The sequence below is a fragment of the Gopherus evgoodei genome, chromosome 3, assembly GCF_007399415.2.
Source record: "Gopherus evgoodei ecotype Sinaloan lineage chromosome 3, rGopEvg1_v1.p, whole genome shotgun sequence".
Classification (NCBI taxonomy): Eukaryota; Metazoa; Chordata; order Testudines; family Testudinidae; genus Gopherus; species Gopherus evgoodei.
Window position 1 is genome coordinate 54,820,854 of NC_044324.1, and position 124,485 is coordinate 54,945,338.

A 124,485-nucleotide genomic window follows, 5' to 3' on the forward strand; every position below is an offset into this window, starting at 1 on the left:
GACTGCTCTCAACTCCCGCATGTTGATGTGCAGCTTCACCTCCTGTGGGGACCACAAGCCCTGTGTTCTCAGGGTTCCCAGGTGGGCCCCCCAGCCGAGATCTGAGGCATCCGTCGTTAGGGACACCGAGGGCTGGGGCGGGTGGAATGGGAGCCCCGCACACACTACGGACTGGTCTAGCCACCAGCTGAGAGAATCCAACACCCCCTGGGGGATAGTGATCAGCATGTCTAGTGGTTGCCTTGCCGGCCGGTAGTGTGCGATGAGCCACGACTGGACGAAGGTCTCTGGAGTGGATGGGACCAATAGCTCAACCCCAGATCTTATGGGGGAGCTCGGCGGTACCGGACTCGACGGACCCACCGGGCCCGGAGTCGACGGTGCCGGTAGCGCTGCGGCAGATGTCGATGCCGGGCGTCCCATTCGAGTCTGCCTGGCTGGAGTTGCAGACTTCGATGGTCTTGTTTCTGCACCCGGTGCCGGGGAAGGTCGGTGCCGGGAAGTCTTTCCGGTGCCGGTGCGATCCGGTGCTGGAGTAGAGATCACGGCCTGCGAAGCTGCTGGGTCAAGTGCCGCTTCCATTAGGAGAGTCCTGAGTCTCTGGTCTCTCTCCTTCTTTGTTCTGGGCTTAAAAGCCTTGCAAATGCGGCACTTGTCCGACCTGTGCGATTCCCCCAGGCACTTTAGACACGCATCGTGAGGGTCGCTGGTTGGCATAGGCTTTTTACAGGCCGCACATTGCTTAAAGCCCGGCGAACCAGGCATGAGCCCGGTGCCGGGTGCCGGGAAGAGCTACAGCCCAGACCGGCTAACAACTATGTACAATATTATTTACACTACAAACTAATTAACTAACTATACTTAACCACTAACTAACAACGGTAGTAACAACGGTAGTAACAAGGAGAGCTAGGGACGTGGAGGACAGCAATGCCGCGCTCCACAGTTCCAACGACCGACACGGCGGTAAGAAGGAACTGAGGAGCGGGTGGGCTGGCAGGGGTATATATCGAGCGCCATGGCGGCGCCACTCTAGGGGGCGACTTGCCGGCCCACTGGAGTTGCTAGGGTAAAAAGTTTCCGACGAGCGCGCACACCTAACTGGAATGGATGTGAGCAATCACTCGAAGAAGAAAGATTATTTCCAACAGCACTGTGACCTAGTATCACGCTGGAGTATTTCTTCACTGTCAATTCAAGAGAGGAGTGTCACATAAATCAACGCATACCTCTTCCTACTGAACTCTGGCTTTCCTTAAAAGTCTTCCACTGCTGCTTAATTTGCTAAAAACAACAACAATCACAGCAGTGGGGAATTTCCTGAAAAGAAGTTATTTGCTGCACTTGTGGCAAGAAAATGTTTCCACTCAGGTATGGATATTCTTTATGTACATCCAAACAACCACTATATACTGCAAGGTTCATTTTTTATTTCCTTATTCCACAAACTAATGAGCATATCACCTGGCATCTACATCTTGATTAAAACAGGTTCACCAAAAGCAGAAACAGGCATTCTTTCATTCTCTAAAGCACATCTATTAACAGCACAAGTTCTAATACCGATACATAAAAGCTTTTTCTGGTGCAGTATCATTACAATTTCTCCATTAGTTAATTTTTAAAATTATTACACCGTAGATATTTATATATGCTTGTATTAAACTTTGCATAATCTACCACACAGTAAGTCACTTTTAGAAGCCATTTAGTAAACTAAATTAAAAAGTCCCCATAAATTTAGGTTATATACAGCTGTAATGGTCAAAGTTCTAAATTATTTACAAATCTCACTAAACTACAGGTTCCCAATTCACAAAAGGATTAGTGCATTCCATGATTTCTCTTTAGATTGATTTTATGCAGGGATTAAACCGTGCTTACAATGCTCAGTAATAGTTATTAGTAAGTTAGTGTGTTGACAAGGGAAACATTTAGTAAAATCAGGGGTGGAGGAGAGCCTTAGGATAGAAAAGTAATTAATATACATTCTCATCTTGCTTTTGTGTTGCACTCTATTGACTTTAGGAACAGCAGCAACTGGAAAAAAAATAAAGCCAAAGAGCAGCACAAAATACAGCAGACTTCTCAGCCGTTTCACCTCTCACATAAGCATTCCTTTAACATTCCAGTTCTCTCTCACTCTCTCCACGTTTAAATTGAAAGACTTTCACCCATGGTAAAATCTATTTCCGGAATTGTTAGAGCACAGGAATTTACCAGAATTGTAAAACTATGTCCAGTAAAGGATGCATTTATTTCTGAAGCTTTTGTGCATGTGGTGTGGTTGTCCAAAAGAGCCTTGTCAGGCCATCCCTTCGGCTCTGCTCATCAGGAAATGAGCAGATTTTGCATATTTGAGTGAAGACTGAGCAGGTTTTACTGATCTGAGGTTGATGAGTAAATACAGGTGTTGTGGTAGCCAAAGGACCAGGGCAAAGATGAACAAATAGGGAACATGTCTGTTTTATATACTCAACGGAAGATGGAAAGGGAAGTCCCAAAATTTTCTTTAAAATTAGGCAGATTAGTACATTACAGGGAACAAAAAATTACAGTGAACATCCAATATCTGGAATGCATATAATATAAAAGTAGCATTATATTACATTTATGAAGTTGTTCAGGACAGTAATTTTTTTTCCAGAATAAGAATAAAAAAGTTGCAAGCTGGTTCACAATAACTTAAAGTTATTAAAATACACTGATGTCAGTCATAAAAATATTTTACTATTTACATGTACACTGTATGAACCTTAATAGGAATATGCCCATTTTAGGAAGCCTTAAATGAATATTTAGGCAAACTGGCCCATGTTAGGTGCAGTACTATCTGTTTTGGTCTTCACAACCTGAAACTACTGGATACACAGTATTGTAACTCGTTCTTCACTAGAACGTTTACACTTTCTACTAGGTATTAAAGCATTTCATTAAAAAGAACTAGTTTTATTTTCACTGTGTTTTATTTTCTTAAATCCTGCTCCAAGTAATTCGGGGCACTCTGCCTGTTCTTGTGCAATTTGGTTGCATTTCCTAATCAGGCTGTAATTCATTTCATCAGTGATCACGCTATCTTGCTTGTAGTCAGGATGGTTTGCAATAAACTCCCTCATCCACCGAGCAACTGTCATTAATTCTCCTGAAAGGAGAAAACCGTAAATAAAAATCATATTACAGACATTTATACACTGCATTTAGCATCTACTTTATTTGGTATGTTACATACCTGCAAGTATTTCTAATTACATACACACTTCATATCCATAAGCACCACATATGCTTCATAGTAAAGTCTAGCCACATAAAAAATAATAATCATGAACTCACTATAGATGCATATTGAAGGACATACACCAAGCACACTCCCGACACAGACACTAGAAGTCATACTTATCTAGAACAATCTATGTCCTAGGAGAAGTTTTACTTTCAAAGTTTCAGCAGTAAAATGTCAAGACACATTTATGAGCTTGCATAACAGAAACTATACCAGAACCTAAAAAATCAGAATGCATCAATGGGCAAAGCAGACAATTTAAGGCAGCAATTGTCAAACTCTTTACATAACATCACATTTTAATAAAGAAATTGTCTCAGAGACCAAGTGTCAAAATATCTGTAATAACATCTTTACAGCAATCGTGCATATTAAAAATCAAGATGAGTAATATTTTTAATCTACTTTAATACAATTTAGCTGCTAGAAACAAGGAGACCCTCCAGTATGGCTCTGCCTATATTAGATATTTCCTTAGCTTTCCTACCTGCACAGTTCCATTAGTGGAAGTGCTAGGATCGACAAGCTGCTGTCACTATAAACACCGTTGTCTAACTATACCAGAGTGGGGCTAGATAACAGTGGCTAAGGTGCCAATTTTTAATCTATGCTAGTTGCTACCTCTGGTGGAACTACACCGTGGCAGCAATAGTAGGAAATGTAAGGAAGACTGTCTGGTGTAGACAACATTAGCAACCAGATAGCTGCGCATGGACCACAGTTCAGGAACTTCTGATCCATAGGACTCTAAGGAAGTACTGGGAACAACTAGGAAATTCCAGAGCTTGTGCCTAAAAGACTGCCAAGACATGTTAAGACACATATAATGTTTTTTCTGTTATAAATTTCAAATTTTTGGACGTAAGTGTAATATCAAACTTTCAGTGTCATTTCAAAATCACCCGAATTCTAGAACCATAGAAACATAGGACTGGAAGGGACTAGCCATCTACTCCAGTCCACCGCACTGAGGCAGGACTAAATGTTGTCTAGACCATGCCTGACGTATTTCTTAAAAACCTCCAATGATGAGGATTACACAACCTCGCTAGGCAATTCGTTTCAGACCTTAACTACACTGATAGGAAAAGTTTTTCCAACTATCTAACCTAAATCTCCCTTGGAGCAATTTAAGTCCATTGCTTCTTGTCCTGTCCTCTGTGGATAAGGAGAACAATTTATCACCCTCCTCTTTATAACAACCTTTTACGTACTTGAAGACTGTCCTAAGAGTTTACTACACAAGCTGATGATAGTAGCACTTCAGACTTAGAGACCAGGAGAGTGAGATGAACAGAGTTAGTTCTAATAAGGAAACAAGTACAGTAGAAGTCAGCTGCTGAGTGGGTGAATGACTGATGGACAAACACCACCACCACACTCCCAAAAAATCAGCTATTCTTAGAGTTTACCAAAGCAAGTAGAACATTATCTACTTGTAATATTAAATTTGTAATGTAGCATTTCCAGTTCCACTGAGTCCTTATTTTCATCTTATTTTTTAAAATGCCATTTAGCTACAAGTTTCTACAGCATTTTCAAAAATGTGAATTTTTCTATGAGGTCATGAGTAGAGAGATTCATCTTTCAGTAAGACTGAAAACCAGCCCTTACATTTACTACTTAGGGTGGTTTAGAGACCAGGTGCACAAACCATGGTATTTGCACATACAGACTCTTGGTAGGTAAGTATATCTGTACACGCCTAACTTGAATAAAATGTTTAAGCCTCTCCTTTTCTCAGTGTACATGGTGCACTGTAGAAAAAACAATCAGTGGGCATGAAAAATCAGCCTACTGCATGTAGGCCTGGCTTGACATGAATAATTTGACATGTATGAGACCTCATTTCTTGGGAGACCGGAATAAGGAGGTGAATGGAAACAATATCTGTCCCAGCTAAGATACGGGGGAATACCCAAGGAGCCATTAACAATGGACAAGGTAACAATGGCTAAGATAAGTAGGGAAAGTAAAGATGAGATAAAAAGTACACTGTGCATGGATACTGTGTGAACAGAGCATTCTTCACACTGATTGTTTCACAATCAATCCAATCCAAGCCCAAAAGAGGGGATGTAAATTCAATGCAATGTGTAAATATATGAAGGAAGAGGTTTGCTGTATAACTGTGGACACGTGGTACAGCATATACCCATCCCCTATATTTGAGTGCGATCAACTAAGTGTAGCTAAGTGTGAGACTGGAGTCAAACTGACTTATTGAGGGAACCCAGTGGAAGACGTCTTGGGGGATCCCCAACACTGCGTATCTGAAATTTTTTTTAAAGCTATAATGAGGTAAAAATAAAGGGTTTAAAGAACTTTTTTCTTTAAATAATATCCCATAAGTAGCTTTCAGTACCAAAGGACACAAGACACACAAAGACAGGGCTCCATGCTCTACTGCACCATATTAATGCTAAATTATGCTGCCAGCATGATTAGCAAAATTGGTATGACACCAGAATTATGCAGCACTACCCCACAGACCCAAGTGTTGGTAAGGACTCGTGATTCAATAGGTGCAGAAAGATAACAGATTAATAATATCCAAAGTTGCTACAGTAGATTAAGTCCCTCTTTACATTAGAAATTATCTAAAAGATTTGTTTAAATGTCATACAGCTGCGGGGGAAAAAAAAACAGGAAATGCACAGTCAAGTTTCTTTGCATCCAACATAAAAACATTAGTCATACCAGAGGCTCTCTTTTTAATTAACTTCAGGTAGTTCAGAATGGTGCATCTTGTGTCCACATCCACTTCCATGTTTTCGAGGTAAGAGTTTAGAATTGGGATTAAGCCAGGAAAGACACCATCCTGCAAGAAATAACACATGACCAGTATAAACTCACTTGATGTAATTTGTGAATAAGGAAAACAGTTCAGTGTTCCAAATATCAACTACCACCACACCTTTCCATTGATGATTGTGTCTATGCTCATCAAGGTGTACTCTTCTGCATCTGTCTCTTTCCCATTCCGTGCTGGGCCACATCCATCTACAACAGCATTTCCACCTTATCAAAGAAGAAGGGGGAAAGGCAAAACAATTAACTTTGTGCATCTCTTGAACTGGTCCTTAGCAAGTAATCTGAAAGCAGTAAGTGCAATACCTTTAGAAATATCTTTTCTGAAATAAAACATTCCTTGCCGAACAGCATCTCGTTTCTGGGCTACTTTCATATTTTCATCAACCTAGTAAGGAAAAAATCCCAAAGGTTATTTAACAGATGCTAGAAAACGGGCACTTTACCTACCGGAGTGTTTTGGTCTTGGAACTTCAAATTTCTAGATATATTTCTTGTTAATTTCAGTGCACTAGAGCCAGTTAAGTCCTACATACAGACAGTCTGTCCTACATACAGACAGTTTTATTTCATTTTTCAAAGGTTAGCATTCTGCACAGAACCACAGAGCTCCCTTATTCATGAAAGTATAGTTAGCTGGTCAGTAAGTGGCATCAGTAGAATGGCACTGGCATGAACAGCTTGTAATTTTAGATACAAGCTGTGTCAGCTGTAAAGTGAAACAGGAACATGTGTCTTGTCGGGGGAGCTTCTTTTGATATTTAGGTGTAATTAAATGAGTACAGTTGGAATAAGAGGTTATGATTTTTTTTTCTAAAATTGGCATTTCCTGTTTCATAGTCTACAGCTGCTGGGGCTGGAGCAGTGGCTCCAACAGTTAGTCAACCTGCCCCCTGGATATTTTTAGTAAAAGTCAGGGACCGATCATGGACTTCTGTGCATTTTTGTTTATTGCCTGCAACTTGTCTGTGACTTTTACTAAAAATACCTGTGACGAAATCTAAACGTCATGTATAAGCCAACTAAAATTTTGGTTGAAAATTTTAAAATCTTAGCATCTGAATAGCCTGTGGGCAGATTATGCCCAAATTCTTCAATCAATATGATTATTGGGGAGTTAGTAATAGTCCACTTTCAAGCAGCTAACATTAGTGTAGCCTCTGGAAAAAGGAAGAGGATTTGCAACATTAAGTTTGTCTTCTCCTCTCTCAATGTGATGCAAAAAAGTTTCAGCAAAATTAAAAATAATATTTAAAAAAAGTATTTTGGACAGTTGGAGAAAAATCTTTTGCCCTCTTACTTATTTTATGATCTCTTTTACTAATCAGTTTGTGTGTGTTCTGAAGGGTGTCTCATAACCGTTTTGAAAGATTAAAAGCATTCTAGGTGGCTGAAGTATAATCCCACATGACCCAAAACTAGAGATCAGTTCAAGATTAGCGCCATAACATCCTCATTCTTACAAGTAACAAAGACAAGTTATGAAGGTCCAGTAATTCTCTGTTGTGATGTCTACCAAATTGTTCAGATCTAGGTCTAGGTTCATACTGTGCATGATCTGTTTTGTAGCTGTAACTGGCTTTCATTAGCTAACTAATGTTCTTGCCCATGATTTATTAGGCACTTCATGTTTTTGGTGGTGCTTTATATATTGCTGGCTTGCATAGTACTTGTTCATTTCTCTCTGCATAAAACTGCACACCCATGCTATTGGGTAATTTAAAATTCCAATGTTTGATGCAAGATTTCTTTCTGCTCTTTATTTGCAAAAACTGTATCCCTGCCTCCACAAAGAGTTTCTCCTTTCAAGTCTCAAGTGAAGACTTCAAAAAGAGAACATTTCACTTTAAAAAAAATTAAGTGCTAAAATATTAATACAAGCAATAAAATGCTAATATACATTAGGCAGGGCTGATAGCTCCACCTCTTAAGGTTGCCCAAGATTTCCTATTATAAGGCTCACTACTTTTCAGTTGCTTATAATTTTAGCAAACTGATTGGGCTGAAATGTTCCATGCGGGTGTCTGCCTCAGGATACTTTTTTTCTTTTAAAAGGGGCTTCTGTACTTTTAACCACTTGGCCTCAAAACCTGTCTTTAAGGGCTCGTGTGAGAGAGATACGGATCACTTATCCTTGATTCTTTATTACGGTATGTGCAGAGCTTCTATTGTGGGAGGTTTATTAATATTTTCTAGGTTTATTTTTTCAGCATTTTTTGAGTTTTATGTAGATGTCAAAAAAATCAGGAGTAAGGGGTTTTAGGGCTCTCTTTCTGTATATTATACTGTAACAAGTACTTTCTCTGTTCTTCTTTAACATAGTACTGTTTCTAGTAGCATGATATTAAAAAGCAATAGGGAATCTTGAGTGCAACAAGGAGGGTCACATGGACCAAATACTGCGCTTTAGAAATCACACCGCCGTAGTCTGGATTACTGCTCTGTGTAGACAAACTTAATATAAACAACAATTACTGGTGTTTTTCTGGTGTTCATTGGATAAACACACTTATTTTTTCTTTTACCATTGTAGATGTTTTATCAGTGTTTATTGGTTATCAGTGTTTATTGGTTAAAGATGAAAAGAAGCAGCACTAGATATACACAAACAAACCAGAGTGGCTAGGAGAAGAGAGCTTCCGCTGATGGGCCTTAGCTTTGGGATGAGATTTTCTCTTGGACCTAATTAGTCCCAAGACTACCGACTTTTGAAGCACATTGCAAGATGCATGTATACATTTGGGCTGCTGCAGAGTTTGGCCTGTAGGAAAAGTCAGCTGTGTAGAGGAGAGGGGAGTTTGGCACCCTGTAGACAATCTAATTTTGTTTTTGTAATTTACAGCAGAGGTGCCTAAAGCCTTGGAGATGCCCCCTTTTTATATAATATTAAATTAAAACTATGCATATCCCTGTTAATATTATACAGGGTATTAATGGTGCATCTGATTTTAGGAAGGACCACATTTTCATAGGAAAAATAATTTGTATTTATATATGCAAAGAACTCACTTGAAGATATTTTTGTTTTGATTTTTCACCTAATCTAGCTATATAGTATGTGGAGTTAAACTGTATTAATCTATATTTCACTATCGAAACTATCTCCCCCTGCCCCCATAGATTTAATCTAGATGAAGAAGGATTTAGTGATGTAGAAATACTGTCCTTACACTTTCACTGAGAAACACTACACTTTCTAACTAGCGTACAGAAGTAAAAATTAAATGTACAGCAACTCTCTTACCTTGGACAAAGGAATGAGAAAATCCAGTTTATATGACAGAATCACTCTGGTTAGCAATACCACAAACACAACATATGCAGAGTTTTCAAAGTCTGTTAACTGAACCTAGACATTAAAAAAATTTAAGTGAGTTTAGTGGAATAGGATTGATAAACAAAAGTAAACAGCTGCATAGCAAGTTTACACAGTTTGGGTCAATTTTTCAAACAAGTGTTTGCAAAATGGTATACACACTATTGCATACCCAGAGTTGGGGGCTGGATGCTCAGATTACTAATTGAGAATCCAAGTCAGGTGTATGCCAAAATACGCATGCACGTCTGTAAACTGAACCCTCTAATACAAAACCAAAACCACAGTCCTGCACTTAAAAGGATGGCTAATCATGCAAAGCGTCTGAATCCCCAGGTTATTAAAATAAAACATCTTAAAGTTCTTAAAGTGTTAGTCTAGAGAACTAAGTGACAAGACACCTATAAAACAAAAGCACACATGAAACAGAAGGGAATGCACCAAGATTTGTTTAGTACTGACAGAAGCACAAGAGAAGCAAGACCACCAGAAACTCAGTACAACACTAAAGCCTCGTTTACAGTTGCTTTAATATATAGGTCTGACTTTTTCGCTCTCCCTTACTCTCATTAGTGTTCTTTACTCTGCTAACGCAAATTCCCCTGCTAGTTTCAGTCCAATATTTATTGTGCATATTTGCTTAAATGCTGTTGTCCATTTCACTTCAGAAGACTAGTAATTCAGAGGGGACAAGTCACACCATAACTAATAAGGTTTTGATACTAGATAGCAGAATGTCTCGTACTTTTCCATTTGTAATGGGATATGCTATTAAACATATTTACTCCTTACCTCCATTGGCCTAAATTCTACTCTCCATCCAATATCTGAATTCGGAGGAGGTGGTTTAAATCTCATTGTCTGCCAGTTTGTGGACTGAATATTCTGCAAGTCACAAGCAAGATATTCTGTTACAGACAAGCACATTTCCATAATGCATATAAGTAAAAACAAAACTGGATTCTCTTCTGTCTTTCAACCAAGAGATACTCAAATGACCAAGAAACACTTAAAGAGGCTTGACCTATTTAAAGGTGGAATGAAGAGTCATCACTCTAACAACATTATGCCACACTGCCCATGAAATTCAATTCTGGACTACATCTGAATAAGGCTGAGAGTCTTTCATGTCACAGAGATCACGGCTTTCTGGGACCACCATGACTTCTGAAGTGGCCGGAACGGCTGACCACCCGAAGAGCTGACCATAGGGCCAGCTGCTGGGGTGGCCCCAGGGCCAGCTGCACCGGCCACTGCTGGGGTGACCCTGGTCAACTGGCCCCAGGGACTTCCAGAACAGCAGCAGTCCTGGTGGCGGCCCTGGAGGCCATCAGAACAGTGGTCCCTGGAAGCCTCGGAGCATAGGGCAGCTAGGGGCAGTCAGCCCCCACTGCTTGAGCGGGAGCCAGCTGTCACCTCTGGGACCCCCCAGAGCAGCAGCGCCCCTCCCCCCCCGGGGCAGCTAAGATTTAGTTAGGGGTAGTTATAGTAAAAGTCATGGACAAGTCCTGGGCCATGAAATTTTGTTTACTGCTTGTGACCTGTCCATTATTTTTTACTAAAAATATCCATGACTAAGCCTTATATGAGACATTATGTACACAGATTTAATAGGCCTTTTATAACCAGTTAAAACATAACAAAACTAAAGATTCACACTTACATTATTAGAATAGATTACGACTCTATTGCTCAACTATTTATGCAAGATACAATTTTTATTTAATATACTACATAACATGTAGTTGCTCTACATGGCATAATAAAATGAGAGAGCACCTGACATAAAGCTATTTTATGAAAGACGACATATGGCATTGACAGTTTTCCTTACCTAGTTAACCACTGTTTGTGCCTTTGTAGTCTAATTTTTTCCTTGCTTATTTTCACTTATTTACTAATGCTGGTCTGTGTTTCACTAGGTTTAAAGTGAGAACTATTATTTGTCTTGAACGAGGAATTAAACATTTTATAAGTTCTGTAACAAAGTTCCTCCTTTACCTTGGTGGGTCCTGGGCTTATTGGCAGATTTGCTCACCTCAGTGACCTCCCCCGCAGTCTGGATCAACTCCTCCTGTGTCTGATCAGGAGTTGGGACGTTTGGGGGGAACCCGGGCCTGCCCTCTACTCTGAGTTCCAGCCAAGGGCCCTATGGATTTGCAGCTGTCTATAGTGCCTCTTGTAACAGCTGTGTGACAGCTACACCTCCCTGGGCTACTTCCCCAAGGCCTCCTCCAAACACCTTCTTTATCCTCACCACAGGACCTTCCTTCTGGTGTGATAACGCTTATACTCCTTAGTCCTCTAGCAGCACACCCTCTCAGTCTCAGTTCCTTGTGTCTCTTACTCCGAGCTCCTCACACGCACTTCCTCTCCTCTGGCTCCTCCCCATCTGACTTGAGAGAGCTCCTTTTAAAACCCAGCTGCCCTGATTAGCCTGCCTTGATTGGCTGCAGGTGTTCTAATCAGCCTGTCTGCCGTAATTGGTTCTAGCAAGTTCCTGACTACTCTAGTGCAGCCCCTGCTCTGGTCACTCAGGGAACAGAAAACTACTCACCCAGTGACCAGTATATTTGCCCTCTACCAGACTCCTGCACCCCAATGGCCTGGGTCTGTTACAGTTCACAGAAATAGATGTTTGTGTCAGTGCAATACCACAAATTACATGTTGTAAAGAACTATTTGGAACATTTGAAACTAGCTACTTTTGTTCCTTGTTCCTACCTATGCTGCTAAATTTTGCCAATATTCTTAGCCAAAAGTATTCAGCACTACATGATTAAGCAGTAAAATAGTGAGTATGCAACTATAATCGTACAGTCATTAAACTGGTATGAAACACGATACAACCTCAAAATGATCAGATTCATTTGCATCATCTAGATGTATTTTCTCTTCAAACAAAGTCAACGGGTCTCGAATAAATAAGTGTGCAATATGTTGTGCCAAAAGATGATCAATGCCTATAAACAAAAATTCAGAGATCAAATTCACCAACAGACACCAGAGATAGTAAAGTAGACCTTATTAAATGCCATGATGACTCGAGAGCCAGGAAACGCCATACTGTTCGAGGCTACCTCAACCAAGCACATCCTAAAGTGAAATAAAAGTGATCACCACAAAAATACATAAGATGATTAAAAAGAATAGGAAGATATACTATTTTCTGGTTGGAAGCACCAGCTGATGATCGGAATAGCTCCCATTCTTCCTCCGTTTTCTCTCTTCCATCTCAGTCTCCTGTTGACTGACAGTTTTGCTTGATCCAGAAGGACAAAATATTAATGTCTCTTAAGAAGTCAAATGCTCAGTTTGGAAGTTGAGGTGCATTTCCCATTGCAGACCAATGACATTATCTCTAGGCCAGACTACCGCATGCTTAATGAGTGTACATCTCCACTGAGAGTGCAGAGTCAATGCAAAAGTATGGTAGATTAAAAAAAAAAAAAAAGCTAAAGAAAACTACAAGCATAAGACTAAACTGACTCACAATGAGTGAAACACTTACCTTCCTTTACTAGGTGCTCGTAGATTTCTTTATCTATTGTCAAATCAATGTCATTGTATTTTTCACCACATTCAGATAGATAACTGTCTATGGAATCATATCTGGATTTACTGATTCTATAATGGTTGTTCTTCAGTGGCTATATAATTTAAAAATAGAATATTTTAAGAGCTTGTAAACAATGTTGCCTTACTAATTACACTATTCTTGGAGAACTGTTAAACAGAAGTTGCTTTTAAACAATCTAAATTAAAGTTATTAAAATAAATTCAAAGGTCTTCAAAAATAAGGAAAATCATAGTGGGCAGGTACACTGAGAAGTTCCATAGAAGAAGAATCTTATGGAGTTTAAGTACATTTAGCAGTTTAAAGGGTATATAATTAACAAGCTTAATGAAAAGTACTTGTCAGTGAAAACTCAACTCTGTTTCCTCATTTATGATAATCTGAATAAAAGTCACTTCACTATATTGACTATCCTATCTTAACAGTTTAAAAGGAATTCATCTAGATAACATGGCACATTTCAAAATGGGTGGCTTGCCAAAAAAGTATACTGTGACATCATGGTTATATTAGTACTGATAAAAACAAATACACTTGTCAGAATACTAAACAGAATTTTCTACTGGAACATTTTTATAAGTTTATATATTTTTTAAAAAAATTGTAATTCTCTAGATGGTCTCTGCTGTCCGTTCTCTGTAAAAGAAGTTCTATATGTTCAAGTTGGTCCTGCCTCAATGCAGGGGGATGGACTTGACCTCTCGAGCCCTACATTTCTATGATTCTAAATTCTGGTGACCATATGCTTTAGCATTGCTGTCACGCTTTACAGTCTTATCAGAGACCATCTGCAGAAGTACACATCATGTAATACAGGGCTACCATATGCACACTGTTTTTTAAACAAATCACTTTTTGGGTTGAGGCAAAGAAAGGGAAGCTGAAGCACCAAATGAAGAACTTTCCAGGAAATTGTGAATGAGTGAAAGTGGAGTTTAAAAGGAATTCTATACTCAGCTATAACATTTGCTATTGTGGATGCTATAATAATAATTAGAGTGAAAGTTACACCTTCAGAATCACATGCCACAGACAACAATCTCTCTCCACTAAGTACTCAAGCTGTGATATTCAAAGAATATTTGAACTTGTATAAATAAAATAACCAGAAAATTGCTTAACTTTTACTCTTTAAACTAATATTCACTTGCCTCCAATCCTCTCTCCTCTCGTGTACGGTCATCTACTGATGCAGATATTACTCCCCACCGACAATCAATATCCGACACATAGCCTCTGTAGAATGGAGCTGCAGCACTTAATGCCATCTAAAATAAAATCATGTCACACATGAGAAAACGGGACAAGATAAATGAACAAAATTAACACAATGTAACAAACGGTTACTCACCTTCTTGTAACTGCTGTTCTTTTGAGATGTGTTGTTCAGATCCATTCCAATCAGGTGTGCGCACACCGCATGCCTAGTTGTCGCAAAGTTTTTTCCCTTAGCAGCTCCCGTAGGGTCTGCTGGGGAGCCCCCTGGAGTGGCACCTTCATGGTGCTGGATATAGGACCCTGCTGACACAACCCCCCTTCAGTTCCTTCTTGCCAGCTACTCTGACAGAGGGGAAGGAGGGTGGGGTATTGAAATGGACAAGAACACCACTTACGAGAAGGTGAGTAACCATTTTTTCTTCAAGTGCTTCTTCACATCGATTCCAATCAGGTGACTCCCAAGCTCTCCACCGGAGGTGGAGTCGGAGTTAAGGAACCCCGACCGGAAAACTGCTCTGTCGAAAGCTACATCCTCTTTGGCATGCTGGATGGTGGCATAGTGAATGTTAAACGTATGCACGGAAGACCAGGTTGCCACTCTGCAGATCTCCTGGAAGGGCACCTGGGCCAGAAAGGTGGCTGACGAGGCTTGTGCTCTTGTTGAGTGGGCTGTAATAGCTGGGGCTGGGACCTTAGCCAGCTTGTAGCAGGTACGGATGCCGTCCACAATCCAGGAAGAAATGCGTTGTGAAGAGATTGGAAACCCTTTCATCTGGTCTGCCACCGCCAGAACAGTTGGTTCGATTTCCTGAAAAGCATTGTGCGTTCGATATAGAATGCTAGTGTGTGCTAGACATCCAGTGACTGAAGCCTCTGCGCCTGCGCACTAGCATGAGGCCTGGGATAGAAGACAGGCAGAAAGATGTCTTGGCCAATGTGCAATTGAGAACCACTTCGGGCAGGAAGGCTGGGTGAGGCCTAAGTTGTACTTTGTCCTTATGGAAGGTTACGTAGCACTTTTAGCTTGGATACCCTCCTGGTTGATGTGATGGCAACCAGAAATGCCACCTTCCATGAGAGATACAGAAGGCAGCATGTTTTCAGTGGTTCAAAAGGGGCTCCCATTAGCCAGGAGAGGACCAGATTGAGATCTCAAGCAGGTACAGGTGGTCGCAAATGTGGACATAGCCTTTCCATGCCCTTCAGGAAACACCCTACCATGGGGTTGGTCAACACAGAGCGCCCCAGCTCTCCCAGGTGGAACACTAAGATAGCCGTGAGGTGTACCCTGATGGACAATCCTGCCAATCCCTGCTGCTTTAGATGCAGTAGATACTCCAGGAGGAGTGGTATAGATGCCTGAAGTGTGTGCCGCAGCTCACACCAGCACGAGAACCTTTTCCACCTGGCTAGGTAAGTGGCTTGGGTGGACTGTTTCCTGCTACCAAGCAGCATCTTCCCCATCGATTCCAAGCATTGGAGCTCTCTTGGGTTTAACTATGAAGCTTCCAAGCCATGAGATGAAGGGACTGGAGGTCTGAGTGAAGGAGGTGACCGTGGTCTTGTATGTTCAGATCGGGGTAGAGCAGCAGCGTGATCGGAGTGTCCGCCGATAGCTCCGGAAGTGTGGTTTACCAATGTAGGCATGGCCACACTGGGGCCAGCAGAATTCCCTTTGCGTTGTCTCTGTGGATCTTGAGCAGCACCTTGTGGAAAGGCATATGTGAGTTGGCCTCCCCAGGGTAGCATGAACGCATCTGAGGTGGAGCCTGGACTGTGTTTTTGGAAAAAGCAGAACATTAGACACTTCCTGTTGCTCCTGGTCAACCTGGGGAAACCTCCACCTTTGGAAGATGGAATGTATGGCGTCCAAATGGATGGACCATTTGTGGTTGCAAAACAACCTGCTGTGGTGGTCTGCAAGCTCGTTCTGAACTCCTGGGAGACAGCCCACTCCATTCACCTGGAGGCGTCCTATACAAAATTCCCGAAGCTGGAGAGCTTTCTGACAGAGATGGGAGGAGTAGGCTTTGCCCTGCTTATGTATAACATGGCAGTGGTGTTGTCGGTCATCACTGCTATGCACTGGTCCTGCATTCTGGACTGGAAGGTCTGGCAAGCTAGTCGCACAGTTCTGAGCTTCTTGATGTTGATGTGGAACAAGAGCTCAGTCTGCGACCACAGACCCTGTGTCTGGAGATCTCCTAGGTGGGCCGCCCAACCCAGAGCTGACACGTACGTTACTAGGGTCATGGAGCGTTGAGGGATGTTGAAGGTGATTCCTTCGCGGACCGTGCAAGGATCTAGCCACCAAGAGAGGGACTCTAGAATTCGCTCCAGCATTGTCACTACCGAGTCCAAGTTTCTTGTCCTGGGTGATAGGCTGATGCAAACCATGCTGGAGCGGTCTGAGCCTCAGCCTGGCATGCCTGACCATGCAGGTGCAGGCCGGCAGCCGAGGAGACTCCGGCATCCCCTTGCAGTTGTGGTGAGGTATCACCTAAGAGAGTCTGGATGATGTCTGTGATTGCTTGGAATTGGGTCTCCAGCAGGACTGCTCTCGCCTGTAATGAGTCCAGCACCGCCCCAACAAATTCTATTCTTTGGGTCAATGATAGTGTCAACTTGTTCACGTTGAGGAGTCCTAGTCTGTTGAAGGTGGCTCTGACTAACTGGACTTGAGACTCCACCTTCTCTCTGGAGCATCCCCGCAGCAGCCAGTCATTGAGCTAGGAATACACCTGCGAAGAAAGGCTGTGACCACAGAATGCATTTGGTGAACACTTAAGGAACCGTGATAGACCAGATGAGAGCACCGTGAACTGATAGCATTGTGGTCGACCACAAACTACAGGAAATGTCTGAGAACTGGATGAATGGCAATGTGAAAGTACGCATCTTTCATGTTGAGGGTGGCGTATCAGTCTCCCTTGCCCTTTAGCTCCTGAGGAACCTCCTCCACTGCCCGCCCCTAAAGCGAGGAGTGATTGCACCTCCCGGATAAGGAGCTGCTCATGAGAAGGATCCCTGAAGAAGGACAGGGAAGGGGGCTAGGAGGGTGGGAAGGAACAAAACTGGAGAGAATATCCCACTTCTACCATGCGAAGCACCCAGCGGTCCGATGTTATTTGTGACCAAGCATGGTAGAAGTGCGACAGACCATTCATGAAGCACAGGGGAGGATCTGACATCATGGCAGGTACACCATCCTCGGAAGTCCCTTCCAAACTGTTGTTTGGAGCCTGACGATGGCTTGGTTGGGCCCTGTCCCTGCCCTGAAGGCGGGTTTGAAGACTTGAGCCTGTTATTTCTGCCCCTACAGTGGCAGAAGCCTTAGGCAGGGTTGGCATTTTGAAATGCTTGCACTGGGTAGCTGGCATGTTCATCCCCAGCAACTTCATAGTTGCCCTGGAGTCTTTCAGGCTGTGCAGCTTTGAGTCCGTCTGGTTCAAGAACAGTCCTGCGGACTCGAAGGAAAGGTTCTGCAAGGTCTGTTGGACTTCAAGACATAATCCGGACAATTGGAGCCAGGAAGTTCTTCTCATTACCACCCACGAGGAGAGAGTATGGGCAGCTGAATTAGCCTCATGAAGGGAGGCCCACTACTGCCTTTCCCTCCTCGACTATGGCAGAAAATTCTGCCCTTGACTCCGCCAGAAACAACTCCTTATACTTGGACATAGAAGTCCAATAATTAAAGTTGTACCTGCTCAGGATAGCCTGCTGGCTGGCTATCCTCAGCTGGAGGCCCCTTGCGGCATAGATCTTCCTGCCCAAGAGGTCCATGTGTTTAGCCTCCTTAGACTTGGAGGCCAGTGCCTGTTGCCCCGACGCTCCTTTTCGTTTACTGCCGAGACCACCAGGGAGCAAGGGTGCAGGTAAGAGAAAAGAGATACTCATAGCCCTTTGAAGGGACAAAGTATTTCCTCTCTACGCACCTGGTGGTGGGCAGAGTGGAGACTGGAGTCTGGCACAGGGTGTTGTTAACATTTTGGATGGTCTTTACAGCGGTAGCGTCACCCAGGAAGGACCTCCTGGGGCCAAAATGTCTACCATAGGGTCCTCTGTCTCAACCACTTCCTCCGCCTGCAGGCCCATGTTGCGGGCAATGCGATGGAGCAGGTCTTGGTGTGCCCTGTATTCAATAGGCGGGGGCCCTGAAGCTGATGCCCCTGCTACTGCCTCATTGGGCGAGGAAGATGAGGTGGCAAGTGGTGGTACAGTGTTCTCCTGGCCCTTGAGCTGCCTGGGTTGCTCCTAGAGTGTACCAGGCTCCGCTACTGGCTCAGTCGGGGCAGCTGTCTCATGGGCTAGTGGCAGGTCCTGAGCTGGTTCCGATCCCGCCTCTGGAGTCTGAGGGGGCAGATTCAGCTCCCTGAGGGGCAGGTCTATCTCTAGGTGACTGGGAATGGCAGAGGTCACAGACCTAGAGATTCTGGACGGGGTACACTGGACCTAATAGTTAGCCCAGTGGGTCCAAAAGGGCCATTGAAGGGGTGTGGGGGGGGATGCCACTGTGGCTGCCAGGCCGCATGCACATTCCTTCAGCATCTGTCCAACTTGTTCACTGTGCCTCAAATAATACGAGTCTGTGTCAGACTCTAAAGAGCCTGAGGGTGAGGACCACAGTGGTGCTCAAGCCTCGTGTGCTGGCCACTGGTGCTGAGTGGAAGATGCAGGGGACCAGTGCCACAACAATCTCGTTGAGAATTGGCACCAATGGTCTGATGATGGGGACTGGTGCCGGTGATCACCTGCTGGGCTCCGGTGCCACTTGCTGGTGCCAGTCTTACAAAGGTGTTGTGGACCGATGCCAATCCATCCTCGGCACAGGACAGATAGATCACCGTGTTCCCTCTGGACTCTGTTGTCGCAGCGACTGGGATTGGGAACAGTGCTAGGTGCGGTGCTGATCCGATGATGGAGAGTGCCGCATCATGGTGGGCTTGCCTCTGGATGGTACCGGTCTTGATGGTACCGGAGGTTTGACCTTAATAACTGGAGACTGAGCTGCAGTTGTCTCTAGATCGCTTGCTGTTTCAAAATGTGTCTGGGGTGGACAGTGGTTCCAAGATCTCCACTTGGCACTGTCTTGCTGGAGAGTCGCTATGTGCCGGAGTTGACGGCGCCTTCTGGGGTGCTAGAGTTGACGGCACCAACTCTTGCTATCTCGGGTGCAGCAAAGCATCCCCTGGCAATCCCGCAGCTCTCTGAGGAGAGCGCCCTCTCTGTCTTTTTATGCCACCTGCAGGGCACTGGGGAAGTAGACCAGTGCCAGGCTGCTGCTCCCTGTTGTGGTGCCAGGGATCACTGGTGCTGAGGGTCTCTCGCGCTAGAGTCCTTCCTCAGCCCAGAGTCGTGAACCGATGCTGGTATGCTCCGCACCAAAGTGCTTGGGCCCAAGCCTTGGTGGTCTGAAGCCACTGGATGAAGTGAGGATTCCATGAGCAGCTGCTTCAAACGGAAACCCCACTTCTTTTTTGTCCTAGGTTTAAAAGTTCTGCAGATTTTGCAGCGCTCAGTCTGATGCACCTCCCCCAGACACCTCAGGCAAGTGTCATGGGGGTGACCATTTGGCATGGGCTTGTGGCATGCACTGCAAGACTTAAAGCCTTGGGCTCACAGCATGTCCTGGAGCCCAAGATGGCATGAGGGGATAGGGAAGATCCCGCTCACGAACACCTACAATAACTACTAAACTAGAAAACAAGAAGAGCTAGACTAGGTAACTGCACTAAGGGAGCACTTACAAAGCAAGGGAGGAGTTGCAGTTCCAACAGCCACCTCGGTAAGAAGGAACTGAAGTGGGATCAGGTCGACAGGGTCATATATTGAGCACCATGAAGGCACCACTCCAGGGGGCTCCACAGCAGACCTGACGGGAACTACTAAGGGAAAAAACTTTCTGATGACCGTCATGCGGTGCATGCACACCTGATTGAAATTGACCTGAACAAGCACTCAAAGAAGAACTGTACAGAAAGTTTACTTTTGAATTCTTGTATACACATGCCTATAAAAAAAATCTATTATGTACTCAGAGCCCAAACTATTATTGGGGGCAGGAGTGGGAGTGATTTTTTTATTCACCCCCATGCTGCTGCTATACCAACCCTCTGCTGATGCAGGACAAAACATTTCTTCTTCAGAAGCCATTGCCATTAACCAACCACATAGAAAGGAGGGTTATTTACCTAGTAGCTGATGTTCTCCAAATATATTGCCTCTATAGATCCACATTTAAGGAGTGCAGAGATAATTTCACAATGGACAAACAAATATTGTGATACCATACTTCCACTCCTGCCAGCCAACTTAATTTGACCAACATTTTATCTTGTTAAACTCAATGACCAGTTATTACTAAGTGATTAGTTCATTTAGCCTACTCCAGCTGTATCTGTAAGTCCAAGCTGGTAGTTAGAGCCTATAATTAAGGTTGCCTAACACTCCCCATTACAAGACACTGTTTTCAGTCATTTATACAAATCTTACCAGAATTAAGCCATCTGGACTGAAAATTTTCATGCAGGGTTTCTGCCTCAAGCTAAATTCTTTTGGAAAGTTTAATCAAAAACAAACAGTTCAGCATGAAAAAAAAGTAAGGGAAAAATACATTTCGCACATGTTGAAAAATTCTTACAACTGTTTCGTTAAGAAAGTCTAGTGCTTCCTTGCTTTGGAGTGGGACTTGAAATTTGGCAGGTGCATTGCCCTAATGTCAAGAATGTGCTTTTTGCCAACCCTGTGAAAAATTGTTCATACTTGTCCAAGTTAAGCCTTCAGAAAAAAATCAGTTTACCTAACAGCCTTTCAAAACAGGCTACCAGATTCACATTTGAAAATGGAACAAAAGCACCTAACATTTTGAAAAGGTTACTTATAAACTTTGCCCTTCATCACTCCCCCATTTGCCTTTACTGTTACCTTCTCATCATGTCATGCCTAAATTGAGACTGTAAAGTCTATGGAAAGGAGCCTTGCCTTTTGTTTATTTGCCTGATTATTTTAGTTTACTTTTTAAAAAAAGTATATCCTGTACATGTTACAAGATTAAACGAAAGCACGGACATTTACAGTTTGGTAAAAATTACTCAAAAAAACCAAAAATAATTTAATTCACGTGACTACTGCAGCCAACCTGTTTTAATTTCTGCGTACTAGTAGAATAAGGCACACGTGTACTATGGCAAACAGCACATTAGATTTTTTCCCAAATATACTACTGTTACTGTACAACCACCTAATGTAGCACTTTCCATATTTTCAAAACACTGGCAGAAAAGATTACCTGATGCACTAATTTATTCAGGTCTGTAACTAGAAGATAGAAAGGTCTTCTTTATAGGACATTTTAAGCTTTATGTTTTTTGTAAGTAAACAGAACTTTATCACCAAACCTGCTATTACTCACCACAATAGGACAGATTGTGGCTAGTTGATCATAAAGACATCTTGCTTCGGAAATGCTGCAAGCCTGGAATGTTACCTGTTAGAAGAAGTAGGATTATTACACAAAAGCAAGTCTGCAGGCTCCAGACCATCTACTGGAACCAGCGGTATTCTGAAAGTCACTTCCACTGTCTATTGTAATTTGTTCAGGGACTGAGGATCTTTGCTCCCAGTGTTTCCAGTAGCAACCATGTCTCAAGCTTCAACACTTCAATGTTCATTAAAGATTTTAGGTTGCATTACAAGGACACTCAGATGCTGAGGCTGTATCTAAAATGTCTGCCAGGACCAAAAGAAATTGAAGACTAACATTGCTAATGAACATGAGCTGCTAATACACCCATTAAGCAGCATTCCAGAAGCCAGCTCCCTCAAAGAAACAGTCAGAAAGGATTAAAAGTCATAGCATTTATTTGACATTACAGGTAAATTTGTTTTTAAAGAATCCTTTAATCCAAGATCCTTGTGAGCTCCAGCCTAATTATAGGTTATTGTAAAACTGGAGGGAAATGTAAATGTTTTGGTGTAACTTAAAGTTTCTGTAAAAATATATATTTGCTTGTATTAGAGAGAGAGACCAAAACATAATTGTAAGATGATAGCGTACCACATATCTTTTAGTGCATGGTAGCAGGGTCCCTATGGCCATTTAGTGCATGGAAAGCTACTGTGTTATAGATTCACAGCCCTACTGGCTGTGCTTTATGTCTTCATGTAGACAAACCCTGAGTTAATTCCTCCTGTTTCTCCACTTTAAACTTTGTGACATTACAAAAACATGAACCATCCCCAAGATAGTTGTACTCTCTCTGTCACCACTTGAACTCAGGCAGCAGAGACTGCTGCACTAGGGGAGAGAGGGAGGATAAAATGGGATCCAGCTGGGGCAACCCCTCCCCCAACACTACATTAGACCTAGAACTGTGTACGCAAGACCACCTCAATGCTCTGGGGACACTAGCACATCGGGGGTACTTCCCCCATGTGGGCCTGGGAGAAAACTGCAGAGAGGCCACCAGAAACTAGCTGCTTCTGCCCTCGCCAGCTGGAAAGTAGGGACCTTTGGGCAATGGGGAGAAGTTTCTACAGTTTTGACTGGACTGCTTCTACCCTGGTGCTGACTGGCTGTTTGCTTCAACCCTCCCACTCCCCCTTCCATACAGTCTCTTCACCTCAGCTTCATTCTACATCTGCCTCTTTTACCTTCTTCTCCATTTCCCCCGCTTACCTTCCCATTCAGCTTATCCCCTCCCCTAAAAAGCCCCTAACTCTTCAATAAAAATTGTGAAACCAACTTGACATTTGATGCCACCACACTGTTCTCTCTGCTTGTACGTTATATCTTTCCCCAACCCCGCGCTGTCATAAACAGATAGCTAAGGGTTAATGTCTCTTTCACCTGAAACACCTGACCAGCGAACCAATCAGGAAACTGGATTTTTTCAACTTTGGGTGGAGGGAATTGTGTGTCTGAGTCTTTTGTCTGTCTGCCTGCTGTCTCTGAGCTTTGGAGAAGTAGTTCTATTTTCTAATCTTCTGTTTCTAAGTGTAAGGACAAAGAGATCAGATAGTAAGTTATATGGTTTCTTTTCTTTGGTATTTGTATGAATATAAGTGCTGGAGTGCTTTGATTTGTATTCTTTTTGAATAAGGCTGTTTATTCAACATTCTTTTAAGCAATTAGCCCTGTGTTGTATCATCTTATACAGAGAGAACATTTGTATGTATTTTTCTTTCTTTTTTATATAAAGCTTTCTTTTAAGACCTGTTGGAGTTTTCTTTACTTCAGGGAAATTGAGTCTGTACTCACCAGGGAATTGGTGGGAGGAAGAAATCAAGGGGAGATCTGTGTGTTGGATTGCTAGCCTGATTTTGCATTTCCTCTGGGTGAAGAGGAAAGTGCTTTTGTTCCAGGATTGGAAACGGAGAGGGCAAGTCCCTCTGGTTGGATTCACAGAGCTTGTGTCTGTGTATCTCTCCAGGAGCACCTGGAGGGGGGAAGGGAAAAAGGATTATTTCCCTTTGTTGTGAGACTCAAGGGATTTGGGTCTTGGGGTCCCCAGGGAAGGTTTTTCAGAGGGACCAGAGTGCCCCAAAACACTCTAATTTTTTGGGTGGTGGCAGCAGGTACCAGGTCCAAGCTGGTGACTAAGCTTGGAGGTTTTCATGCTAACCCCCATATTTTGGACGCTAAGGTCCAGATCTGGGACTAAGGTTATGACATGGTGTAGCAGCGGTGGGATCTAGACAGAATCCAGAAGCCAGTAGGAATATTATATTTTTCTTTTCTCTGCTAAGGGCTTTTTAGCAGAGAGAAACAGTTTGGTTTTAAAAGGGAACCAGAGAGAATTTTTTTTTCTGCTCTCTCTAGCAGTTTGTGGTTTGCATGTTAAGCGAGAAGCCATTAAGAGACTGTTGAGGGTCTTTTGTCATGCAATAGCCCTCCCATTAGGAGGCAAGTACCAGCACTTATATGCATGCAAATAAAGTGGTTTTTCAGGTTTACTTAACATTGAAGATTAGCTAAAGGCACTGTTGCTAGGCAGACTTCAGGAGGCAACAGAGCCTGCAGTTCAAAAGAGAAACACCGGAGGGCACCCCAACACAAGAAAACAGGAACCATGTCTACTAGGACAAAAATGGAGGCCGAAGACCAATTCAAAGAAGCTGAACACAGGCGAGAGATGGAAAAACACAAACAGGAACTAGAAATAAAACAAAAAGAGATGGAGATAAAAGAAAAGGAAGAAAACATGAAACTGGCAGCCTTCCAAAGAGAACAGGCAGCCCAAGAGGCAGCACACAAAAGAAAACTAGAAGAAGAAGAGGTGGCCTACCGAAGGAAACAAGCAGAAGATGAGGCGGCCCACCGCCGAGACATGGAAAAACACCAAAAAGAAATGGAAAAACAACAAAAACAAATGGAAAAAGAAAATGAAGAGAAGGAAAAACAGAGAAAACATGAACTGGAGTTGGCAAAAGCTGGGCTGCATGTGCCAGCCACCCCTAACAACCCGGCGCCAATTATTGCTCCACAGCACAGAAAATTTCCCACCTACAAGGCAGGTGATGACACCGAGGCCTTCTTGGAAAATTTTGAAAGAGCCTGTCTTGGGTACAGCATCCCCGAAGACCAGTAACAGGTAGAATTAAGGCCACACCTCAGTGATCCTTTAGCAGAGGTGACAGCTGAAATGCCTAAGCGGCAAATGAATGACTATAAACTTTTTCAAACCAAGGCCAGATACAGAATGGGAATAACCCCAGATCATGCCCGTCGGCGCTTCAGAACCCAAAAGTGGAAACCAGAAGTGTCATTTCCCAAACACGCCTACTACATTGCAAAAAACTATGAGGCCTGGCTAACAGGAAACAACATTCAAACCCTGGAAGAACTGAACCTCCTCATACAAATGGAGCAGTTCTTGGATGGTGTTCCTGAAGACATCACACGGTACATACAAGATAGAAATCCCAAAGATATCGCTGAGGCGGGGGAGATTGGAGCCAAATGGATGGAACTGGCAGAAAGCAAGAAAGCTACTGTCAAGGGGAACGAGTACCACAGGGGGCACACAGACCATAAACCCTACAACCGAGGACAGCCAAAGACCCCACATACCACCCAAGTAAAGCCACAGATACCCTACCCTTCAACCTCACCAGTCTCCAGTAACTCACCTCGGCCCAGTGACCCATCAGATGGAAGATGCTTTAAGTGTAATGAACTGGGACATATCAAGGCCAACTGTCCCAAGAACACCATGCGAGTGCAATTCATTACACCACCATCACACCAAAGATCCCCAGGCCCGGATGCCTCTCAAATACCCTTGGAGCGAAGGGAAAATTTGAGAGTGGGCGGAAAGAAGGTTACTGCGTGGAGAGACACGGGGGCACAAGTGTCAGCTATCCACCAATCCTTCGTTGACCCCAAATTCATCAACCCAAAGGCCAAAGTGACAATTTACCCCTTCATGTCACAAGCTGTAGACTTGCCTACAGCTGAACTGCCTGTCCAGTACAAAGGCTGGTCAGGAATGTGGACTTTTGCAGTCTATGACAATTATCCTATCCCCATGCTACTGGGGGAAGACTTGGCCAACCAGGTGAGGCGGGCCAAGAGAGTGGGAATGGTTACACGTAGCCAAACCAGGCAAGCTTCCAGACCCATTCCTGTTCCTGAGCCATCCACAGACGCCCCGTCTGTGTTACCAGAGACCCAGACAGAGGTAGTGGACCCGGATTCCATGCCTACCACTGAAACAGCCACAGCATCTCCAGTCCCAGGCCCGGAACTGGAACAGCAACCAGCAAGTGCAACCACATCTTCAAACTCAACGCCAGAGGGCGCCAGCGAGCCAGAACTGGCAGAAGCAAAAGACAGCCATACCCAAAAGGCTCAACCAGAGCCTGAAATACCCTCAGGTGCACCAGCGGAGAGCGGTTCACCAGCAACGGAAACAACCCCATCACCTACATCGCTTCCAGAGGGACCAAGCCCAAGTCCACAGTCTGAGGAAGAACTGGTGACCCCAGCCTCAAGGGAACAGTTCCAGGCTGAGCAGGAAGCAGATGACAGCCTTCAGAAAGCGTGGGCGGCGGCACGGAGCACCCCACCGCCTCTCAGCTCTTCTAATCGATCCCGGTTTGTTATAGACCAAGGACTTTTATACAAGGAAATTCTTTCTGGTGGACACCGGGAAGAATGGCAGCCGCAAAAACAGTTGGTGGTTCCAACTAAGTACCGGGGGAAGCTCTTAAGCTTAGCCCATGATCATCCCAGTGGCCATGCTGGGGTGAACCGAACCAAGGACCGGTTGGGGAAGTCCTTCCACTGGGAGGGGATGGGCAAGGATGTTGCCAAGTATGTCCGGTCTTGTGAGGTATGCCAAAGAGTGGGTAAGCCTCAAGACCAGGTCAAGGCCCCTCTCCAGCCACTCCCCATAATTGAGGTCCCATTTCAGCGAGTAGCTGTGGATATTCTGGGCCCTTTTCCAAAAAAGACGCCCAGAGGAAAACAGTACGTACTAACTTTAGTGGACTTTGCTACCCGATGGCCAGAAGCAGTAGCTCTAGGCAACACCAGGGCTAACACTGTGTGCCTGGCCCTAACCGACATCTTTGCCAGGGTAGGTTGGCCCTCCGACATCCTTACAGATTCAGGGTCTAATTTCCTGGCAGGGACCATGGAAAAACTGTGGGAAACTCATGGGGTGAATCACTTGGTTGCCACCCCGTACCACCATCAAACCAATGGCCTGGTGGAAAGGTTCAATGGAACTTTGGGGGCCATGATACGAAAATTCATCAACGAATTCTCCAATAATTGGGACCTAGTGTTGCAGCAGTTGCTGTTTGCCTACAGGGCTGTACCACATCCCAGTTTAGGGTTTTCACCATTTGAACTTGTGTATGGTCACGAGGTTAAGGGGCCATTACAGTTGGTGAAGCAGCAATGGGAGGGGTTTACGCCTTCTCCAGGAACTAACATTCTGGACTTTGTAAGCAACCTACAAAGCACCCTCCAACACTCTTTAGCCCTTGCTAGAGAGAACCTAAAGAATGCTCAGGAAGAGCAAAAGGCCTGGTATGACAGACATGCCAGAGATCGGTCCTTCAAGGTAGGAGACCAGGTTATGGTCTTGAAGGCGCAACAGGCCCATAAGATGGAAGCATCATGGGAAGGGCCATTCACGGTCCAAGAGCGCCTGGGAGCTGTAAACTACCTCATAGCATTTCCCAATTCCTCACTAAAGCCTAAAGTGTACCATGTTAATTCTCTCAAGCCTTTCTATTCCAGAGACTTACAGGTTTGTCAGTTTACAGTCCAGGGAGATGATGCTGAGTGGCCTGACGGTGTCTACTACGACGGAAAAAAAGACGGTGGCGTGGAAGAGGTGAACCTCTCAACCACCCTGGAGCGTCTGCAGCGGCAACAAATCAAGGAGCTGTGCACTAGCTTCGCCGCATTGTTCTCAGCCACCCCAGGACCGACTGAACGGGCATACCACTCCATTGATACAGGTAATGCTCACCCAATCAGAACCCCACCCTACCGAGTGTCTCCTCATGCCCAAGCTGCTATAGAACGGGAGATCCAGAACATGCTACAGATGGGTATAATCCGCTCATCTACCAGTGCATGGGCATCTCCAGTGGTTCTGGTACCCAAACCAGATGGGGAAATACGCTTTTGCGTGGACTACCGTAAGCTAAATGCGGTAACTCGTCCGGACAACTATCCAATGCCACGCACTGATGAGCTATTGGAGAAGTTGGGACGTGCCCAGTTCATCTCTACAATAGACTTAACCAAGGGGTACTGGCAAGTACCACTAGATGAACCTGCCAAGGAGAGGTCAGCATTCGTCACCCATGCGGGGGTGTATGAATTCAATGTCCTTCCTTTCGGCCTTCGAAATGCACCCGCCACCTTCCAGAGGCTGGTAGACGGTCTACTAGCTGGACTGGGAGAATTTGCAGTTGCCTACCTCGATGATGTGGCCATTTTTTCAGACTCCTGGCCCGAACACCTACTACACCTGGAAAAGGTCTTTGAGCGTATCAGGCAGGCAGGACTAACTGTTAAGGCCAAAAAGTGTCAAATAGGCCAAAACAGAGTGACTTACCTGGGGCACCAGGTGGGTCGAGGAACCATAAACCCCCACGCGCCTACCTTGTCTATTTAGATAGCGACTATTTAGAGCAGGTACAGTCTACTACTCTGTTTGTACAATGCCTAACACAACTGGGCCCCACTCCTTGTTGGTCCTTAGGCACTATCACAACAAATATTATTAACTGCAACATTACAAGGTTGCCAGTTTTCCTCCTGAAGAAATGACAATGGAAACTGTGTAAAATATAGACATCTTCCCCACAATCCCATGATCTCTACTACACATTTCCCCTCAAGAAACTGTAAAATAAATTTGACAGGTTTGATAGCCTCTTTCAAAAGAAGAGTTTGGCACTGGAACAAGAGACATACAAGTTAGTTTTACTCCTGCCTCTTATTTTTTAAGAGGAGCACTCAGTGGGATCTTCCCTAGGTTACATTTGCTTGCAACCAATTTAACAGATATGGAAGTAGGATTGATTAAATTAAACTAAAGTGATTTAAATAATTTTAAGCAAAGGAGTATCTGTAATTAGTGAACAGAACTGATTGCTTCTTGTCACCACGTCCTTCACGATATTAGACTTAGTAGATCTCACCCTTTCACACCTAGTTTTTATTCATAGATTGGAAGAGGGGGAAACCCCCCAACTTTCCTGCATTTTCAACTCCCAATTGGTTTGTTAACTTTGAATGAACTAGTCATTGAACTAAACTAGTTGAAGGGTATGTCTACACAATCAAAGGAAATCCCACAGCTTGCATGTGCCAGCCAGCTTGGTCTGCAGGGATGTTTCATTACTATGTAGCCTTCCAGGGTAAGTCTACACAGCAATGAAACATCCCCACAGCTTGAGACCTGCAAGCTCAAGTCAGCTGGCATTGGCCAGCCACAGGTTTTGCCTTGCTGTGTGGACCTACCTGAATAAATTGAAATGAAAAAATTCTCTTTTCATAGATTCATAGACTTAAGGTCAGAAGGGACCATTATGATCATCTAGTCTGACCTCCTGCACAATGCAGGCCACAGAATCTCACCCACCCACCCACTCCTGCCACAACCCCCTAACCTATGTGAGTTACTAAAGTCCTCAAATCGTGGTTTAAAGACCTCAAGGTGCAGGGAATCCTCCAGCAAGTGACCTACGCCCCATGCTGCAGAGGAAGGCAAAAAACCTCCAGGGCCTCTGCCAATCTTCCCTGGAGGAAAATTCCTTCCCGATCCCAAATATGGTGATCAGTTAAACCCTGAACATGTGGGCAAAACTCACCAGCCAGCACTCAGGAAAGAATTATCTGTAGTAACTCAGATCCCATCCCATCACAGACCATTGGGCATATTTACCTGCTAATAATCAAAGATAGCCTAATTTTGGCAATTAATCGATCCCATTATACCATCCCCTCCATAAACTTATCAAGCTTAGTCTTGAAGCCAGATATGTCTTTTGCCCCCACTACTCCCCTTGGAAGGCTGTTCCAGAACTTCACTCCTCTAAAGCTTAGAAACCTTCTTCTAATTTCAAGTCTAAACTTCCGTCCTGTTTAGATCCATTTGTTCTTGTGTCCACATTGGGAGTAAGCTTAAATAATTCCTCTCCCTCCCTGATATTTATCCCTCTGATATTTACAAAGAGCAATGATATCTCCCCTCAGCCTTCTTTTGGTTAGGCTAACAAGCCAAGCTCTTTCAGTCTCCTTTCATAAGACAGGTTTTCCATTCCTCGGATCATCCTAGTAGCCTCTCTCTGTACCTGTTCCAGTTTGAATTCATCCTTCTTAAACACGGGTGACCAGAACTGCACACAGTATTCCAGATAGTACCATTATACAAGGCATTGGTGAGACCTAACACCTCCTTATCTTTACTGGAAATACCTCGCCTGATGCATCCCAAAACCGCATTAGCTTTTTTAATGGCCATATCACATTGGCGGCTCATAGTCATTCTCTGATCAACCAATACTCCAAGGTCCTTCTCCTCCTCTGTTACTTCCAACTGATGTGTCCCCAATTTATAACCAAAATTCTTGTAATTAATCCCTAAATGCATGACCTTGCACTTCTCCCTATTACATTTCATCCTATTACTATTACTCCAGTTTACAAGGTCATCCAGATCTTCCTGTATGATAGCCCGGTCCTTCTCTGTGTTAGCAATACCTCCCAGCTTTGTGTCATCCACAAACTTTATTAGCACATTCCCACTTTTTGTGCCAAGGTCAGTAATAAAAAGATGAAATAAGATAGGCTTTGGGGTCAATCTCTGAGGAACTCCCCTAGTAACCTCCTTCCAGTCTGACAGTTCACTTTTCAGCATGACCCATTGTAGTCTCCCCTTTTAACCAGTTCCTTATCCATCTTTCAATTTTCAAGGAACACTTTTTCACCTACAGAAGAGGCTACTGCTGTCAAAAGCTGGTTTAAGTCTCTCGAATCTGTGTTATCGGCTAATGCTCAGAACATGATCCCTGATAAATTTGTTACTGATTACTATAAATGGATGAAGTGATCTGACAGCAGCAGCAAAAAAGAAATGGTTTGGTGATACTGATCATCATCTTTGTTTATTATGCCAAAAGTTCTATTGAGATTAAGACATCAGCATTAAGCCAGAAATCACCTGAATCCACTCACAAGTGGTACACCCATAGTTACATAACATACATTAAATTACTTTAGGGTTGTAATTGTCATGTATTACAAAATGCTCGTTCTTTAATTTGGCCTTGATCATTTTTAGGCATAAACTGAGACACAAAGAGTACCAACTAATTGCTGAATCTTTGAGCACTATCACTGTGGACCTGGTTAAACACAACACTCAGTGGCACCTTACATGCTATGAGAAGTGCACCCATAAACTGAATTTGACAAGGTTGGAGAGGAAATATCTCAAGTATCCAGAAAACAAAGAAGATGATGCTGGGACAAGTGCCAGCTATGGCACTTATACTAGGTCCCATTACATGCGTTTTGAGAAAACACCATCAGCTTCTTCGGCAGTAATCCAGAAGTCTGAAGGCATCCACTAAGCACAGTTTCAACACGAGACAGGTGAGAAACTGAACGAAGTAGTTACTGTTAAAAAGAATGGTACTTGCAAAAGTAATGTTAATTGGATACCCGAGTGTCATTTGGGTCAGATATATGACACTGCATATTACACTGAGTGCTACAATAAAGATGTGTTGCATCAAAAGATAAAAGCAACAAACAAAAATACAGGATTTTACTGGTGCAAACTGTGCGACTCAGCTGGAATTCATAGACTCGTAGAAGGTCTAATGGATGAGAAAACAGTGGTGTTGGCTGATGCAGAGACTAAGTATAGAGAAATATGTGCTTTGAACAGGACTGAGGAGGAACACACACTTAGCAGAAAGGCTCTCAAAGCACTTACTGAAGATAAACTGTGGGATATGAATGTAGTTTATATGACTTCTAGATCGTACTTAGTTATTTCTGGAGACTTATTAGCTGCTGTTAAATGCCAAGAAGGAGCAAAGGTCAAGACACCGGATGAATTATTCACACTGACAACTTATTTGCATATGATAGACCAGAGCTGCTTAATATGACAAAAGCAGTCTTCAGTGAGGAGATAGCTAAAGGGGTCAGTTGAAAGGATACTTTGGGTCATGACTTGTATGAAGCCCTCAAAACTCAAAGATTTATCCAGGGCTCCATCAATCTATGGGCTCCAATCAACTAGTACAGACTAAAACTGTGCTCAAATGCAAAGAAGAAAATAAAAGTGAAGGGGGAAAGGGCATCACAGAGCTAACCACAGGATGGGTCATTTGCTCACCTCCTGGTGGCGTTCAGATCTCAGCGTGATGTTGATTTACATGTGACTTTGGGAAAGCATGAGTTTGCTGCGGTACCATGACTGAGGTTTGAATGTGACAGAACAATGCATATGTGCAAAACAAACTAATGCACATCTTGCACAGTCATTGTAAGCCAGTACATACAGACGTGATTGGTGCCTTATGCCAGCAGAGCCTTTCAGCATAGTGATCATAGATGACATGGCCAAGGTACAAGTCTTGACAAACCCGAAACTGTTAATACCTGCCAAGATTTGACTGAAGACTTCACTGAGTCTACAAAGAAAACACTGGACCTTTGACATTTGCAGAGGAATCAATTAAAAATATTACCAGAAAGAAGAGACTCCATGGATTGCTCCTATCCAATACAAATCACTGATTCTGCAAACATCTCCAATGTCACATTGAAGAAGCTACTGTCATATTCGCACACATACCTTGCAGGAAAAATACTCCAGCATACAAAGAATTGTTCAAAGAATTTCATTGTCACCTGGCATAATGAAACTGCTGCCTTGAACAGTTCAGTGGAATTTCTTTGTAGTTTGAGGCTAGCACTAAAATTATTTTGCATGCCATCAATGCCACAGAGAGAAGTACTATCAAACTCCAGATTTTTGCACAATACACATGTTCCAGTACTCTGTGAGATGCTACACAAAACTTCCGCAAGATTCTGTTTTTGTGCCTCTTGCTGGGGAATAGAATTGCTGTATAAGACTCAGAGATGTTTTCCTATCACTCAGAGCATTAACAGCCACCACGCTGCCAGGTTTCCACACTCTTTCTGGATGTGACACAATTGGAAGGTTGGCTGGAGAGATCAAATTACTTTACTGGAAGGCATTTGATTCATATTCCAAAGAATCTCTCCCCACTCTGAAGGTGCTTGGAATGGCTGAGATGGTCACGATGAGGTCAAAAAATGCACTGGAGATGTTTATATACCAAGTTTACCACTTGAAGACCAGTATTATGATACCTGCTGAGCTACACTGATGGACGTTTAGGCTGCTAGGGAAGAGACTGAAATCCAGGACTTCTATGGTGGCATTCTCAGAAATGCTGCCAGTTCCACGTGCAGGGCCAGGTAAGCAGGCAGAGCTTCACAGTCCCAATGCATGGCTGAGACGATAGTGTAGAAAGGAGGGGTTTAGATTCATTAGAAACTGGGGAAACTTTTGGGATGGGGGGAGCCTATACAGGAGAGATGGGCTCCACCTAAACCAAAGTGGAACCAGACTGCTGGCACTTAACATTAAAAAAGGTTGCAGAGCAGTTTTTAAACTAGGAGATGGGAGAAAGCCGACTGCGGCAGAGGAGCACGTGGATCTGACAGAGAACTTCTCTTAGAGGATAGCCTATTGATAGAGATTCTCTAGGTTATAGTTAGGAGCAGAGGATTGAAGAGGATAATGTAGGGGCCAGATCAGACAAGAAACATTCACATAAAGAATCTGACACATCAGAAAAGGGCAGATAAAAACAGTGACAAGTGCTTGTACACAAATGCTAGAAGTCTAAATAATAAGATGGGTGAGCGGGAAGGAGAGTGGCACTTTATGTGAAAGAAAATGTAGAATCAAATGAAGTAAAAATCTTAAGTGAATCCACATGTTCCATAGAATCTCTATGGATAGTAATTTCATGCTCTAATAAGAACATAACAGTAGGGATCTATTATCGACCACCTGACCAGGAGAGCAACAGTGATGATGAAATGCTAAAGAGAAATTAGAAAAGCTATCAAAATGAAGAACTCAATAATAGGGGGGGATTTCAATTATCTCCATATTGACTGGTAACATATCACCTCAGTATGAAATGCAGACAAAATTTCTCGATACTTTAAAATTACTGCTTCTTGGAGCAGCTGGTACGGAAACCCACAAAGAGAGAGGCAACTCTCCATTCAGTCCTGAGTGGAGCGCAGGAGCTGGTACAAGAGGTAACTACAACAGAACTACTTGGAAATCGTGACCATAATACAACAACATTAAACATCCCTGTGGTGGAAAGAACATCTCAACAGCCCAACACTGTGGCATTTAATTTCAAAAAGGGGAACTATGCAAAAACGAGGGGGTTAGTTAAACAGAAATTAAAAGGTACAGTGACTAAAGTGAAATCCCTGCAAGCTGCATGATGCTTTTTAAAGACACCATGATAGAGGCCCAACTTAAATGTATACCCCAAATTAAGAAACACAGTAAAAGAACTAAAAAAGAGCCACCGTGGCTTAACCATTTAAAAGAAGCAATGAGAGATAAAAAGGCCTCTTTTAAAAAGTGGAAGTCAAATCCTAGTGAGGTAAATAGAAAGGAGCATAAATACTGATAATTAAGTGTAAAAATGTAATAAGGAAAGCCAAAGAGGAGTGTGAAGAACGGCTTGCCAAAAACTCAAAAAAGTGTTTTAAAGTACATCAGAAGCAGGAAGCCTGCTAAACAGAGATACAAAAGGAACGCTTAAAGATGATAAAGTCATTGAGGAAAAACTAAATGGATTCTTTGCTTCAGTCTTCACGGCTGAGGATATTAGGGAGATTCCCAAACCTGAGCCGGCTTTTGGAGGTGACAAATCTGAGGAACTTTCACAGATTGAAGGGTCACCAGAAGACGTTTTGGAATTAATTGATAAACTCAACATTAACAAGTCATCAGGACCAGATGGTATTCACTCAAGAGTTCTGAAAGAACTCAAATGTGAAGTTGCGGAACTGTTAACTAGGGTTTGTAACCTGTCCTTTAAAAAGGCTTCTGTATCCTGTGACTGGAAGATAGCTAATTTAACGCCAATGTAACACTACAGGTGATCCTGGCAATTACAGACCAGTAAGTCTAATGTTAGTACGGGTAAATTAGTTGAAACAATAGCAAAGAATAAAATTGTCAGACACATTGAAGAATATAAACTGTTGGGCAAAAGCCAACATGGTTTCTGTAAAGGGAAATTGTGTTTTACTAATCTATTGGAGTTCTTCGAAGGGGTCAAACAAACATGTGGACAACGGGAATCCAGTGGACACAGTACACTTAGATTTCCAGAAAGCCTTTGACAAGGTCCCGCACCAAAGGCTCTTACGTAAATTAAGCTGTCATGGGATAAAAGAGAAGGTCCTTTCATGGATTGAGAACTGGTTAAAAGACGGGGAACAAAGGGTAGGAATTAATGGTAAATTCTCAGAATGGAGAGGGGTGACTAGTGGTGCTCCCCAAGGGTCAGTCCTATTCAACTTATTCACAAATGATCTGGAGAAAGGGGTAAAACAGTGAGGTGGCAAAGTCTGCAAATGATACTACTGCTCAAGATAGGCAAGACCAAAGCAGACTGTGAAGAACTTCAAAAAGATCTCACAAAAAAGACGGTTACTCACCTTTGTAACTGTTGCTCATATCCATTCCAAGTAGGTGTATGCGCCGCGCGTGCACGTTTGCCGGAAACTTTTTACCCTAGCAACTCCAATGGGCCGGCAGGTCGCCCCTAGAGTGGCGCCACTATGGCACTAGATATATACCCCTGCCGGCCCGCCCGCTCCTCAGTTCCTTCTTGCCGGCTACTCCGACAGTGGGGAAGGAGGGCGGGTGTGGAATGGATATGAGCAACACATCTCGAAGAACAACAGTTACAAAGGTGAGTAACCGTCTTTTCTTCTTCGAGTGATTGCTCATATCCATTCCAGGTAGGTGAATCCCAAGCCTTACCTAGGCGGTGGGGTCGGAGTGAGGTCGCGGCCTGGAGTACTGCAGAGCCAAAGGCTGCATCATCTCTGGACTGCTGAACCAGGGTGTAATGGGAAGTGAATGTGTGGACCAATGACCAGGTCGCCGCCCTACAAATCTCTTGGATTGGCACGCGGGCAAGGAAAGCCAGCGATGATGCCTGTGCTCTGGTGGAGCGAGCAGTCACACGGCCCGTCGGAACGTGGGCCAGGTCGTAGCAGGTCCTGATGCAGGAGGTAACCCAGGAAGATATCCTCTGCGAGGAAATCGGTAGCCCTTTGACCCGGTCCGCTACCGCCACAAATAACTGGGGGGACTTGCGGAACGGTTTGGTCCTGTCCACATAAAATGCTAGCGCCCGACGGACATCTAGCAAGTGGAGCTGTTGCTCCCTGTGGGACGAATGGGGCTTTGGGAAAAAGATGGGGAGGAAGATCTCCTGGTTAATGTGGAAAGCGGGGCCCCCTTGGGAAGAAAGGCAGGGTGTGGTCTCAGCTGCACCTTGTCTTTATGGAAGACCGTATACGAGGGATCTACTGTGAGGGCCCGTAGTTCTGACACCCGTCTAGCTGAGGTGATGGCCACTAGGAAGGTGGTCATCCACGAGAGATAGAGCAGGGAGCAAGTAACTAATGGCTCGAATGGAGGACCCATGAGCCGAGTTAGGACCAGGCTGAGATCCCATGAAGGGGCAGGAGGGCGGATCTGTGGATAGAGACGCTCGAGTCCCTTCAGGAATCTCGCCACCATAGGGTGGGAGAAGACGGAACATCCGTCCACTCCAGGATGAAACGCGGAGATGGCCGCTAGGTGGACCTGGAGGGACGACAACGCCAGACCCTGGTCCTTGAGGGACCAGATGTAGTCTAGAATAGTGGTGATGGGAGTCTCCATAGGGAGAAGACCTTTCTCCGAACACCAACAGGAGAAACGCTTCCACTTAGCCGAGTAAGTAGCCCTGGTAGAAGGCTTTCTACTGCCCAGGAGAACCTCCCGAACCGGGGTAGAGCAGCGTAGCTTGGAGCCTGTCAACCACGCAGGAGCCATGCCGTAAGGTGCAGAGATGGAAGGTCCGGGTGACAGAGCCTGCCGTGGTCCTGAGTGATCAGGTCCCGATGTAGGGGCAGGGCAACTGGGTTGGCTACTGAGAGGTCCAGCAACATGGAGTACCAATGTTGTCTGGCCCATGCTGGAGCTATGAGAATCATCCGAGCTCTGTCTCTGCGCACCTTGAGGAGAACCCTGTGTATCAGCGGAACGGGAGTAACGCGTAAAACAGGTGGGTTGCCCATGGGATCAGGAAGGCATCTGCTATAGACCCTGGCTCCCGACCCTGGAAGGAGCAGAATGCTCGACACTTCCTGTTCTCCCTGGACGTGAAGAGGTCCATCCGGGGATGACCCCACCTCTGGAAGAGTGAGAGGGCGAAGTCTGGACAGATGGACCACTCGTGCGAGCGGAAGGATCTGCTCAGTCGGTCCGCTAGAGTGTTCCGCACTCCCGGGAGATAGGAGGCGGAAAGGTGAACGGCATGGGCTATGCAAAACTCCCAGAGACGCATCGCCTCGAGACATAGGGGAGAGGACCTGATACCGCCCTGCTTGTTGATGTAAAACATGGTCGTCGTGTTGTCGGTAAACACCGCGACACAACGACCTTGAAGGAGATGGAGAAACGCTTGACAAGCGAGACGGACCGCTCTCAACTCTCGTATGTTGATGTGGAGGTCCATCTCCTGAGGGGTCCACAAGCCCTGAGTTCTTTGGGCGCCGCAGTGCGCCCCCCAGCCCAGATCTGAGGCGTCCGTAGTCAGGGATGCCGAGGGCTGGGGCGGATGAAACGGGAGCCCCGCACAGACTACGAACTGGTCCATCCACCACCGAAGGTAGTCCAATACCCTCTGAGGAACGGTGACGACTGTGTCCAACGAATGTCTGGCCGGCCGGTACTGCGCGATGAGCCAAGATTGAAGAGGCCTCATGCGGAGTCGGGCATACGCCGTCACGAACGTACAGGCTGCCATATGGCCCAGGAGGGCCAGACATGTTCGTAGAGAGGTCAGCGGAGCCGCCTGCAAGCGCAGAATGATGGCTGACAGCGACTGGAACCTGGGCAAGGGTAGCAAGGCCCTGGCCAGGGTAGAGTCCAGAACGGCCCTGATGAACTCTATCCGCTGCGTGGGGAGCAGAGTAGACTTGTCCATGTTGATCACCAGGCCCAGGGCAGCAAAGAGGCTGCTGATCCTGCAGACGTGGTCGTGGACCTGCAGCTCTGATGTGCCCCGGATCAGCCAGTCGTCGAGATAGGGAAACACGTGAATGCGGCAACGCCGAAGGTGTGCGACGACGACTGCCATGCATTTCGTGAACACCCTCGTGGCCGTAGAGAGGCCAAACGGGAGGACCGCAAATTGATAATGTCGGCGGTCGACCACAAAACGGAGGAAACACCTGTGCTGGGGGGATATGGAGATATGGAAGTAAGCGTCCTGCATGTCGAGGGCGGCGTACCAGTCTCCGGGATCCAGGTTCCAAGGGATACCATACGGAACTTCAACTTCACCACATACTTGTTGAGTTCCCGCAGGTCGAGGATGGGCCTGAGGCCGCCCTTGGACTTGGGGATTAGAAAGTAGTGGGAATAAAACCCCTTGCCCTTCTCGCTCTCTGGAACCTCCTCTATGGCTCCCTTGACGAGGAGCGTGTGCACCTCCTGACGGAGGAATTGCTCGTGAGAGGGGTCCCTGAAGAGGGATGAGGATGGTGGGTGGGTGGCGGTGCGAAGAAAACTGCAGGCGATAACCGGCCTGCACCGTACGCAAGACCCAACGGTCCGATGTTATTTGGGTCCACGCCGGGAGGAAAAAAGAAAGACGGTTGGAAAACTGCGGGGAAGGATCCGGAGGGGAAACTGGTACTGCGCCCTCGGGCGCACCTTCAAAATGAAGGCTTAGGTCCAGGAGGGGCCTTGGTGGAGCCTTGGTTCTGCCCCGTTTGGCCACCTGACTGTCTGCGTCGGTTGTTCCTGCCGCAGCGCCTAGTGAGGTCCTGCCGCGGACGGAACTGAGGATACGGCCGACGCTGCTGCTGTTGGTTCTGCTGCTGGAATGGCCTGCGCTGTGTCGCAGGCGTATGCATCCCCAGCAACCGTATTATGACCCTATTGTCCTTAAGGTCCTTCAGTCTGGGGTCTGTTTTAGCGGAAAACAGGCCCTGGCCTTCGAAGGGGAGGTCCTGGATAGTATGTTGGAGCTCCGGTGGAAGGCCAGAGACCTGCAGCCAGGAAATTCGGCGCATCGTGAGCCCCGAGGCAAGGGTCCGAGCGGCCAAGTCCGCACCATCTAAAGAGGCTTGTAGCGATGTCCTCGCTACTTTCTTGCCCTCATCCAGGATGGTGGTAAACTCCTGGCGGGCGTCCTGTGGTAACAGCTCTGCAAATTTCCCCGCCGCTACCCACGAGCTGAAGGAGTAGCGGCTAAGGAGGGCCTGCTGATTCGAGACCCTGAGCTGTAGCGCCCCCGCCGAATAGACCTTGCGGCCCAGGAGGTCCATCCGTCTCGCCTTCTTCGACTTGGGCGCTGGGGCCTCTTGACCGTGGCGCTCCCTGTCGTTCACCGACTGGAGCGCAAGTGAGCAGGGTGTCGGGTGAACGTACAGGTATTCATAGCCCTTCAAGGGGGCCATGTACTTCCTTTCCACCCCTCGAGCGGTCGGAGGGATGGAGGCCGGTGACTGCCAGATAGTAGCTGCGTTGGCCTGGATAGTTTTGATAAAAGGCAGGGCCACTTCGGTGGGCGCATCGGCGGTGAGGATGCTCACCACCGGGTCCTCGATTTCAGAAACCTCCTCTGCTTGCTACATGTTGGAGGAGGTCCTGGTGTGCCCTAAGATCTAGCGGGGGAGGGCTGGAGGACAAGGTACCCGCCACTGCCTCATCTGGTGAAGACGACGACGAGGAAACCCCTGGCAACAGAGTGTCCACGGGGGGTTCTATCTGGGGCTGCACCTCTGTCACTGGAGGGAGCTCAGGGTCCTGGTGGCTGGACCTGCCGTCTGCTTCCGGGGAGGGAAGGAGTCTAGACACTGTCGCCTCCGGTGGCCTGCGTTCCACCGCAGGGCGGGGGGTAATGTCTTGTGGACCCTGGGCTTGGCGATACGCCCATGGGGTCCAAAACCCCCACTGTTGAGGCCCTCGTTCCTGTGGTGGAGGGTCCTGAAATAGGGCCGAGTGTCTGTCCTGGCCCAAGGCATAGGCGCTGTCCGTCTGAGAGGACACAGTTGGTTCCCTGGAAGGCCATGGAGGCGCTGAGCCTGTTTGATAGGCGTCTCTGTATGCCGACTCCGACGCTCTCCTTGGTGCCGAGGATCGGTGCCGTGACCCATATCGGTGCCGGGATTGGGACCGGGAACAGCATGGTAGCCGGTGCCGGGATCCGGAGCGGGATCTGCATTGAGGTCGGTGTCGGGAGCGGGACTGCGACCTTCGATCAGCGCGGTGTTGGGATGGCAGTGGGGACCGGGACCTGCCACCGACACGGTGCCGGGAGGTCGACCGGGATTGGGACCTACCACCGGTTCGGTGCCGGGAGGTCGACCGCGGAGCCGAACGTCGAGGTGAACGGCTCCTAGAGTCTCGGTGCTGGCGGTAAGAGGAGCCAGACCGGGACTGTGCAGATACTGATCGGTGCCGTGAGTGCGACTGGTACCGCTTGGGAGAACGGTGCCGGGACTGCGAGCGGCACCCCGAGCGCGAGCGTTCACGTCTCCGGGGCAATCGGTGCCGGGACTCTGGAGACAGCGCTCTTAGCATTGGTTTGCCTCTGGAGGTTACCCGTCCCGGGAGTGCCGTCTGAGGCTGCGATGGCTCCGTTAGTGCTATCAAGTCCCATGCCGAGGCAAAGGTCTCCGGCGTAGATGGGACTAACAGCTCGACCCCTGATCTCAAGGGGGAGCTAGGAAGGGCTGGACTCGACGGACCTTCTGGACCCGGAGTCGACAGCAGCCCTGCAGGCGGTGCCGCGGCCAAGGTAAGTGCCGGGCGTTCCACTCGGGCCTGCCTTGATGGTGTTGCAGACGCCGAGGGTCGTGGATCTGCTCCCGGTGCCAGGGATGGTCGGTGCCGGGGAGTCTTGCCGGTACCAGCGCGGTCCGGTGCTGGAGTAGAAGTGACCGGGTGTGCCGCCGGTGCCGGAGTCAGTGCCGCTTCCATTAGGAGAGCACGAGTCTTTGATCCCTCTCCTTCTTTGTGCGAGGCTTAAAGGCCTTGCATATATGGCACTTCTCACTTATGTGCGATTCCCCCAGGCACTTGAGGCACGCATCGTGGGGATCGCTAGTCGGCATCGGCTTCTTGCATGCCGAGCACTGCTTGAAGCCCGGCGAGCCAGGCATGAGCCCGGTGCCGGGCGCTGGGAAGGGCAACGGCCCACCCGCGAACAAGTTAAACAACTATATATAATACACAACTAACTAATATACTATCAAACTATCTATGAACTATTTACAACTATGACTACGAACAGAGTACAGGAGAGCTAGGTACGTGGAGAACAGCAAGCCGCACTCCACAGTTCCAGCAACCGACACGGCGGTAAGAAGGAACTGAGGAGTGGGTGGGCCAGCAGGGGTATATATCTAGTGGCGCCACTCTAGGGGGCGACCTGCCGGCCCACTGGAGTTGCTAGGGTAAAAAGTTTCCGGCAAACGTGCACGCGAGGCGCGTACACCTACCTGGAATGGATATGAGCAATCACTCGAAGAAGAACTAAGTGATTGGGCAACAAAATGGCAAATGAAATTTAATGTGGATAAATGTAAAGTAATGCACACTGGAAAAAATAACCCCAACCATACATACAATATGATGAGGGCTAATTTAGCGAAAACGAATCAGGAAAAAGATCTTGGAGTGATCATGGATAGTTCTCTGAAGATGTCCACATAGTGTGCAGAGGCAGTCAAAAAAGCAAACAAGCTGTTAGGAATCATTAAAAAGGGATAGAGAATAAGACAGAGAATATATTATTGCTCTTATATAAACTGATGGCACACCCACATGTTGAATACTGTGTACAGATGTGATCTCCTCATCTCAAAAAAGATATACTGGCACTAGAAAAGGTTCAGAGAAGGGCAACTAAAATGATTAGGGGTTTGGAACAGGTCCCATATGAGGAGAGATTAAAGAGGCTAGGACTTTTCAGCATGGAAAAGAGGCGACTAAAGGGGGATATGATAGAGGTATATGAAATCATGAGTGATGTGGAGAAAGTAGATATGGGAATAAGTAAATAACTTTTCCTTAATACAAGAACTAGGGGCCACCAAATGAAATTAGTGGGCAGCAGGTTTAAAACAAATAAAAAGAAGTTGTTCTTCACACAGCACACAGTCAACTTGTGGAACTCCTTGCCTGAGGAGGCTGTGAAGGGTAGACTATAACAGCATTTAAAAGAGAACTGGATAAATTCATGCAGGCTAAGTCCATTGATGGCTATTAGCCAGGATGGGTAAGGAATGGTGTCCCTAGCCTCGGTTTGTCAGAGGGTGGAGATGGATAGCAGGAGAGAGATCACTTGATCATTAACTGTTAGGTTCACTCTCTCAGGGGCACCTGGCATTGGCCACTGTTGGTAGACAGGATATTGGGCTAGATGGACCTTTGGTCTGACCCAGTACGTCTGTTCTTATGTAAACCTCCCTTGTGGCAATTTAAGGCTGCTGCTTCTTATCCTATCCTCAGAGATTAAGAACAATTTCTCTCCCTCGTCCTTGTAACAACCTTTTATGTACTTGAAAACTGTTATGTCCTCCCTCAGTCTTCTCTTTTCCAGATTAAACAGACCCAATTTTTTCAATCTCCCCTCATAGTTCACGTTTTCTAACACCTTTAATGATTTTTGTTGCTCTTCTCTGGACTCTCTTCAATTTGTCCACATCCTTCCTGAAATGTGGTGCCCAGAACTGGACACAATACTCCAGCTGAGGCCTCATCAGCACAGAGTAGAGCAGAAGAATTACTTCTCATGTCTTGCTTACAATACTCCTGCTAATATGTCTCAGAACGACGTTTGCTTTTTTTGCAACGGTGTTACAGCATGGTTAAAGAAAAGAACACATCTAAAAATATCTATGAAGAAAGAATTTTACACAGGTGTAAAATATAAAAAAAATAGCAACGGCATTTATATTTATTTACAGGTGCTCTGCAATTTGAAGCGTTCCAGAGAGCTTTCCCTAACCCTGTTCTCAGTTTTTTTTACCCCTTTCTCAAAAGTCCAGCTGCAAGCTGGGTGACTTCCACCTATTTCCTCAAAGTGTGGCCTGCTAAGGACTGACGGGAGATTCTGTTTAAGGTTTCTCACCAATCCAAAAACATACTTCAGTCCTGATTTGCATGTCTTCCATACCTTAACATAGTGGAGCTCCAACACAAGGTGCTTGGTTAAATAAAGGGGCCTCTTCAGCATAATTATCAAGACACGCAAACCCTGTTCTCCAAGCCTTGCTCTCTTTATCAATGAAGACCAGAAATGGGCCCTACGAACAATATAACCTTTCTATAAAGAAGTTAAATATTGGCAAATTATCAAGTTACAATATAAAATTAGACAACGCTGAACTGTAGACAGTCCTCAATTGGATTTTGAGAATGTATCTTACACAGCGTGATGCTATTTGCAAATTTATAGGGCAGATAATGTAATTGCATTAATTTTATAACATTTTGAGACTCAGATGTATTTTTACCTGAAGGCAGCAGTTGCCCATTCCAAAACCCATGGCATCCATATATATATGGTCTGGTTTAGCTGCTTTTGCTGCTTCTCCATCATCCTTAGGAAATGTTTCTATAAATGGTGATGGAGTATTCTTATCTTTAAATACTGTGAGGAAAATACAAGTATTCAGTAAGTAAAGTATCAAACATAGATCAATTACTTGAAGAAAACTACTAGCATGTACTCACTTGGTACGTTTATCACTACTTTCTCTCCTCTTCGGTGTCGAATGTTTCTTGTCAGAGTACTAAAATTTAGAGAGAGAGAGAGTTTAGATTAAATCCTTTTTCCAGGAAAAACTTCCAAACATTTGTCCACTTAGCCTCTCATTCATTTTCATTTGTACTGTAGCAGATTTGGTCCTTCACTGAAGTCAATTCTATTTTTTCTGACAATAATATCACAAGAAGAATAAAGAAGGCTACGATCTATGGGAGAATGGGGCAAGGGAAGTTTTGTAAAAGCTAAATCTTATGCTGGAATAAAAGCCTCTGCAAAACTAAACAATGTTGTCCACCTCATATAGTTGTCTCCATGCTCGTTAGATTCCAAGACGGTTCTGATGTTTCCAAAATAATGAACGTTTGGACTTCACTTTGAGCAAGAGTGGGATGACTGTGCCAGGACTTAAGGGAAACAGTCAATTTTAAGGTAATGTACTGAATGATGTTAACCATGTGGTTGAGTCTGCCAGTATCAGGCTAAAGTTGCTGAAACTGTGATTTACCTTTATAGGTCACCTTGATAGTAAATATGTAACATTACATCGTTGTCTATGTCTCTGGGTCTTGTACAGCAATTATTCATATAGTTCTGGATTCCACTTACACAATTTTATCATAGTATATTAAATATATACATAAAGAGTTGTTCTTCTTTCTTCTCAAAACTCACTCTCACCTAAATCTAGGATGATTGTTGATAGCTTCATCTGGAAAGAAGAGGGACTTTGAAGCACCTCCTTCTACTGGTGTCGGCTCACATTCCGGTAGCGTAAATCCAGGGCATCCTAATCTATATATGACAATTTGAGTAAGTCATAAATTAAATAGATTATAATTTTATGTTATTAAATGCACTGTGGTTAGGTGAGACTAAGATCTTAATAGACAAAGGAATAAAAATAGTGAAAAATATATATTTGCTGTAGGTATTTCTAAGGCGTTTTTCCAGTGTTACCTAATCACCAGTAGTCATTAACACAGAAAGGGGCCTTAAGGCCGTCACTATTAAAAGGTCAGTATTTGACAACAATTACTACAATTATAGACTGTGGTTCCAATAAGTGGAATCTCATACCATTATTGTGTTAATGGATGGTAAATGTTCACTTTTTAATGGCAAACACTAAAAGAAGCTTTAGAAAATTAGTCCTCATGTATGTCATAGTATGCATTAGCACTCATTATTATTAGAAGTGAAATGCAGTGACATTCTCTGCCCCCAACTGCTCCTTTTTACGGTACTGTTTAATTCAAATTCCTAAAGTAATCTGTTTCAGTAGCGTTTACAACGGTTTACTTGTCATTGTTAAAGGAACAAAGTCAACCTGAAAACTTATCAATTTCAGAAGAGTAAGTAATGTAGTATCTGAAACTACATATGTCCCAGGACAGCCTGCCAATTTGTGATTTTACATATTAAAAATGCTGTTCTTCCACCGCTGTATGAAACACTCACACAAACATGGAAAACTGAATGCACAGGTAACAGTGAAATAGACTAAACAAAGTGTTGTGAAATGCACAATGTATACAAAAATAATCCCCCCTCATCTTTCAGTTATGATAGATTTAGGAGTTACCTATTGTCACATCCCTGGGCAACCTGCCCTTTCTGAGACCTTGAGTGCATCTCTTTCAAGTGGCAGGTCCATGCCTCCACTTCTTTGGAATAGGATCCCACAAACCAACCACTCTCAACTGGGTCTTCAGGTTATACCTTCCCAGCTGCCAACCAGGTTTCCTAGCAGGTCCAACTGGATTTAGACTCTGCCAGAGTTCTCCTTCATGGGCTATGGTCAGTAATATCATGCAATGACTCAGAAGGAGTTTCTCTGAAACAAAGTATGATTTATTTGCCCAAACTGTACACAGAGCTCAGAGAAGTAGACTTAAAAAATAAAAAGACCTCTATGCATATGGTGTTAAATACACTTGGCATTCCCTTCAAATCTCTAGGCAGACATGATTTAGCTTTGGTATCCCCTGTCCTTTCTGGGCACCAAATTACAGCAAGGTGGCTGCAGACCCTAGCACTGAAGTCTGTCTATCAGGCGTGCTGCATATTAATTCTGGGTCCCCATCAGCTTCCAGATGAGTTGTCCACTCCCCCCTGCCCACCCCTTTCTGCCAGAAACAACTCTTTAAACTCACAGGGACTTTTGATCTCAGTCCTAGCCTTAAGAGGAAAAAACCATCCTAATCCATATGGTGCCAGCCAGGCAGGTTCTTCCCCCACCTGTTGTCTTAACTCCTTTGAAGTAGGTACCTGAAAGGCTTATCTATGTCATTGTTTTACCCTTTTTTGGTACCTTAACAGCTCCCCTTTATAGCCTCCTTTGATTTGACTACATGCATTCGGTCTACAGAAATGTAAGATTCATTTTCTGAATTTGAAAAAAGTGCACAGCTCTAGGGAAACCTACATTTCATGTTTAGTTTTCTTAGTGTTATACCAATTATATCAGACCAGTAAAAACTAGCAGGATCTTATTAAAGGGGACAAGACAAAGATGCCACATTTATTATAATAACAATTTATGACTAATAACTAATATCTTAATTCTTATACACACACACACACACACTCATCAGGTGTTCTGTTGTCTTTTTCTTTTTGGTATTTGAACTTTATCTCATCAGGGCAGGCTGGGGCTGGAGGTTGATTCCATCATTCATACATACCTCATTCACACATCTAAACTAAACTAATAAGATTACAGCAGGGTTTGCAAAAATGAAGGTTGGAGGAAGCTTTTACAAAATGGAGTGAGTGTTTTAAAATGGGGTTTGAATTACAATATGGAACAGAAGTTGCAGTGTAGGCAAGTGTAGTGAATGGTGAACAGAAGTTACATTAATAAAGTGAACAATTAAAAACAAACAATTTCATTTATCAGTTCTACATTAGGCAACTCTTTGAAGCCAATGAAATGTACACATTTTATATAATAACCTCTATATACTCTAATCATTCTCTTTGACACTGATCAGAAATTGTTAAAGTAGACGATATATGACTTTCTTATTAAAAATTAGACAAACAATAGCAAAGATGGAGGTAAGCGTGAATGATTGACTTACTTCACACCACATGCTATGTATGACCAAGGCTATTAATTTTAATAAGTACATTTCTATACCCCCTTCTTACTGCTCCTGCTTGGGAGAACTACAGCAGCTTTCATTATTTTTTATAAACTTTCCAGATGCCTGCAATTTTTAAGTGCTGCATCATCTCTACAACATCTTAGCAAAAGAAAGTTAGCTAGACTCTGCTCCACCAAACAGGACTTTAAAGGCAAGATGGCTGAGAGCCAGGATCAAAATATTAGCTTAAATGAACAAAACCAATGTTATAAATAGCTTATACTGTGTATAATTTACTAGATTCAAGTGCTAAATTCAACCAGCTTCGCATGTTACTATCGTAGCCTTTCAAAATTCTATTTGCCTGCCTCCTTGGAAGGAGTAAAATTCTTGTGACTTTCTTCATAACGAGAGTGGGGCTGCAGATTTGTACTTAGGCTGGTAAATTTGTGTAATCTTTTAACAAGGCTGGAATGCCAAAAATAATTCTGTAATACACCTGAGCTGTCCAGTGTATAGTTTTATATACATTCCTGTTAGTGCAGACATAACCAGTTTAAGTACTCCATGAAGGGAAAGTAGATTTTGATAGTATACATGTTTTAAAGTTCCTGGGACATAATTTAAAAAGCCATATTTTTGGCTCAGAACTGGGAACTTCCCTGCAAACTCCATTTTTGTAATACCCATTCTCTGAGCCAGATTTTAGGACCATCTGTTTCTGTTCCACTTCAGGAGCCACACAGACAAGGTAAACCAGAATTACAAGAGACCTCCTGTTCTACAGTGCAACAGGATTTTTTTCCCATTATTAAGAATTTAACAAAATTCTCCTCCCATGTTTGACTTGATGTGGTAACTGAAGTTAGTATGTTAGCAGATTTCCACTTGGAAACATAATTTTTCTCAAGTGTAGACTATGAAGTATGTTTCTTTCTGTTTGATAATTATGCCCAAATTCTATTTTAGTTTACTTCTCCTGGAGATTCTTTTACAAGCTAAAGAAGCAGGTATGTTGTTCATACAAAGGATAGAGAACTCTCCAGGCAGATGCCCTGTCTAGATTCATATTATCACAATCACAATTCTGTATTTGTACTTTGTTCATTTCAAAGTGTTCCTCACAATCCTTTTCTATTAGGAATCAGTTCAACACCTCAAAAAGCATCAACAGTAGTTTTCTCCTCCGCGTTAGGCATGCACGTGCTTTGTTCACATAAGCAGTTTGGAAATTTGCTTCAGATTAGTTATGTTTAGCAAACCCCTCCATAAACCTAGGGGGTGGGGAGGAAATCCCCCTTTATTAGATATTTACTCTGCTTCACAGATCGTTCTCTGAATTTTAGTTTATGCTGCATGTTCATTTTATATTGCAATAATTTCAGGAAATGTCTTCACTAAGCAATGATAAGCTATTGGGGAATGCTTAAAAGTGACCTACAAGAATGAAAAATTAGGCACAAGCACATCAGCATCAACAGGAAATAACTTTTTGGGAAAATCATCAAAAATGAATTATGTGACACACAGCTGCACGGACTGACCTGACCAGCAAGAGCTAGAAGTGAGTTTAAATTCATCTCCTTTTCTTTTCAAACTGAAAATCACTTACATGACAAGTGTTCATCAGCCCCAGAGGCCATTCAGCCCACAGCCTTACACATGTACTTCTCAAAAAAATACAGCATCTAACCTTGGAAATGATGTCACAGTACAAAGAGCCTCATCTTCTTTCAACACAGAAGCAGCCTCCTGCCGTCGTTTCCTCATGTTGTCCTGTACAGTGTTAAATTCAGACATGGTTCCTCCATATGGCTGCCCAGGTGTCCCTTCAATCATATAACTTCCATATTCTGGACGCCAAAGTGTTGGGTGGCTGGAATGGAAGAATACCACAGTTTAAATATTTTTATGCAACTACAAAAGAGATAGATTATTAAGTATGAATTATAGGGAAGACTAGAACCTTTGAGAACGATCGCATATTTCAAAAGCCTACCAAATCTCTAACATTCTATGGAATTAGAAATTTGATAGCACCTATCTTGCAGTATGTGAGAGTAGTAGTAGTTTCTACCATTTAAGTGCTGTGTGACTGTGACCGATGTCTATTACAGGCAGAGCTAGTAGTGTCACTTGTAGTTAACATAATTATAGAAAGCGTTAGGCAAAGACCCTGTTTTCAAGTTGCTTACAACTTTGCCAAACTTCAACCATTTGGGCTGAAATTTTGCATGCTGGATGTCTGCTGGAGGCTGACAGTCTTTCCTGTTAAAGTTTCAGCTAAACTGTTCTGTTTTTTCCTCCCATGATCAAGTGTAGGGCAAAACAGTGTATTTTTCCCATGTTACAAAATTCTTACATCTGTTTTGTTGAGAAGCTCTAATGCCTCCACACTTTGCAGCAGAGACTTACCATGGTGTCACAGATGTGCTTTTTGCTTTCTGTAATGGTGTGCACCTACCCCTTACTGGTTCAGCAAGGGTTCAGCACACCCTGTGGACAGAGGAAGCCACACCTCCTCGTCCCTGCTGGACATGCTCCAACTGGAACCAGGACATAAAAAGGAGCAGTTCAGCTCAGTTTGGGCTGACCCTCGAAGGGCATGGAGGTGTGTTGCAGGCTCCTGCAAAGAGACTGCTGGCACTCCAGGACGTAGAGGCCAGCCAGGCTGCAGCACCAACTGACCCTCAGCTGCCTAACACTGCAGATGGAGGAAAGACTACAGAACCCCCGAGACTACCGGCCATGAAAGGACTAATAGGAAGTAGCACAAGGGAACTAAGCATTGATCTGGTTGCGGAACCAGGGTTTGACTTAAGTGTGTTTCGGAAGGATCCCTGCTGAGTCAGTGGCGAATGCCCCTGCCACAAGCAGGCCTGGACCTGGTGCAGTAGGGAGGGGCCAGGTGGCTGCTGGGCCATCCCATTGACTCTGGCCGCTGTGCTGCACTGCCCTGCCACAGAGGGCTACTGCACTGACCCTGACCATTAGGCCATGCTGCCCTAGGAGCCAGGGCTGCTGTGGTGACTGGGGAGACTAGGCCACTTGGGCCACCCCACACTGTTACACTCCCTGACGGGGTGGACCTACTCCACAACACCTTTCTGGGGCAAATTTGCCCCAATCTGTCCAAGTTCTAAGCCTATGAAAAAAATCCATTTGCACACACACAAAGATTAGATAAGAATTTGGCAGTTACATTCTCCGAAGACCCCATCTGTGCTGAGCACGTTCCATACCAGGAATGCACCAGCTGAACAGGACTTCCCATGCAATTGCGTCTTGTGGTTCATATGGTACTGGGCAAAAAAATAAGAGCAGGGGAGACTCTCCTGTGCTTTCTAGGATCCCTCTGCTGACACCCAGGCAGGGAGGAAGACACCTGAGTAGAAAGCAGAGGGGTAGCGAATTGTGGGGCAGGGGTGGGGCCAGGTTGTGGTGCAAGGTCTCTGTAACAACTAGAAAACATTTCCCTCCAGAACCCAGAGATAGTGCATTCCCCTCTCAAAGCTTACTCTTAGCTCAAGTGGTAAAGGTCTGGGCTCTGACTCAAAGTTCAACCCCTCTGAAGACCCATACTGAAGGATCAATGTAGTTTAAACATAAAAAAAAAAAAATGCGGAGACAAATTCTAAATAAGGAAATTGCATTAAAAAACCCCTGTATTAACCTATATTAAAAGAACAATAAGCTTGCAAAGTCAAGCACTCAAAAAAGTCAGGAAAAGTCAGAATTAAGGTTGCACATGCAGCCCTAATTCAAGTCCAACCCCAGGACCTCTGCCTCTTTCAGTGAACAGTCATTTAATATTCGTTTTTATTCTCAATCAGCATGAGGCTCCAGGCCTAATTTAATATATACCATACATATACTGCGCTGAATACAAAATTATTCGTTTCCTCCTGGGCATTTCTCTTGTGCTCTTAGAGTATCTGAATGCTTCAAACATTTGTCTTCACAATACCATTGTGAGATTAGGTGTTATCTTCATATTACAGATGGGGAACAGAGATTGCCCCAAAAAAGTCAAAATTGTCAAGTGTCAACTAAACTTTAGGTTTGAAACACCTAAGGCCTGATTTTTCAGAGAACTCAGCATTTTTAAAGCACTTTGTATATTGAAAACACAAGTCCCATTCTGGAAAGTTGCAACTGAGTTGTCAGCCATAGGATCTCAAGTTGGACACTGAGAAAACAAGGAACATAAACTTAAGGACATGTCTACATGGCAAAAAAACCAAACCCATACCTTGGCAGAGTCTCTCAGAGCTGAGGTCTACAGATTCAGACTTGGGCTCACGAGGATCACACCATGGAGCTGAAAAAGGCTGGGAAGATGTTTGGACTCAGGCTGAAACCCACTCTGTCCCCAGGCTTCAGAGCCCAGGCCTCAATGTCTAAATTGCTTTTTAGTGCTGTAACATAAGATGAAGTCTTTAGACCGAGGCTTTGAGAGGCACTGCCAGAGGGTTGGGTTGCTTTTATTCGTTTTGTTTTTTTCCCCCCTCATTTTATACATACGCTGAAATGTTCAGTTGGCCAGAAAAGGCTGCCCAGCATCACATAGAAACTCCATAGCTCAGGCAGGGATAGAATCCAATTCTCCAGCGTAACATTCAAGGGTGAGACTTTTTTTTTTTTTTAAATTCCTGCAATTCCCTGCCCAATTCACTACACATCTTCCAACTTCTGCAACAAATACTAAGGCAGGAGTCCTACAGACAACAACCTCCTTCATCACGTACACCTGACTCCTGCCCAGACAACCACCCATCCTGTGTACTAAATAAGGCAGGCGCCCTGTGGAAGAAAAAAAACATATGTGATCACGTAATTAAAGATTGCACAATAGTACATTAACACAAGGAGATAAAAAGAAACTGCTGCTTACTTGGGATTCACTCTCTCCCCCTTCTCTTGCAGTGTATGAAGAACTTCTTCTCCAGTTAGTGACAAACGTACTTTCTTATGTTCATGATCAAAAGCTACCAACATATATTCCACCTATTGTAAATAATGAATGAAAACACACAAAATGTTAGCATTTAGGAATATTTTTAAAAAAGCGTTAAAACAGTAGAGAAAGTTATACACAAGCTGATAATAGCCCCTGGAATAAACAGTTTCTTTGTATAGTAAGTATCATGAAAAATTGTAAATCTATTTAAATATTAAAATAAAAGAGACTGTTAAATGCATTATACTCCTCTACCCTGATATAATGCGACTGGATATAACATGTATTCAGATAGAATGCGCTAAAGCAGTGCTCCGGGGGGCGGGGGGGAAGGGCTGCGTACTCCCGTGGATCAAAGTAAGTTTGAGAGATTGCGGTAAGATTTTTTGGCTCCCAAGCCAAAAGCATTATATTGGGGTAGAGGTGTATGTTTATTATATGAAGGGAAAAATTAAATTGCTAACTGTCAAATACTACTTAACCTGGTTTCCATTTAATATACAGCTGGATTTGTTGAAAGTTCAGCAATATAGTTCTGGATATCAAATTTGATGAGTTATTGGCAAAAGTAGTTGCACTATGGATTTATTGTGAAGAGCATGTTAACGATATAAGCAAGTAGGACTGAGTTAATTGATTGTTTTAAATTTTTTTCTTTCAAAAAAGGAGATGCAAACTATTGGAGACTGCTAAAAACAAAGCAGTTATTTTTATCCTTCACGTTTTTAATGAATTTCAACAGATCCCAACTAACATCAAAAAGACACTATATCATAGGTTTCCGTGAACAGCTAACGGAAGTTCTACACCCATGACACACACCAGGGTCTAGAAACAAACAGAGCTGATATTTAACTAGTTTTCAATATTATATATATATATATTTTTCATCATTCACTACCACTTCAGCTGACTTACAACCAGGCAAGAGCACCTTTAATTTTGTCCTCTTGTTTGTTCTGTAATGAAAAAATGCTGGTGGATGCAGAAAAGTTATTTCCCTTCTCCCCCTTACTGCCTAATTCAGGAATCTGGGTGTGAGAGCCTCCACAAACTAAAAAGCAATTCTCAGCAACACTATCTGATTTGGAGTTTGGATGCCAAGCCATCTGGAGACGAGAGCTAACACAGAGTACCTTCTTTCCCCTTCACAGAGTCTAATCACTATTCAGCACAGCACTGTCACAATTAAGAGTTGTATATGCATTTATGGTGCTAGCTGCAGGGAGAGTGCAACTTGTCAGTTTCATTTAACTAAACCATCTGCTGCCAGTTCTTTTACGAAGATGTCACAATGCTCACAAAAAAAAATTTAAAAAAAAAAAAAATCAATCAGTATCTGGATGAAGAACTGGCTCAAATCAAACCCAGCCAAGATTTAAGTGAAGTTGGTTCAAAAACTAGCTAGGTCATTGTCCTGCTTCCCATCTAAGGTACCTACCCCCCATTCAAAGTGAGGAGAAGCCCTGAGCTCCTGGTAGATCACCAACCCTAGATGACTGGCAACTATAATATGGAAAAATACCTTCTTTCATCTTCAGCCTGTCAGACTTTAACCCCCTCCTCTTGGATGGATTGGGCTGACAATCTACACATTAGCCACCTCCTTCTAGATTACTGGAATTATCTGCACCTGGGGGTACAGGCAGAACCAATCCAGAGGATCCAGCTTGTTTAGAATGCAATAGCTCATCCTAGCATGATCGACAGCTGTGAGAACATGACTTCTGTGTTCCAATCGCACCATTGGCTATTAGTCTTGTGTGATCAAAACCTTGAAAAATGGTTTTAAGGCCATCAACCAGCTACCTCACTGACCCTCATCTCCACTTATAAATCTCTAGGACAGCTGCATTCCAAGACAATGCAGCTAACAAGCATTAGGATGAAAAGCATGAGAGCCAGACAAAGCATTCTTAGCAGAGAGTGGGCTGATCGCTGAATAAGTTGCCAGAGATTTCTTTAGATTTAACATGGGGGGGAAAGTAACATCCATAGAAAAAGCTCTGAGGGGCCTGAGAATTGGACTTACCATAACTAATCCGCATTAATAATATACAAATATTAATTCCATCAGTCTTAAATAATCAAATCTTATCTCAGACAGCACACAGTGGGGGAAAAAAAAAAAAAAAAGACTCTTAAAAAACCTCTCACCCCTATGTCTTACTCAAATCCCTATCAAACAGAGGGCTTTGTGCATGCATGGAATGTCACTAAGTTCAGACCATTTTAGATCCAGGAGGGAGAGCAAGTTCCAAGGCTGTGTAGTGCTAGCAGAGTACACCCAGTTAGCAGCCCCCTCTCTTTTATAATACAGGGGATCCAGTTCAAGAGCCATTGCTGACCTCACAGCAATGATGGCATAGAACAGGGAGAAAGGTGATCTCAGGTAGGCAAGACCCAGGCAACTTCAGCCTTCTAAGTAATGAAAACCATCTTAATCTCTACCCAGAGGACAGCTGACAGCCATGCAGAATCTGGAGCAACTCCCAGCAAGATGCCCTGCTCATTAAGTGAGTTGCGGGCATTCTTCACCCGTTTAATTCTCCAAATAATTGTAAGGTGTAGTTCTATGTGCAGTGCATTGCAAGTCAACTCTTGAGGTAACTCCCCCAAGCCTTTGTAGTGCTTCTGACAGGTGCAGGAAATACAGTTCTGTATTGTAATTTAAATGAATTACACAAACTTATGTATTAATATGCCTAGCAAGGAACTTATTTGTCAAAAAATTAAAAAAAAGTTACCAGAATCTTTTCTTTGGTCTGTAATGTATCCTTGCTGAGAGAGATTTTGAAATAAATTACCAAAATAATTGTAACTGGTATGATTACAGTGCGTTATTTTGACAAATAAAATGTGCAGTCTTGAAATATTGTATTGCAGAATTTTCAATTTTTTGGCATAGAATTCCCCCAGGAGTATAATGTGCCTTTAATGATAGATTTTGCATCTGGAATCCTCCCCTCTCGCAGCATCCCAGAACCCAGGCACCAGTCAGAGCCCAAATATCTACACTGCAATTTTATAGCCCCACACTCCAAGTCAGCTGATGTAGGCCTACTGTGGGCCTTTTACTGCAATGTAGACATATCCTCTGGGATTAAATGAAGAGAGAGTAAAATGACACTGGAAGCAGAGCATGAATAGCTTTTCCACCTTTAGTTATTCAAACTCCATAGAGTAAGAACAGAAGATTTTATTGGCACAAGACAGATGGTATCTATACTTACGAGAATCCAGAGGAGCATTATTTTTTGTAGAACATCCTACTATAGATGCTCACGTCTACTAGGTTAGAGCAATATAGGGAGTCAAACTTTTAAAGCAGTGTTCCTGTGCATAGCTTTGGTCTAATGGAATAAAGACTTGTTGTTCAGTAAAACATTAATTCCCTGGCTTTATTCATTTAAATTAATATGAACTTCTATATGCCAAGTACCGAACCCAAAGAAAAAAGCATGACAAGGGTTTTATACAGACCCCACTTTAGCTCACAAATAAAAGATAAGATAGAAAATGTGTTAGTATTACGTTCACGCCACTGCAAACAGAATTCAAGTGACAATGCAGGTGGTGGTAGGGGAGCTCATGTTTTAGATAACAAACAGACTAAGCTGAAAGCGTTTGCTTATTCCCCTTCCCCTATTTACATCAGGACAGGATATTTTGCACGTGGTGTTACATGACTAGAGGATGTCCTCTGAAGCACGTACCACAAACCAGGAAGCAGGGTTATTGAAATGTAACCTTAGAGATTATAGTCATTTATATACAGCTAAGGAAAAAAATGTAGAACATTAAAGAACAAAGAACTCCTTTCTTTGATCATTGTACCACATAACACAGAGGGGCGTAATACTGTAAAAAGAGAACATAAATAGATTTATATTGTAAATGTGACTAACATCAAAGGCCTTACTTATGAATTGTATTGGGTTTAAACTGAAAAGCTATGTCTTTCATGCAATTTTAGACGTTCGTTTGTACAACTGTGTTTTCTACTTCACATAGGTTTAGTTTGTTCATGGACCAATAAAGAAACATTAGTCAAAGCCAGAATCACAACTCTTTTTTCTTTTTAAATAAAGTCTTGTTCTTGTTTGATATTGAATTTTACAGAAATTAGTTTAGAGCAGTAATCAGAATGGTCCTCTACCACAGGAGCTCCAAATAATGGATGATCAAAGCTACTATTAAAGTCTCCAAGTAGGGCTTGAAAAATCCATTCATCACTTGGTGAGAGAACCTACATCAATTTCTGACAAATTTTAGCTGTCACTGAAAAAGTTCTAGCCTTTATGCATTGCAAAAATAACCTTCCAGAAGTGAACCATTATAAACCAATCCCCTGCTGAAGCTCTTATCTGTGACAAGCAGCAGCACTAAGAAATTAACAAAGCTCTCATCAATTTCATTGATGTCATTCACAACCATGTGAACAGTAGTGAAAAACTCAGGAATAGTTTTCTAAAGCAGCAACATAAAATCAGGAGCAAAAGCAAGCACGGGGGAGAACCCAAAATAGGAAGGATAAGAACAGGGTAGAGTAATGGAACCCCTACCCTCTTCTAGTAGCTAAGAGGCTCTGGATGGGAGAAGAGGTAGGAAGCCCTTTCTCTCTTCCATTACTTGGGTGGATACTAGGGTGGCGGGACAGGAGAGAAGCAGAGTAATCAAATTTATCATATGCCTCCTAACCAGAGGAGGATGAGAGACTGAACCCTCTTCCATCCCTCAAGTAGGATTCAAGAGTGGTGCCTTCTCCTCCCCTGATACCTGGGGGCTAGGCTTCTGATCTAGGCGTTGCCATGGACTTTACCAGTGTCCCCAGCTCAGTTCTTGTCTTTCATATCTTTCTCAACCTAATAGGTCACGTCTTCTGTAAATCAGGTGTCTAGTAAATATTTCAAATCTGGCCTTTCTGCCAGTTTAGAGGTCAGTAATCTATACCAGCAGGAAACACTGCAGTAATACTGACTATGCAGAAATACAGCTGAGGTCAGCAACCCCAAAGTTTCACATTTACAGTGGCAAAGTCCGTTATTTCCATTTGAAGTATTCCTTCAATGTGTATCAATGGAGCTATAGTGTCTTACAAAAAATAGATCTATATCTACAAACACAGAGTACCACCCCCGAAGCAGCTCACAATCTAAGGCCATGTCTACACTGCCACATGTCAGCAAAACTTATGTCGCTGGGGGGGGGGTGAAGACATTCTCCCTCTTCCCAGCCCGAGCAACATAAGTTTCACTGGTTTAAGCGTAGTGGGCAGAGTTCTCTTGCGTTGACACAGAGCGGCTATACGAGATCTTTTACAATGGCGTAGCTGCATTGGTACAACTGTGATGCTGTAAGTGTAGTATAGACATAGCCTAAGACAAGACCCACAGATGAAATGAAGGGGAGGGTGGAGGCAGAGGCTAGGTGATCACAGGGACATTGGAGAGGTTAATATGTACTATGTACACATCTTGAGGGTTGAGGCTTTTAAAAAAAAATGCAAAATAATTAGCTTAAGCTCTCTCCTGTAAAGGGTTTTGATAAGGATAGTAAAAAACAGGAAAGGAGTGATATGCTTGAAGGTCACACTAAGGCAGATGGGCACAGAAACACCACAAGGCAAGCTTGTCTAGATTAAGATTTAAGGTGTAACACTAGCATGCATTAGCTAACAGATTTCTAAAATCTAGTGCAGACTCTAGGCTTTTCAAAGTGTCAGCTAACACGTTAGCAGCTTTAAATCCTGGCCTAGAAAAGACCAACATGATCAATACAGCAGATGCAGTTATACAAATGTTAGGGACATGCTAAATCTTCTGTTTGTATTGGAATAATGCCATTATCCTACTTTTTGTATTTAGTCAAACTGTGCTCGGAGAAAAAGCATGAACAAGCAGTCATGTGGCAATTAACCTAATCATTCATTGGGTGCTGCTTTTCTCATGTGGCACACAGGCAAGTAGTGATTAAGACAGCTACCATTCAAGCACCATTCAAACATAGCCACCATTCGAATGGAGCTAGTCATGCTGTATTTGGCAGGGGGCAAACTGGAATTTTACATGAAGGATAAGAGTTTTAAAAAAATACAGCCTGTTTTCAGAATTTTACTGCCTGGAAGGATAATTTGTAGAGGCTTAAAAGAACTGACATGAATCAACATTTAAATTTTGTAAAAACAAGCTTTTACAAAAAACTTAAAGACCAATACAAGTGTTTCTACAAACTTAAGATGCCAAGGAAATGATTTAAAACAGCATTCTTCTGCAGCATATGAAACCAATGCAGGGCAGCAATAAGTAGAACCTGAGAATGAAAGTCAGTTCATTCATCGTCATTCTCCACACAGAGAAATACACAAAACATAAACAAAGTGCATAAACAGTGATAAACATACTGCATTTTTAAAATGCTCACTTCTAATAGCATTAGTAACATAGGTAAGATTTATTTTAGGTGACTGTGTCAATTTGTATCTTCATCTAGCTGAAGTTTTAAATATTTACATATAGATAACTAGCAATACAGGCAATGCTATAACCAGATCAGACAGCAATCGATGTATTCAAATAGTCAGTCAGTTACCAGATGCTTCAGAGGAAAGACAAAGACAATCTGCAGGGGACCATTATGGAATAACCTACTCATATGATTAGGTTTTTTTCCTATCCCTCCTGCCCCCCCCCCACTCCCCCCCCCCCGAGTTTGGCTAGTGACCCGAAGCATGAAGTTTTCTACTTTTTAAAAACCTTACTATTTTAATTCTGGCTATCCTTGTCAGACATGAAAGCTTTAAAGACTTTTTTCAATTCCATTAAGTTCCTGGCCTCAAAGATACTATGTGATAATGGGTTGCGCAGGATAACTGTGTTGTACAAATAAATAAAATAAAAATATGTTTGTAGCTTTTCAAATTTCATTGACTTATTCTTGCAAGATGAGAGAGTTAAATATACAATTTACTTTCTCTGCACATCCTTTTTTTTTTGGGGGGGAGAGGAGTTTGGTCTTCTAAATTCTTTTCAACTTTTCTTCTTATGGAAGTTTTTCCTTTATTTCATTTTTATTGTCAAGTCTTCAAACCCCTTCCTTTTTTTGAGAAAGAGACACCGAAACAAAACTCAATATTCCAAATGAGTGTAGCACAGATTTATATAACAGCATTATAATTTTTCAGCCGTATTTTCCATCCATGTATTGTGGAGTTTAACACTGTTCACTTTTGGGGGGTGGGGGGGGGACCACCACAGCATATGGAGCACGTCTTTATTGAGTTGTGCATAATGACACCCAGATTCATTTCTCCTCAGCTGCTTCAGTTAATTTACAACTATTCAAAAATCACGTGGGCAATAATACAACTGTCAAAGACCTATTGCTTTCACTCTGCGATAGCTGCTGCTGGGAACAGCCTTAAACAGCATCTGAGGGCTGGCACAGGAGCTAGCTCTGGGAAGCATCACAAAAGATGGGAGAAAGTTAAATTATTAGAGTTTTCTTACCATCCATGCAATGAATATGTTCTCTTCCATATTTGTTGGACAACTACTCGGCAGAGACAACATTCCTGTGTAGATTCCAAGAACTACATTTTGGTAAAGAAACCAGCTTACCCTTCCCTTTCACATGGGAAGGTGTGCTTGGCTTCTTGCCTGGGTGTTGCTCTTGGCAATGGGGCCCCTCATTTTAGTTCTCTGGATTGGCTAAGACCATAAGAATGGCAATACTGGGTCAAACCAATGGCCCATCTAAGCCCAGTATTCTGTCTTCCAATAGTGGCCTACACCAAGTGCTTCAGAAAGAATGAACAGAACAGGTAATCATCAAGTGATCCATCCCCATGTTGCTCATTCCAACCTTCTGGCAAACAGACACTAAGGACACTTCAGAGCATGGTTTTGCATCCCTGCCCATCCTGGCTAATAGCCATTGATGGACCTAGCCTCCATGAACTTATGTAGTTCTTTTTTGAACCCTGTTATAGTCTTTGCCCCTAATAATCTATGATTCACAACATCCTCTGGCTGAGTTCCACAGTTCAACTCCTTGTGTGAAAAAAATACTTCCTTTTGTTTGTTTTAAACCTGTTACCTATTAATTTTGTTTGGTGATTCCTAGTTCTTGTGTTATGAGTAAATAACACTTCCCAGTTTACTTTCTCCACTCCAGTTACAATTTTATAGACCTCTATCATATTCCCGCCCCTTAGTCGCCTCTTTTCCAAGCTAAAAAGTACCAGCCTTCTTTCTCCTCATATGGAAGCTGATCCATACCCCTAATCATTTTTGTTGTCCTTTTCTTTACTTTTTCCAATACATAAATATGTATATATACACATGTATGTACACACACACACACACAAAATAAATGAGATGGGGCGACTACATCTGCACAACAGTATTCAAGATGTGGGTGTAGCAGATTTATATACAAAATATTATATTGCCTTTATCTTGCATATGTATCCCTTTCCTAATGATTCCAAACAGCCTTTTTGATCACCACTGCACCTTGAATGGATGTTTTCACAATGGCTCCAAGAGCTCTTTCTTGAGTGGCAACAGTTAATAGAAACTCCATTTTATATGTATATGTTTTCCAATGTGCACTACTTTACATTTATCAACATTGAATTTATTCTACCATTTTGTTGCCCAGTCTCCCAGTTTTGTAAGAACCTTTGTAACTCTTTGCAGTCTGCTTTGGACTTAACTATCTTGAGTAGTTTTGTATCATCTGCAAAATTTTGCCACCTCTGTCATAACCTATTCCCAGATTTGGACCTTAGCGTCCAAAATATGGGTGTTAGCATGAAAACCTCCAAGCTTAGTTACCAGCTTGGACCTGGTAAAGCTGCCACCACCCAAAAATTTAGAGTGTTTTGGGGCACTCTGGTCCCCCCAAAAACCTTCCCTGGGGACCCCAAAGACCCAAATTCCTTGAGTCTCACAACAAAGGGGAATAAACCATTTCCCTTCCGCCCTCCCTTCCAGGTGTTCCCTCCCTGAGTTCCTGGAGAGATACACAGAAGCAAGCTCCGTGAATCTAAACAGAGGGATGCCACCCTCTGTTTCCAGTCCTGGAAACACAAGTACTTCCCTCTTCACCCAGAGGAAATGCAAAGTCAGGCTAGTAAATCTAACACACACAGATTTCTCCCTGACGTCTTCCTCCCATCAATTCCCTGGTGAGCACAGACTCAATTCCCTGGAGTTCCCCACTAAAGAAAAACTCCAACAGGTCTTAAAAAGAAAGCTTTATGTAAAAAGAAAGAAAAATACATAAAAATGGTCTCTCTGTATTAAGGTGACAAATACAGGGTCAATTGCTTAAAAGAAATATGAATAAACAGCCTTATTGAAAAGAATACAATTTAACACATTCCAGCAAGTACACACATGTAAATACAAAAGAAAAAAAAACCAATAACCCTTATTGTTTTATGATCTTTGTACTCACAACTTGGAAACAGAAGATTAGAGAGCAGGAGATAGAAAAATCCTTCCCATAGCCGAGAGGGAGTACAGGCACAAGACCAGAACAAAGGACTCACACACAAACTTCCCTCCACCCAGATTTGAAAAAGTCTTGTTTCCTGATTGGTCCTCTGGTCAGGTGTTTCAGGTTACTCCTTTTCAGGTAAAAGAACATTAACCCTTAGCTATCTGTTTATGACAACATCACTGTTCACTCTTTTTTCCAGATCATTTATGAATATACTGAACAGTACTGCTTCTGGTACAGATCTGTGGGGAACATCACTATTTACCTTTCTCCATTCTGAAAACTGAACATTTATTCCTACTCTTTGTTTCCTATCTTTTAACCAGTTGATGTTGAGGTCTTAAATCAATAACAATGGACGAACATCAACTCATTCATTTGATGACTGGGCTCTGTGCGTCCGAAGATGACTGAACAGTCCGATTCGGGCGTGGAACGTCCTGTCACATGTTGAGCAAACGTGATAGCACTGTCGATGATGTGCGGGCAGCTCTGGACTTGTGCAGCTCACACTTTCTTTCAGCCTCAGCAGTACGCCTTGCCTCGGAGGTATTACTGCCTGTGTGAATGAGGCTGCGCCATGCTCATTCAGTGCGAGGGTTTCCCATGTGGCGGTGTTGATCGAGACACTTCAGAGAGGTCTTCAGCATGTCCTTGAACTGCTTCTTTTGTCCTCCATGGGAGCGCTTTCCCTGGGTGAGTTCTCTGTAGAAGAGCTGTTAAGAAATGCGCTCGTCTGACATTCTCACGACATGTCCGGCCCATCTGGTCTGGGATCTCATCAGTAGTGTGTGAACTGACAGCACGCTGGCTCTGATAAGGACTTCAGTATCCAGCACTTAGTCCTGCCATATGATTTTTAGAAGCTTTCACAGACAGGAAATGGGGAAGTGATTGAGCCTTCATGCATGACTCCGACAGACAGTCCACGTCTCGCAGGCATACAGCAGAGTTGGAAGCACCGCTGCTCGGCAGACCTTCAGCTTCGTTGGTAGGCTGATCCCTCGACGTTCCCAGACACTGGAGCGCAATCGGCCAAATGCACAGCTGGCTTTCGCAATTCTGCAGTTTACTTCATCGATTGACGCTGCTCGGGAAAGGGTACTGCCCAGGTACGTAAAGCGGTCCACTGCCTGAAGTCTGTCCATTTACAGTGATGGACGGTTCTGAGTACGGAGCTGGCTGGTGCATGACCTCGGTCTTCTTGATGTTAATGGTGAGACCGAAGTTGTTGCATGCAGATGCCCTCCACACGCAGGCGGCAAGACTGGTTTGACAAAAATGATGCAGAAATCCAGGCCTTACTTGCAGAGAAGCACTGCCTGCATCGTGCGTATCAGAACGACCCATCTTCAGCGGCAAAGACGACAGCCTAGATCAACGCTCGCAGAACAGTACAGAACCGACAACGCAAAAGGCGGGACTTGTGGCTGAGTGCCAAAGCAGATGAAAAAACCAATTACTGATCCATGAGAGGACCTTCTCTCTTATTCCAGGACAGTTTACTCTGCTTAAGAGCCTTTGGTGATGGATCTTGTGAAAGGCTTTCTGAAAATCGAAGTACACTATACCCACTGGATCACCCTGTGACACTGTACCCCTTATTCTTCACAGTGATATTATATATACACATGAAAAATACAGAATTATGATGCATTTTATGCAAGATGGGTCATGTGAAATGTCATTTGAAAAGTTATGATTTGCTGAATATAATTATATTTGTATGCATGGATCATTTTTGTACCTGAAGTTATGAATATTGACTATATCTGTATTTCAAATGTAGTTACATCTGGGTAATGCCCACTAGACAATCAGTCTATATATAGTTGGTGGGGAAGGGCCTATGGAGGGCAGTGAGCCATTAGGAAAAAACAGTAAGCCTTAGGAGAGGCTTATCTCCCACATGGTGAGCCTTCCTTTGAACACTCCAAACAGCCTGAAAGTAATGGCTGCTAAGACTCTACAAGGACATGTGACCATTCTTGACTCCATCTTGTGGAGTCAGTATTTTTCCACAGATTGGTCTGGGAACCAAGCTTTGGAACAAAGGCTCCAGCCCTATACAAGAGCTATATAAAGCAGGGAGTGACATCAATTGTAGTTCTTCGCTCCCTACACAAGATGACTCCTGGAAACACCTGATTAAGAGAGACTGAACTGGGGGGAGTGCTGAGCTCAAGCTAAAGGGATTTCTAGCCTGTGAATGAAACCCCTGGGGATTCCAAGCTGTAAAGCAAGTGCAGCTTGCCCCCTTTAGAATCTGCAGCCTGCTTGTATCATCTCTCAGGATGAGAATTTGCTAATTCATATCCAATCTATTTAGTATATTAAGCTTAGTTCGCATTTATTTGCTAGGTAAGCTGCTTTCATCTGTTTGCTATCTTTTATAGTTAATAAACTTGTTTCTGCTTTATCTAAACCAGTGAGTTAGAGTGAAGTATATGGGAATTATAGCTCAATGGGTAAAGACTGTGGCATATTCCTCTCCCCATTGAGGGAGGGGGCAAACTTTATCATCTTACGCTGTACAGTTCCCTGTGCAGCGCCAGACGGTATAATTTTGGGTTTATACTCCCAAGGGGATGCGTGCCTGGGGAGCTGGGAGTTACCATACCTGTAGCCTTCCTATTCAGGGGCTGGTCAGAGAGCCTGCATGTGACTGCACAAGCACAACCATGAAGGGACTCGAACTCTCAATCACCTGCTCCAGGGTCAGATGCAGCTGGGTATGTCCCTACCTGTATGAACGCTGGTGAAAGTGCAGGCTGGAAGGTTTTACAGCTTGTCACAGCAGTACTGTCTGAGAGGGAGCTCAGGCTAGTGGGCCAGGTGGCTCAGTGTTACCCCAGTTCCAGGTAGCACCCCAGGGAAAATCCATCACACAACATTCTCCACATGCTTGTTGACTCCTCAAAGAATTCTAGTACATTGGTGAGGCATGATTTCCTTTTACAAAAAAAATGTTGACTCTTCCCCAATAAATCGTTTTCATCAATGTGTCTGATAGATATAGATGAAGCTGACGGAACAATGTAGGAAAAAAAAGGAAAGGTTAAGATGATGAAATACAATGTAGAAAAATATACACCATGAAGAAGAGAGAGGGGGTCAGGAAGAAACAAGGTTTACAAAAAAATCAGGAGAGTGCACTTTTTAAGCTGTAAAAAAAAAAAAAAAAAAAAAAAAAAAAAAGATGACTGAACATTAAAATTAAATACAATGCAAAGAGTACACAACTCGTATTATTCATTTAAATTTTAAAGAGTGTGGTGGCACAGATTCTTCACTGTGGCTAATATACTTAGCTGCTAGGCAAGTTTTCAAGCCGTCCAGATTCATACATCTTTTCTTTAAAAGGAAAATGACCCTGTGAAAACTGAATCCACTTCATTGTATTCTATGCCTAAAAACTGACACTGGCACGACTTGCACCCAATAGAAGGGTCATTGTGTCTAATTTCAAAAAACATGCAAGGACAGAATAGAAATTGTAAGCAAGATTGCCATTTCATTCACATTCTTGCACATAAATCATTATTGCTTTCTGCAGCTTTCATTTTGACCAAAAACATTACCCTTTTGCAACTTTTATACACACTGGTGCATCTCCTTCCTGTTCTGGTGCTGCTTCTTACTCCCTTTCCCCATCTCTCTTCTAGGGCTTGGCTACACTGGCACTTTACAGCACTGCAACTTTCGCACTCAGGGGTGTGAAAAAACACCCCCCTGAGCGCTGCAAAATACAGCGCTGTAAAGCCTCAGTGTAATCAGTGTTGCAGTGCTGGGAGCGTGGCTCACAGCGCTGCAAGCTACACCCGTAAGGGATGTGGTTTACATGCAGCGCTGGGTGCTCCGACCACACTCACACTTCAAAGCGCTGCCACCGCAGCGCTCCTGCAGCAGCGCTTTGAAATTTCAAGTGTAGCCCTACCCTCAGTCACTCTTTTGCTCACATCATTCACTCCAGGTCTGGCATGGCACAAGGTCTGAAAACCATCAATCACCTTGTTCTGTCTTGCAGCAAAGTGGACTGCAGAGACAAACTTAAATAAAATATATGCAGTAGGGTTTCACTTTGTATACCCAAGTGCATGCACAGCACAAAGCAATGGAATTGAGTCTAGTGGCCAAGAACCCAGCCATTTCACTCTTCAGAATCCAACATAGGCTGCAAAAGTTAAACTTCATATGTGTGCTTTGAGTTGCAGACAGAAAGATGAACTGGAATAGAATGAGAGACAGATAAAGCAATACAGTGTACAGATACCTTTTCAGGATGTTAACTGTGGAGAAACCAGAATATGGTCTACCTTACCTCCCTGCAGCGTAGTGTTGGTCTTTGCTGCTGTGAGGGTTCAGTTGTTGGAGCAGTGGGCTTTTTTTTTTTTTTTGGGGGGGGGGAAAGAGGAGGAGAGGGAAAGAAAGAGGGAAGCTGCCTGGCAAAGACATGACTGAGTATCATCTTAGCCTCTTCCAAGATAGTAGATTACCAGCTCAAGAGGTCACAGAGCCAATGCTTTCACCTTTCAAACTTGCTACTGAAAGGTGGGCGGGAACATTGTGGAATTACACTGGGAGGGATATAGCACTACATTAGCTATGTTTAGCTTTGTTCAGAACAAGCGGATCACAACAGTGGTGTGAATGCTGTTTTATGTCCAGATACCTTCTGCCTGATGTTCAGAGGTGGAAAATACTTCCATCTCCAACTGAAGTCAGGGGAACCATTGGTGCTTAACACCTTTGTAAGCCAAGTGCATAGTGTACTACAGGTATGCTATGTTACGACAAAATGACAATGTTCTAGAAAGGACAAGATGTTGCACAACTCTACAACCCCAGGCTACAGGTTCTCTCTGCATTCACAAGCAAACAGTGACTCCACTTTGTGAAAAGGAATTTTGGAGATGAAAGGAGAAGGCATCTTAAATATTTCTATCTGCCTGTGGACAAGAACAGATAGGATCTGCAGGTAATGACCTCACTGTTTCAGACATAGAGCTGGGCAGGAAAGTATATCTTTGATAGTATTTTTTATTTTTAAAGGAAAAGAGAAAAAGAAAGAAAGCTATTACTCAACTGTATCTCAGAAATGTATTTTATAACAGTTTTATTACAGCAGCCCTGACTGTATCACTACAGTTAGGTGAGAGTTGTCATCGCCATTATTAATTCCTATCTTTAAGGGTTTATAGCCATGGCAATAAAAACATTTTTCAAGCTATAATTTGGTATACAGGGTCCAAGTCCACAGCACTTTCTTTTGTTAAGTTTAAAACAGGGTTAACTCTTCTGAGTTCAACATAAGATGCCACAAAGCTTTCCACAATCTTGGCTATTTGATCAGAGAAATCTAAAAATCAAATTTATTTTTCAGCTAGTCAGCGTCTAATACAAATTAACTGTTTTACAAGCTGAAAAAAATATGGAAGCAAAATAAGTTACTGTTCTGTGTGGGCACAGAACCATAAATTCAAATCACAAATTTCACCAACTAATGTTTGACAGATTCCAATGCCTTTTTGAGCCCTTAAGACCCAGCTTACAGTATGTCAAGACAGAACTATCTTAACATACATTGATTGATAGTACTCTGCCAAGTAAAATAGTAGATGTCACTGCATTATGTAGCAACGGTAAACAAATAACAGCAATGAAATAATGAATAATCTTTTCTGATTGAGTTGAGATAACTCCTGCTTGCTCTATAAAAACATTTTTAAAGAAGTCACAGGTATTAACCTGCTCTCTGAAAGGCTCAACATAATACAGTACACAAATCTATATTACTACATCTGGGGCAACAGGTCAGTACAACCAGAAAGAGGGAAAGTTTGTTGCCTATAATTCTGCTTCCCTGAAGGCCTATACAGCCTTCTCGGGCCTACATTTTAGCTCTTTAGCATTAAGTTGGTAGAACTCCCTTAGATCTTAAGATTTTGACCCTTGAAAACATCAGCAGCCAAGCAGAGGGCAAGCCATTCCCACTACTGGACATCATGCATTGCATCTGCCAAGTATAAAAGTTGCCCTCAGATAGCTCCAGTCAGTTCTTCTGACGGTAGAGGAAACTGCCAGAAAGAAAAGCTAATTTAAGACTGGGGGGAGGGGGGAGAAAGGAAAATCTAAAAAAAGATGTAACAGAAAACCTAAAAAAAAATAAATTTAACTTTCATACTAAAAAGGCGTGAGGTCTGCTCTGCCAGTCATGGACAGTTGCATCCAAAGAAGTGGGCTGTAGCCCACAAAAGCTTATGCTCAAATAAATTTGTCAGTCTCTAAGGTGCCATAAGTACTCCTGTTCTTTTTACGGATACAGACTAACAGGCTGCTACTCTGAAACATGGACAGTCTGTTCACAGTGGTGCTCTCTTTCCAGGCCAGAACTGGCAGCTTGTGTCTGGTCATCAGAGAAAGAACATTAAGAAGGGCTACAACCAAGAGCGGAGAAAAGGAGACCCTTACATTCCCTCAGCAGAGAGGGCAGTCTCTTTGCCCAGCTATCTTCAAGGGGCTCAAGAGCTCACTCTCATGCTTACAGGACTTCCCAAAGGAGGTACAATCAAAAGCCTTCCTGGATTGTTTACATAAAACATGGTGGCCCAAGAGTGCACTTGCCCCATGACCACCTTTTTGGATACAAGATCTCTGACAACTGCCAGCGTGCACAGGGCTGCCCTAATCTCCAGAGCATTTATAAGCCGTTAAAAACAAAATTCGTTCATAATGGAGTCCTTCCCAGGATGGATTATACCCATGGTTACTGTGCTTTGAAAATCTATTCGTAATAGCAGACTGGATCTCTCTGGTTTGACAGTGATCTAGCAAAAAAGCTTGAGGTGCAATGCAAGAATCCCTTGTCTATCTTGCTTCCACAGGGATGTCCAGGTCTCCTGGGGTTACCTCTTATGGAGATGTACTACTCAATAACTACAGATAATGAGACCAAATATTTGCACTATGGTTCAAGCTGTGACCTGCTAGCTCTTAACATTTTTTGACAGAATGGTGGTATCCTAGATCCCACTGTGGGGCAGGGAAGCCTTGACTTAAGTAATAAGAGTTAAGTGTCTGTGCAGGAGATATAAATTTCTCAAACGCTGGTCCAAGGCTGTGGAATTAACTCCTCCAGGAACTGAAAACTATCACAAACCTCACCATCTTCCACTCCAAGTACAAGGAGCACTTCTCTGACTTTATAAATACATAGAAACAGGTGTATTTAAGAACAAAAAAAAACCTACCAAAACACTTCTTGGCACATGGGCGGGGATGTGAGAATAAACGTCACCTTGCTTAATGAACGACTGGAAGATGCTCATAGTATCTGAGCATGAGTGTGGTTTAAGTACCGGAGTACAAAACAGATGATAGAACAGAACCTATACAGAATAGCATCTAACAGTGTCTGCAGGGGCAAATTGGGGTGGTTCACCATGACCCATATGGTAGGGAAAATGACACTCATTCTACCTCTGCCACTAGTGCACTTAAGACTTTAAAACAGGGGTCAGCAACCTTTCAGAAGTGGTGTGCCAAGTCTTCATTTATTCACTCTGATTTAAGGTTGTGTGCGCCAGTCATACATTTTAATGTTTTTAGAAAATCTCTTTTCATAAGTCTATAATATATGAACTATTGTTGTAAGTAAATAAGGTTTTTAAAATGTTTAAGAAGATTCATTTAAAATTTAATTAAAATGCAGAGCCCCCCTGGACTGGTGGCCAGGACTCAGGCAGTGTGAGCGCCACTGAAAATCAGTTCCCGTGCTGCCTTTGGCATGTGTGCCATAGGTTGCCTACCCCTGCTTTAAAAGCAATCTTGAAGAGTGGTGGTATACCATCAATCTCACGCTCAGAAGCTAAGACCCAAAGGAAAAATTCTGAACAGATGGTCTCCAGGAACCTAACACTGAAGTTAATCTTCTAGGCACTGACCAACTCCCCCCCTTACAATTATCCACTCCTGACAATTAAGTCAGAGGCTTAATATGAGTTTAGTTTTTAAGACTCGTTTTTTAAAGCCGAACGGTGCACAACATTTTTTGGCTTTAAAAAGGCAACTCACTGCAGTTGCTGTGAGGTAGCAGCGCCCCAAGTACCACACGTCTAGAGATGCCCCGGGAAAGCGTTTAAACATCACTCTGGCCCGGAGCGCACACTGCAGGGGGAGGCCGTTAAAACAGCGATGGAGAGTTACCCTCCCCCGCACCCCGCATTAGCCCCACGCTGCTCCGCACCCCCGCCTCCCGCTCCCGGCCGGCCGGCAGCCCCGGGGCTGGAACTCCGAAGCCGCCTCCACCCCCGGGGAAGGAAGTGCGACACACACGAAACACGCAGCGAAATCAAAGGTGCCGGGCGTCCGGCGACCGCTGCCTGCCGGCCCGCGGGGGCGTAGGCACCAAGGGCAGCAACCTGGGCCCCCGCCCGCCAGGTCTGTCCCCGCCCTGCCCCCAGGGGGCGAGCCGCTCCCGGCCGGAGCCCACGCGGCTCTCGGGAGGGCAGCTGACAGGCAGAGAGGCGGCCCCCCCGCCGCCCGCCGCTCACCTCGTCCCCCCATTTGAGAACGTCCTTGTGGCGCTCGGCCACGGCGCGGTAGATGTGCAGGAACTGCAGGATGCCGTGTCTGCGCACGTGCTCCGCGTGCCGCTGCGTCTCCTCCCAGCTCAGCGGGGAGCCCTGCGACAGCAGCCCCATGCCGAAGCCTCCGCAGCCGGGCGGAGCGGGACAGGGCAGGAAGGCGCGGGTGGCCCTGGGCTCTCGGAGCGGCAGGTGCTCCCCGGGAGGCGGAAGCGGCGGCTCGGACGCAGTGCGCGGAAGCGCCGGCAGGAGCCTTGTCCCGGCGTAGCACGTGACGGGGGCGGGCGGCGGCTCGCGTCAGGCCGTGACTCAGCACTTTCCGCCGGGCCCTCCCCGCGCCCTGCCTCTGGGCCGCCCGTCACCCCGCGGGGAGGGCCCGGCGGACACCTACCAACCCCGGGCTGAGGGGACCCAGGCTGGAGGCGGAGCTCTGCCGCCCGGGAACTTCGTGCGCCCGCGTCTGGGGCAGGGCGCCCCCGCCTCGCAGCCCGAGCCCCGCTGTGCAGCCCTGCAGGTGGCGGACGCGCTTGCTAGGACAGGGCGGCTCTGAAGTCCGCCTGCTCCGGCGGATTGCTCGGGAGCCCGCTGGGCTCGGGCGTCCCCATCTGGGGGCACTGGGGCAAGGGCTTTTCCGAAGTAGCGTCTCTTCCCTTGGGAAAGACGGGTTTCTTAAGCTTCACAGATTGTACCAGCGGTCTCCAGCGTGCACACACCGTGGGTCCGGTCGGCCCAGCACTGATCGTAATCACTTGCTAGTGATCCCAGCTAGTTTATGGCACCCACGAGCCCTCTGGGGCAGAAATCCTATTAAAATAGTTTTAAATAAAGAGACTCCCTGAGCTAGCACACGCTAAAGGCTCACACGTGAAATGGATTACAGCAGTGCTACCCAGTGGTTTAGGAGCCGAATTAGGGGTCGTTACCCAAAAGAGCCACAAGTAGTGTGAATTCATTGTTTCATCTACTCTATGGTGCTACCAGTCCCGGCACAAGGGCGGCTAACGGAAAGGGGTGGCATGTCTGGCAATTCAGTGGCGGGTCCCTCCTTCCCTCTCAGGGCTGGTCCACACTGTTGCAGGGGGGTGCAACAGTTGGGGGTTCGTTTGCCCGGTGTGCGTATTCCCAATGACCACACCGGAGTGGAGAAGCAAATATCTTTATTTGAGTCAAATAAGGTGCAAGGAGATATAGAATCTCAGATCATGCACACATTACTATCCTTTTTCCCAGCTTATATACCCCACTTGTTTACATAGATGCTTACAGGTACCATAATTCATCATTTACAATTTATTGAGTACCGGATCCTTTAATTAAACTATATCCTTTACCCACTCTACAAAGCCCCCCCTTTGCTCGATTGCATTTAATACCATAAACAAAAGAACAAAAGAAAATGATAAATGATTGCATGTACTCTTGCTAGCTTTAAAGAAACATATTGATTAATCTAAGAAGTACTTTGAGGGCAATGGCAGGCCTGAGAATATAAACTTTTAACCCCGTGTCTTATTATTAATTATTCGGGGCCTGGCCCCCCCCAACAATCCCCCCCTTTGAGAATACTCTAAGGCCTTTCGTTGAGTTTTCTCATATTCATTACTTAAAACAAGGTTGAAGGGTAGGCCACCCGATGTTGGTAGCGAGACTGCCCTAAGGGGGTACATTTTTGTGGGCTGACGGAGGACAGACAGACAACTTTTACAACAAGGCACTCCTAACTGCAGACCACAGCAAAAGAGCAAACCGATCACTATTACTACTAGCAGGGAGGTAAAAATGCTTTTAAGCCACTCAAACCAATTACCAAAACCCCAAGAACCCCACCACTTATTGTCACTATTTTGCGTTATATGAGTGACAAGGTCATGCAACTTAGCTAGTCTATTTTCAATACTTTGGCTGTGATCAGAAAGGTTAAAGCAACAGAGACCCTTAAATTCCTCACACCCATGATTATGCCTTAAGAGGAGGTAATTTATTGCAGCTTGATTTTGGAGTACCCCTTCTCGGACCCCTGTGAGCTCCGAGGCCAAGTCAGAGATTAAAGTGGAAGTTAGATTGATGGACTTGGCAAGGGCACAGGCCACTTTTGCAAGCTGGAGCTCTGCATTTAAGGCCAGGCCTGGGACTCCGACCAATGAAGTAGCGAGGGCTATAGCCTGAGATTTAGACACCAGGTTTACCTTAGAATCACAGGTTTTGTCCAGAGGCAGGCCACGCCGAGCTCTCTGGACTTGGGTAGGCCCCGGTGTCTTTAGAACTAGAGCATGACCAGGGACAACCCCCATGGTTAATCGTCCAAGAGAACAAGGGCCTCCCGAACTATTAGCTGGAACATAAGTGAATGCAGTTAGTCCGCAGAGCAAAAACCACCCACGGGGGAGGTATAAATGTGAATAAAGATAGGAAGTTGAGGTAGGAGCAACAGAACAATTCATCTCATGATTTGTTAAGTTAATAGCAGCCTTTTGAGCACCCACCACAGTAAAACAGGAAGTAACATTCGAGGATATGGCCATTAGCCGAATTTGAAGGCGATTTTGGTTTGTATAGGGTTTAGGATGTGAAATAGAGCCAAAATCAGACAGCTGCTGGGCCTTCAACTTAATGTTATAAGCAGCAAGTTCAGTATAATTGTGAATATCTTGCAAGGGCATAGCTACTCCTACAAAACAAGTAGTAAATACAGACCCTAAAGTGTAACTGCTTCCTACACAAAAGTGGGAAGAATTAGAGGCTGTGGCAGCTAAAAGAGCCCACCAGTTATTTTCTGGGGAGCGGAAAGATAAAGGGGCCAATTGTCCAGAAACAGTAAACACCCATACAAATATTAAAAACATGACCAAATTAGAGTGATTTGCGTTTAAACAATAACTTGAGTCCCAAATCTTCCGATGTTTCGGTCCCAGTAGGCTGGACCGTCCACTGCTCGGGGTTTGGATTTTGCGGTGGAGGTACAGCTTTCAATCGGGAGTAGTGAATCCAGCTCCTGTGTCCCTCTACTTTCGCCGCCGTGTGGGAAACCAATAAGACAAGATAGGGTCCTTTCCACTTTTTCTGGAGGGGTTTGTCCTTCCAGGTCCGGACGAGGACGAAGTCACCAGGCTGTAGGGAATGAACAGGTGCGTCCAAGGGGAGTGGCTGAGAATCCCTCACATACCTGTAGAGGGCTCAATTGGTGGGGCTGTGGGGACTTTGTCACCATACGGTGGGGGTGCTGTGGCCGAATGGGACCCCGCTCCTGCTATTACAGTGGAGTTTAGAACGTTTTCACAACTCTTTCCTAAACCTGTTGGAATCAAATTACACTGCTTCAAAATATCCGTTCTATTCCATAATGACATAAATATCTGACCATACATATGCTCATTCCATTTATTAGTTCGTTGACAAAATAAAAGAAGTTGGAGGATCGTATTATAATTAATCGAACCCTCCGGTGGCCACCGTTCCTGGTCCTCCAGCTGATATTGAGGCCAGTCTATTGTACAATACCTTTTTAGTTTACCCTTAGTTAGCGGATCCATTCCAAAGATTTTTCAGTTAACCAGAACACATTCTAGAGGCGTGCACGCTGCCTTATCCCGTGACTGTCCCTGTCCCATTCCTTACTGGGAGACCCTGGGCGTCCCCAGGTCTTAACAGGTGACAGATTAAACCTTTTAACTTTTATCCTACCTTATCCCCGAGACCGGTTCCTCACCATCGCTCAGGACCAAAGCTTCTCCACCTTCTGGGGCGTTGCACCGTTGTGCCTCCCGGGGTCGACCGTACCAGACTTCGCTGAGGCCCCCGGTGAAAGCACCGGTGCGCGCTGGGCATCAGTGACTGTCTCAGTCCGTCGGCCACCGGAGAGGGTCCGGGCAAGGCTAATTTTTAGCCTTGACCTCCTGGCTGGCTCGCCAAAGCTGTTGCAGGGGGGTGCAACAGTTGGGGGTTCGTTTGCCCGGTGTGCGTATTCCCAATGACCACACCGGAATGGAGAAGCAAATATCTTTATTTGAGTCAAATAAGGTGCAAGGAGATATAGAATCTCAGATCATGCACACATTACTATCCTTTTTCCCAGCTTATATACCCCACTTGTTTACACAGATGCTTACAGGTACCATAATTCATCATTTACAATTTATTGAGTACCGGATCCTTTAATTAAACTATATCCTTTACCCACTCTACAAAGCCCCCCCTTTGCTCGATTGCATTTAATACCATAAACAAAAGAACAAAAGAAAATGATAAATGATTGCATGTACTCTTGCTAGCTTTAAAGAAACATATTGATTAATCTAAGAAGTACTTCGAGGGCCATGGCAGGCCTGAGAATATAAACTTTTAACCCCGTGTCTTATTATTAATTATTCGGGGCCTGGCCCCCCCCCAACAACACTGAGGGGGGAAATCGATCTTAGATACGCAACTTCAGCTACGTGAATAACATAGCTGAAGCCAAATATCTAAGATCGGATTACTCACCAGTCCAGATGGCGCGAGATCGATGTTTGCGGCTCTCCGTGTCGATTCCGGAACTCCGTTGGGGTTGATGGAGTTCCAGAATCGATATAAGTGCGCTCGGGGATCGATATATCGTGCCTAGATTAGACACAATATATCGATCCCCGAGCAATCGATTTTAACCCGCCGATACGGCGGGTAGTCTGGACGCACCCTCAGAATGAAGCAGTGGTGGTAGAGCTGCTGCCAAAGTACCATCGATCACAGCACTTATTTTTTTTTTGGCCACTTGGGGCTGCAAAATAGCTGGAGCCAGCCCTGGGTACTACTCCTGGTTAAACAGTATGACGGGAAATATTTAGTTTGTTTACACATAAAATTCTCAGAGCAAATACTTTAATAACTTTGTACAAACTGATAGCTTAATTGGTTAGTAACAGTCACAGCTTCCTCTTTGGTTCACAGCTTAGATTGGTTAATATGAAATCAGTGATTTAATATATGCTGCAAAGACCTCAAGTGCCACCACTTGCAGCTCATGAGCCTCAGTCTGAGTATCACTGGAGTACAGTGTGTATGCGCAAAAGAACTAGTGAAGAAGGTTTCCAGGCAGCTTTCAAGTGGCTTGGGTTGCATAAAGAGACATGTTTAATCACACTGTCTGTTTAACCCCTACTCTGGTCAGGCAGCTGAATGGTGTATGGGTATATAGGTACAATCCACTTCTGTCAGTATTTTTTAATTCTTTTGGGAAAATGTAATCTGAGTGAAGCACACAATTAAGCAGGAACTCAAACTATTTATGGAGAAATAAGAATTTATACTTATGTGTGTCCCATCTTTGCATATTGTTTGGTTTTACAATAATTCTTTGCTTCACATTATTTGCAATGGAGTCCAGAGTAGTACAGTTAATGTAAAGGGCTTCATTACTCTTTATACTATTTACCTGCTTACATTGGCAAACTACTACCATGTCCCAGTGAAGTATGTTACCTCAGCAGAGCTAGTAAAGACAGGGCCATCCCTAGCCATTTTGGTGCCCTACGCAGCCCCCCCAGCCTCTGCAGGGGTGGTAGGAGCAAGCTTGGGGGATAGAGGGGAAGCCACCCCCCAGCACACACCGGCAGGGCAGGGCAGGTTGAGGCCGGGTTGCTCCACTTCCTGCAGTCCGGTGATTGCAGGGCAGCCCAACCCTGTACTCCAGGGCTTCGGGAAGTGGAGTGACCTGGCCCCAACCCACTCCACTCTGCTTCCCTGGCTTCTAACCTTGGGTGGCAGCCACCTAGTGAGTGCAGGGCACCCAACCCCTGCTGCGGAAACGGGGCTGGAGCAGAGCAGGGGTGGGAAGAGGTGGGGTGGGGGCAGATCAGTGTCACGGCTTGGGAAGAGGTGGGGTGGAGCAGGGGTTGGAAAGGGCAGGGCAGAGCTGAGGCTGGAGGAGCACGCAGCTGAGTACTTTGCATATGGGTAGGGTTGGCCCTGAGTCAAGATCAACCCCAGCTGGAGGTTATAATGGTAATCTTAGCTAGCTTCATCAAGCTAAAAATTACCAGGCCTGGATCTCCAAAGGGACTTAGGTATTGCAATGCCTAACTTTTAGTCACATAGAAAAATCAAAGGCATGCCACTGAACTCCATAAAGCCTGAATAAGGTATGTAGCTCCTTATACAATGAATGGGGAGAGAGGCACCTAAAAATACAATCCATAACAGCCAGCAGAGTAGGCTAGGAGAGAGGTTCTCAATCTTTTCCCTTCTGAGCTCCCCCATGCTATAAAAACTCCACAGCCAACCTGTGCCACAGTTACTGGGATTTCTGCATATAAAAGCCAGAGCTGGCATTAGGGGGTAGCAAGCAGGGCAATTGCCCAGGACCCCATGCCACAGGGGCTCCCATTAAGCTACATTGTTCAGGCTTTGGCTTCAGCCCCAGGTGGCAGGGCTCAGGGCCCTGAGCTTCAGCCCATGTGGTGGGCCTTCAACTTTCTGCCCTGCTTGGTGCTTCCCCCCAAACCTGCTCACAGACTCCTAGTTAAGAACCACTGGGCTAGGAGCTGCCTAAATTGGCCAATGAAGATGTTGAAGAGAGGGTTTGTGCTAAGCCCCACCCCCCTCACAGAGGTGCTCGAAGATGGGCTGCACACAGGCATCTGTAACTGCTTGTGAGCCACATCTGGGAACTCCTCTTTTGGAGTCAGGCAGTTTAGGTACTTTTAAGAATGAGTTAGGCATCTGCCTCTCTCTACACCAAACAGATGGAGGAGGAGGTGGTGCTTGCCTCCCACCACACAAAATGGCCACCAGAGAAGATGATGCCCACCTTAGCCTTTTAGGCCAGTGGTTCAAGCATTCACCTGGGATGTGAGGAACAGCTTCAACTGGAAAGACTAGGGCCTGGTCTACAATACGCCGTTAAACCGATTTTAACAGCGTTAAATTGATTTAACGCTGCACCCGTCCACACTACACTGTTCTTTATATCGATTTAAAGGGCTCTTTAAATCGATTTCTGTACTCCTACAAAACGAGAGGAGTAACGCTAAAATCGATAATCGGATTAAGATTAGTGTGGACGCAAATCGACGTTATTGGCCTCATTATTTTACAGTAGCTACCCACAGTGCACCGCTCCAGAAATCGACGCTAGCCTCGGACCATGGACGCACACCACCGAATTAATGTGCCTAGTGTGGACGCGCACAATCGACTTTATAATATCTGTTTTATAAAATCGGTTTAAGCTAATTCGAATTTATCCTGTAGTGTAGACGTAGCCTAAGTAAGTCTTACACCAAACTATCCCATAGTTCTGTAGTTAGAGCCTGCTTCTCAAAGGTGAGGGAGGTCCCCTGTTCAAATCCTTTCTCCCCTGCTGTCTGAGATGAGGGGAATTGACTCTTGGGTTTCTCACATCCCAGGTTATTGTGCTAAATACAAGACTAAAATTTATAAAGGAGACCCTACACCACCCAGATTTTGAATGGAATGCAAACTAGTAGGTAGTCTCTGAGCACAAAAGTTAGGTAGATGACCTCTTATCTTCTTCCAGTTCATGGATCACCAGGGGGCTTAGGTATGTGTCCCTTAATTGGGGCAGCAGTGCTCATGCTCAGAGGCAGAAACTTAGGTGTCTAGGGAACTCATACTGAAAAATTTAGGCACTAAGTGAATTTAGGTATCCATAGGGTTAGGTAGCAGCCAAGCAGGAGTTTTGTGGATCACAGTGGAGCCTAAAACTGGGGGCTAGGCACGTGAATACCATTCTGGATCTGGGCTCCTGTGCCTTGACTCCACTACAATTTTATAGTGAGACAGCTAACTATCTCATTATAAAAACACACTCTTTTTTAGCAGTGAAGCTGTAGTCTCTATAATCAGCAAGCACACAAATACTTAATATTTTAAAACTCCGATATTTTCCTGAATAGTTGTGAACCCCAACAACAAATGTGTGCTACTACATGAGAGACAAGTAAAACACAGTATATCTACCTATTTTATCAGGGTTTCAGAGCAATGTGCATCATTGTAGCAGCTCAGTGCAGTTTTGCCAACTCACAATTTTGTCGAGTCTCATGATATTTGGTGTTTTTCTTAATGCTCCAAATCCTGGGAACACGTGAATAGATCACAATCTCAGTTTTTATTTTTTTAAAAAGTTTCTAGCCCTTATTGTTGCAGAGTAAAATTTGAAAAAGTGTCCATAGTGTATCTGAAAGCACACATAGTATGTCAGAAAGCACAAGGCAAATACACAGTAAAATCGCCTATGGTGTTTGGTGGGTGTCGGAGATTTTTCCTTTTATTTTAGATTAAATGTTCTGGAAATAAAGGCAATTATTTAAGATAAAATATTCTTGTGAGTTTTAAAATAATATACACAATTTAACACTTCTGTATGGAATGGTGTTAGACATGGGATGGCTAGTTTACTTTGATGCCTATGGTTTCCTAGACAGAAGAGGCAACTCAAATACTGTCAAAACGCCTCGATTTATAGCCCACAGACACCTGATCAAAAGCGGTTGCTTTTAACTACTATTATGCTAAGCATAAAGGTAGTTTATGTCTCTATCTCTTTTGCCAGTTATGAGGGAAAACTTCTTGGTTTTCCATTATAAATAATGTACCACTTCTTAAGTTGACCATACTACAAGTAGTGTAAAGCATACATACAAGTGCAGATGAGTGGTAATTGTATTCAAATACTACAAAGATGACTATGGTATAAATGCTGAGAGAGACAGATTTTGAAAATGAAATCTTGAATCCGAGGGGAAAAAATAACATTAATGATCAGTCAGAAGGATACAAAATGCCAAATAGCACTTTGCATTAAAAAAAAAATCTTGTCTGCTCAGGAATGCTGTTCTCAGTGATGTATGTTGTTGGGAATACATAGTATACTTATAATCAATCAAACGTAGCAACAGAGTAAAAGGAGCAGAGATCATATAAAATATGCCAAATTTCAATTTTTTTTATGTCTGCATGAGTGTGCAAAATAAGGTTGCTGGACTTTGGAGAAAAAAACACCTTTTTTTTTTTAACTACTCTCGTACTCAGAACTAACTGAACTGTTTTTCTTCAGACTTTTAATAAGAACAACAAAGAAATCACCTTCAGGTAGAGCTCAAGCAGGGAAAATTTAAGCCTAAAAGATATTTTTTTGAGAAAGTTATGAGCAACTGAAAATAGAGCATGATAACAGAAATTGTTAAGTAACCTTAATTATAGTGGTTACTGCTGGTTTTGCTATAACGTGTTTTATTTTGACAGTGTTTTTTTTACCTGACAACTTAATCTACATCAGTAAAAAAATAACAATTATAAACTTGTACCAAACAGGATGTTAAATAACATGTTTAAATATACTATTTAATTTGGATTATCTAGAGCAGAGGTAGGCAACCTATGGCACGCGTGCCAAAGGCAGCATACGAGCTGACTTTCAGTGGCACTCACACTGCCAGGGTCCTGGCCACCGGTCCGGGGGGCTCTGCATTTTAATTTAATTTTAAATGAAGCTTCTTAAACATTTAAAAAACCTTGTTTACTTTACATACAACAATAATTTAGTTATCTAGTATAGACATATAGAAAGAGACCTTCTAAAAACATTACAATGTATTACTGGCACGTGAAACCTTAAATTAGAGTGAATAAATGAAGACTCGGCACACCACGTCTGAAAGGTTGCTGACCCTGATCTAGAGCCTATTCAAGGCTCTAGATACCTCAGATTATGTGTAACCCTTCTGCCAGGTGAAGCCAGCAGCAACCAGGGCTGGGTTCAATATCTAGGGTTTCCTTTCCATCGATACAACACAGAACCGTCTTGAGCACCCATCCAGTAACTTGGGAAAATTACACACCACCTCTGGGCGCCTCTGAGAGGCAATACTTCCCCACTTGCAAGCACAGAGTCCCAGTGTAGAAAATAAACTTTTAATAAAAGGAGGGAAAGAACTTGGAGTTAATTTGGGAAAACACTGCAAAAGGGTTCATAAACATAAACCATGAGTAAAAGACCCACCCCCAAGTAGGATGGGTAGTGCCCTTTCCCCCTCAGATTCTTCAGACCAGCAACCCAAAAGTCCCTTTCACATGCCTGGCCTTTCTCTGCATGCCACTCATAGTTGCTGTCCTTGGTCAGTGCAGACCCAGAGTTCAGACATGCATCTGCAGAGTTCACCTCCCACCCTGGGTGAGGGGTAAAGAGGTATTTTACTTGCTTCGCTGACCACTCACTGTGCCCCTCCACCAGCCACCCTGTTGGCTACTCATCATGCCTCTCTACCACCACCTGGTGGCAGCTCATCACACCTCTTCACCGCCACCCTGCTAGGTACTCACTTGCCAGCTGACTGCCAGTCACCTTCTACATTTCTGCTGTGACCACTGCACATTAGTTTCTCTGTGATTTTTCAGCTCTTTTCCAGGCTAAACAGAAACACTGCCCTATCTCAAGTAATTACACTTTCCAATAATTTTAGTTCTTAGCAGACAAGGCAGAAACACAGTTCTGCAAGAAGTTGTTTCAGCTCTCATTAAACAGCTAAAGTAACAAAAGAAGCTCCTAATAAAGCCTGTTTAGTACTATTTTTTTAAACAGTGGGGAAGAACATATTAAGCCAGTCTAGAAAATACCCCTGGAGAATAGGTTATACAACTTCTGTACCCCTCTTCATTATTGTCACAAGGCTCTGACATTCCTAGGCCCTGCTTAATGAGGCTCTTTCAAGTGAGGGTGCACCCTCAGTTGGGACAGGTTAAGCACAGTCCGGCTTTCCTATGTTCCTATAATAATTACAACATTGGTAACCATATTTCACTACCCCTGCATTCAGTACACAGGCCATTTGTACCCTACACCAGCCAATGTTGATCCTTTGATACAGCTGTAAATGATGAATATATAAACAGAGCAGGAGCAAACTATTTACATAGACACACCCACAGTCTCTTCCCCTCCCAGCTAGCTGTCAGGGAAGCATTCATTGAGACCCTGCTTACATATGTAAGAAACACTATTATACACTTTTGTCAATATAGTTCAGTTAATCAAGTATTCAGCAACACAATTTATCCAAGAATGGGCTGTACCACAATTAAAATACTCTACTAACCCCAACAACTCCAGCAATACTGTCCTAATGCATAGGTCTGTAAAAAAAAAAAGCATGGTAAATGCTGTGTAATCTTGTAAACAAGCTAATTTCCTTAGGAATGAGGTATAAAGTACTTTGTCTTACTCATTTTTTGTCATCTGCTTTGCAAACCTGTTTATATCTTTTCACTTTCTCCAGTATTTCTGCTCTTTCACTTAGCAAAGATTTTTAATAGGGCTGTCAATTGATCGCAGTTAACTCACATGATTAACTCAAAAAATTAATCATGATTAAAAAAAATTATTGCAGTTTTAATCGCATTGTTAAACAACAGAATACCAATTGAAATTTATTAAATATTTTTGATTTTTTCTACATTTTCAAATATATTGATTTCAATTACAACAGAATACAAAGTGTAAACTGCTCACTTTATACTATTTTTATTACAAATAGTTGCACTGTAAAAATGATAAACAAAAGACAGTATTTTTCAATTCACCTTGTACAAGTGCTGTAGTGCAATCTCTTTATCATGAAAGTGCAACTTACAAATGTAGAGTTTTTTTTGTTACATAACAAAACAAAACAATGCAAAACTTTAGAGCCTACAGGTCCACTCAGTCCTACTTCTTATTCAGCCAATCTTTAAGACACACACGTTTGTTTACATTTACGGGAGATAATGCTGCCCACTTCTTATTTGCAGCATCAACTAAAAGTGAGAACAGGAGTTTGCATGGAACTTTTGTAGCCGCCATTGCAGGGTATTTACGTGCCAGATATGCTAAATATTTTTATGCCCCTTCATGCTTTGGCCAACATTCCAGAGACCATGCTTCCATCTTAAAGACGCTCATTAAAAAAAAAATGTTAATTAAATTTGTGACTGAACACGTTGGGGGAGAATTGTATGTCTCCGGCTCTATTTTACCCGCATTCTGCCCTATATTTCATTTTATAATAGCCTTGACTGATGACTCAGCACATGTTCTTTTTAAGAATGCTTTCGCTGCGGATTTGACAAAACGCAAAGAAGATACCAATGTTAGATTTCTAAAGGTAGCTCCAGCACTCGACCCAAGGTTTAAGAGTCTGAAGCGCCTTCCAAAATCTGAGACGGATAATGTGTGGAGCATACTTTCAGAAGTATTAAGAGAGCAACACTCTGACGCAGAAAGTACAGAACCCGAACCAGCAGAAAAAGAAAATCAACCTTCTGCTGGTGGCATCTGACTCAGATGATGAAAATGAACACGCGTTGGTCCACACTGCTTTGGATTGTTACTGAGCAGAACCTGTCATCAGCATGGATGCATGTCCTCTGGAATGATAGTTGAAACATGAAGGGACATACGAATCCTTAGCGCATCTGGCATGTAAATATCTTGCAACACCATCTACAACAGTGCTATGAGAACACCTGTTTTCACTTTCAGGTGACGTTGTGAACAAGAAGTGGGCAACATTATCTCCTGCAAATGTAAACAAACTTGTTTGTCTGAGCGATTGGCTGGACAAGAAGTAGGACTGAGTGGACTTGTAGGCTCTAAAGTTTTACATTGTTTTTTAATGCAGTTTTTTTTCTTTGCACATGATTCTATACTTATAAGTTTAACTGTCATGATGAAGGATTGCACTATAGTACTTGTATTAGGTGAATTGAAAAATACTATTTTGTTTTTTACAGTGCAAATGTTTGTAATAAAAATAAATATAAAGTGAGCACTGTACACTTTGTATTCTGTGGTATAACTGAAATCAATATATTTGAAAATGTAGAAAACGTTCAAAAACATTTAAATAAATGGTATTTTTAACAGTGCAATTAATCACAATTAATTTTTTTTAATAGCTTAATGTGTTTTATTCCAGTTTCTTAACTTCCCTGCTATTGTTTTGGTGTAGTTTTCAAAGGTGCATGCCAGGTTCTCAGGTACTTTCAACTTATCTGAGTTCCTCTACACTTTTTCTCCAGTGAGATCAAATAGTTTTCAGCAGATCTGTCTTTCTGTTATTTATTTCAAATATTTCCTGTACAGATGCACTATCTACTGAGGTAGTGCTGTTGAGATGCCTAGAAAAAGATATGACCAAGTATAAAGCTGAAAGAAGTCATTTATCTTTGTTTTCCCCCTCTTGTTATTGTAACACATTTTTCAAGCAGGTTTCTATAAGGATTATGTTATATCAATAGATTTGCTACTCTTCTTGGTTCAGGGATCATTCTGGTAAACTGGGACTTCCATTTTCCTTGTCAACTCTGCAGAAGTTTAAAACGAGACAGAGAAGTTCTAAGTGGCACCTGGAGCTCATTAAACTACAGCAGGCCTGCACAACTCGTAAAGCAGTGAGGGCCACATTACTCCAAAGAAAACAGCTGAGGGCCGAAAACCCCCAGTCCCACGGAAACACCCCCCCCAGCACCTCCCAGCCCCGCGAAAATACCCCGCCCCAGCACCGCCCAGCCCTGCAGAAACAAACCATCCTTCCCCAGCGCCGCCCCACCAAAACAGCTGTGGGCCAAAAAGGAAGGTTGGGGGTGGGGAGGTGATACTTGATTTTAAATCAACCAGGGGCTCCCAGTAGAAGAGGTGGCTGGGAGTGCTCAGGGGCAAATTAAAGGGCCCGGGGCTCCAGTGGCTGGGGGAACCCGGAGCTTTCCGGGGCTGGGGCAGGGATTTAAAGGGTCCAGAGCTCCTGCCACTGAGAGGAGCCCGAGCCCTTTAAATCCCAGCCCCAGCTCATCCGCTGGAGCCGCGGCCGAGATTCAAAGGGCTCTGGGCTCCCCGCCGCTGCAGCCCGCATGGGGGCGGGATTCTAAATCCCACACACAAGGTGCTCTGCAGGCAGCCCAGAGCCTTTGACTCCCAGCCACGGCTGAGATTCAAAGGGCTCTGGGCTCCCTGCCGCTGCGGGCAGCCCAGAACCTTTGACTCCCAGCTGCCGCTGGGATTCAAAGGGCTCTGGGCTGCCAGCGGGCCATATGTTGTGCAGGCCTGAACTACAGAGTGCCCATGCAAATTATAAAAGCAATAGAAGAAGGTGTCTTGAATGTATGAGGAGGGCTCTGACATGAGGTTTATTTATATCTCCCAAAGGGGAGGAGTTAGCACTTCTTTTTTTCTGTCTTGGTAGTGTGTGGTTCATGCACCTTGAACAGTGGTCCCCAATATGTGGGCTGTGGCCCCTTAGGGGGCACAAAGGCACGTGCAGGGTGGGTGTGCTGCGGGGCCCAAGCCAGCTCCCACTGGGGGCAGGGAGGGAGTGCCACCCAGTGCCGCTCTGCCCCCAGTCCAGCTCCACCCCCTGCTCTGCCTCCAGCCCAGCTCTACTTTGTCCCCAATCCAGCTCTGCCCTCATTCCCTCTCCATCCCCAGGCCAGCTGCACTTCTAGCCCCAGCTCTTCTTCCAACCCCAGTTCAGCTCCCAGCTCCATCTTGAATCCAATCTCCTCTGCTGAGCCAACTGTGCAGTAATGAGAGGAGGGGAGGTGTGGAGAGATTCCATTACGTGGGGGCAGCGGGCACGTCAGGAAAAATTTGGGCACCACTGCCTTAGAAACAGTAAAAGTAATAGAAGAGACCCATGTAAACGTGACACATACCTGAGACTTCTGTGCTTCTGTCTAACCCCCAAATTACTTATATATCACCATCTTTATTTTTTCTGCTTCATACTGGAGAGCCAACTAGTGTTATTAATTATGTATTGCATTTACCTGTTCCTCTATTTGTTTAGAATTAGCTGTGATAGATATTGCAACCCCATGCAGTATCTTTGAGGACCATTATATTACATGGGGGAGGCTTACCACAGCTCCTACAGGCACTAAAAACCAGTAGGAGGTAATTAAGATGAGTCCCTCAGCTTAAACAACTCCAGAGAAGTTCCATCCCCTGGTTTGCACATATTGGTTCAGGCTGGATTTTCAGAGACTAGGGAACAAAGGAAGGGATTTTAGTGTAAAAACTGAACTGACTCATGGCCTTCTTTCTGATCCAGCAAATAGACAGGACCTGTCCAAGAAGGTCTGCAGCCCCTGCAGAAGGGTTAAAAAGATTTTGCCCTATTAGGGTCCCATAAGACTGAGGGGTGACTTTTGGTAAGCATTTAGCACATGTATAGGATTTTTTTTCCTATATTTTCTCTGTAATTTTTTTACCTTATGAATAAATGTGCTTGGTTAGACAGAGCTGTGTGATAACTTGTAACTGCTGGCAAGACACTGTTCTTAGCCACCGGAGAGAAAGCAGCACAGGCGCTGGCCATTTGGCAGACTGGCTGGCTTGCTGGGGATATCACTGTGTAAGGCAAGGCCTGTGCAGTGTTAAAAAACACATTCAGAAAAGAGTGGTACAAGGCATTCTTGTGCAGAGACCTTGATATCTGTAGACCTGAGGCCAGACTGGGCACTGCTGGAGTGAACAATGGAGTTGGGGTTACAGATGCAGTTACCCTGCATTTACTTATTCTTCTATTGTTTAGACTTAGCTACAAAATATTCTTTGTTATGTAGAAGAAAAACTAAGTTTGGTACTCAAAATGGTTACTTAGGTGATTTTTAATATTAAATACTAGGATTAATTCAGATCTCCAGGAAACACCTCCCACTCCTTATCTAAATTTATGTTGCTAAATTGTGCCCACTTCGTCTTATGCTTAGAGTTTCTTCATGAGTGACTAATTTTAGCACAGTATTAAATAGTTCTACAAAACATTTTAAAATATAGCATAGCATAAAATAGTCAATTTTTAAAATGAAATCAAATTAAAGGCCTAATAATCTGATACTTAAAAAGGAATTATTTATTGAAAAGGTGAGCAAATTAAAAGCTGAAACTTTCCAAAGAGAATGATGTTTATTCTAATGAAGAAGCATCACTTTTGAATGAAAAGGAACAAGGTGTGTTTTCATAAAGCTTTAATTTTCCCATTGCAGGCAAAACCCTTTTTCTAGTGTGATACAATTGTTTGTATAAGAGTGAAAACAGAGCAAAAGACACAACAAAATCTATTCCGGAAAATAAAAGTATTTTAGGAAATGTACCGAAGTCAGTTACACGATCATAAGAGATTTCACTGAGCCCTGCCTTAAAAGCTATTAGACAATTCAGAGAGAACAACCTGCTTTGATCTTTGTGTATGTACAAAGCAATTAAAAGTCAGTATTTGGCCTGCATATTACTTCTACATTAAATTGCTGTACATTTGCGGAATATGCACACCTTTCAAGATGAAAGGTTTGTGTTCCTGTTAGAAATCTGGGTGAGAATACTTACGTTTTCTTTTAGGAAAGAATACCTGTATAGAAAGTATACCTTGGTACAGAACAGACCCACAATATTGATGCAAAAATAATATATAACTCTTTACTGAAGCTTAGGATATTTTCATCATTACTTTCATAATATGGTTCCTGGAGAAGAGTACATCATATGCATTCATTTCGGTTTATTTAATTATATGAAATGTCCAAGCTTAGGAAACTCCTAAAGGAGCTGTGGTCTGCTAATATGACACTATGTGTGATGAAGTGGGAATGTTCTTAATGCTTTCTCTGAATAACGTGTGTGTGCCTCAGTTTCCCCTATGCCTTTCTTAAGTATTTAGGTGGTGGGATAAGGGTGTGTGATTGTTGCAGAGCCCTAGAGGGCCAGTGTGATGCTGTTTGCACAGAGAATGACTGACACCCTGTCTCCTGGCAACTGATGGCCTGGGCCCCTCCCCTGCAAAGGTGCCAACTGAAGGTGTTGGAGAACAAAGAGATCAGGTGGCCTCCTGGCCCAGGAAATAGACAAAGGTCAGAGGAGGGGCTGGAGGGGGTTTCAGTTTGGAGCTGGCTGGGGAAAGAGATGGAGGCCCAGACCCAGGGCCTGGCCTCCCTGCCCCCAAGATGCATCTGACCTAGGAGTCCTGTTTCCTGTACCTACAAGCTCTGTTTTGGACTGTGTTCCTGTTGTCTAATAAACCTTCTGTTTTACTGGCTGGCTGAGAGTCACGTCTGCCTGCGGAGTTGGGGTGCAGAGCCCACTGACTTCCCCAGGACTCCCGCCTATGCAGATTCGCTGTGGGAAGCGCACGGTGTGGGAAAGGTATGCTGAATGCTCCGAAGTCAGACCCAGGAAGGTCGAAGCTGTGTTAGATTCTTGTCCTGGAGACAGCATGGTCACAGAGCAGAGGCATGCTCCCCCAAAGTCTTGACTGGCTTCGTATGCAGTAGATCCAGAGCATTGCCCGGTGACTCCGTGACACCATGTTATGACTTAGGAATGCAGCGTTGAAATTCTGCAGTGTGGGTTCCTCCTGTTCCACTATTTGAATGTGTTAATGATGCTCATTCATTGTGTTGGACGAGTCTTTGAATATAGATTGCAATTGTTACAACTTGGCCAAAAAGACAATCCTGATGTATAAGAGGTAAACAAGAAAACAAACTTTGTAAAAAACAGGTTTTACAAAGGACCTGGTCTTATAAAAGACAGTGAAGATGTTCCTTATTCAGGCTATTCCAAAGAGTATGGTGTGTACTTAGCGACAAGGTGAACCCTCCCTCTCCTTGGAGGGAAAAAACATGGGTACCTGGAATGTTTTAAACCTTTTGTTTATTTCTTAAATGTTGAAATTTAATGGGGTGTAATTGGATTTAAGATTCTCAGCATTCATTAATTGAGCTGTTTTAAGATAACTCCATATTGGCTTCTTCTAAGTAACTAATTTTAATATTTGATTTGATTTCATAGGTTTAGTAAGATTACTTTCTTTGCCCATCTATCAATAGGGCAGGCGGTTATTAAGTAAAACTTGTCTAATTATTTTTGTCCTTAAACAAATCATTTTGCTCATACTGAAACAGTTTAATGCTCTAATAAGATATTCAGACTGGATTCACAATAATTTTAGGAAACAATACACTTTTCCCTGCTTCCACAATTTCAGAATATATGAAGGGGACAAATTTGTCAAATTTTCTGCTTGAATTTGTTTGTCATCAGGCTATAACTCAACACAACCTGTATTCAACGTAGCTGGTTATGGCCAGTGATGAAGACTGTTGATGCCTCCCCTTGAGAGGCATCCGAAAGGATGCACCCCTGAGGTCTGTACTGAAAATACCACTTCTTGATGTTGAAAATCTTGCAAATTATTGACCTGTACCAAATCTTTTATTTTGGGGGAAGAACAATGAGAAGGTTTTGGTGAAGAACTTTATTTATTTTCAAATTAGCAGGGACAATTTTTATCTTTGTATCTTAAGAATTCAGCGGATCTTAAAAAGTAACAGAAGGGATGACCTGGAATCACCTTTTCTGGTCACAGTTATTGCAACTCTGAATCATCACACTCTCGTGCATAAGTTCTTCAGTCAGTAAATTCTGTCAATGGTCAGATGTGTGCGAATCTGATTGAAATTCATAGGAGTTACAAGTGCTTATCAGAGAACAGGATTTGTCCTTTAGTCTCTTAGGGCCTGAACTGAAGCTGTTGACTTCAGAAGATCTGGTTCTGATCTCATGCCAGTTCTACACTGCTGTAACTCTTAATAAATTCAGTAGAGATATTTCTGATTCTCACTAGTGTAAGATCAGCATCAGGCTCAGTTTTTTCCAAAGGGTATGAAGAATTAGAAGAAAAAAACTCTCCGTTTTTTTTGTTGCTATTGTTGATTTGTGGTGAGTTTTTGTTTGTGTTTTATTCTAGGTACAAACAAAAGTTAAGTCAGGCATTTCAGTTTATAAAATTCATTTACATGTATGGGCAAGATGAGTGGTAAGAAGGTTTTTTGATATAATTGTCTTGAATTACCATGTCCATTCAGCAAAGAACTTGTATTTCTAGTTTCTTATGGGACCCACCCATTGCCTTGTAACTGAGTACACTACAGAATTTCATGAATACCTGGCAAGATCTGGTGTGCACAGACACGTCATCAGCCCCACTCAGTGTGGACAGAAGATACACTGGTCTGCACCTGCTCTTTTTTAGACACAGCAGCCACTAATGTCTGTAACCAGCTTACTTTATGTTTTTTAAACTATAATCTTCATTGGCATTTCCTACAGGAAGGGATAAGATTTAATTTGCTAAACTATTACATCTCAGAATTTTTCAATTGCTCTGCACTGACAATAATGCCCATCTCAGTGCCCTATTCATCTCCTCCTATTCCTATCTATGGCATTTTACATGTCCCCATCTATTCATGGATGTCCTTCCCATCCCAATTTGCCAAGCAATACTCTCCCCTCGTTTTGGTCTCTCCTGAATATTCTCTTCTTCTGTGATAAGATATGAACCACTAATAAAATGAACAAATGAATCCTCCAAGTTATTCCCTCTCAGAGTTTCCCAGTTTATCTTGTCTTCTCTGTGTCTTTTACACTGAAAACTCTTACGGTAGGGATTATCTTCATTTTTTCTTATACAGGGCCAATGTGATCTTTGGTATGTCAACAGGGGAATAAGTGAACAGGATGACTAGGGAGGTGATTTTATTTCTGTATGCAATATTGGTGAGACTGATACTAGAGTAATTCAATTTTGGTTTCAACATTTTAAAAAACGTTGAAAATTTGGACAGGGTGCATAAAAGAGCTACAAAAATGATATGAATGCTGGAGAAAATGCCTTACATAGTGCTCTTAAAGTGTTGCAATCTGTTTAGCTTATCAAAAATGATACATGCATACAAATAGGATAATTATATTCAGCAAATCAGAACATTTACAATCACATCTCACATGATTTATCTTGCATAAAATATGTTATAATTATGTCATAATCATATCATAATAATATTACTATGAAGAATATGGGATAGAGTGTCACATGACCTATCCTCTATGAACTTATCTAATTCCTTTTTGAACCCAGTTAGACTTTTGGCCTTAACAACATCCCCTGGTAATGAATTCCCAGGATTGACGATATGTTGTGAGAAAAAGTACTTCCTTTTGGTTTTTTTTTAAACCTGTTGTCATTAATTTCATCAGGTGACCCCTAGATCTTGGATTTATGAGGGTGTAAGTAACACTTTACTATTCACTTTCTCTATACCATTCATTAATTTATAGACCTCTTTTATACCTCCACTTAGTAGTCTCTTTTCTAAACTGAACAATCCCAGTCTTTTAAAACTCTTCTCTTCTGAAGCTGTTCCATACTGTTAATCATTTTTGTTACCTTTCTCTTCACCTTTCCCAATTCAAATATATCTCTTTTTGAGATGGGGCAACCAGAACTGCATGTGGTACTCAAAGTGTGGAAGTACCATGAATTTATATAGTGGCATTATGATATTTTCTATTTTATTATCTATTCTTTTCCTAATGGTTCCTAACATTCTGTTAGCTTTTTTGACTACTGATGCACGTTAAGTGGATGTTTTCAGAGAACTATCCACAATGACTCCAAGGTCTCTTTCTTGAATGGTAACAACTAATTTAGACCCAATCATTTTGTACCTGTAGTTGGGATTACTTTTTCTTATGTGCATTACTTTGCACGTATTAACATTGAATTTCATCTGCCATTTTGTTGCCCAGTCATCCAAGTTTAGTGAGATCCCTTTGTAACTCTTTGCAGTTAGCTTTGGACTTAAATATCTTGAGTAAGTTTGTCTGCAAATTTTGCCACCTCACTGTTCACCCCCTTTTACAGATCATTTATGAATATGTTGAACAGCACAGTTTCCAGTACAGATCCTTATGGGACCTTTTTTACCTTTCTCCATTATGAAAACTGACCATTTATTTCTACTCTTTGTTTCCTATCTTTTAAGCAGTTACTAATCTGTTAGAGGACCTTCCCTCTTATCCTGTGACTGCTTAATTTCCTAAGAGTCTTTGTTGAGGGACCTAGTCAAAGGCTTTCTGAAGTCTAAGTACTTTATATTGACGGGATCACCCTTGACCAGAAGCTTAACACCTTCAGAGAATCCTAATAGATTGGCAAGGCATGATTTTCCTTTATAAAAGCCGTAATTGACTCTTCCTCAACACACCATGTCTAGCTATGTGGCAGGTAATTCCGTTCTTTACTATAGTTTCAGCCAATTTGCCTGGTGCTAAAGTTAGGTTTACTGGTCTCTGATTGCCAGGATTACCTCTAAAGCCTTTTTTAAAAAATAGGCATTAAAATAGCTACCCTCCAGTCATCTGGTACAGAAGCTGATACAAGTGATAGGTTATATACCACAATTAGTGGTTCTGCAATTTCATACATGAGTTCATTCAGAACTCTTTGGTGAATACCATCTGGTCCGGTGACTTATTACTGTTTAATTTATCAACTTGTTCCAAAACCTCCTCTATTGACACCTCAGTCTGGGACAATTCCTGCGATTTGTCACCTAAAACAGATAGCTCGAGTGTGTGGATCTCCCCCATATCATCTGCAATGAAGACCGATGCAAAGAATTCATTTAGCTTCTCCACAATGGATTTGTATTCCTGGACTGCTCCTTTATCACTTTGATCATCCTGTGTCCCCACAAACTGTTTGGCAGGCTTCCTGCTTCTGATGCACTTAAAAAAATTGCTGTTAGTTTTTGTGTCTTTTGTTAGTTGCTCTTCAAAGTCTTTTTTGGCCTGTCTAATTATACTTCTACACTTGACTTGTCAGAGTTTATGCTCCTTTCTATTTTACTTGTAGGATCTGATTTCCAATTTTTCAAGGATGCCTTTCTGCCTCTAACCACCCCTCTGTTGTTTGGCTATCATGGCATCTTTGGAACTCTAGTTTTGGGGAGGGGGTAATAAATTTAGTTTGAGTCTCTATTATTGTTTTAATAGTTTTCATGCAGTTTGCAGGCATTTCAACCTTGCAATGGTTTCTTTTTATTTCCATTTAACTAGCTTCCTAATTTTTGTGTAGTTCCCATTCTTAAAGTTAAATGCTACTATGAGGGGTTTCTTTGGCATTTTTCTCACTACAAGAACGTTAAATTTAGTTACAACATGGTCGCTATTTCTGAGCAGTTCTGCTATTTTCATCTCTTCGACCAGATCCCGTACTCCACAAAGGACTAAATCCAGAATTACCTCTCCTCTTGTGGGTTCCAGGACTAGCTGCTCCAAAAAGCAGTAATTTATCGTGTCTAGAAATTTTACATCTGCATCCCTTCCTGAGACAACATATACCCAGTCAATTTGAGGATAGTTGAAATCCCCCATCGTTATTGTAGTTTCTGCCTTTGTAGCCTCACTGTGTCCCTAGTCCTAGCCCTTTATATTGCTGGTATTGTAACACGATGACAGTAGTGGGGCATCAAGGCAATTGAGAAGCAATGATTTTGGATGTTAATGTCATCTTTGGATTCAACACTGTAAGCCTTGTGACTCAATCCCAACTCAGAATTCTGTCCTCTTCTGTTTTTTCTGCCTCAGATTTGTGATTTTATTACTTGTTTCATAATGTAATGAACATAGGAGTCACTAATGTCAATGCCAGGTGAAAAGAGTAGAATCAAACATGATTCATAATGAGAGTACATTGGTGGGAAGTAAATGTTTATGACCAAGCTTCATGTTCCCCTCTGATTCTGTGAGCAGGAGAGGGCCTTCACTGGAGGGGTTACAGGCTTAGTGCTGAGGTAACATAACCTCCCCCCTGGACTATCCCACAGAAGGTATTTTGCAGGAATGCTGTGCAGTTCCAGTTCTGCAAGTTGAGAGGGGTAAGTAGTCTGGCAGATTCTCTTCTCCAGGCCAATGGGGTAAGCCATCCCAAGTCACTGTTAGAGTTGGCAGTAAGCCCCCTCCTGGGGGGTTTCTGTAGTCTGGGAAGGCCCTGGAAGTGTGGCTTCTGCAGGAACTGTGTTTTCCAGGACGTTGTGTGGCAGGTCAGAAGCCCCTTGACTCTGAGAGATCCCAGAAGTCCATGCACACTCCAAATCCTCAGTGGAAGAACTACAAGGAAACTGTGTTAAATTGCTGTAATTTTGGCTGTATTGTTCTATCATTCATTTTAGTTATTTCAATATCTGGTGTTAGTAAGTATGTCATTTTAGGTTTGATTTTTTTATTTAGGCTGAATTTGGGATAAATACGTTAACTTTCAAAAGAGTCCCTATAACATGCAAAGGAAGGGGTCTGAATAAGACAGGAATTAAATTAAACTCTAACAGAAGTTGGATTGTTATGGTGACATTTTGTTTCACACTTGCAAAGTTTCTGGCGCTTGATTATAGAGAGAATTCATATTGGCATAAGTTTCACAACTCTTCAGAGACACTAAGAAGCAGCCTGGTGCCTGAGATATCTTGGGGTTTTGGCTTTATTGACTTGTGGCCTGATTCTGCCATCCCTATTCATGCAAAACTCCAATTCATGTCAACGGGCCCTTTGTTGTTTACTGGACTCTTCAGGCTCAATTATGCATGGATTCACCCACCTCTTTCAATGTGATGGATGAGTTCAGCTGCACTGACTTCATGATCTGGCCCTTTGTTTGTCCTTGTTTGTGTGTTAATAAAAACTTGTAGTGAAGAAAGTTCCTGCATGAGATGGCTTCTTTAGAATCCCAGACTGGACTCTTGAAAACCATCTAGCTGCTTTGTGACAATACTAGTGCAGCTTTGTACAGAATGCGTATCTTTCTGTGTAGTAAATGTTATGTTTGTTCTATCATACACACACAGAGAGAGGTTAGTTGTACTGTGACATATATTGCAAATTTATTTTGTGCAAGATTTCAGAAAGGAGTTTAAATGAAACAGTATGAAAAGAGTGCTGATGTAAAATGCAGAAGAAAGGGGCAACTGTGATAGATTTCCTGTGCTAATTTGTACTCTGGCTCTCAGTTCCAACTCTCAGTCTGAGTTTAGTAATTTTCCAGGTCAGGAGAGAACACATGAATCTTGGATATTCCACTGAAGAAACTGTTTGTATTTCTTTTCCCCTTATCTCCATTGCTACTAGGATGAGACATACAGGGTGTGCTATCAAATTCCAGGGACATGATTTAGGTGATTAATTGATCATTTAGCAATTGAGGCAACTACTAATTTCCCTGCCTTTGAGAATAATATCAGAAAATGACAGCAGGAGATAAGAAGAGGGATCAAGTTTTGTATACTCTGGTGATTGTTAGAGAGGTCTAATTTGGAACTCCATTTTGAACCTCTCCTTGCCCCCAAAGTTCTGATGTGTTTGAATATGGGTCAGCTCCAAAGCAAGATGCTGTTGTAACTATAATGGTAGGGAATTTCCTGTACAGTCTGAAATAGAGATTTCCTGAGAGCTGGGATTTGTTCTGTTGTTTCCCTTTGTGTGTTTGTTTAATTCATTATGTAACAGCCTTTTGTGTTTTGCAGTTCTGCCTCCTTTAGCCATTTAACGGTCTTACTGTGGTTTAGATTTTAAAATAGTTTGCAGTGGGGACTGTTAATGCTTATAAGCTCCCTTGTGTTTAGATTGTCAATCACATAACAACCAACCAAAGAAGAAAAAGGCTGAAATGACAATGTGTACATGCCGGGAACACCCAGAGCTGTGAGCTACTGTGTTACCTCTCTGTCTCAGCAAGAGTCAGCTTTGCTGGAAATTAGACTGTGTCAGCAGCTCCCTGCCTCCTAGGGTTGCCAACCCTCCAAGATTGTCCTGGAGTCTCCAGGAATTAAAGAGTAATCTTTAATTATTGTTTATCATGTGATGAAACCTCCAGGAATATGGCCAGCCAAAATTGGCAACCCTATGCCACACCAGTCTGTTTTCCTCACCAGAAAACTCCTAAAGCCTCTCCCAGCCCAAACCTTTCCTAGCTGGTAACAGTCAGTCAACTCCAGCTCCCAAGCTCCACAGAGATGTTTCTATCAGGGTACATTCACAGAAGATATTAAGTTTGCTGCTCTTTTAAAGAGTTAGCACATTGCAGCTAATGAACTTCACTTGGGTAAACACACCTCTTCCTTCAAACATGGTTACGCTTCAACTGGAGTATTGCGTCCAGTTCTGGGCACCACATTTCAAGAAAGATGTGGAGAAATTGGAGAAGGTCCAGAGATGAGCAACAAGAATGATTAAAGGTCTTGAGAACCTGATCTATGAAGGAAGGCTGAAGGAATTGGGTTTGTTTAGTTTGGAAAAGAGAAGACTGAGAGGGGACATGATAGCAGTTTTCAGGTATCTAAAAGGGTGTCATCAGGAGGCGGGAGAAAACTTGTCACCTTAGCCTCCAATGATAGAACAAGAAGCAATGGGCTTAAACTGCAGCAAGGGAGATTTAGGTTGGACATTAGGAAAAAGTTCCTAACTGTCAGGGTAGTTAAACACTGGAATAGATTGCCTAGGGAAATTGTGGAACCTCCATCTCTGGAGATATTTAAGAGTAGGTTAGATAAATGTCTTTTAGGGATGGTCTAGACAGTATTTGGTCCTGCCATGAGGGCAGGGGACTGGACTCGATGACCTCTCGAGGTCCCTTCCAGTCCTAGAGTCTATGAGTCTATGAGTCTATGGCACTGCGGTGTTTATTAACAGCTGTTTATTAACAAAAGGACATAGGTTAAGTGATACCAAGCAGCGGGAATAAAGATAAAAATGGTTACAAAAAGAGGTGGAGATATGCTTTCTAATGGCGAAGACCTACCTTAACAAGAACAGTCTTTGTTCAAGGTATTTTCCTCACCTTTCGCAGCAGTAGCTGGCTAATTCTTAGCCAAGATCCCCATACAATCCAAAGCGGTGGTTTCCCTTGTCTCTGCAGGTAAAGGTCGTTGAGTGTATCCTTATATCTCAAAAGTCTGCCTTTGATCCCATTGGGTTCAGTGTCTTGTCTCCCACTGGATCGACTCCACCTTGATTAGATGTCTCCTAGTGGGTTCCAGTGTGATGCTTCCTGTTGAAGTTGTACAATGTAAATGTTCTCTTCCTGTGGCAGCAGCCACCGCTGGAAGTGAATAGCCCACTGAATCTGGCCACATCCGGTTTGAGGAGTTGGTGGAGAAAAACTGTTTACCAACTGCCCTGAAACACCTTTTGCTCGCAGACTTTACAGTAGAATATCAGTGAGGACAGCAGGAGAAGACTTTAAAACATTCTCAGAAATTACAACGATGAGCACTCAAGAAACGCCTATAAGTAAATGCACATACACAAAAAGAAGCCTGCTTAGGGACATAACATTTCTCCTAAGTATAGTTCTGTGACAGCTGTTTACTGAAAACAAATTAATATATAATAATGTCGTCAATGTGATGGACAAACAACAAATTGTCTGTCCAGCAAAAGATGCTGCAACAACAGCTTGTATATCAAGTGGTGGCCCTCTTGAGACCTCCCACAACAATTAGGTCTTCTTTGTTGGTCCCCTAAATACAGCTTCAGCTGGACTGATCTGACTTACAAAGATGGGGGTTCAAAAATGACTCAGAAGCCTTTCTTGAGATATTTGAATGGGGAGTGGGAGTGGTGGTAGCAGTGCAGTAGCCACCGGAACAGAGGACAGTCCTGCTATCCCCATTTTTGATAAGAGTGGCCCTATTGTAGTCTGAATCCTATTGCAGCAGGGGATTACTCGCAAAGCAAGGCTTCCATTTTGTACCATTTGGAGACACCCCTCCCCCCATGAAACCTTCCCTCAATACTTCAGGGAATGGAGGAATTCCCTGGGACCCCAGCCCTGGAGTGTGGCACAGAAATGGCAGAACCCTGGCTGACAGTGGCTCAAACCAGAAGCCAAAACAGTAGTGTAAGTGGCTCAAAAGTGTCCCAGAATGGAGAGTGCCCAGAAGTTCCTGAGCAACCTATAGATCCTCAAGTGGAAACCTTTCAAGACAGTCACACAGTTAGTCCAAGTGGAAAGATCAGCCCAAGGCTTAGGAACAGGTCTCAAGGGGCACCCAGGGTATGGGTATAGGCATTTTCACCTCATGGACTGCACTTATGCACAGGTATGGACTGCAGAAGACAGGGCATGCTGACCAGGACTGGCCATGTTGACTGTCCCTGTTAGGCTAAATGAAACAGAGGTGGTGGGGCTATAGACTCGGGATGTGGCCAAACCCTGGTGAGGGACTATTTGCTGACATCCCCAGGGCTTCTTGGGAAAACCATTTATTTGCAATGTGTGCACAGGGATGTGAAGCCATACCCCAACACACAGATACAGCTCACCATAGGAGAACACACCGAGGCCCTAGTGGTTGACCTGGCCACATCACTTGCCTACCCAGTAATGGTGGGCAGAGACTAGGAAACATTTTGGGGCCTTCCTGAAGAGAGTTTTGAGACCCTGGATGATCCTGGAGACTTGACCTCTGTTTCCCCAAGACCAGGAGATCATGGCCTAATAGGCCTTGTCAGTATAGGAGAGACAGACAGCCAACCAGACCTTTTCTTATACTCCTTCCCCTACCCAGAGCCAATGGTTGACCTAACATCAGAAATTAGTGTCTACAAAGTTCTCCAATTTCATAGGGGAGCAACCGGCATCAATCATGACTGGGGAAGTAGTAGACCCCCCAGCAAGCCAAGGCCTTTCCACAGTTTAAAATCCAGGATGAATGATTATATCATCTGGAGGGAGACCATCTTACAGAGGAAGTCTGATCCCAGCTCCTGCTGTCTCAGCCATACTGCTAGGAAATCACACCTTTGGCCTATGCCATGTCCTTTGCCAGACATCTGGGCAAAGAACAACCCTTGGCTCAAACCGTGGCTTGTTTCTGTTGGCCCAGCTGTCACAAACAGAAGAGACGTTAACCCTTAGCTATCTGTTTATGACACCAGCATAGGTAAGACTTCTGAGCCTCATGCTCAGAATGTCAGCTGGTTGCACCCAGGGAAGTGCTAAAGTCCTCATTGGTTTCTCCCCTCCTAGTCAGCATCCTGTTTGATAGAGTCAGAATGGACCTAGTCAGACTTGAAGAGAGTGCAGCTGGCTACCTGGCCATTCTAGTAATCGTGGTTTATGCCACACAAGGTAACCCAAGGTAGTGGCTTTGCATTCTATGAATGCTAAAACCATTGCATCTGAACCAATGAAAGTCTTTGCCAGGTTAGGACTGCCCTGGGAGATATTGACACAAAGGAACCAGCTTTATATCTCAGATTATGAGAGAATTGTGTAAAATACTAGAAATTAAGTCTCTCAGAATATTTGTCTACCACCCCCAGGCAGATGAGTTCATGGAATGTTTTAATCAGATATTGAAGAACATGCTAAAGAATTTTTTCACCACAATGTTCACCAGTGGGACCAGTTGCTTTCCTTCTTTGCTGTTTGCACTACAAGAAATGCCCTAGATATCTATCAGCTTCTCCCTTTTTGAACTCTTAAATGGGAGGCAACCTTGGGGTGATATTGGACTAGGGGAGGGAGATATGGGAGAAACAGGGTCCTTGAACTGAAAGTGTTGTCCAGTATGTGCTTAACCTTTGCAAGAAGACATAGATACCTCTGCAAGGGAGAACTTTTTGGAATGTCCAGTGCACCCAAGAGAGTACGCACAATAAAGGAGCCTACATCCGAGTGTTCAAACCCAGGGACTGGGTGCTCTTTTTGCTTCCTAGCACAGAGTCCATACTGTTAACCCAATGGCAGGGACCCTATGAAGTTCTATGGCAAGTAGATTAAGAAATTAGACAACCCAGTAAAGAGCAAATCAATATACCAGGGAAGCCAGGGAAGGCGTTAGAGGAATTGTCCATAGCCCCTTATCTACCACAGCTGGAACTGAGTCCGCAGATACCCAACACTTTGACCACTGGGATAGTATGTCTTGGGGAGAATCATGTGCCAGATAAGAAGATCCAAGTGCAACAATTGGTAGCTACATTCTCCACAATCTTTTCAGCCCCGCCAGGGTGAACACACTTGGCTTCCCTTCCCACCATGTACAGATGGGACAATGGATCAGAAGAACACTTTGATCTCTTTCAAGGAAGATGAGGGAGATTGTAAAGCAAGAGCTCCATACCATGCTAGAGCTTAGAGTAACTGAAGAGTCACATAAAGTCACTGGAGAAGCTTAATTGTTTTAGTGTCCAAACAGGATGTCACACCTGGTTCTGTATAGACTTCAGAAAAATCAACACTATCTCAAAATATCCTAGACCCCGAGTAGACCAATTACTGGATTGGTGGAAGGGCAGTATATTACTACCTTTGACCTTACAAAGGGATAATGGCAAATGACTCTCACTCCAGAATCTCAGGGAAAAAACAGCCTTTGCATCCCCTCTTGGGCTACATCAGTTCCATTTGGCCTCCTCAGGGCCCTGGCAACTTTTCAAAAGCTGATAGACAGGGTTCTTCAATCCCAAAGTGGTTATGCCTCAGCCTACCTTGATGATGTCATTATTTATAGCTGGAATTGGGAGGACCACCTAAAGCAAGTAGGGCTGTCCTCCAGTCCCTAGAGAAGGCTGGATTAATGGCAAATCTTGCACAATGCTGCATAGGCAAGGATGAAACAACATGTTTGGAGTATATGTTGGTGAAGGGCCCATTGCAACCTGCTGTGAGCCTGTCTTACTCCAAACTCAAAAAAAACAGTACAACAATTCCTGGGTCTGGCAGGAAATTGCCTTTAATTTGTACCTAAGTTCTCATTCATTGCAACCTTCTTCCAAATCTTATTAAAGAGAGCAGCAACAGAAAGGTCTGCTGGATAGAGTCCTGTGAAAAGATCTTCCAGCTCCTTAAGGCTCACCTTTGTAGGGAACCTGTTTTATACAGCTCAAACTTCACCAAGGAGCTATCCTCCAAATGGATTCCTTGGAAGTAGATTTGGGGGCAGTTTTTTGACTCAGGAGGCTGATGGGACTGAGCAGGAAACTTCCCTGAGAGGGGGGCTTACTTGGTTATTGAGAAGGAACATTTGGCAGTAAAGTGAACTATGGAGGCACTCTGGTACTATCTTCTTGGGACAGCATTTACTCTGGTTACTGACCATGCCCCTCCATGGTGGCTTAATGCCATGAAGGACACCAACCACTGACTCACTGAGAAACCTGCAACCCCTCTCATTCCGAATTCAGCATAGGGCAAGGACTGCTCATCAGAACAGCAATTCCCCCAACCATAAGATGGAGGGGAGCTGGTGGGGTATGCCAGTGCCCCTTGCCCAGTCCTAAGTAAGAGAGCGTGTGATGGGGCATATAGGCCCCGCACTGGCACGGAGGAGGTTAATGGGGGCTGGTGGACCCAGTTGGCCCCACCCTACTACACCAGTAGCACATGTCAGGAGTGGACAATGGAGTTAAAAGGAGGAAACTCAGTTCAGTTTTGGGCTGACCAGAAAGGAGAGTAGAACTCCACTTCTCACTCAGTGAGGGAAGCTTGGTTTCAGTCAAGAGTCTGAGTCAGCTTGGTGCCTGGATGAGCTTCCAGGTGGATGGGACAACTGGGCCCAGGGAAACTGACTAAAAGGTCTGGATTCATGAAGACATGCCCTGAGTAGAACGGCGGGATCCTGCCGAAGACTCCTTGGACAACCCTGGTTTTGACGTCATAGTATTCTTTTATGTTTGGACATTAATTCCCCAGAAGTGGGGGATCAAAATTGTGACTGGGCCAGAGAGCAGAGTCACAGGAGGAGGTGGACCACAGGAGGATGAGAGTAGCCAGACAGGGGGAGAGCTGCTACCCCATGCCCAGCCATGAGGAGACACTCCAGAAGCAAGTCCACTTTTTTACAGTTGGCTTCTGGGTAATGTGCTTATTGTGCATGTTACAAGGGTTCATATTCACTAGTTAAGCTCTGACTCTCATAAAATATATATGTGCCCTTCAAGTAGAAGCCATGCCTAAGAAATGCTTTTTTTCCTTCAGTGTAATGAAACAGGCTAAGCTTAGCATGTCAGGTAAAGGTATGAAACCAAACCCTGCACAGCATTACTAAATCCCTAATGGCATCATCGTTCTAGCATTTAGGGTTTTTTAAAAAAGTCTCGTTTCTTCTTATTGCCGCCAAATGAAGATATGCTTCAGCATCTAACTCCTATGAATGCTTCCTTTTTGCCCTGGGAATAACAATATTCTATGCACATGGTCATCTCAATTATTCACATTTGCATTCGGTTTAACCTTTGCCCAAACTCCCACTATTGACAGTGTATTCCCACTGTATGCCAGGCACGAAGATAAGACCAAAGAAAATCTGACCCTGGCCCCTAACAACCTGTTATGAACTGCCAGCAGCTTCTGTCACATTGAACTGTACTTTGCACTGTTGTGTAAAAGAGAAACAATTTCCCCGGCCAAATCCCACTGCTTTCATGTGTAGAGGTCCTGACACCAGTGTTCACTGGCTTGGCAGTTATTAACTAGCTGTGCCATCACCTTAAAAAATCTGAATGAGTGCAGATTTTCATAGAACTGTAGGGTCCAATTGTCCAGAGGAGGCACATGGGGAGGTGCAAAGCTACAGGGTTGCCCTGAGGCATTCTTTATGCCTGGGGGCAGATGCGTGCAGAATACCCCACAGGCGAAAGGCCAGGACAGGGAAGGGGATGAATGGCGTATACAGAGCAGAAGCAGTTACAGTTACTGAGAGGTGCAGCATGATGTAACATGCTCCCCACTGTGCCTGCCTCTGCAAGATCCTTTTTATGAAGGGTCACCTGTACTTTAGCGTAGGCCACCCCATTGACTGATATAATGATATTATAATATTCACCATCCCATTCTTTATTCATCCTTGCATCTTGTTTGCTTTTCTGTTAGCCAGAGCTGCATAATGAGCAGACGTCTTCACTGAGCTGTCAACAGTGATTCACAGGACCCTTTTCTCAGTTGATTTAGAACTCTGTAAGGTGCATGACTAACTAAATTTTTCCTTCCCATGAACATTACTTTTGCATTTGTCAACACCGAACATTTGCCATCTTGTTCCCATTTACCTAGCTATGTTCGGTTCCTCTGAAGTTCCTCACAGCCCTCTCTGGCAACCAGAACAGAGGCCATTTTTTGGCACCCTAATTGAGGGGAGTGTCTCTGCCATTTGTAACAAAGGCTGGCTGTGTATTTTACACTGGATGATTATGAAGCAGCCATGGCTATGGCTGTTATTGCTGTTATCCATACATTTGCCACTTGATTAGTGTACTCTGCACTACATGGGGTTAATTCTTCTTGAGCTCATTTTAAAACTGAAGCTAGTGCAAAATGCAGCTATCTATTTAGCAAGGAGTGCCATATGCAGAGAGCATATTACACTGACACTCTACAGTTTGTACTAGCAAGGGATAAGTTATCAGGTGTTCGTTTTAACGAATAAAGTCCTAAATGCTTTGGTTACCTTAGTGACAACCTCTCTCGCTTGTAGATGCAATCGGTAGAGGCACTCAAGATGTCATGGCCCCATCTAAAAGGGGTGATGTTGCCAGCACAATGTCTTCTGTGAGGAATCCTTGGATTTGGTCTTAATCTATTACAATCAGTTTTTGTCATCCTTCCAGGCATGTTGCAACACACATTTCTCCCTGGTATTTGGGTAATGGGAAGCTAAGGGATGTAGAGTAGCCTATTATGAGGTGATGTTTGTTTTGCAGGGCTAGTATTTTTGTGGTAGGTATGGGGATTCCAATAACTGTTTCAAGGATTTAAATTTGATTTGTCTTGATTGTTTTAATTATTGCAAAGTGCCTGAAGCCAAGGGTAGATGCAGATAAAAATTCTAAGTTAAAAAAACTCTGCTTCATCTGCACCCACTGTATTTCCTGCCCTGTGACCTGCTTTTTATCTGTTGACTCAGATATCTTTATGCCCCTTAATTTTGTAATTTACACATTATACTGTAGTGCAGGAGTGGGCAAACTTTTTGGCCTGAGAGCCACTTCTGGGTATGGAAACTGAATGGCGGGCCATGAATGCTCATGAAATTGGGGGTTGGGGTGTGGGAAGGGGTGAGGGCTCTGTCTGGGGGAGCAGGCTCTGAGGTGAGGCCAGAAATGAGGAGTTCAGGGTGCAGGAGGGGGCTCTGGGCTGGGACAGGGGATTGGAGTGGGAGGGTGAGGGTTCTGGCTGAGTGTGTGGGCTCTGGTGTGTGGCTGGGGATGAAGGGTTGAGGGTGCAGGAGGGTGCTCCGGGCTGGGACCAAGGGGTTTGGAGGATGGGAGAGGGATCAGGGCTGGGGCAGGGAATTGAGGCCCGGGAGAGGGGCAAGGGTGCAGGCTCTGGAAGCAGCAGCACGTCCCTCCTCCAGCACCTATGCAGAGGTGCAGCCAGGTGGCTCTGTGCATTGCCCCATCCACAGGCGCCACCTCTGCAGCTCCCATTGGCCGTGGTTCCTGGCCAATGGGAGCTGCAGGGGCCACACATGGGGCAGAGGCAGCGTGCGGAGCCCCCTAGCTGTCCATACATGTAGGAGCTGGAGGGGAGATATGCCGCTGCTTCCAGGAGCGGTGCGGAGCAAGCTCCCAGGATGCAGCCCCCGGGCCATAGTTTACCTATCCCTGCTGTAGTGAGAAACACTTCCAATTGCTATCTGGAATTGGAAACATGGAGCCAAATCCTACACTCAGGTGTATGCACACAGCGCCCATTGAAGTCACTGCAGTTTCTGTGCAAGTACTGAGGGCAGAATTTGGTCCATGATGTGTATTGCATCCCTCAGATTCAAGAGGGATAGTGAAGCATGAACCATGATTTCCTAAAAATAAGGTTTTCCCCAGTTAATCTGTACTCTTCTTAGTGTCTCTTTAATAGATCAACATTCTGACTATTCTTAGGTCACTTGAACCTCTCAGCTAGTGTTCAGCTCTTATTCTTTGTGGGCTCTCACAAATTAAGTTATTTCAGTCACTTCCTAATCTATCTTTTATAAAGCAACTCTGGGTACTAATTTAAAATCCTAACTATCTCTCTGCATTCATCTCTTCCCTCCTATTTTACCCCTTTCTTCCTTCCAAGGCCTCTCCTTCATCTCCTCCCACTCTTACCTTTATTCCTTTCCCTTTGGTCTCCTTTGGCTAGAACCCAGTGTGACACTGCACCCCATATTCTTCACAGTGATATTATGATATGATTATGACATAATTATGATGTATTTTATACAAGATAAGTCACATGAGGTGTCATTGGAAAGGTTATGATTTGCTCAATATGATTACCCTATTTGTATGCCTGTATCATTTTAGTATCTGAAGTTATGAATATTGACTATGTATCTATTTTACAAGTAGCTATTCCTGGGCAATGCCCACTAGGCAAAAGGCTATCAGTCTAGTGGGCAGGCTGGGAAGGGCCCATTCAAGTTAATGAGCCATTAGAGAGAACAATAGGCCTTAGGAGAAGCTTATCTCCCACCTGGGAAGGCTTCCTGAGGAAGTTGCAGACAGCCTCCCAGTAATGGCTGTTGTGACACTACAGGGACATGTGACCAGGTCACCTGGTAGTGGACTCCATCTTGGGATGTCAGTATTTTTCCACTGACAGGCGTGGGAACCAAGCTTGGAAACAAAGGGTTCCTGCCATATGCAAAAGCTATATAAGGCAGGGGAGTGGTCCTTCACTGATCCTCATCCAAGGAGACTCCTCGCAACACCCGAGGAACAAAGTGAAGTGCTGGACCTAGGCTAAAGGGATTTTTAGCCTGTGAATGGGACATCTGGAGATTCCAAGCTGTAAGTAAGTGGGCTTGCCCCTTAAAAATCTTCAGCCTGCTTGTATTATCACTTAGGATGAGAATTCACTACTCATATCCAATCTAAGTAGTATATTAAGCTTAGTTTGCATGTTTTGTTTATTTGCTAGGTAATCTGCTTTGATTGGTTTGCTATCCCTGATAACCACTTAAAATATCTCTTTTACTATTAATAAATTTGTTTTTGCTTTGTCTAAAACCAGCATGTGTGGGAGTCATAACCTGTGGCAGAAAGCTGTTGTATATTCCTCTCCACATTGAGGGATAGGGCGAATTTCATGAGCTTACACTATACAGATCTCTATACAGTGCAAGACAGTACAGTTTTGGGACGTGCGTGCTTGAATAGATGGGAAATACCCTAGCTTGAGCCTTCTCATGCAGTAGCTGGTCAGAGTGTCTGCATGTAACTACAACTGGGTGTGTCCCTACCTGTATGTGTGCTGGTGAAAGTGCAGGCTGGAGCCTGGAGAGAGATTGGCAGCTTGTCACCGCAGTATGGTGTAAAAGGGAGCCCAGGTTGGTGGGTCGCTGGGCTCAGTGGTACCCCAGTTCCAGGTGGCACTCCAGGGGGGAACCCATCACACCCAGTATGACCTATTATGCCATGTCCTTCCTTCCTTTATACCCTTTCCTAATGCACATTTCTTCCAAAGGATCTGTGAACCCAGAAGTTTAAAGGCAGGCAGCATGCAGAGTCATGCCGTCATGTAGTGATATTGTAGTTCTCCGTGATGCACCACTTAGGACAGGTCTATACAACAAACTTATGTCAACTCAAGTTATGTCATCATATAGCCACCACGGTTAGTACATTGCTTATGTGTGTGCACACTTGGATCTTTGTATCAGCAATGCACATACTCACCAGGAGTGTTGGAATCGATGCAAAGTGCAGTGTACCATGGGCAGGCATCCTGCTGTGCAAGACACCACCCTCCGGCATACTATCTTTTGGGAAGTTTTGGCAATGCATGATCAAACCAAAATGAGCCACACAGCGGTGACAGGGAGCATGGGATCAACTTCCCTGTCTGCCACTGTCTTCATCCCATGATGTTACCTATAGTTCATAATTTTTCTGCCTTTTTTCAAAACCCACAGTCCCGTGTGGCCCTCCTTGCTGTCCACAATCTCTGATAGATGAATGGAGCCTGCAAAGCCCTGCACTATTGTCATGAACATTGCAAGCACAGGGCATGTGAGCCTGGAGTATTTGCGGAGCCGCAAGAAGAACTGAAGGAGTCATTAGCATAGCTAGCAGGGTGCAGGGGAAGCAGCCGCTTCCCCTCAGCACATTTTCAAAAAGTGGCACCTGCCCAGCCGGCACTGGTGGTAGCACGGCCAGAGGAGCCATGGATGGGGGGGAGGGGCAGCAGGCACGGCCGGAGGAGCAAGGGGGCCGGCTCCTTGGACATCATGCCCCATGCTCAGCGCGGCCCCCAACATCGCCACAGCCACCTCCTGTGGCGGCGGCAGCTCAGGGCTCGGCGGCCAAGCCCTCCCCGCCCCTTGCTAATGCAGCAGGCAGGGGGAGGCGAAAGGGCCCCTGCGCCTTTGAGGCCGCCTGGCTGGCAAGCCCCATGTGGAGCACGCCAAGCACCAGGACCAGGCCGGGGACAGGTGGTAGTGCAGGGCGGAAGGTGAGCGGCAGGGGTCCGGTGCCTTGCACTGAGGTGGCCAGGGTTGGGGTTGGGGCCAGTATACCTGTTGTGTTTGTGAATGAACCTATGAGTTGTGTGTCACTGTGCTGTAACAGGTAATTGGTTGCTTTTGTAACTGCTGAGCTCTCAGCAGTGTATGTTGTGAACTAATAAAGATGAATTATGTTCCATGTAATAGAATTTTATTCTGTAACAAAAAGCAGTGCAAAAAAGAACCCCTGGCAATCTTAAAACAAATACATTTAAAACTTAATAAATTAAGAAAACAGAACTTATAAAGGGGAAAGAACATTCATGTCCATTTCAGTGACACACACACCAACCGTGGCTTTCACAAGTCAGTGTATATGAAGCTGTGATTATCTTTAATGTCTCCTGGGGTGGTGTTAGGGGTATTTCAGCGACCCTTGATGCCACATGGAATGGTGAGCTGGGTAGAGGGAGGTTCTAATATTGAGTTCTCAATGGGCTGTGGAGCAAGGTGAGCCTGGGATTGTTGAACTTGTAGGTCCACCAGAGTCTGCAGCATCTGTGTACACTGCTGGAGAAACCCTGTTAAATCTCCCACACTGCAACTTGAGACCATTACTCCTTGTTCTGTCATCTGCTACCACTGAGAATAGTCTAGATCCATCCTCTTTCAAGGTAGTTCAAACTTTTGCTCCCCTAAAGTTTTAAGCACGAAATTCTCTCTTCTGCTTGAGATTCCTTGCGCACGACGCCAGTCACAGCACCAGTCATGGTGAGTATGGCCTGCAGGGGTTGGAGAAATGAGGAAGGAATGGCACTGAATACTGGCACTGTTTTCCACAGGCAGTGGTGATTTTAGCTGCTATCTCACTCCTGAGGGTAACAAAGGCAGAGAGAGCACAGCCACTGCTGGCATCCTGAAGCTGCCTGGGCTCATATGCTGCTAGTCTGTGCACTGCAATGATGCCTGCTGAAGTTATCACTAAGTGGCATGGAAAAGTGTCCTATCACAGAAGAAGAAATAAGGCAGCCCTCCCTAAAAACCTTCAGCAGAGGACTAGAGTACCTCCATGAAAGTTTCATTGACGTTGCTTAGGAGGATTCAAGGGATTCCCCTGTGTACATAAACAAACTGCTCCTCATGCATCCTGCACCCCACTCCCTCCAGCACTGCCTATCTCTAGAGGGGAATGAAAACAGGTAGACAACTCTCTTGGTTGTCTCACTCTCTTCTAGCATGAGTAAATTAATGAAGAGTCAAAAGATGTGTCCTGCTACTTTGGGGGTGCCATCTCTGAAACTGAACATTTATTTGCATACTTCCCTGAGGTTCCTTCCCGTGGATTGGACCCACTCATGCTCAACTGTTGGGACTGGGTGGACTGCAGTGGAGTCATAAAAAGGTCCTCGATCACAGTGCAGCTGGATTCCCCAGTCACCTGTCTCCCATACTCCTCCTCCTCCTGATCAACTACCTCCTCATTCTTACTGTTCATGGCAGGTGCCTGTGACTTTGCCTCCTTTTAGGTATCTCTGGTGCTGGAGTGTGGGGCCGGGAATATCTCCACCACGTATGGCATGCAACTCTTTGTAACAGTGGCAGGTCTGCAGCTCAGCACCCAATTTACCGTTGGCCTCCCTGGCCTTCTGCAGCTCCTTGACTTTCATGCAGCACGCTGCTTGTCTCTGTCATACTCCTCCTGCATCCCGGAGCAATCTGCTCATAGATGGTGACATTTATATGGGAGGTTTTGAGTTGTGCCTGCACAACCTCTTCTCACAGGCCCTGGAGATCCAATATCTCCTGTCTACTCCAGGCAGAAGAACGTCTGGAGCATGTAGTTTGTCTGGTCAGCTGACCAGTTGCACTCAACACAGATGATGTGATGCATGGCTAGAAAGGGTTAAACATTCTGCAAAATAAATAACCCACAGAAGACATGTGGGGAGATAATGTTTGTGGTTTTGTGTATTTACATATGTATGAGCAGGGTGGACAATGTAATCTACAGTCCCTGTCTATGCTGTATTCTGATAATTCAGAGGTCAAAAGAACATCCTACCATGTAAATGAATAGTAAACATGGGATATCTCAGTATACATCTCTCTTTGAAACGTACTGTGAATGATGAAGGAACAAGCAAATGGCCTTATGTTAATTCATATAGCTAGGTTCCGGTGATGGACTTCCTTCAGTCATCCTAATTCTTTTGTTCCCTGAGGAATTCCAACTTGTCAAAGGACATGAAATTGTATAAAAGATCCTTGGGGCCTGATTCTGTCATCTCAGATCTGCTTAGACTTTGTCAGGGGAAGTTTGAGTTGCAAGACTGAGGTCCCATTTATGCTGGTACACCCTGATGGTGAGATCTGGATATTGGACTATGACCTATGAACTGAATTCTAAAGGAACTCTTTGCAACTCCAAAGCTCACCATCTCTGCTGTGAATCTGAACCTCAATGAATTGAATTCATGTTTGTATGTATACTGATCTTTTAACCATTCTCTCTCTCTCTCTGTTGTTTAATAAATTTTAGTTTAGTTAATAAGAATTGGCTGTAGCGTTTATTTGGGTACAATCTGGAATATTCAATAACCTGGAAGGTAATGCGTCCAATCCTTTGGGATTGGTAGAACCTTTTCTTTTATATGATGAAATAAGATTTTCAGAAATTTCCATCATATTTGACGTGGGTACCTGGATGGAGGCCTGAGGCTGGATCTCTTTAAGGGAACTGTTTATTTGGACTTCTGAGTGACCAGTAAGGTAATAAAGAAGCTGTTTTATGCTGGTTTGGTGGATCTAAGTATTGGAATATCCATCAGCTTTATGGGGATTGATTGCCCCATTCTTTGCAGTTCACCCTAATTGAGTGACCATAGCTGGCTCCCCACTAAGACCCTCAGTCACAGAAGAGCTACTAGGTATGCTCGCCAAACTGGGCAATCAGGAAAAGGAATTTCAAAAATTCACAGGGCTTTAAGGGGGAGGCTTTTCCTCTCTGGGATCCCGGAGCAGGGGAATTCACAATGGTGACTAGAGCAGTCAGTGTGGGACATTGTGGGACAGCTACTGGAGGACAGTTAGGGTCGACATAAATAATGCAGAATCTACACACGCACTGCATCGACCTAAGTATGACTGTGGTTCTAGACTGCTCGGGGAGGTGGTGTTATTGTGTTGGCATAATGTTAAAACTACAGCCGTGGGAGACCAATTTAAGTGTAGACACATGCACAGCTAAGTCAATGTAAGATACCTTGCATCAACCTAACTTTGTAGTGTAGACCAGGCCTTTAGGAATAGGCTGCAGCATTCTACTCTACCTTCAGCTTCTGCATGGGTGTAGTTCCATGTACAGTATGTTACAGATATCCAGGGTCAAGCTGCCTAGGGCAGAGATAATTATAGCATGGTCCACATTTTTAAAAAGTGCATACTCTCTTCCCACTACATGCAGATAGAAGAACACAAATGGCTACAGAAGTTACTTTAGCATCCAGGTGCAGCCAAGGCTCCAGTAAGACCCCCTGGTTATGGAAAATGCAAGTAGCATGAACATTTCTCACAGCAAGAGAGGCTTTACTCCCTAAATGAGTGCAGACAGCTTGGATTAACTAGCACATAGAGCACCAGGAGACTTCATACAGCTATGAAGGAAGAATAGGAATTGTGCATAGCCATTGTATAAGACCAAAAATTTGTTGTTACAATCGATCAAACTCCATCTTACCTTTCTCCCACAGAGGCCAGGGTGGACTTCTTTTAAATCCAAAACCTTTATGCCATAGTTTATCAAAAAAAAGATTTCTTTTATCTCCCCTCTCACAGCCTCAAAAGCTTTGGAAAAGCTATCCTAATAATTTCTGGGATAATGGTCCCATTAAACAGCAAATAAACATACAGTGCTGAAGCCTTCTTTCTCTGAAAGAGGTAAGCCAAAATCATGACTCAGCATGAGAAAGATAAGAAGCTAAAGGTTATCAGCAGATAGTAAATCACTCCTTTGTTTGAAGGTCTTCTCAGGTTTATTCAGTTCCTGCTCTCATTGAAGTCAAAGGTTCTTTAATTAATATGCTAATATTTGTAAACTGGGCCAACTCTTTCACGAGTGAACATTCTTTTTAATTGTATTTTTCTTTGTGCTCCTCACCTCATTCAGTGGGAATTCTTTGTGCTAATGACAACATGAAGGGGAACCACCTGAGTTATGTTAGGTTTATTCATTACTTATGAAGTTTTAAGCTTTTTTGGAAAGCTAACTTCCTTCTATTTAAAACAATGACAGAATAGCCTTTTAGTCACCACCTGTGTCTAACACAGCAATCTTATGGTAAACAATTCAATGACTTACTTATGCCTTTATTATCAACCCTTTATAATCCTGTCCTTAAAATATATCAATTGTTTGGCCTAAGCTAACTTTAAAATAGATCTTGTTGCTACCATAATGTTTGTTTCTATGTAAGCCATTTTCCCTGGTGGTGGGTGCCACTGGAGCATTAATGAACGGAAAGACAAGTGCTCCAGCTGAGAAGGTGCTGTCCACAGGTACGTAGGAAGCCCCAGTTATGACCATAAATGTGCCAGATGCACCACAACATTCTCTTCTGCAGAGAGGAGGCTGGGCAAATGTGGGGGCAAAATTGATGGGGAGGTTGAGGGGCAGAATTAGTTGCTGGGCAGGGGGACAGGCAGATGTAGACATGACAGCTCCTGTAGTGGGGGCCAAAATTACCTTAATTTGGGAACATTGGCAACACTAATTGTCACACACACCAACCAGAAGTGGTTGGGGGGCATGCGAAAATCAAAACAGACAAAAACCATGGTATAATCTCTCTCTAAAAACACTTAGGATTTTTGGCTCTGTGATGGTGTGTATTGCCCACACAAGCCAGAGTAGTTTAAATCAGGTCATTTGACCTTATAGTCACTTAGAGGAGAGCCAGGGATCAATAAACCCTAATGGAAGGTGAAGTTCAGCTGGGAAGGAGCAGATTAGGCCTGTATAAAGGGAGGAAGCTGAAGCCAGAAGGGGGTTGAAGGAAAAGTAGTCTACAGTTACTCGTGGGAGTTTGGGCAGTAAATCCAGCATGGAAGGCTAGACGACAGGGACAGAGAAAGAAAAAAGTCCAGGGCTGAGAGCAAACAGACTATAGTTGTTGGCTATGGGATCCCTGGGCTGAAACCCAGAGTAGTGGGCAGGCAGTAGTAGGGTTCACCTATCAGCTGTTAGCAAAGTGGTGCAAGACCTGGTCTTGGACCAGAAGACTCTCTGGAATGGTGTGAGGACAGCTGACCCAGTGAGCTTTGTCACCCCGAAAGGTGAGGACTATACAGCAATTTGGTCAGAGGGCTGAGTGACAGAGAGGGAGCACAGTGAATATTGGAAAGTGAGTGTGTCTGTGGATGGGCAATGAATGAAAGGAGCTAATCCCAAGATGTGGCCACAAGGAGGCAGCCCAATGGTGAGTAAACCCTGTTACAGGGACTACTTCCATGACTTTTGGGGTCCAACTCATGATTCTGGAACCTTTGCAGTTGGCAATATTGTAATTTAGGGACATCCTAAGGCCTGTGTTGTTCAGGAGGTCAGATTAGCTTGTCCCAATCTACTCTCCATTCCCCAGGCTCAGCTCAACATCCCTCTACATTTGAATTAGGCTGCATCCTCCTTCATGTTGCCTGGGCACCAGCAGCAGGAGCATTGAAAATATAGAAGAAACAGTCTTTCTGCTCTCAGCCCCGATGCTTGGCATCACAGCAGTCAGGAAAAACAATTGTAGACAAAGCTCAGCCCCGGCAACCTGGGTTGGGGAATGCTCCATCTCTCTGGGGATGGCGCATGCACATATGGGTCAACACTAAGAGTTGTGAGGGGTTGGCGCATGCTCGGTAGAGATGGAGTCTTGTAGAATTTAGGTACTAAACTCTTAACAAGTTTCTACTAAGCATGTGTGAACTGAGTTTTTTTTTTCAAAGGTCTATAAATGGGCCAAACTTGGACAACTTTTCATGGGCACAGCAAAAGGCATATCCCTGACACGAAGGCCATCCTCTTCCAAACTTAAAGCCTTTGCTCCAAAACATGGAGATGCTAGAACTTCTCAATAAACAGCTGTCTGAATGCTTAAAATATAAGCACATTTTTTCCAAATCCTGTTTTCAGAAAGGACAGAGTTATTTTTTCAGTTTCCCAGTTGCCCCACCAGCGTGCATCATTCCAGACCTGGAGAGCTGGGTGAGAATTTTAGTTCAGCCTCCATTATCATTCAGAACTTGGCATCACACCTGCAAACATCAACATATAGCAGTTGTGGAAATGGTTTTTAGCAGTGCTGCTTTGTGTTAGTGGATGAGTCCACTAACTCATTCCACAGCTGTCAGAATAATAACTCTTGAGGTATGTCTAGTCTAGATGCCATAAATTGCCCTCTGAGTGCTCTCGCTTCGACTCTTATACTCCAGTGCCCAAGAGGCACAGGCAGAGCCGACGGGGGAGTGGCAGCAGTCGACTCACCATGGTGAAGACACCACGGTAAGTCAATCTAAGTACGTTGACTTCAGCTACTTTATTCACATAGCTGAAGTTGCATAACTTAGACTGATTTCCTCTCCCCCACTCCCTGCGTAGATCAAGGCTAAGTTACTACCAGCTTGTAACAGATTTAAATTAATGGCATGGCCTAAAATATAAAAGGCTCTATCCATGGGCAGCCGGTGACCAGCCCATTATGGGAGGCTAGCCCCTGCCCCTCCCCTTGTGCCCACGGCCCTTCCCCTCCCAATCTGGTCCCCTCCTTTGCAGGTGCCCAAAGCATCCCCACCACAGCCCCAGCACCGAGCAGCCAAGGGGAGAGGCCCCAGCCCTGGTGCTCTGGATGGCACTCTTGGCCTTGGTGCTCCAGGTGGCTAGGTGGCGCTCCCAGCCCTGGTGCTCCAGGCAGTGTTCCTAGCACCAGTGCGCCATGCGGCAGCGCTCCCAGCCCCGGTGTTCCAGGCAGTGCTCCTAGCACCAGTGCGCCATGTGGCAGCGCTCCCAGCCCCGGTGCTCCAGGCAGTGTTTCTAGCACCAGTGCGCCATGCCGCAGCGCTCCCAGCCCCGGTGTTCCAGGCAGTGTTCCTAGCACCAGTGCGCCATGTGGCAGCGCTCCCAGCCCCGGTGCTCCAGGCAATGCTCCTAGCACCAGTGCGCCATGTGGCAGTGCTCCCAGCCCCGGTGCTCCAGGCAGTGATCCTAGCACCAGTGCGCCATGTGGCAGCGCTCCCAGCCCCGGTGTTCCAGGCAGTGCTCCTAGCACCAGTGCGCCATGTGGCAGCGCTCCCAGCCCCGGTGTTCCAGGCAGTGCTCCTAGCACCAGTGCGCCATGTGGCAGCGCTCCCAGCCCCGGTGTTCCAGGCAGTGCTCCTAGGACCAGTGCGACATGCGGCAGCGCTCCCAGCCCCGGTGCTCCAGGCAGTGTTCCTAGCACCAGTGCGCCATGCGGCAGCGCTCCCAGCCCCGGTGCTCCAGGCAGTGCTCTTAGCACCAGTGCGCCATGTGGCAGCGCTCCCAGCCCCAGTGCTCCAGGCAGTGTTCCTAGCACCAGTGCGCCATGTGGCAGCGCTCCCAGCCCCGGTGCTCCAGGCAGTGCTCCTAGCACCAGTGCGCCATGTGGCAGCGCTCCCAGCCCCAGTGCTCCAGGCAGTGCGCCTAGCACCAGTGCGCCATGTGGCAGCGCTCCCAGCCCCGGTGCTCCAGGCAGTGCTCCTAGCACCAATGCGCCATGTGGCAGCGCTCCCAGCCCTGGTGCTCCAGGCAGTGCTCCTAGCACCAATGCGCCATGTGGCAGCGCTCCCAGCCCCGGTGCTCCAGGCAGTGCTCCTAGCACCAGTGTACCATGCGGCAGCGCTCCCAGCCCTGGTGCTTCAGGCTTTGCAGCCAGCTCTGGTGCATTGTGTGGCAGTGCTCCCAGCCCCAGTACTCCGCACAGTGCAGCCTAGCTGCCCTGACTGACTCCCTGTGGTAGGCAGGCCAGCCAGCTTGGGCCAGCCAAGGCAGAGCGCTGGGAATTGCAGGGGTCACCTCACCTGAGGGCAGGACATGGGTAAGGCTATGCTAGGCAGTTTGGAAAGGCACAGCCTACTCTTGCCTAAGATACCTGCCACCTATGGCTCTAGCCCATTACCAATGTACAGGACATGCAGCCCCGTATTTTCCTTTCATTACTCACTGTATTCTCTGTTTAACATCAAATTCTATTTGGGTTCCTTGAAATCAGAAGTCAGAGATTACTCGTGTTATGACACAGCATTTATTAAAAGAGAATCCTAGGATTAGTTGCAATATTCCTGTTTGACTACTCTGAGAACATGTACAGTTCTGACATTCCTATTTGTAGAATCATTAATAGTGAAAATATTATTTTATGCTATGACACTCTGTGCCCCTAAACACCCTGGTATCACTATATTCATCACTGTCATATAGTTATATGTTTTGTACAGAGTATGACTTGTGAGGGAACATTCTAAAAGTCTTGATCTGTTTAACATTAATATCTCATTGGATTGAATATGCTATCATTGCATGAAGCTTTGCTATGTGTGTGTTACTGAAATATTTTGTGAAGTTGAAAACACCCCCAACTAGCCTTTAGGTACAACAGTGAAGAAGCTAGATGGTGCTAATGGCCATCAGTAAAAACAACAGACCATAGAAAAGGTTTGCCTCAACCGGGAATGCTTCCGCCAGCCTATGAATAATGGCTGCTATGACTCAGCAAGGCATGCAAGGACATGTGACCAGACCACATGACACTGAACTCCATTTTGGTACTTGTATTTTTTCCACAAACTGGGCTGGGAACTTCGCTTGAAATAATAGGTTCCTGCCATGTAGAGAAACTATATAAGGTGGGCAGTGACATCATGATTTATCTTCCCTTCCCACAACTCAACACCTGAAAGAACTTCTGGAGGACAAAGGACTTGGAACAGGGGAGAGGAACCCAGGCTGCACAGCAATTGCAGCCTGTGCCTCAAGATCTGCAAGCCTGCTTGTGTCATCAATCAGGGTGAGAGAGAGAGGATTTGTATTAGCGATCTAGTATGTTAGGCTTCGTTTGCATTTTTGTTTATTTGCTAGGTAATCTGCTTTGATCTGTTTGCTATCACTTATAATCACTTTATCTTTCTGTAGTTAATAAATTTGTTTTATCTTAACCAGTCTGTTCTTGAGTGAAGTGTTTGGGGAAAATCTCAGCTCATTTGACAAGTACTGGTGTGCATTGTCCTCTCCACATTGAGGGCGGGGTGGACTGGTTAATAAATTCATACTGGTCAGGGTTTTGAGCAGGATAGGACGGTACAGCTCTGGGTCCTATGCTGGGAAGCTGGGGGTATCTTGGCTGCAGCCTCTCTATTGTTGGTTCATGCTTTGACTGGCCAGAACCTGCATGTAACTGCAGCTGGTTGTGTCCCTGCCTGTATGTATGCTGGTGGAGTGTAGGACCAGGAGGGGTCTGCTGCTTGTCACAGAAGAACAGTGTAAGACAGAGCCCAGACTGGTGGGTCAGAGGGTTCAGTGGTGCCCCAGTTCCACATGGCATCCTGGGGGTGAGTGAGGAGGACTCGTCACATATGCCCAGACTGATTCAGTCTTGGATTAAGGGGGGGAAAAAAGAAGAGGGAGATCTTGGGGAGATCTCGCCTGTTAGTTTAGGGCAAGTGCCTAACTTGGCTCCCTTTCTTCATCTCCTTTCATTATCAGTGATCTGTAAGGACATATAGAGTCATTACTAGTATAGAAGGCAGGTGATACAAAGATCAGTGAATTGTTAAGTAGCGTTGAGGACAGGTCACTTATACAGAGTGATCCTGATCACTTTGTAAGATGGGTGCAACCAACCAACATCAAACAGCCAAATGTAAGGTCATACTTCTGGTAAGAAATACATGTCAGACTTGGCGGTGGTATCCCGGAAAGTACCTTGGGGTCACAGTAGATAATCAACTGAACATGAGCTTTTACTGTGATCTTGTGTCTAAGAGGGCCAAAGGTGTATTGAGTAAAGTAGGAAGGTGATATCGCTTCTGTATAAGGTACTGGTGACACTACTACTGAAATGCTGTGCCCTGCTCTAGTGATCACAGTTTTAAAAGGATGTAGAGACACTAGAGTATTCAGAAAGAGCCACAACAATTATTTTATGTTTGGAAAACCTGCTTTAGTGAGAAACTTAAGGTCAAGTTCTTTAAATTTATCAAAAGAGATATGCAGTAAAGATGGTCAAAGTCTTGACTTTTGCTTATTTCAATGAAAATCATCACAAGTCTTTAGATCAAGATTTGACATCTCTCTAGTTCATCAGTAAGTTATTGGATTTGATGCAGGAATTTCACCCAGTAATTCTGTGGCATGTGTCAAACAGGAGTTCAGACTAGATGATCACAGAGGTCCCTGCTGGCCTTGAAACAGACAAATCCATTGAATAGCACAGATAGCAACTAAAGAAGTGAATTCACAAGAAATAGTTTATTAAAAGAATTTAGCCTCTTTCTATGGAAATATGTGCACGCACACTGTGATTTCCTTCCATTTTTTTCATTATATAATGTTTTTCTTACTCTATGGATTGATAACTATTTGAAATTCAAGCTGCACTGCCATTGTCCAGATAAGAACCACAGTACTGGTTCTATTCTCTGACTAAATGGGTGTACAAGTGCTGCTGGTCTGACTCGTGTGGATTTAAAATTAGATGTCTGGGAATTCTTGTGCAAGTGACTTTGAAATGTGCTTTCCGCCAAGCTTTGTCAGTAAAGCTCAGTCACTGGAATGTTTTGCAGAGAGAGAACATGAGGCATGTCTGAAAAAGGTGCAAAGACCCTTGAAGATTTTAGCACATCAGAGGATGGAGCCTTCAGCTGCAGAAATCAGTTAATGCCGTCTGGAGCCTTAAACCCTGAACAGTCACTGATGCAGCAGATTCTTCATACCATAAGTTACGCAGGTTTTTGTGCCTTGTTACAATGACTAAGTATTTGATACCATGAGTCATGCAGCATCTGTATTCATTAGCTTACTTAGAACACAACTGCTCCTACAAGTGTTAACATCTTAAAATTCCTCACTAATCAACTTGGTTTATAATTTATTTTCTGAGGATAATTCCATTCAAACTGACCCTTTCATTCTCAGTAAAGTGTAACTTATTATCCAATTTCTAAAGTAGATTGTAGAAGGACAAAGGGATCAAATTACTTGCTCATGGCAGAAGAGGAAGTCAGTGACTCAGCAAAGGTTAGAACTAGTAATGAATGCACCAATTTGTTCAAATGTCTGCTTAAGTTTTGATTTCTTTACATAAAAGCCAAAAAACCCAAACAGTTCTAAGAGCTCCACACAGAATTTATTAGTAGGGCCAATGGACTTGAATTGTTACTCAAAGGTCACATTGTTCAGAATCTGACCCAAAGTCTTATGCTGAAAGACAGTAAGGCAGAGTGCAGCTTTACATGGGCAAAAGCATGATTCGTATCCATTGTGTCGAAAAGTGAAGAGAAACATCTAAATGCAGAAGTTGGGCAACAAGCCCTCTAGCATTTGAACTGGGCAAAGAGTAATTGATAGAGGATAAGAAAACACAACTCTCATATAATAATTCTCATATAATTTAGTGAATCAAAATGTAATCCAGTGGTACCTGAGCTGCTTTGTGCTGGTGTGTAATGCCCAGTGGCTGAGGTGAGCTAGGAGGTAGTCCAGGGCAGTAGTCAAGTGTGCATGGGTTGTTGGGTATCAGAGGCAGTCCAGGGCAATGGTTAGAGTTCTCAAAGGGGTCAGTAACGGGACGATTAAATCCAAGGGGCCGGGTCAATGGATTAGAGAGGCAAGATTGGGCAGGACAGTCTAGGCAGTAACCAGCAGGCAATGGTCTGTTGCTCAGACAGTTTCCTCTTCCCATTGGAGTCTTTATATAGTCCAGGTATCCAGTGAGAATTGCTAGACAGACAGCAATCAGGTGCCTGGGGTGTGGCTGCTGTGGATGTGGAAGCCTTTAACACTAAGGCTGTTGGTCAAGGACAATCGTTCAGTGTGCCACCATGGCACAGAGGCTAAGGATGTCATCTCGGGGCCCAGGTTCAATAGCAGCTGTGCTTTGTTATGACAATCTGGTAACTGGGTGATATAGAAGGAATGGAATAATGAGGAAGTGAATTGCCTTCTCAACAATACAATGAGAGAAAAGAAGGATGAGAGTCAGAATTATAGTAATCATATTCTTCTTTTCTAGCACATGTGGAGACTTTGTCATTGCATTAGTTGGATAGTTCTGGCAGGGTTACCTTAACAGTGCAAACAATGTTTCCATCTCTGATAAGAAAAACAAGAAAAGAGTTATAATAATTTTAGTCCCATTTTGGCTAAATAGGGCCAGAGTGGTATAAAAGGGCTGGTAACAGGGCTTGGCCTGGCCCAGGCATTCTCCTACAGCTGACTGCAACTAGACAGGCAAATCCTGCTTCAATTTACAATACATTCCCCAGGACCAACTGCGTTGCCCATCTTCTCCATCACAGATCAGAGAGATGATCACTTCCCGTACCCCACCTGGGAAAGGAATGTTGTTCCTCTGGGACCAAGTCAAGTCCTGCTTCCAGGTATAATTCATTAGTATAGGTGTAACCTTCATCAGATCTCTCAAAGTCAGAGCATTCTCAACCCCGCCACCCAACTCTCACTCCCCTCAAAGTATGACAGGTTAAAATGCAGCAGTTCTTCATTCCCACTCCAGAGTCACCATCTCCAGGCCACTGACTGACACAGTCAACAACCCCTCCATTCCCCAGTTCCTGGGCCCCTCTTCCAGGGCCTCATTCCCCAAGTGATCTACCCGAGAGTTAACAGTCCCTCTTCTTCTGTTCCTGGGCCCCTCTTATACAGCCTCCACACCTCTAGAGATTTCTCAATATTTCTTGCAGCTCATCTCCCACAGCCCTCAACTCAGAGCTTCTGTGAGAGGGCTCCCCACAGTGTTCCACTCCCAAGGTCCGCTTCTCTTGCGAGTCCTGCCACTGCTGATCTGCTTTTTCTCCTTTACCTAAAGCCCTGCATATGAACCTCCTCCTTGGCAGCGTTCCCCAGCTCTGGCCAATTCTCTCCAGGAGCTCTCATAAGTTCTCTCTATGCCAGCTCTCTTCACCCCCAGCTCTCAGATGCTGATCTCTTGGGTCTCAGGTAACTTTGACCAGCTGCCTGCTGCTCCCTCCTGCTCCCCTTCTCAGATGCTGCCTGGATCTTTATAGTGGCAAGGATCCTCTGTCAGACCTGTTGGGAGGTAACTAACCAATCACATATGAACAGGACCCATTCCTTCTTAAAGGAACCAGGCAGCGTGTGACAGGGCTGGAAAAGCTTCGGATCTGGCCAGGGAGGATTTCCCCAGAGCAGGCACAGGAGAAGGCAGCCATAAAGACCCCCTTGCACATCAGTGACAGGATGGCAGTATGTAGCACTGCAGCCCATAGGCAGCCAGGTAGAGGTTGCAATAATGTATGGGTCCCAAAGCCTGTGTCAATGATGCCAGGAGTGCAGAACAACCTGGGAAGGGATCGGGGTGGGGTGGAAAAGTGGTCCTTTGGAGACACAGTACAGACTCTCACTTAGACCTTTATTCTGTGCTGGCCTTTCTAGGGTTAATGATTTAAACTAGTACTGAATACTGATATATATGTCAAGTTGCTTTACCATGGGAAGGAAACAAGCCAGGTTGGATTCTACAGGCAAAAGGTGCTAGATGACATGACCGCCTGTGAACTTCCAACAAACTGAGCACAGAGACAACTGTGTAACATGTAATGTAAAAAAAGTGATGATAGCTGTAATAAAGGGAATTAGGCATTCCTTATCTTATCAAACAAGAGTTAATAGGTGTAAAAACATCCAGCCCCCCTGACAAGGTAGTGCTTGTGATTACTCAAATTCAGTGTTCCAACTCAAATGAATAGTCTGGCCTTTTAAATTGTTTCCAAGACAAGGTGATCAAACGGGAACTCTCTGGACACCCTTTTCTCACATGAGAATCATATTATCCAACCTTTGGATATGCCACAAAAAATTGGATAGATATCTCCCCGCCCTAATTTTGCTTTGTGAACTAATCTCTCCCTGTTCCCAGCACCACCTCCTTTTCAGTACATGAGATATGCAAATATTTTCTGCACTGGATGGTATGATAAGGAACTGTACAAGGTGTAGCTAATGGCTAGAGGCGGTGTTATTTATTATTTACACAGTACCATGATAGTGCTCTACGGTGGGTATTACACATGGTTTATAATCTCCTCCTTAATTTATGTATTAGAATTTGTTAAGATCCTTTGGGAGCGGTTAGGCTTACCTACACGTGAAAATTAATCTGGAATAAGGTAGGGTGTGATTTTAAAAGTATGAATTATCTCTGATTAACTTCATGTGTGGATGCTATTATTCTAGAATAAGTGTATACACACATGGAGTTAATCAGGAATATCTATTTCTTATTAACTCCTTTGATAGACAAACCTTATTCACCCACGAAAGCTTATGCTCCAATACTTCTGTTAGACTATAAGGTGCCACAGGACTCTTTGTCGCTACCAATCTGGCTTTTAAATGCCTTACTCCTTCAGAAACAGTGATCTGTTAAGTTCAGACAACATGAGCAGTGTCCTTTTGCTAGAACCTGCTTGACACTAATGAAAAAGCAAAAGAGAGGAAACTGAAATGTCAGCTACTGCCGCATTGACAGGTTCAGTGCATCAGCTACTGTTACAGTAACTGTGACCTAATGGAAAACTAACCATTCTTATTATAGCAAACTATATTTCACTGGCTGAACTCTCATATGCCCAGTATGCATGAACCAACGTAAATGCTTCAGGATAGCAGCTGGCCCAGATACTCTGTTAGCTGTACCACCTTCAGCAACATGCTTCAGTACATGTCTTTAGCCTTTCATATACAGTACTGCATGGTTGTTTAGTTATTCTTGATGCCATGTTAAAGAAAGATGGTGAAGTCTAAAGCAACCTCCACACTCTGCATGAACAAAGTTTACTTTGTCCTGCCTTAGCACAGGCGGCTGGACCTGATGACTTCTCGAGCCCAACATTTCTATGATTCTCCCTGAAACTGGAAGAATACCTATAGCTGTGTAGTTTATTATATGCCGTGACAATAGTAAGAGATTTGCTGAAGGGATATTACTGCTACATACAAAAAGCTGTAACATTCTAAACCTTCTTAGCCCAATGGATCTTTGGAAAACCTGGACAGGTATGGCTGAAGAGGCAGATAGATAAATTCATAATACATTATACTAGGTGCAAAGATACCATAGCATGATGATGGATACATTGACAAAACCCACTTACATGTTAACTATAATTTTATTGGCTAGCACAGCTTCAGCCAGGCAGAATGCAGGCATGCTGTACACTTACTGACTTATGGCATTTACATGATCTCCTGCACTCCGAGTTGATCTGGGTATCTGACATACATATGAAGAAAGAAAAATTTCCTAACCTACTCAAAAGAAACATAAATGTCTGAAGAATGTATTATCACTTTGCTTTGGGGTATCTCTCTTCATTGTGCTGTCATCAAAGTTCTGTTGACTAGGGGGACCAGATGTCCCGATTTTATAGGGACAGTCCCGATATTTGGGGCTTTGTCTTATATAGACGTCTATTACTCCCCACCCCATACCAATTTTTCACCTTTGCTGTCTAGTTATCCTAGTTGATACAAACCCAGTTCTTTCAATTCACCTGCCATGCACTGCACTGTATGGGAACTTGTACTCTGCTCTGTTTCAGTAGTACATGAGCAAAAGATAGACTCTTGGTTCGCATGCAGTATCGTGAGACTTATTTCTTGGCTCACATGTCCAACACAGTCAGATCATAACTGCAATATGGCCCAAACCTGCCTTTGCCACTGCCCTTTCATTAGGGTATGGCTTTACTCCTCCCCTGCCCCCAGTATTTGTAACTTTATATAGATAGCCTATTAATGTTAACTTGGGATAAAACAGCAGTGAAGACACAGCAACTTGGCTTTTAACTCAGGTTAGCAGCTCAAAATTCAGCCCGGGGTTGAACTTGAGCTGCTAGCCCAAGTTAAAAGATGAGTTGCCTTGTCTTCACTGATATTATTTAACCCATGTTAGCGAATCTAAGTTAGGAACACATCATTTTTTCCTTTTTCTTTTTTTTTTTCCTTCCAGCAGACATACCCTTGAGAGAGCCTGCACCAAGCTAGGCTCTCAATTCCACTCTGCCCTCTAGTGTTTAATATTGGTAATGATTTAATAGAACAAAGGGAAGAACAGACGATGTACACATAGCACAAGTAATATTCTACTGGAAATAATGAGGGTCAAACTCTGCACTACTACAAAACAAAAAGTATAATTTAACCACTGAACTGAGAACAATGCTGAAATTAATGTAAAACCACACTGGGACTGGAGAAAAGTTGTTTTTACTAGAGAAAGCGGTGTATGCTCCCCTCAATAGCAAACTGCCATTAACCTAAATTGAGAAAAATCTGCTGTTCAATTTGGTATCAAGTTAATAAAAGCAGCATTCTGTTTATAGCTGAGTAGAAGCACTGTAGTTATGGCTCACAAGGTATTTTCATTATGTGCTCCTGTTCACAGGCATTTTGCTTCTTGAAAAAAGAATTGATGACACTTTCATATGCAGCCAAAAGATGGTAGTGGTTGGTTTGATTTTGATTTAGAAAGTTGGTAAAATTCTGTCATGCCATTTTTAAATTATCTGAGCATGAGTCTGTCCACTTTAAGAAAGATGCATTTTCTTGCAGAAGTAGTTTTGACATGATGAAATATGGTTCAGAAATAACCAAGCTATGGGTATTGAAAAATGCCTCTTGCATATGGACAGTATGTGATTTTTATACTAATTTGTTTAAGAAGGCCCATAGACCCATACAGCTGCCTCAGAAAGAGTGCTACCTCTCACGCTGGTTTTGTTTGACAGGTCCATCTCTTGCTTGCTCTCGACTTTCCCTGCACACCAGCTAATCATCTTCCCATTTTAATCTGCTCTCCCCCCTCTCATGTATGTTTGAAGGTGTGATCCTGTTCAGTTAAAATTTTGCATGCCCTATTGTGTAAGCTGCAGATTATACTGGATCTCTCGGAACATTTTGACCCACAGACCATTAGCACTCAATGTTTTATCCTGGTAACCAGAGGAATAATTTGGGACCAAAATCTGGAAGTAAAAGCATGAGTTATCCCAACATGCATTCACGGTTTCTCTCACTACTTTTCCCACAAGTCCTTTTGCCCTCCTCACAAACAGCACCTTGATTTATTGGAATCTACATTTAGAACACAAGGAAAGAGCGTGTGTCACATGCTGCAAAACTCACCTGTTTCCTCAGACATATATACCTGAGTTCATACATAAGTGCCCGCACACATTTACATTACCCTGATATGGCTATCATTGCAATAGGGCAAACTCTCTCCCCATTTCTACCTTGTTATACTACAATGAGATAGACTTACCCTCAGAAGAGGACTCATTTTTATAGTAACCACACTTGATGAAAAATATGCAATCAAATCACTAGATAATATTTTATTTATTTAAAAATAGCAAAATATAAAATTAACTTAATTGACCTCCTGTTTTTAATGTCTATATTTTCCCTTTCTTCTCCCTACTCTTTCCTTCTTTATACTGTACTATTGTGCATATCTTCATTCATATTTTAAGCATCTTTTTCTTTTAATGTCATATTTTAAATACTTTGTCTATTTCTTCCTCTCCATTCAAGTTCGTCTATCCCTTCTTTTCAAGGAATTTTCCTTTTTACATTTGGCTTCCCTTTCCCATCAAATCTACAAATTGTCTGTCACATTCCCCTCTGTTCCCCTCCTCATTTTCATACTCCTCAATCTTCCGTTTCCCACCTCCACCCCAAAAGACAACTGCTATCAGATATGACAGCCATCCCACCTGAACTAGTGTAACACAGCCCTAAGGTGGACACAAAGGCAAACCTGACACCAATTCAGAGAGTGGTATAGGAAAACTCATTTGATGGTGGAACAATAAGTAAGCTAATCGATATCCTACCACTGACTGATCTCTCTAGTACAGACAAGGTCTGGAAAATGGGTTGGGAGGGGATGTG

The 124,485-nt window shown here is 43.9% G+C and overlaps 1 protein-coding gene across 6 annotated transcripts; it reads right to left on the bottom strand.

The window, feature by feature from the left end:
* Positions 1-1,410: 1,410 nt before the first annotated feature.
* Positions 1,411-70,237, bottom strand: GCLC (glutamate-cysteine ligase catalytic subunit). 6 transcript variants are annotated; one of them, XM_030555608.1, is made up of 17 exons: positions 69,948-70,237; positions 51,820-51,932; positions 50,128-50,310; positions 48,619-48,801; positions 44,515-44,628; positions 43,803-43,861; positions 43,583-43,719; positions 21,617-21,691; positions 14,136-14,252; positions 12,919-13,057; positions 12,258-12,370; positions 10,200-10,292; positions 9,336-9,440; positions 6,398-6,479; positions 6,198-6,301; positions 5,981-6,101; positions 1,411-3,142 (listed from the first exon to the last, which is right to left on the bottom strand). In XM_030555608.1, exons 1-17 carry the CDS (start codon positions 70,095-70,097, stop codon positions 2,934-2,936), a joined length of 2,097 nt encoding a protein of 698 aa, XP_030411468.1. In that variant the 5' UTR covers positions 70,098-70,237; the 3' UTR covers positions 1,411-2,933. The 6 variants fall into 6 exon arrangements, with proteins under 6 accessions (XP_030411468.1, XP_030411471.1, XP_030411469.1 ...); XM_030555611.1 differs by lacking the exons at positions 51,820-51,932; positions 69,948-70,237 and adding exons at positions 51,178-51,343; positions 51,450-51,643 and having other exon boundaries at positions 50,168-50,310; XM_030555609.1 differs by lacking the exon at positions 50,128-50,310 and having other exon boundaries at positions 69,948-70,235.
* Positions 70,238-124,485: the final 54,248 nt, after the last annotated feature.

Excerpts from the sequence above, each read along its gene's own strand:
- GCLC (XM_030555608.1), bottom strand. The coding sequence starts at position 70,097 with ATGGGGCTGCTGTCGCAGGGCTCCCCGCTGAGCTGGGAGGAGACGCAG. Across the intron at positions 43,862-44,514 it reads AACAATCATCCTAGATTTAG|TACTCTGACAAGAAACATTC; the intron begins GTGAGAGTGAGT and ends TCTAAATTTTAG. Across the intron at positions 14,253-21,616 it reads CCACAATCTGTCCTATTGTG|ATGGCATTAAGTGCTGCAGC; the intron begins GTGAGTAATAGC and ends ATTTTATTTTAG.